The following is a 144,179-nucleotide window of genomic DNA, read 5'->3' as shown; positions in this document are numbered from 1 at the left end:
GCTATTTTCCTAATGAAATCGAAACCAATTTTATTGTTCCATCATATTTTTCAATGAAGTATTATCATCTCTGTTAAAGTAATAATTTTTAAAAAATTGCCTTTTTGAATATTAACTTCAAAGCAGAATTTTCACCTTTGATTTTATTATAGCAATAATACATTTATGCTGTCATTATATCTTTGTATAATATAAAAATCGCTACGCATGGAATATAACAACTGATGAAATGAAGTCAACGCAGACAAGAAAAACAAATCAAATTTAAAGCCCTTTCAAGCTGCGATATTTCGAATTATATGTTTTAGTTTTCTGCTTATTTGTTTGTTTCTGATTTTTATTCTTTCTTATCAAGAGTAAATCATTCTCTGTATCTTTTGTGACATTCTTTTGATAAATAAAGCTATTTACTTTAAAATTCGACGATACTCTTCATACATCTGATTCCTAAGACAGAATTCTGAAACATCACTTAAAATTCGAATTTCATAATCATCACATTTAAATTGAATAAAGTATTGGATTTTTCTACTCAACTTTTTAGTTTTAAAATAATTCCATTAACTTTTTACTTTCTATTATACGAAATATAAATATATAATCGATATATAATATATAATCATATTATAATCGATAAAAAAATTCGAACTCTAGATTTTGACGAATCTCCACGTTTTCGATCTCCATAAATCCAAAAAAACAGAAGGAAAATGTCTATTTTCGCTGTAACAGGTTACCTAGATTAAAAAACGATTGGAGCTAGATAGATGAAGTTTGTACATGGTCATTACACCATATTTATATATTTCTATTGAGTTTTGAGCAAAATCTATTCAAAAAAGTCTGTCTGTCTGACTTTTCGAATATAAGTTAACATGATAACTACAGAACGAAGAGAGTTTGGTGGATAATATTCAGTAAACAGATTTGACATCCATATTGTGGGCATCTATCTAATTTTGAGCTAAATCCAACAAAAGATAAATATCTGTCGATCGGTATTTTCAGAAGCATGTAAATGCGATGACTCGGAAACTTAATGACTTAACTTTATCAAACTTGGCATGGGATTTGGAGACTACAATTATAATTCTGTGCCAAATTTTGAATTTCAGTCGTTTGAGAAGAAAAGAGTCAAAAATGCAAATTCACCTTTATTACAGAGGTATGTAAAAAATTTTGGAGTGCCCACTCCCTAATCAATATTAACACAATTTAAAGCAATCTTTATAATAAAATCAAAGAAATTCAATGTTTAAAAATTGTTTTTTACTTTTAGAAATAAAATTCCAAAATTAATCTTAAAAAGGGAAAAAGAACAGCATCAGCTTTACTAGACAATTTAAAATCATTTCACCAGTAAGAGAAACCCCTCTCGATTATGTATCAAACTACGAGGGATATTACTACTCTCCCCTCCCTCCCATTTCAACCTCACTTCGGCTTTTCCCGCTGGAAGACTCTGCACTGTCTTAGATATCAGGCTAAAATCTAAAACAAACCTGTCATCTAGCGAATAAAGTTCTGAAACCAATCTCTGAAATGTTTTTACAGTATATTTATTTACACTTCTTTCCTCCCCCCCCCCTACACCACTTATTTCTTTTTTGATAAATTACCAAACGATTCCCGAAGGCTGAGCGCTGACATTTCATCCATTGTTTTCGGCGTTTAAAGAATCCCGCCGCTAGAGGCCGCTCCACAATCCATCAACGTCAGAGAGAGGAATATGGCTTTCGGTTTGCGAAATTATATTTGAAAGTTAAGGCCTTCTTTTATCTAAGTAGAGCAAATGTGGAAGGAAGAAATGGAATTCTGCGCAGGCGTGAAGATTAAACGATAACTTCCGCATTTCATTGTTAAAAAAATACATAAGTGTTTTCTTTTTTGCTTTCTCATGTTTTCTGTCGTAAAGCTATCAGTTAAGTCATGTGTAAAAATGATTGTGCCTGTGTGTTACGTAACTAAATGATTTTGTTTTGTTATTCGGTTGTTTACTCGAAATTATTTGTACTTTTTTTCCCTTATCTCTTTTATTTATCTTTTTTAAATCGTTAAAAATTTGAACCTTCTGAAAAAAAATTTTTATAATCGTCAAGACATTCGATATTTAGATTTTAATGACTCTTATTTATGTTATGACTTCTGACTATTAGAAAAAAAAACCCCACAGAATTAGTGGTCTTAATTTTATTGTAGAAATCATGGTTCAGTTGGTCGCAAACATTAAAAAAGTTAAAGAGATTAATTCACTTGAGTGACGGTTACAAAATGTGCAATATTATTGCAGAATTAATTGTTAGAGTTGAAATCACATGGCATTCTCTTTTCTTCAACAACGAATGCAACTCTATTTCCAACAGCTCTATTTTTTTTAATCATTTCATTTTTAAGATTCTTATGATTTCTCATTTATTAAACTTTATTAAATCTTTTATTTATTTCTCTTGTTTTAAATCAAAGTAGAAATCTTTGTCATCTCATTTGATTAGTAATTTTTTTATTGTTAAACCATTATGCACCTTTTTTTTTAAATTTACCTTGTCGTCTGATAGACAAAAGCATAAATGTAATTGAGTCAACCTATTACACATTGCTAGATGTGAAAATTAAAAAAAAAAAATTGTATATACTACGAAATGAAGATCTTACTTCGGAGTTAATATACAAAATAAGCATTTTTTTAGATTAAAATTTTAACAATGGCAAAAGCTTGGTTAATATTTTGATGAATGAAATTGAATCTCATTACAACATTAAAATACTGTTGACGAATGATTATCAATTTAAATTATTAAAAATAAAGAATGAAAATGTACGGAAATGGAAATGATCCCACCAAAAAGGTAATTTTCTGACTTTTAAGATAATGCAAAAATTATTTTAAATAGTTTTTTTTTTAAATATGAGAAAATAGTTTTTTTAAATATATGAACATCAATTTCCATGAGCAAATAATAGAGCTTACACATTTGGTGACAATAAAGCTCATTTTCGCTTTTGATTAAACTTATTACTATCATTTTGATTTCTTCTACATCTTCTTTTCTCTGACTGAATGGAGTTTTGGTTACAAGACGACCCCTTTCCTGAGCATTTCTAATGACATCGTGTTACTCTAAGTGAAGCGTTGAATTCAATGCAGCTGTTAAAACATTCAGTGAATTAGTTGGTTTTCAAGTGTGTTTAGTTGCTCTGGAGAAAATAATTTAAAGGTTGAAATAAATCTGTTAAAGATTAAATATTAATGTAAATATTATCTGTATACGATCATTAAATTTTTTTTAAGCTGTTGAATGCATATGTATGCGAAAGTATAGAAGTAGACAGACTTTTTTCGGTAGATTTCGTCTATAATTTGTCAGGAATCTACAGTTTTGCTGAAAAAATTATAAGCCAAATTAGATTATTTGCCAAGCTATTTGAATTATGTATTTATTTTAAATTAACTTGTGCACAAAAATAATTCCAAAAATAATTTATCACACAGAAGAGGGTTTGAAATGCAGAGATTCAGCAAAATCTCAAGATCAATTTTTTTTTTTGACATTTACAGTAAGTTTATATTTATACACTGTTTATCCGATCAGGTAAAAAAGAATTTATTATTTTCTAGTTTTTAATTTTCAATTTATAATTTATTATTATAAAAATCATAAAATCTCATTATCAATTTTTATAAACAATACTTTTATAAATATCATCAAATACCGCTAACTGTATACAATTAAAATGAGATGATTAATTAATAATAAGGTTCTGAAAGTATTAAAATAATGCATCTACATCAAATATACACAGCTACCCAAATTTCAAATCTCTAACACATCAGTATGTGGAATTTTTCCCACATTGAATTCCATTCTTACAAGCGTTAAGCAATTAAATTCAATAATAGCTTTGCTAAAATAAATAAGAAATCATCCGTTCGACTGTTTTTAATAGCAAAAAAGCTACTCAAGTATCATAGAAAAATCTGTAACAGTTTTACAACAGTACGTTTACAATCTGTACCATTCAGTGCTCGAGATTTTGTTTGAGAACCTGCGTAGAAGTCCATTTTTTCCTGCGCTGTTTCATTTCTATTAAAACATCTGCTCTTATTTCTTTTGGTTTTATTTGTTCCTTTTATGTTCTGGTTATTTTTATTTCATTTTTCTCACTTCACTTCGAAGTTATTATCATCTCTTCGGTTCCATTTATGATTGGCATAAGGCGCGCGACGGGTGAAGGCAAAGAAAAAAGAACTGAAGAAAACTGTTATAAAACAGCAGTTGCATTTTCCAGATTGCACGAATGATAGAGAAATAAATACTACTGGAAAGTAGAGAAATTTTGTTCGTAAAATGCTACCACGGATCAGAAGTTTGAGAGTGCAAAAATAAATGAAAAAATAAATAAATAAATAAAGGCAATGAAACTGCCATTTGGTGTTGGAAATTGTTCACTAAACTTGGTTCTGTTCGGAATGCTCGAATTTCGATTTGATTACCCTAATCATTTGTTCAAGAGCATAAGAACACTGGTAAGATATCTGATTTATCATCGAAATATTTTTTTCCTCGCACATTGATGCTAGATTACTCGTTTGATGCAATCAATATCTATAAAGCGCTTGAAAGATTTGGTATCTAAATTTCTTGACGATACATTTACTTCTTTCGTTCAACTTCATTTGCCATATTTGCTTTTTCTTTTAAAAGAAAAAAGGAAATTAAAAAATTTTAAAAAACTCTTTTAAGCAAAATAAGGATTTGTATTTAAAAAAATTTGTAAAATGAATAATTAAAATATAATAGACGTATTACTAATATAAATATGAATTCTTCCTATATGAGTAGGCAATTACTACTTTATTTAATTAGTTAATATTATGCACGTGTTACAATACCCAAATCTAAAAATGCAAATTAAGACAACATATTCGATTATGTTTTCTTGGTTCTCGAACAAATATGTTTTTAAATACAAAAATTTATATAATATTAGTTTTCTTTTGAACTATTTAATAAAGCTTTTTTTTTATCTTACCTACCATATTTGGTAGGTACAAAGAAAATTTTTGGGCATAATCATTCTTATTTACTTCACTAGAGAGAAAAAAATCGACTTCCTAATCTAAAGTTTAGTGTTTTGAAATATAAAATACCATAATATATTTAATTACTAGTTATATTTAATTATTATAACCATCATCAAACCAATGAATTTCATTATATATTTTTTATATCTTTCTAAAGAAATAAATCATTAATTTCTTGATCTTTCGAAAATCAATTTCTAATTTTTTTGTCAGAAACTAACAAAGGGCATAATTTAAATTGAATGGAAGTTATACCAATGTAAACGAAAATGAAAACTCCTAAATAGATCGTACGTTTTAGATATCTAAATTATTAAATCAATTTTCTTCAAATTCTTCTTATACATAATATGAACTATGAAAGGTGTTTATTGAATATTTCATTACAATCACCTAAATATTTTTATTGATTAAAAATTATATTTTCATTATATTAAAAACATAATTTTATATTTAGTGTTACCTTTCCTATAGACTAATTATATTTTAAATTTCTCTATCCCCCCCATCGAATTGCTGCTCATAGTGTTGACTTAATTTTTGTAGCATACTTTAAAAATTATTGACAATTTGCTGAAAAAATTAGCTGTCGGCAGTTTTTAAAAATAATTTGACCCAGTCTGTAATTTTTCGAGAAGCTAGAGATTCAAAAGTTGCTTGGTGTATTTATATTTTAATTTTTCTTAATATTCAGATTCCAGACATCAGAGAATTTTTCTATTTTTTAATATTTTATGTAAAAATATTTGAGCAAATTGAAAAAAAAAATCTCATATCATAACATGAGAATACTTAAAATTGCACAAAAACCAATGTGCGTAGGATTTAGCAGTGAATTCAAAGTCTATAAAATTCAACAATAAAATATGATATGAAACAAATCTCAGGTATATACGTTTAAAGGAATGGTCAAGTACCTGTCTATACTCCTGTTAGTTCTATTTCAATAAAATCATTCGTTGATTAATGATTAAATCTAAGTTAATGACTTTTTTGCTTGTTTTTATTTCGATTACTATGTTCATAAATTTTACGTTTGTACAGATGGAATTTTGTAATAAATTTTTTTTATCACTACCTGAAATGCTAGAATTCTGCAGTTTTTTTACGTTTCTGTATTACCATGATAATGCCTTTTTATTAATAACGTCAGAATCGTCAATTAATCCATTAATTTTAATTTTACATATTAAGGGTCATCTTAAGAAGAAATTCAGAAAAAAAAATTACTTACAAGATTCTATAATAATTAAAATAGCATATTAAGATATATAATATTTAAAAATAGAAAATAATTATTTTTCAAAATTCAAAAATGCACCCAAAAATTGGGAAAGCATGAATTGAGGAATTATTGAGAACAAAATTCTTTTAAAAAAATCATTAAAAATTAAAATTTATTATAAATAAGACTAAAATAATTTTAGCATTTTTATCAAAAGATCACTTTTTAAAAATGTTTCGGTTTCAAAAGTTTATTACATTTTTTTCTACTTTTTAGCACATTATTAAAAAAGTATTTCTTTAATTTAACTTATTAATAACTAGCCGCCTTTGACGACCAATTTGTTCATCAATAATAGTAATTAGAAACAGTGATTGAGTTATATTCAGATTGAATTCCTTATGCTAATTTAATTTTCACGGCTCTCTTAATAATTTTATTCTTCAAATTGTCACAGGATTTGTATTAATCTGGTAGCATTTATTTTATTTAGTAAGTGCATGAGCTTTCCTGATGATATATAAGTACTACTGCAAACTGTGCATAAAAATATTTTTAAAAATTTGTTAAAATAAGGTGGAAATTACACAAGAAGTAAATCGGTATAACTGAGAAGAAGATAATTTTTTGCATTTTAAGATGGCAAAACATTTATCTTATTTTCAAAAGTTAATCGTCAAATAACAGCAAATTTTTAAAAACTTGTCATGGCTGGTGACATAATTATTGACTTTTTTGGCTGTTGATATTGTCACGGAACTTTCACCTGTAAGCCCGTAAAGTTAAAGGGTTCATGTTGTGGTTGTATAGAGACGCACAGTCAGCAGGCCTCTGTGGCAAACGACGACTTTATTTAACACGAAGTCACTAAGAAGCAGACAAATTCACAGCAAGAGACGCACACAAGCAACACACAGCAGTACGCAATAGCACAACTCAGCACAGCGACGATAAGCCGGTCGAAGCACTCGGGGACAGAGCTCGTTCAGTTATTAACCAGAGTTGAACTCAAAACACACTGTCTTTAGCTTGAGACTGCCAGCCTTTTATAGTTCCCGGAAGGCGGGTCGAGAACCTTCTGGGCCAATCAGGCGTAATTCAGTTGATAATGGATAGATTGTTAAAATTCTCGAAATTTCCAGCAATATCTATTTTTTCGCCGAAGTCTCCAAATGGTCGCCAAGCTCTGGGATTACTGGCTCGGCACCCTAGCAGCGTCCAATATAGATGATTGTAAATCGGTCTTTCCGGTGATAGAACTAATCGTTCTGGGAAGCAGCATTACAGGTTTGTAACAATATTAAGGTGGGAGTAACCAATCTAAAGTAAGAAAAAGTTTGAAAACGAAACTAAAATGAAAACGAAACAAAACAGTTTCGAAATCGCAACTAAAATTTATTACCTATTTAAACTAAAACCAAAAAGGAACTTCATAGTATTTAGAGAGCGCAATTGCAGCTGCTTCTAAAACACAGATGAATTGATACAAAAGTATTAGAATCAAGTTAATAGGAAAAACAAAAACCAAATAAAAATTAAACCAAAAAAATTATTAAAAAATATTAAAAAAGAATCCGGCCTGAAGACTTTTTCAAGGGTCACCCTCAGGCAGGGATTCAAATAAAGGGATTTTTTCTGTGAGGACATACAGACATTAAGTCTAATAATGATTCCTCGTGACCCGAAAATCCCCCGAAATTATGCTCAAGAGATATACCATTTTAACAGAAAGGAAATACAAAATAAGAAATTAGAAAAAAACCACAAAGTAAAAATACAATAAAAACAATAACAATAAAAACAAAAACAGCATTAAAATTAAAATTAAAATTAAAAACGAAAAGGCCAAGACATACCATCCAACAGTGAACGAAACTTTAAACAATCGATTGTGATTTCCTGTTTTTGAAAGTTAACGGTAAATTATGTAAACAGAGGTAGGCACCCAGCGCCATCTATTGAGTGATCCAATATGCAAGTAAATTTCTATTTTTATTTAAGCCAAAAGATTAATCCCAAACCATACCTTGTTTAATTAAAAAATTGACATTACAGTAATTTCTAGGAAAATCATTTTTAATTAAATTTTTAAGGAGGATATTTGATGCTTCAATATAAGAATTTTTATTATTGCAAACCCTTTTAATCCTGTTAACTTGTGAGAAAATAAGATTTTTGAAAATTTTAGAGTTTAGATTGGAATGGTAGTTACATAGTTTTGTTATTTTAAAGTTGAAATCATCCCTTTTATCGTATATACCAACTATTGTTTTATCATTAGCAATTTCGATTTTTAAATCTAGAAAGGTAGCCTCAAGTTGATTTTTATTTGTATCTTTTAGAATTAAATCTTTTGGATAGCAATTAGTAATAATATTAGTATTGTCGAAGTTAATCAAAAGTAGGTCATCAATATATCTCCACCCGTTTATTAAATTATATTTAATTATTTTTTTCTCATAGTAATGCAGGAAAATATTAGCTAAAGCACTTGAGAAAGCTGTCCCCATTGGAATGCCCTTGACTTGTTTATAAAAATTAATACCATTAAACACGTAATTTTCAGTAATATTAAAATTACATAACTCAAGCCAGTTATTTTTAGGAATGATATTTTCATTTAAATATTCGTCATAAATAAAAGTGCAGACCTTTATTAATTTTTCATGAGGTAGATTAGTGTATAAATTTTCGAAATCAAAAGTATTAAGTTTATTAATGTTGTTATCTTTAAGAAAATCCAATACTTCTTTGTTACTAGAAATAATAAAGTTGTCTTCATTTTTTATTTTGTCCAGGATAATTTTTAAGTATTTAAAGAAATGTTTACCCGTATAGTAATTATAACTACCAGTGCTACAGGTTACGAATCTGAATTTTAATGGATTTTTATGAAATTTAACTGTTGGGAATAAATAAGGATAGTTAAGAGAGCAAGTCTTAGTTTTGGTTTTTTTTGCGAAAGCTAGCATTCTTTTATCTAATTCCTTTTTCCCGGTGTTCTTTAACATATAAGTTGCATTAGAGTTATATTCATTAATTAAAAGTTCTTTATAATAATATTTACAAATTAAACAGAAATTATTTGCTGATTTATCTATTACTGTAATAACAAATTTTTCTTTTAAATTTTTTATTTCATTTTTTAATGTTTTACTAAAATAAATCCCACGTTCTTTAGATCTGTCAAAATCAGTATTCAATTTTATTTTAATTTCCTTTAAAATTCTCACTTTCCATTCCCCGAAACCTTCCGCAGGCCAGTGGTATTTTCTAGATAATTTGGCAATAAAAACATCCAAATCATTACCAATAGAAATCAAAATTTTGTTATGGTTTATTTTTTCTCTTAATCTAAATTTTGAGAGAATCTTTAAGAGAATTGATGGGAAGAGGAACAAAATTTAGATTAAGAGAAAAAATAAACCATAACAAAATTTTGATTTCTATTGGTAATGATTTGGATGTTTTTATTGCCAAATTATCTAGAAAATACCACTGGCCTGCGGAAGGTTTCGGGGAATGGAAAGTGAGAATTTTAAAGGAAATTAAAATAAAATTGAATACTGATTTTGACAGATCTAAAGAACGTGGGATTTATTTTAGTAAAACATTAAAAAATGAAATAAAAAATTTAAAAGAAAAATTTGTTATTACAGTAATAGATAAATCAGCAAATAATTTCTGTTTAATTTGTAAATATTATTATAAAGAACTTTTAATTAATGAATATAACTCTAATGCAACTTGTATGTTAAAGAACACCGGGAAAAAGGAATTAGATAAAAGAATGCTAGCTTTCGCAAAAAAACCAAAACTAAGACTTGCTCTCTTAACTATCCTTATTTATTCCCAACAGTTAAATTTCATAAAAATCCATTAAAATTCAGATTCGTAACCTGTAGCACTGGTAGTTATAATTACTATACGGGTAAACATTTCTTTAAATACTTAAAAATTATCCTGGACAAAATAAAAAATGAAGACAACTTTATTATTTCTAGTAACAAAGAAGTATTGGATTTTCTTAAAGATAACAACATTAATAAACTTAATACTTTTGATTTCGAAAATTTATACACTAATCTACCTCATGAAAAATTAATAAAGGTCTGCACTTTTATTTATGACGAATATTTAAATGAAAATATCATTCCTAAAAATAACTGGCTTGAGTTATGTAATTTTAATATTACTGAAAATTACGTGTTTAATGGTATTAATTTTTATAAACAAGTCAAGGGCATTCCAATGGGGACAGCTTTCTCAAGTGCTTTAGCTAATATTTTCCTGCATTACTATGAGAAAAAAATAATTAAATATAATTTAATAAACGGGTGGAGATATATTGATGACCTACTTTTGATTAACTTCGACAATACTAATATTATTACTAATTGCTATCCAAAAGATTTAATTCTAAAAGATACAAATAAAAATCAACTTGAGGCTACCTTTCTAGATTTAAAAATCGAAATTGCTAATGATAAAACAATAGTTGGTATATACGATAAAAGGGATGATTTCAACTTTAAAATAACAAAACTATGTAACTACCATTCCTATCTAAACTCTAAAATTTTCAAAAATCTTATTTTCTCACAAGTTAACAGGATCAAAAGGGTTTGCAATAATAAAAATTCTTATATTGAAGCATCAAATATCCTCCTTAAAAATTTAATTAAAAATGATTTTCCTAGAAATTACTGTAATGTCAATTTTTTAATTAAACAAGGTATGGTTTGGGATTAATCTTTTGGCTTAAATAAAAATAGAAATTTACTTGCATATTGGATCACTCAATAGATGGCGCTGGGTGCCTACCTCTGTTTACATAATTTACCGTTAACTTTCAAAAACAGGAAATCACAATCGATTGTTTAAAGTTTCGTTCACTGTTGGATGGTATGTCTTGGCCTTTTCGTTTTTAATTTTAATTTTAATTTTAATGCTGTTTTTGTTTTTATTGTTATTGTTTTTATTGTATTTTTACTTTGTGGTTTTTTTCTAATTTCTTATTTTGTATTTCCTTTCTGTTAAAATGGTATATCTCTTGAGCATAATTTCGGGGGATTTTCGGGTCACGAGGAATCATTATTAGACTTAATGTCTGTATGTCCTCACAGAAAAAATCCCTTTATTTGAATCCCTGCCTGAGGGTGACCCTTGAAAAAGTCTTCAGGCCGGATTCTTTTTTAATATTTTTTAATAATTTTTTTGGTTTAATTTTTATTTGGTTTTTGTTTTTCCTATTAACTTGATTCTAATACTTTTGTAATATTAAGGTGGTATGCATATTTTTTCTTTAATTTCATCTCGGTATTTCGTAAGACGGAAAAGATGAATTTAACTGAATAAATTACAACTATAACGCGCGCAAATCAAAAAGTCATATACTACGAAATAAAAGTGGAAGTGAAAACTCTATTTTGTAATTTATGTTGGAAAAAAAGCATTTTTTTAAAAAATCTTAATTTTAATATTGGCAAAAGCATCTGTTGAATATTTTGTTGAACGAGTTCATTATTACATTACAAATTGTGTATCACACTAAAAAAAATTTTGAAAATAAAGGAAACAGTGTACAGAACAGAAACTGATAACATTAAAACTTTTTTTTAAGATAATTCAAAAACTATTTTTTGTGAGAAAATAGTTTTGGAAGATATGGCCACCAATCTTCATAGGTAAGTCAAAGGAATTACCCATCTGGCAATGGTTAAGCTTATTTTCGCACTCGATTAAACTTTGTTTGATGGATGTTTTTAAATTTTTATTATATTTGTTTTCTCTAATGGAATAGTTTTTGGTAAGTCCTATAAAGAGCATTTCTAACGATATTTTGCAGCTCCATTAATTGGCGGAGCGTTAAATTAATACAGCTGTAAAAACGTTCAATGAAGCAATCTAACGTTGATATAGTGATTTATTTACATTTGACTGCTGCCATTCGACGATTTGTAATAACAGCGATTTCTGTATTATGTGTTACTTTGTATATATAAACAGATGCGTTTGCAATCTCAATTCTTGAATGTTTATTTACAAATATTTTTCGCTTTTCATATGAGGATTCATTGTGCAACTATTTTTGACTTCTCAAACGAGTTCGTTAGAACTGCAATAATCATCATTCATCTTGGGTATTTAATTGAAACGGGCCACTTATAAGCAAACTGAATGAATATATATATAAACATGCATTCGGTCCATATCATTGCTTCATTCCGTACAAGCGAAAATAGATTAATAGCTGATGTTGTCATAAAACACCCGAGTCTCGCTATCGGGTTGTACTTAAGTGATAACTCCACACCGATAAAACGATATATCAGAATGTTTTCAATCGGTTTTCATTAATAAAAAAGAAGCAGCAGACGGTAATTGTGGGGAAAAAATTAGAAATAAAAAATATCCGAGTTGGGTGGCAGCAGTTGGCAAAGCAAAAGAAAAGACGCTGAATCGTGATAAAGTTAGGAAATTGTAATTAGACAAACTCTTCTTGGCTGGAGGGAATAAAAAAAAACTACCCTCCCTCTCCCACTGAACTCATCTTTGCTCTTTTCGCAATTTCGATTTTAATGAGATAATGCATCATAGAAATGGGGGTGGGACGGTTCGTTTAAAGAATAACGTTCTCTGAAAAAAATAAATAAAAATTCATGAAGTTGTCTAATGTGAAAATCGTGAGCTACAAAATTATGGATCAGCTAGCATTGGAAGTCATTTTAAATTGCATTTCTAACGACTTAGATATGTTTAAGTGAAGAAAATTGTTTTGAGCCGTGTCTAGCTGCACATTTTGAGAATCATGCTGCTTTTTTTATTTTATTTTTTCTGTCATTAATACTTTTTATTTTTTATGTCATTTCGCCTCCCTCTCCCTTTAAAACGTTTTTCCCTAACTATGTGGTTTACAGTTACCCTGAAATTGAGATCTTTTTAAATTAATAATTTAATATAACATATTACTTCAAAAAATTATATTTAATTATTTCTTTTTACTAACGTGAGTTAAGTATGTGTTTGCTAATACAAAAGAAGTTACTGTGTTTTTAATAAATCTTTTCATAAACTTCCATTTAATTAGCTTTTCCCCCATTAAATATAGAGAAAACATTCAAACAAGAAAGGGGGGGGAGGAACTGGAAACATTTACCCCTTAACATTTTTATGTACTTACATTATGCGGCACATTTTGCATTTAGCTTTTAATATAGCAAAGAAAGCCAAAGCATATTATTACAAAAATAGTCCGGAGGGTGTATGAAATCTGACACACTGGATAGTGGAAAAATGATGTTTTATTCCACGGAAAACGCAAAGCAAAAATGGAAATTTTTTTTAGCTGTATCGTACTTATAGAACAGTACTTGTAGAAACTCATTACACAAGGAGACAGCAAATCGTTAATTCGAAAACAGTAATACTACTCAAGAGTGTGCAGTTAGAGTTTGTTTCGTAAGCACAGATCTAGAGAGAGAATCCACCATTGAATTTACGCAGTTTTTGCCATAAGTCGCTGAATTTTCCAAAAGAATCTCCGCTCTTAATAGAGATAGAATCAAAATTCTTGCATTTTCCAGATCCTTCAGCCAAATTTATTGCTATGGCTCCAACTGTCGCCAAGGTCGAGATCATTGACTTAGCATCTATTCAGTATCTGTGAAAAATATCTGTAAATCCTTCTTCCTTACTATGAAATTAACTGCGTCGGGAAACACTATTTCAAGCCCCCAAGTAAAATAATTGCAGAATACCTTTAAATATTAATAGTATAATTGTAAAATAATGAATCTCGGCTCACATTAAATTATGGAAAATCTTAGAAATGCAACCTTAGTTTCATTTTTCACATTAATATTAAAGAATTTTTAAATTATAATTTTTAGTCGTTATTAAGATTCATAACACATCTTCTCTTCCTCTTGTGTCAGACTATTCTTTTCTTTCCCCCCCCCCCTCTCTAATCATTTTTTTTTCATACTTGATCTAGATCGCTGAGGGCATAAATTGTGTTTATAGACAAAATAATAATAATAATAATAATTCCAAAAATGCATATTCCAGCTTAATGGAGGTCTAAGAAGAGCAGACTCATAATATATAGAATAGGTTAGACTGCATTCATTATAAAAAGCAAATCCTAAATAAATTACATTCTCCTCCTTATACACATCTGGTACTCCTTACTAAGCAGATTTTTTTTAACCGTTGATATGATCATAAGCCTCATATAGAATAATTTGAAAGGTACATCTCGGAACCCACTTTTGGAATTAATTTTAGTTTTAGTTGATTAAAAATACTCAAAATTTTGGCTTCTTCTTCTATACCTTCTGAAAATATATTAGCACAATAATAATTTTTATACTACTAAAAATTAAAAGAAAATTTTTCTTAACAATATTCACTTAGATATCATCCAAATTTTCCCATAATTTTTATACTTCCATATGTTTTAATGCATAAGGAAATTGAAATTATAATGTTGTTTATGTAGCATTTTAATTTGTATGCAATGAACGATTCGGATTTTTTTCATTCTCACTCTGATGATAGTTTTTTTTTTTTTTTTTTTTGCATTAGAGCATTTTATTACATTCTGTGCCTCACGTTTTTATAGCGTTTGCTTTGACCTTCGAATTTTTCATTTTAAAAAATATTTTCCCTTTTTAATACATTTATAAAAAAAAAAGGTTTTTATATCTATTATTTTCTAGTTTTAAACTTAAATTACATAACTTAATGTACATAAAACAGTATGTTAAATCAACCAGATTGCTCTAAGTCTGCATCCATATTCTCCAACGGTCTTTTAAAATTTCATAACGAGGAAAATTTCCTTTTATTAATGTCTCATATCTCTAAGAATAAATGTTCTAATTTGTACATAACCCATATATTTAATATTCTAATAGATAATAAATAATATAGTTCATATGCGCAAGATTTCTGTTCTAAGAATAAATTTTCATTTTGTATCTTTTTATAATCTTAATTCCTTATCTTATTTTTTTTTAATTCAAAACATGGATGTCGAAGTGGAACCATAAAATCTGAAAATTCTGATAGAAGTATTCGAAGTGAATTAGCATTTATGTCGTATTGTATAATTATAAACTGTATTATATTTTAATTATATTTATAATATAATCATATTAAAATGCATTTTAACTTTTGATAAATATACAATTATTTATGAATACATTGTTTCTCAATTTTCTTATAATATTGCGTGATTTTAGGAGAAATAATATTTTCTGCATATTATTTCGCTATAAAAATGGCTTAAAGCTTTCCCATATTTATTATTTTCTACTTTCTGATATAAGTTAAATCGATTTCATTGTCTTTATCAAATATTTATATGGAATGATTTTTTTAGAATTATTTAATTATCCTCAGTTTTTTCATACCGAATTTTAAGAAAATGGTTATTATTTTACTACTGTCAGTTTTTATTATTGTGATACTTTATTTCTAATATTTACAAATTTTTATAAATTATTTGTTAAATATTTTTGAGGCATTTTTTTTTGTCGTAATATTATAAATTCACATTTTTAGTGCTCTGTCAGTTTTTTTTTTATCCAGTGATGTTTATTCCTATAACCTAAAATTAAAATTAAATTTTGGTTGTTTTCTTTTTTGCTGGCACACAAAAACAACTTTTGAAATCTCTTTTTGCATTTGTTTCGATAAATTCATTTTTTTCACTACGATCTGAAATCTATTCTTTCATTCCTTCCTTACATTACAGATTATGCTGTTCATTTATATAGTAATGGAAAATCCGTCCAGCGTGTGTGCAAGTATACAGTAATAAATTCAAGAAACTCAATAATGGATGATGAGACAAAAACACATGTACGCAAGAAAGCATGTAAACACATGTAACAAAACACAACCGAAGCGTACACAAAAACCTCTTTTAGAAGTCAACAACACAGAACCGGCAGCATAATTATTTAACAGAGACACATAGAGTTCCCAGGGAGAACTCGCTGAAGATTAATACTAAAGGTGATATCTCCAAGATTCCCGCTTATTCGAGAATCTTCATTTTTCTCAACAAATTAATAGCTAAGTTTGTTGCCAAAATTGAGCATCATTAGTTCGGCATCTCTTCAATGTTCATCAAAGTTTCCTGTAAAGATCTCTTCGTTACTATGAAATTAACTACACAGGGAAGCAATATTGCAAATTCATAGCAATGTGTTTTAGTTATATAGTTAAGATCCTTTTGTTAAGTAAAGTAGACGTCGCTAAGGCTGCCTTACATTTATATAATTTGAAGTTAACTCTCTACGTTATTATTGTCTTTTTTAAAATGTAATTCATCCTTATAAATTCCTTTTTTGGCAACGTTATTTCTCTTCTGACGTCATTATGTTTGTGACATCATTATGCTTACTTTCAGATGTATTACTTCAGATTACTTACTTCAGACATCGTATCTGCGGTTTAGAGAAGAAATCCATGGTATTATCATAGGTTTCACATTGTACAATTTATTTTCTATGCTTTCCATTGACTTTGCCGATTTCGAAAAACCCATTTTCGAATATGTTGCTCGCACATCAGCATAAAGAAGAGAAGAGGCTGCATATGAAATTCATTTGCAGATTTTGCAGCTGCATTGGCTTTCTCATTTCCTTGGATACCAACATGGGCAGGAATCCAAGCAAATAAAGTATCAGAATCGTTCTGAAATAGAGTATGGTGTAGATACTGAATTTTAAGGATGAATGGTTATCTGAATTTGAAACAGCTTGCAGAGAACTCCAAGAATCAGAGTGAATGGTGATCTTTCTGAAATCCTTATATCTCTTATATTGAAGAGCAAGATAAATGGCAGCTACTTCGGAAATGAATACAGAAGAAAATGTATGAAATCTTAATTTTTAGAGAGTCATTTGCCGAATATTTTTAATAATATAATATAAGCATCTAAGCTTTCAACTTCATCAGTTCTAATGCCTTTTGTACATTTTTAATGCTCTAAATTGTGATTAATGTTTAAAAATATAGTTCAAAATTTCTGCGCATTTTTTAAATAATTGTAGGATTTTTATCTGTTTCAATAGTTCTCAAGACACGATTTCATCTACATATTATAGTAATAATAATAAATTAAAATTTTACTAACAATAATTCATAATATTATTTTTAAAAATTCAATAATACTGAAGTAATTATTAAAATAACAAGAAGCAAGAATCAGCAGTGACCTTGTTCTTTCTGAATTAGTTCAAAGTAAAACTGAACTTTCATTTCCATTTAGTTTAACGGCAATAGATTTTTTCTCTTTTCCCAATAATTGTGTAACTATTATCTCTACCAATAATAAAGATTGCTTATGTGATACTTTGGAATTTAGAAATATGTATCTCAAAACATTTTTGTGAGACTTTAATTAATTAAAAATCAAACAAAATTTTGGCATTTTTCCATCATATCTTTCAAAAATATTACAGCACAAAAATGATTTTTTCATCATCACAAAGTTATATATAAATATATATTCAATCTTAATTAACTCTACATCATCTTAAAGTTATATGTATAAATATATAATTAATGATGACAATTTTTTTTGCCGTAAAATGTTTTATTTTATTGTAAACAATCTTTTAAGCATAATGTTATGGATTTTCCTCACCGCTAGGTTCTTTTGATAGTGGGTGTATGGTGTGAGAACACAATCAGCAAGCCTCAGTAGAACAAAGCGACGTGTATTTACACGAAGAGACGATCACAAAGAAGACGAATGTACAGACGACAAATATTTACAGCCGAGACGAACCCAGGACAGCACACAGCAGACATTAGCCCACAAGTAGTAATCGATCACAGCATATAAAGCGGCCAGACAGAATTCAGCAGGAAAGGGGATCCTCGGAACTTCACTCTACGGTCTCTGCAAACGGCTGAAATTCTCCACTGTCTCTTCTCGCTTTAGCTGCCACTCACTGCTTCTCACACCTGGATACCACACAAAAAATACGACGCTGCTTCCACAGTAAACAACAGAATTCGGCACACAGCAGTTCAGCACTCGCTCCACAGAACGCTGGCACTCCGCTGTTTCTTCGCTATCCTCTCGAAGACTCGTTACTTGTCGGCGACTCCGGCGACACCTGCAGCTTGAGAGTGCCGGCCTTTTATAGTTCCCGGGAGGCGGGGCTAGAAGCTTCTAGACCAATCAGGCGTATCTCTGTTCCTAATGGACGGATCGACGAAATTCTCGAAGCTTCGAGCATTATCCATTTTGTCGCCAAGTTGCCAAATTGTCACCAAGGTTTTGGATCACTGGCTCGGCCTCCGGCAGCATCCGATACAGAGGACTGTAAATCAATCTTTCTTACGATGACACTATTCGTGACGGGAAGCAAAATTACAGGTTTGTAACAATAATTTACAATAGTGAATATTTCATTTTTGAAGTGAAATATAGATAATTTTTATTGCGCGTCTGTGTTGGCACTCTATAAGCCAGACCATTTCATTTAAGGCTATCAAACTTGGCACATATACACCGAGTGGGCAAATTATTATGATTACTTGTCACTTATACGCATATGTTCTATAACTTCGAGTTTTGATAATCAGCAAAGATCATATCTTTCATAGCATGTAAGAATATGCGTTACGGAAAAAAAATTTAAGGACAATAGTTTTTTTAAAGAATTTTTTTATTTTTACTGAAATTATTTTTACGAGCAACATTTTACAGATCCTTTAACAAGAAAATATTGGTATCATTATCATATATTTAAAAATAAAATATTAATGATTACAGAAGTACTTTCTACGATTTGAAACTCTGCAAAAAATAGAAGAGAATTAGTGGAATAAATACTTGAATAAGACGACAGAAAACATCCCTGTCTTTTTCAGCTCTTAGATATATACAAGCAGTTTATACTGTTTGAGAAGCATCATAAAAAAGTAAAATGGCACCTTTGTATCAATACAAGGGCCAAATGCAATTCTTCTAGGTATCGAGATATCTTTTAAAGCCTTTAATTCAGACATGATTTTTTTTTGAATTAATTTATTGCTTTGAAGGAAGTATTTCTCTCGTATTCAAAATAAAGAATTTTATATCTCTCATGAGAATTGCTAATTACATAAATAAAAAGGTGTCCTTTTCTTTCTTCTTCTTCTTCTAATTCAATTTCCTTTTACTTTTTTAATGTATCAATGTTGCCAGAATAATCTTGTAAATCATTTAATTTTCTTTCGGCATAGAGTTAGAAAAACACAAATGATAATTAACGTTTTCTCTCTTTCTTTTTTTTTATTTATTTATTTTTAAGACATGTTTTCAATTAGTATTCATCAGATTGAGTTTCATTTGCTACAACTTGTTAACAACAAAATATTTCTAGTAAATAGTAGATCAATTATATCTGTTCCTATGAGTTTATGTACGAAGGTTAATCAATAAAAACGATCATAAATTAATAAAAAATAATTAATTGTACTTAGCCTCGAAATTTTGATGGTTTTTCTCAAAATACTCTTCATTACTTGCAATGCGTTTATCCAATTTTTTTTCGGGTCTTCGTGCCAATGTTGAAAGCCATCTTTTAATAGGCGTTTCAAAATCGTTCTTGAAACTTTTAATATTGCTATGGATGAGAAAAAACACTTTCCTATAAAATATTTCTTCAAATTAGTGAAATAAATAAAAAATCGCATAGTGCTAAACCAGTATTATTAGGAGGATGAGGAACACGTGAGAAATTAAATATTTCGAGATTTCGAGGTATCGAGACCTACAGCATGCAAATTCGTGTCATCTGCAGTTGAGAGTGACAACCAGTAAAATGTCCAGTCTTTAAAACGGGTCTTTTGATGTGATTTGACTGTCTTTCTTTGCTATCATAAGAGCAAGTAAATGTTTATGTCACTTTGAGCAGTCACTGGAGCATTGCGTCTGCCTTTCAATGAAATCAATTATCTTATCTCTTTAAATGTTTTTAAAATCTTTAATTATTGCTATAAAGATGGACAAACTCTCCATAAGCTTCCTGTAGTATCACCTAGATTTCATTTGACGATTTTTTTAAGGCAAAAACAAAATTTAAATATGTTTGTGGGTTATCACATCCATTTTCGGAGAGAAACAAAGCGTACTTGGCGATTGCCAAAGTCAGCAGAGTTCAGTCTTATGACGCATATTACATGCATCATCTATTCTTCACTTATCCTGCTGCATATATAATATTAATTTAATTTTCTTTTATTTTTAGTTACTTTAAAAAAAATATGATCATTCCTTAATGTACAATTCTTCTATAGAATTTATTTTCTTTTGCGCTTCCAAACCAATCTTATTTAACTAAAGATGTTTTTTCCTTCTCCTTCGGTTTCACTGATTGCATCAGCAATTCTAATTTAGGAATATTGTCTTTATTTCCGGACATCAAGAAATTGGAATTTTTTCCCAAGTTTTTATTATATCATTATGTCTGCAGGCTTGTACTAAGGAATATAGAATCTTTGCATATGTCTCTGGTATCTTTAACGAATGCCGCTAGAGCTCTACGTTGCTTATCAATTTTGCCATAGAATTTGAAAACATTCGTTTCCTTTCCTTTTTTTTTTTTTTTTTTTCTTCTTTTTTTTTCTCTGCATTAATCACATTTGACAAAATTATGACTGATAGTAATCATCCATAAATATGATTATTATAATATATGATTATTCCTATAATGCGATTTCCATTTTCAGCTTGTTTATGATTTTCAATCAGTTATAGATTGGAAACTTAAAATTACGTCGTAAATTTTTAATGTTTTATTCGTATTATATCAAATATTAAAATGTGTTTTCTGTATCTAAATTACAGATGTAATCTATTCTGTTAAATATTTCCCAAATTCCAGCATTTTTATAATTTTGTCAGTAAATTAATTCGATTTTAGGAAGTTATGTTTTTCATAACTTCCTAAAATCATAACAGTATCGTTTTGTTCCCAACTCATATTTTTGGTGACATCTCTATATTTTTGTTTTTAAATTTGTAATGTTCTTATTAGAATAATAGAGAACACTCGGAACATTCCAAACCAATCAATTCAAATATTTCTCCAGTACATTTTACTTCATTTTTCATTACTTAATTTAAATCTTTCTCATAAGCATCTGGCTAAGGCCTTTTATTAATAAATTACAACAGTAGAATAGAAAGCTCTTCATCTATAATCCTTGTTCCAGGACCAAAAAAGCCTCAAGTTGTTTTATTGTACCCAACAAATATATCATGTTGATTTTTTTTTTTATTGTGTTAAGATGAAAGTGTGAAAGTTCGACTTGTTTTCCCATGTCGAATATTTTCCGGGTAAATTAAGCTTAGATTTTTTTTTTTTTAAATTTTGTTCCCTATAAAATTAAGATTTCACTTCAACAGTTAGAAATGATAAAAAAATACTCAGGTCTATCCATTTTTAATCCTTGCTAATCTTTCCTGTAATATAATGGGATATATAAAAACACACTGTCGCTTTCATAACTTCAAAATCCTTTTTTATTGTAGATTAAATTTTTTGTTGAATCGAAGAAATTTGTATCGAATAATACTCTGAAATATGACGTAAATTTTGAAACATATTTAGTAATACAGACACATTTTCAATACTCAAGATTTACTCTGCATTCTTTTGTTTTTATTGAACATGTTTATTTTTAGCAAGATAGATATTGTAGCACGTTTATTTGTTGAAGTAAGAAAAAAAAATAGCAATGAGCAAGTTACATAAAAAAAATGATCAAAGTATTTATCAGCCATTAATTCTATCAAACATGTAGCTGTCCAACAAGGTGGTGAGTAATAATTAGAGGGAATATGTATGCTACTTCTCTTAAAACCAGTCTGTTTGACATAAAGCTGCCAAGTTTGATACAAATATACTTCTGAGGGTTCAAATATACACAAAAGCTTTTGACATTTTATTTTATTAAAAATTAAAAGAGAATTTGGAGTTTTAATCTCAATATCTTCCAAAAATATTGTTCTTAAAAATAATCTTTGTCCCGTTTTGAAATTTAAGAAATTATCCTTTTAATGATCTAATTTATTCAACAGATTTTTTTTCATTTTGTCAATTTTTAATTAATATACATGCATATTATAACAAAAGTTGTTCTTTAAGTGTATGAACATCGTTGGTAGAACACTCGTAAAGTTCAAACCGTCAGTTCGAATCCGACTGCAGGGTAATAGCTTCAAAATATGTTTTATCATAATTTCCTTTGCGCTGTCTCTCATTTCATCTAGAATATTCTAATTATTCGTATTAACTGCAACTGTATAATTAATTGTATTATTAAGAATATCTTTCCAATCTGGAAAACTCTAGACGCATTGTAAGCAAGCAGATGCACTAAAGATATTCTCTATATAAAGTTTTGATTTAATATTAATGATTTTATCTTCATACGATTTTAGAGAACACTCACAATCGATTACCTAATAATTTCAACAATCAGATAATATTTTACATAATTTTTTACAATACGTTTAATTACTGCAGTGAAATTCAAACCATTTTTATTGTTTCATCAAACATATAATCGCGTATTTTATTTTATTGTTAAAAGAAATATTCTGTTTTTTCGGCGAAATCTTAATATATATAAATTACGTGTCACGTTGTTTGTCCGCGATGGACTCCTAAACTACTTAACCGATTTTAATCAAATTTGCACACCGTGTGCAGTTTGATCTAACTTAAAAGATAGGATAGCCCTTTTTTTGAATTTTTAATTAGAATTTTAATTATTAATTAAAAACTAACTTTCCCGCCAAAAAAATCTTGAAATCGCCAAATGAGTACGACTTCAATTTTTTTCCCCAACAGTCATGAGGCTAGGCTTAAGATTTTTCGGCTGATTATTTGAAACGATTCTATTTATTTTCTTAATGTTTGATGCATTTAAAATGAAACATTGTTAATGAATCGATCTTTCAGATTCATTCTGAAGTACTTTTGAATTAAAATAAAACAGAATAAAGGAAATTAAAAATTTCTAATCTGCATAGCGTTACCCCAACTGGCGTAGAAAAAATCACGCATTTGCGTTCCGTAACTGGCGTTGAAAATTCACGCATGCGCATTGTATTATCATTGTTTACATTTCAACGGAAGCGGACTCGATTTAAATTATTTTTAGGTTCGTTGCATGTTTTTGTAATTAAATTGTATTTAAGTTAGTTATATATTTTTTGTATACGCTTATAGTTTTAAGTACATCATTTTTTAAGTAGTTTTTTTTAACCTGTTTTCAACCGATTATTTTAAACGATTCGTTTTATTTTCTTAATGTTTGATGCATTTAAAATTAAACATTGTTAATGAATCGTTCTGGTCATGATGAATCTGAGAATATTTTGTTGACAAATTCTTGAAATATTACATAAATTAGGAAAGATATTCTTTAGTGCCCATAAAGTTTAAACGCTCAGTGACTCTTTTCAGTAATCATATTACAAAAAAATACTTTGTTTCAGTAAAAAATATTATTATATTAATTACAGATTAATCCTTTCCACTTTAATTTATAGTATAAATTCTACGGGAACTAACAGAAAATTAGAGAGATACATATTACGTTGTGACTGAAGGCGTTTATAATATTATGAGTGAATTATATATCAAAATTTGAAGTTTTAAAATATTTTGATGAAGAAGTTATTAAAGTAGGAATTGCATAAAATATTTAATTATTAAAATTTTAACGAACATTAAGATTGGCGAACCGGCTGGTCGCCAAAGGCGGCTAGTTTATATATAAAAAAGGAACATGAAATACAATCCTACGAAAGGCAATATGTAGTTAGAAGACGGATTATGCAGACAAATAAATTTTTAAATGAACTATATTGTCATGAGATTTGAGTTCATTAGGCAGGTACATTTACAGATTAAATAAAAAAGTGTAAGGTTATTAAAATAAACGACTCTAATCTATCAAAATCTGATGCTTAAAAATATAATTTTGTGGAAATCTTGAATATCAAATTATGCATAAAAAATGTAATGGAAATTAAACTACCTAGTATTCCCGGCAAACTAACTGATCGCCCCAGATGGCTAGTTTAATATAGGGAGGAAATGATGAAAGTGATAAAATACAGCATTAAATCGATTATACTATTTTCCGAGTGCAAGTTATTCCTATCTTTTAAAAAAAGGCTCAGTTACGCATGCGTTCTCCTCCTTTCAGTGCGTTGGCGTTGCGGCACTACATACTCTTGATGGTTGCCAGATCTTGATAGACTATTCAAAGTGCCACTAATTGCCCTTGTATGGGCTTAAATAAATTAAGTGTGCTTTAGATTTACGATATTTACACATTAAAAATAAATAAATTTAATATAGACAGTGAATGATCGGAGTTATCCACCGATCAAAACGACTGAGTTCCTCATCTGTAAGAAGAGAAACTGAACTGAAGCAAGGATAGTGTCGTCGTAATGAATTGAATCACAAGATTTGTTTTTATTTTGATTCTACATTTCATCTGTTACAGTTGCAAGTGATTATATCTTTACTAAACTGTCATTCTTTATATGACTCGACATCTCTTGGTAGTCGATAATTTTCTAGTACAACAGGTGGCTGTGATGCACCGCATATCTTATCTTATGCAATTCAGAAACTAGCTTTTGAAAGTGAAACTACGGATGTGAATCATTTTTAATAAGCTAGTGATCATACCCTTGTATTTAATATTTTATCATATATTTTTTCGTTTAATTTGCTAGATTAATTTTTCAGAAAAATAGCATTTTCTTCATTTTTGATCCCGTCTAACTATTAAAATCACAATGGAGCTTCAATATGTGAAATTACTCTCAGCTTTGGGATTATTGGTGATCACATTCTTTTCTGCTATGCTACCTCTTTTCTGGTTTAAAAAGTATCGGTTTGTGGCGGAAGAAATAAGGCGGGATAATCTTCGGTTAATAAGTTTTTTCAGTTGCTTTGGCGGTGGGGTCTTTCTTGGAACCTGTCTTCTGCATTTGTTTCCAGATGTTCAAGAACAAATGGATCTGATATTTAAAGATGTGAATATTGTACCAAATTATCCAGTGGCTGAGTTCCTCTTTGGATTTGGATTTCTCATGATTTTGATTGTGGAGCAAGTATGTAAATATTTAAGCATAAAATTTTTTATTTAAGATAATATTTGTTTTTAAAAATATTTCTTTTAGTAAAATAATATGACCTGTATTAACTGGAGCTGGCTTAATTTTTCACTCTTTATCTGGATTTTAAAGAATTCTTTTTTTTTCCCCTTCCTTTTAAGTAAACATTATTTTAAAAAAGAAAAAAAAAGTTAACTAAATTTTAATTAATTAACTACAGGTGTATTTCCTTTTTTTAATTGTTTACTGAACATGAACATTTAATTGTTTACCTTATGTTAGGGAATAGTGATCTTTTAGTCAATAGTAGTGGTAATAATGCATTTGAAAATTAACATTAACTGTAAACTTTTGCTATCATTAATGCCAATATTAAAATTGTCAGACATCCCAGATTACATAGAATGGAAATGGAGGCCCAGGAGAATGAAGATTTTTTTATTTGTCTTGGTTTGATCCATTCCCCAATGTGTAATGCCTTTCTTGATTTCTTATTGCATATAGCTTTTAATGAATATAATTGTGAGAATGGAAAACTTGATTGTCTATTTAAATTTGGGAAGTGGCTTAAGCTGTAAATAAATGAGAGTTAGGTTTCCATATTTAATATAGAATTTCACAATAGTTGAAATGCAAATCGGTTCCGCTGTCTGAAATTTATTCTTCTTCTAGAAATATATTTAAATGGTTTATTTTACTTTAAATCATTTGAATATATTTCTAGAAAAAATAAATAGAGAAAATTTCCTGCATTAATTTTGCTCAGTAAAAACAAATTAGCTTTTTATTCAAAAAGTTATGAAATTTTTGTTAAATTCATGTTTTACCTTTGCTGAATAATATTTCTTTCGTCTCTTTAAATAATAATTTCTATACAGTCTGCTGCATTTTAATATTATTTGAGTAGGATTTTTAATATTATTGACATGGTGTTAATGCATTTGAAGAAATGCTTGAGCTTAATTTTATAATAATATTTTTTTTATAAAATATTATTATAATATTATTAATTATAGAATGAGTATTGAATTTTAATGATTATAAAGCCATATATGACTAAACTGTGGAAAACAAACAAACTGAAAAAAACAACAACATGTAATTATAATTATTGCCAAATAAATAATTTGATTTTGATTCAAAAAATTTTTTGTAGTGTATTAAAGTTTTATATTACTCTTTGGTAATATAAAAATTTATAAGTACTTTAGTAATAATGAAATATCATTTTAAATTTACTGTTTTTTTTTTTATTAAAGTAGGAGTTTTTACATTTTAATAATCTTGAAATATGATAATTATAATAAATTCCTCTTTTCTATGTAACAAAAGAAGATAAAACATCTTATTTGGTTTATGAGATTACCAATAATACTTAAATTTTATTATGCTGTTTAAAATTGTTTTAATTACTTTTTTATTTAAAAATTTCATTTGTTTCAAATGGTCAACAATTTTTATTTATGTCATTAACAAGGGTTGACTAGCTGAATATTAGTTTAAATTTGAGACAAAATTCATATATACATTTATTTGAATAAATAAGAAAAGAATAGAAGTAAAGAAAATAAAAAAAAATTAATTTCTTTTGTTTAAAACCTGTTGGAATGTTGTTGGACTGATTAAGAATTATTTTGAATTTAATGCAAAATTAAAATGTGCACATAAGAAATTAATAGGATCAAATAAAATTTTTAAAAATTAATTTTGGTGAAAAGATATGGAACACTGTTTTATAATTTTAAATTTCATTTATCACCTTGGAACTCAATATATCAGCATCATGGTTTTGCTTTAACATAAGTGAAAAGAAAATTTCTATACAACTCATTATCCTAGAATAATTTCAATCTGATATGGCTAAAAAATAAAGCAAACCTTAACCAATTCAGAATAAAGTGAGAGCTTTTAGAAGGAAAAAAAAATCTCATTTAAATTTAAGGAATTATCTAAATAAAAATGACAGTAAAAGCAATGATACATACCTTATTTATAACTATGCAAATTCTCAAACTGTATAGAAAATAATAAGTTGTAAAAGCGAAAATACTAATGTGATCAAAAAATTTTGTTAGTGTTTCATTTATATTACATGCATACACATATATACAAACAAAACAGAAAATCCAAGTAAATGATGTAATCTACAATGCACATTTTTTAAAATTATTTATTTTGTATCTCAGTTTTTCCATTGTTTTTTTCGTCTTTCCATATTATTTTCTTATAACATTTGGGATGAAGTCAATATTTTTTCTCTTAATTGTTCGATATCGTTTGTAGAAAATCTGCATTTCACATAGATTTTTATCCTCTAGTGAGTAATTAATATATTGATCATCTTGTTTTACAATTTATATCCATTAGTATTATTGATTTATGATATATATATATATATATATACATTCTGTAAATCATTTGCAAATTTTTATAAAATAATTTTTGCCTTATGCAAACATCTGGCACTATTATATTTCATACAATCATTTGAAATATACATATATCAGAAGAATTCATAAAAATATATAAAAATTGCCAAGAGAATATTTCATACCTAACATACATGCAATCAACAATTTCATGCTACTATTTCTCTACATCCGAAGTGTAATGTCGCAAAAAATTATCATAGCAACATCAACCTGGGGACAGTTTTCTTTAAAGAATATGGTGATATTTGGAATTTCATTATGATAAGAAGAGCGAAAAGCTGATGATGAGACTAACATCGACCTTAAGAAAACTTTTGGAAAGATTGGTTTTTATCTAATGAACTGAGAAAGTTTATAATTTTAGTTCATCTTGCCCTTGCAATCTTACTATATCATTGTTAAAAATGATATTGATACTTTCCCTTGGCAATAGTAATATTGTCAGAGAATTTTCAATTAATAAAGGTTGGAAGAATATGAAAAGTATCAAAGTGGTTAATTTTAAGTATGAGGAATTCCCAAGCCAAATATGAAAAATGTAAAGGGAAGGAATTAAGCAAAAACTAGAAGAAAAAAAAAAGAGAGAGAGAGAAGCAGAATATCAGTTTAAAGAATTAAATGAAAAAAGGCAGCCCCCCCCCCCCCAAAAAAAAACACTTGAGAGTTGAGAAACAAAATTGCAGGGCTCAAAATCTTGCAAAAGAAACTTTTAAAACTCTTAAGGCAAGATTAATTGCTTTAAATCAAGTGTTTTTTATTATTATTTGCCTTTTAATTGTAATAGTTGGTATTTGGTACTGGAGTTATTATCTGTAAAATAGTATCTTTTGTCTAGCATTATTTGTAAGAAAAAATAGTATTTAAAAAACTTATATTCATTTATAAAAAACTGAGTTTTTGAGTAGAACAATTAATTTTTTAAGATTTGATAAAGAAAAAATATTTTAAATAATATTTGGCAGTTTCTCTTGTTTAAATACTTACTAAAAATATATATTATAAGGTACATATAATAATTCGATTTTTATATTTATTGTGCATCATGTTATTCTGATACTTATGCAGAAAGCACTGATTAGTATTGATTTTTTTTTTAATTTTAAGCAAAAATCATAATAATCTTTATTGTTAACATAATGTAACTTGCAATGTAAAGAGCAGTTTCAATTTTTGTGAGAATTCTTTTGCATAAATGTATACTTTATATTTTATATATGTATTCTTTACTTCTAAAGAAACAAAGTATACATCTAAAAAATTTAAAATACTGTTCTAATAAAGTTTTTTAGAATGCTCATTCCATTTTTTAAAAATTGTTAAAAAATATTATTTTTTTATATAAATAACTTTTTTTTAATAATGGATACTGACAAATACAGTAATTCTGAATAGGAAGAAAGTCAGGATACTAATATAATTTGTAGCTATTAGTCAAGGGAAAGTCACAGAAATTTTTTTCTCCGTTTTTATAGCCACATGGACTTGATGTTTTGTCATTATCTTTTGTTATTAAATGAGTTCCTATATCATCCCTATTCCTATGAAACAGTTTTGAGAGATCATTTAGATTTGTGCTTTGCAACTTCCAGAAGCTTTTAATTTTGTACAAAAGTAACAATTTAAAATTTCCCTCAAAATTATTTCTTAAGTCATTTCCTTTAAAAATATATTGTACCTTTGGATGAAACTTCGGTTTATATTTCTTTTATATAAACAATCAACTGTCAAGTGAATGGTATTTGAAAGATTAAACATAAGATTAACTATGTTAAAGTTGCTTATAAATTAAGAAGATGTTGACTGTTTCCTTTGATTGCTTTGTTGTTAATTTTTACTGACTGATCAGACTATTGGTGAAGGATATTATTAGAGCATTTGCTTGAGAAAATTTTTCAAAAATTGTCCTGCAATCTGACAAAATAATTTATGATTTAACACTACAATTAGTCATTTTCTGACATTGCCTATTCATGATTTTTCTGACAAAATTCCACAAGTATAGTTCCACAAGATTTACATTTACAATGTATAGCACTATGCAAGCTTTTTTTAAAAAAATTTTTTGCTTTATTTTCACTGTTAAAGTTATCTCTTTGTGGTTACTATTAAAAGTCTGTTAATGCAATGAAGGAAAATTTTATAATGTGCCCTGAAGGAGTTCAGTAAAACAACTTAAAGGCAAATTTTGAAGATGGAGGAAAATGTTGGTAAAAGTGCATTGATGTCAGAAGTGATTACTTTGAAGGAGATGTGATAAATATTGGCCAGTAAATTAGTATATATCATTTTGTGAGAAAATGTTTGATACTTTTAGTCACAATAGTATTATCATTTGATCCAGGCTTTTTTCTTGACAACTTTTCATAAAGTGGGGCTTTCTAAATTTTCTCATATTTTTCGTAATAAAGATGTCATTACTGAGTATTTATTATCCTTTGAATCAGAGACTACAGTAAAGTCGAAGGATGACATCTTTTTGCATGAAAATTGCAGATCTTGATGTTTGTTTAAAAGACTGATATCAATAAAAGCAGATATTTCCAAATAACACAAATGACATGCAATGCCTTTCAAGAATAATGAAGAAAACTGAGTATGCATTTTGGATGCCATTTTGTTTTTCCTGATTAAGCCTGATATTTGATGCAGATATACTATTTTGATCATAAGACCAAATAACTCCCTATATGTGGTACATGTATCTCCATAGATATGCAATGCTTCAGTTAAGGATGCATGAAAGCAATGATGAGAATAGTAAAAAGTAATATAAGATTAAAATGCAAAGAAAGAAAAAAAAAAAAGAAGAGGAGTAGAATTTTGTTTCTTTTAATTTCTTAGTTCTAAAGTAATAAAATATTGAAGTGATAGACCATTTATATCTTAAATGATGAAAAATCACCATATGCTTCAAGTTGTTCCATACATTTGATATCTGTCTTTAATTGAATCTAATTTTGCAAAAATTTTAAAGTTAGTTTGAAATGTTTGATTTAAAATTTAATTAAATCCATGGCAGTATTCTTAAAAACCTTTTTCCTAGGACTGATGCCACATTTAGTGTACTAAAAAAAAAAGATTAATTAAGTTTACATGGCAAATGCAAGTACATGATACAAAATTAGCTCAGTTGCATTTTCGAGTTATTGCATTCGCAGACATATACATATACTTTTTTTTCCCCAGACTTTGGGTGAATGAAGAAAAAAAGTTAGTATTTACTGATCTAGTTTTTAATATTTTAGAGTTACCACATATACATATATAGTTCACATGTATAGAATAAATAAGTGACCAATGTATCAAAGGATTTTGTCCAAAATTAAAAATGTGTCCATAATTTTAATGATCAAACTATGAAGTTTTATCCATTAAACTATTGCAATTTTTTAATTGTATAATCAAATGCACTGAGGGAGAGGAACCTAAAAGAGATTTTATTCGAAATGGAAAAAACAATAAAAACCTTGCTCAGTTGCATTTCTGAGCTATTGCATTCATAGATACATACACATATATATATATTATATTTTCTTCAGACTTTTGGAGGTTTAAGATGTAAAAATTCTTCAAAATCTTGAAAAAAAATCCTCTTTTTTTTATATATATAATTACAATATTTTCTCTTTGCATGATTTAGTGCAATACAGTAAAACGTACAAAATTTAAGAAAAAAATTTACAAGTATCGATTCTTATTTACTGAAAGTTATGAAAATTTCTTCATTGAAAGCAAATATTCAAGAATTTCTGTTGCTTTATTAACTGTACAGAATAGAAGCCAAATTAATGCTGAAAGAAGAGTAAAGAAAGAAGATATATTAAAATGTCAATGTAGGGCATTTAAAATAATGGTATATTAATTGGTTTGATGATATATTGTGGCATATATTACCGTTATCTATTTTGCCCTATTCCATTCATCTCTTAAGGTAAAAGTAACATTATATTTTATGGTCACCATTCAAAATCTTCTGCCAATTAAAAACATTAAATGGATTCTGGAAAAATTATAATCAAGAAATATTTTGAACAGGCTTGATTGAATAAAGTTTTGTAACATGTGCTCCAAAAAAATATAAGGAAGACTTTAGCTTTTATGGAATTGTGTCTAATGCAATAGACTAATATTTTTGCAAGTACATCAAGGAGTGGTGACATTTTTATTTGCCATTTCCACTTAAAGATTTCTTCCTCATGAAGGTGGGAAAAAAATGTCTAATTTCTATTTTGATGAAAAAGATACTGTACTCATCAACTGACTGAACAGGATGAAACATTTAATACTTTGAAATATATATTTCAACACTTTGCTGGAATCTGAACAAGTGGTTCGAAAAAAATATTGGGGTCAGCTCTTAAAATGGGTATTGTTGCTCTAGAGTAGTGTTTCTTCAATATAGCTAAAAAAAAAAAAAAAAAAAAACCTGTTAGATAAATTGTAATGGAAGTTTATCCTCTATGCAGTCTCAGTCTTTTCATATGTGATTGCCTTACTTTCAGCCCCTTAAAAAAATAATTGAAAAGTCTAAGGATAAGTAAAATACTATAGAAAATTAACTGCAAGCATTTCAGAATTTTCTGTACCTGCATCATCCACTCTCTTCCACTGTGTGGGAAATGGATGTCTTAGTCAATAGCAATTAAGTGTAAATGTTCACATTATATATGTATTGTAATTTAAATATTCTTTAGATTCAACTACAGTCTTCTTTTCATTTAGACATACATTGTATATGAAAATTTGTTTGTTCTTTTTAATTAATAAAAATTGTTATGTATGCTCAAAAGAATTCTTTTTCCAGATAGCTCATAACTGTGAAGAGCATGGCCATGATGTACCAACTGACACATCACCAGTACCAATCTTGAACCAAGATCTTTCCATCAATGATGTGAATCGTCCTCTCGTTGAGAATTTGGGCACGCAGTATGGATCAATAGGAATGAACTCGGATTCCTACAGTCATGAAGCTTTCAGTCAAGGTCATTCTAGCAATGATGTGAGCTGCCCTCTCCTTCAGGATACAAGCACCCAATATGGATCTGTTGGAGCAAACCTCGATTCCCATAGTCATGAAATAGTTTTTGCCCGTCGTCGTGTTTCCAATTCCATTCTTCGGTCCTTATTTTTGGCCTTTGCCCTGTCCCTTCACTCCATTTTTGAAGGCCTTGCCATTGGTCTTCAGACCACTGTCCAAAGTGATTTTCGAATTTTGATCGCAGTCCTCATCCATAAGTGCATCATTGCATTCACCTTGGGAATTAGTCTCATCAACAGCAGGTTGAGGAAATCTAACATGATCACGATTAACTTCTGTTTCTCATTAGCTTCTCCCTTTGGCATCATCTTGGGTATCCTTGTCATTGACTTTGTCCAAGGTCTGGCAATGGTCATTACCAGTGGTATTTTGCAGGGTATTGCAGCTGGTACTTTTCTGTATATCACAGTCTTTGAAGTTTTGCAAAAAGAGCTGAAATCAAGCACAGATAGCATGGTCAAGGTGGCATGCATTGTACTTGGATATTCTATTGTTTCTCTTTTGTTGACATTCTTGCCCGAGTAAATATGTCGATAATCCAGTGGATTCCAATTATTTCTTTGTGTTAATTTATTATTGCAGTTAAACTGCTGTTCCTTTTTAAACCATCTCTAGTCCCAAGAAAATTTCCTCATCCCTGTTTAGGAATTTTGTCATTTTTAATTTTTAACCTTTTATAAAATGAAGGCTTAACTTGTTAAAGCCATTGATATGTTGTCCTGCACATATTGAACATCTCATTTTTATTTTATAAATTAAGATAATTTAAGTTCTAATATATGTATATAAGGCCGATTTTTTGAAGTATATAAGTGTAAATATCTAACATTTTAAACATTTACATATAATTTAAATTGATTTACTTTATTTCATAAGTTTCTTCATATTGAATTTTTTTCCATTTCGAATTATTTTTATCTTAAGAGGGAAATAAATACTATCTTAAGATACTTAAATATTTTATACCGATTAATGTCCAGAAATCAAATAAGAAGCAGGTCTTTTATTCATGCCTAAATGTACATGAATAGGAAGTACTATTACAGAATTATGGGAATTGTGCCATTCCCTTTACTCTTTAAGAAGAAATGCAATGCCAATGGAGATTTTTTTTTTTCTTCTTTTGCAATCAGGTGCTATCTGCAAATAATAATAATTTTTATTATTGCTTGTCATAAATTAATATTTTTTTTATTTTTAAGGCAATAACTATGATTGAAGTACTATTATTGAAACTTTACTTCTCTATAGTTTTTCTTATAAATAACTAAAACTTAATGCCGTCCTAACTACCAGAATAATAAAGTAATTCAATAATTGCTTAAACTGTTCCTTTCAGTAACTAGTTTTCATTTCATGTTTCAACAGTGAAAGCATGCTTTTTTAAAATTATTATTTTATTTTTCTGTCCCTTTTTAGCAGCAAAATAAAAAGCTTTTTTTTTCTTCTTTTTTTTAGCTGCCATATAAATGCTGATTTGAATTTCTTCAGTTGGATATTAAAATAAATTCTTGAAAAGAAATAATTCATATTTGCTCCCACTCTTAAAAAAAAGCAGGAGCATATATTTATCTCCCAAATATGGATATTGTATTGAAACAAGTTTCATTTTTTTATATTATTTCAACCAAGAATTCATTTGATTGTTGGTAAAAAATATTAAATATTCTTCTTACCTAAATGAATATATTTCCATATAATTCAAAATTTCAGACATGAAATCAAAAATAGAAATAGATTACAAACTTTTTTGTGTTGCTTAAGTTAATACTTAAAAAAATTATAGCTCATGGGAAGATTTCAGCATTGTTCAAATTATTTTTCATAGTTTTATGTGTAACCTTTCCCTTATGAACATAACAGTAAGCACTATATAAGTAAAAAATTTTTTCCATACTTATGGATGGTTATTCTTGCAATATTTATTACTAATAAGGATTCCACCCCACCCCCCATTGAATCTATCCATTTCTTTTCTAATAACTTAGTTAATACTCTATTCCTGTTCTATTCAATCTCTACATGCTTAATATATACATTGATTGCTAATGCTACTCGTGATCAAAGGAAATCACTACCCAGAACTACAAATTAATTCAAAAGAAAGGTATGAGTGTGCATGCATGTACAGTGTGCAGTAAAAAAAAATCTGTAATCTTGGAATAGTACATTTAGTCCCATTTTAGCTGAAGATCACTATTCATTTTCAACCAATAATAAAACTTTCTGATTTAAAAGTATAATTATAATTTTGAAACTTGAATATGATTTTATTTTATGATTGTTACTGATATAAAATTTTATAAGAAATAAGTCATGCAAGTTACTTAATTCACAGATAAGTATATTAGTTTTCCTAATTATTTGAATTATTAAAAATTATTATTCATAAAAGAAGTAGAATTGGATCATTTTTATTTTTTTGCTATTAGCTCATATTGCTAGGGATGAAAATATTTTTTAGTCTTTTAATAATACAAAAAATAACTGTTTAATTAATTGCTACAAATCCTTTATTAAAATCTTCTTTGTACTGCAAAATTTGTGAATAAAATTTAAAGCATTGAAAAAATAATAAAAATTACAAATATCATGTATCAAATCAGTTGTTGGTGGCTCTGCTACATGAATGAAACCGAAAAAAAATATATACTATCAGAATTCAATAAAATGTAAACCTGTACATAAATAAATGCATTTAAAAATATAATTATATTTAAAATCCTTTTATTATTGGCAAATTTTTGCATCATCATGTCTGACTGTCATCTTTCCTAAGAGAGAAGGTAGAAGATCTGGTGGCACTTTAGACAATTATGTTCGTTCAGATTTTAATTAATGAAGAATAAATTGAAACTCTTTATGCTTCATAGTAATTTTGAGTAAAATTTAAAGATTTCCTATTTGAAAATTTTCATATTTTGCAATTTTAATTTCTGTTGCATACAAATTATATATGCATTTCATTTTTCTTTATATAAATTATTATATATATATTTCATATAGCATTTGATTGTACAGGTTCCGAAATTCTGTGCTTTTCAAAATTTAAGGGAATGATGTCTAAAATGTGTTATCTTTCTATTTCCTATAGATGTACGTTTGAGCATGATCTGTTTTTGGGATTAACGAAACAAAGTTGTTTCTCCTGATTTTATTCATTCCATTTTTTAATGCCAGTCTTCTTTGGTTTATTGTTCTAGCATAATAATCAGACAACGAAATGATGAAAGAGGATTTTCTTATGTATTATAGGATAAATTATTCATACTGATGTTATTTTTTTATGTAATCCAAGACTTATGTTATTACATAATTATTATTTATTGTACTTATAATACAACAAATATTTTATAATGACTTTATATACTTATTTATATTTTATATTGAAACAAAAAGTTAAAAAATCATTCATTAATAAACAAAAATTTAATAATTAATTTTTTTTATTATTTTGAGAAATGCACTTGTTGTACTTCACTTGCATTATATCCTCTATATTGAGTATCTTAGAATTATTTATATTTGTATTAAATTTTTAAGCATTCTTAATCTGATTTGATATAATAAGTGTTAATAGATATTTTGGAAAACATTTTTAGACCATCAACAAAATTTAATTATAACAGATATTTTTAGAAAAAAAATTTTAATGTTGATGCAAGATATCTGAAATTTCAATAAAGGAAAATGTAATAAAAAAATTTAAAGCTAATGAAAAATAATTTTTTTATTGTCATTATTTCTATTTATATAGTGTATTGTTTCTTATTTCCCTCTTAAAGCATTTTGATATATCATTTTATGTTTGTATCTTATAAAATGATTTTCACGGTCATAGTTAATGCACCAAGTCTATTCATGACATTTTTTTTTAATGCTGTGTACTTCATGTGTTGTAGACTATAGAAGATGTGACATTTAAAATAAACATTTTTACTGTTGGATTTTGAATGCTGTTTTCAGCAAAGTGTGTTTATAAATGTTTTAATGTGTTTATACATGTAATTTTACATCTTTGCATGACTTAACCATTTTAAATAACTGATTCTGGTCAAATAACCAAAATAAATTAATTGTGATTAATTGTTGTAACCAAGAAAATCCTTGTTCCTTACACATTATTTTCAGTGATTTTTTTGCCATTTTTATATCATTATTGTACAAATTATCATTAAATTAATTTTGTTATATCATTATTTAATATTTAAAATATCATTGTTATAAACTCGTTAACATGTAATTGCATAATTATTTGCATTTTTGTTGTCAGTTTATTAATTTAATCATGAATACTGCAATGCACTCTTTTTATTTATAAGAGTGCACATACCTATATATGTATTGAAGTTTTTCTGTTGAAATTTCATGTGGCAAATTATCATGGAAAAATATCCGAGCTTTATTGTGAAGTATTCTGATTACCTTGAATGGAATGTGATGTTCTTGTAGTATGTAGTATATTTGCATGCAGTTATCATGTAACTATAACCAGCTAATCATCTCATTGTTAGGTTGCATTTTTATTTATTTAAAAAACAAATACTTCTTGAATGAAATAAATAATTATGCACACTGATATTTGTAAAAGATAAATATATTCATATAAAACTTTGATTTCTTTTTTACAGTATCACCACAGATTCATTGGACTTAGTTGCTGCATACTACTCACGTAGAATCCTAATTGCTGAAGAAAATGTACTAAGTCCTGTGTGTATTGAATTTTTAATCAATACAAGGCTGCCAGCTTCAAAACTATAACCAGCCTCATATAGTTCTTTAATTACAGTGTCCATTGTCTTGTAGTCTTCTTGTATGCTGTCATCTTGGCAGTGCAACAAGAATTCAATAACTGGTTTATAAAGATCAGTAGATATTATTTGAGCTGTTAAGCTGCGTTTTAGTATCAAATCCAATAGTTCGCTATCATAATCATCAGTGGTAATCTAGAAATGGGAGGAAAACAAATTTTAATACACATACAAATGTTTTTTTCCACAGTTTATCACATAAATTAAGAATCTTTATTCTTTTTGCATTTATATTTTTATTTATTTTTGCATGAACATTTTTTAGTATAAAATTTTGGTTTTACAAAGTAATTATATTTTTACTTATTTAGCATTATTTTATGTTAATATTAGACTTAAGTTGGTTAAATATATTTTTATTTTACACCTTTGGGCATGTAAAATGATATTCAATAATTTGATATATTTTTTTAGTTTGAAAACTGAAAATTAAATATTAAGATATGATGGGCTATAATTTCTGTTATTCAATGATAGCAAACTTTATTAAATCACTTTTATGCTCAAAGGATTACCTTCTGTGAATGAGTGTAAGCAACAACAACAACAACAAAAAATAATAATAATAATAATGCTTATTTGCTTAAACTCATCTGCAAAGGGCTAAAAAGTTGATTGCAGTTATTTTTATAATTTATTTCATAGATATTAGTTTTATGCTTTACTTTTATTCATTATCGATTCAATTAGATGTGTGAGATATTTCAAATCCTTGTTAAACTGTGTCAATCTTTAAAGCTTACTCAGCTCCAAATTTAACCCCAATAGGTTCAGAAAATGAGGCAGCATTCCAAGCACTTATGGGTTTGCATGTTCCTGTTCGCAGCACAAGGCGGAGGTGCACGCTTTGCAGTCGAAATCATGTTCAAAAACGGACTACCATACAATGTCAAGAATGTCGAGTAGCTCTTTGCTCTGAAAAACAAAATAACTGTTTCAAACTCTACCACCAGATTATGTCAACTTTCCCTTGGGCAATGAAATAGTCAAATGTATGTATTCATCCCCCTTTTTCTTTCAGTCACACTGCAATAATTAGACTTACTTTAATCTTTAGAATCAAATATTTTATTTCATAGGTCAGAAGGAGAAAAAATTACTGAAATCACACACTAAGGATTCATCCAATTTTACAGGTCATGAATGTAATGTAATTTGTTTAAATCTTAAAAGGATTTACAAAACATGGATTATCAATGATCTACATGAGATTCTAGCATTTACAGTTTGCTTTTTAAACTGAATTGTAAATTCGCAAGTTTCTATGTTAAAACAAAAATTATGACTATTTTATTTTACAGTTTCTAATCATCATAAAGATAAAAGAGAATTTCTCTAATGAATCAGATACTATTGATTCAGATAAGAAAGGGAGGGGAAAATATCAACAAAGAATTATTTATATATATAATAAAATTTAAACTACATGTTCCCTGATTGATATTCAAAATGCTTTGCAGCTTGTCATAAATAATGATTTTTCATCTGTTGCAATGAATTAATCATTTAAAAAATACAAGAGATGGAAATGATATATATCATTCCATTCAAAAATTATTCCTGTCGATAAATGGTTTTGTTTTCAGAGCAATGAGCTGATTTTCTATTTAATGTATATGTTACTGCTTTCAAACAAGATTTTATTAAGCAGTTAACTAATATTTCAAATCAAATTGTGAGTGATATTTCTGTTTTTCATTGTGTGTATCTTATAAAAATTGTGTTTAAACATATTTAACCTTAGAGATTGTTTATGTATTAAGAAAAATACATGTATTGCAATAAAATTGTTAAATGCATATTAGAGTATGTTCTTAATATATTGCTTATTAAAAATTCAAACTAACCATTAAAGAGAATACTTACGCAGAACTTCCCACTTGTATACAGTAGCAATGATCAATACAATGTGAATTTTCCCTTTTTTCTTGGGGGGGGGGATGAGCTGTTTATTCATCGATTAAAAAGGGTTACATTTTTAAATGTTTTAACTCTTGTTGCAATTTGAAATATATATGCACATTACCATATATCCACTAATAATAGAACAGAATATTTATGTGTTCATGTTACCATTCTACACAGCAAATCATTAGATTTAGAACCACCAAATTTAGCATCTATATTTTGGAACATGCAGCGCGTATTCATTTTCATAAAATTTTAATTAATTAAAAATAATTGAAATCTAGGCATTGATACACTGTAACTGTCTAAAATATTACAGCTCAAAAATGCAAAAAAAAAAAAAAAAAAAAAAAAAAAAAAAGCCTATTAAATTGATATTATTAAAAGTATATATATATATATTTTTAAATTTTGGCTATTTAATAATTGTACAATTTGCATGATAAATAAGAAAGTGAAAATGCAGTATTGCAGAGGTTTGAAAATAGATGAACCAGATAATTACATTTTTAAATTCTATAATGGCATCGAACTTGATACTGTTGGGATAGTTCATATGCACAATGGATAGAACAAGTTTCATCCATTAAATTAATATGGCTTTAATCTCTATCACAATTTTATGCTTATTTTGTTTAGAGAATGCCGATATTTAATTATAAGTAAGCACAACTCAAATTCCCATTGAATCAACTGGTATTGAAAGGGGTTAGTTATTAATAAAATCCATTAAAACATTAAGAAGCCAAAAATTTTTCCATATATTGCAATTTGTCTTTTTCAGTATATATTAAAGTTATATGTGAAAATATCTCAAAGTATTGCAGAAATTATTTTTGTCTTTCCTCTTTCACATTAAATCAATCAACACTTGGATGTTCAAACAAAAATGTAAATCATATTTCATTAAGATTTTTTTATTATTTGGTTTTGTGTTCGACTCAAAAGCAAAAAAAAAAAAAAAAAAAAAATCAGAAATAAGGTGGAAAACGATGTTGCTTATAATCATTTGTTGGTCTCTTAAGGTTAAATGAATTTGCTTATATATAAACTATTGTAATCAGAAAAATTATAGGCTTTGAGATTTTGTTACATCTTGTCATTTCAAATCTCCCTGAATCTTAAAAATGCATTTATAGAATTATATCTGTCTGTGAACATGATAACTGAAAACCCCAAAGACATACATCAATGAAATTTAATAAGTAGTTTCAGCATCTCAAGTCCAATTTAAAAAAAAATCAAACTATATCTATGAACAGAGCGATTGTCTGGTGGTCTGTACTTTTGCATGCATGCAAATAAGATAACTCAAAATTGAACAGCAGAGGTAACATTAATTCGGAATGTGATCGTTTCACTAAAATATAAACCTGTGACAAATTTTGGTTACAGTTTGTCAAAAGAAAGGGGGGAGGGGGTTCTAAAATGTATATTCAGTTGTTTCATTATCAAGTGCAAGTGGAGAAGTTTCGATCTGACCACTACTACTGGGTTTTTTAATGGTAACAAAAAATAAAAAAACATTCTCCTATCCGATACTTTTCTTAAAAATATTTCATTCACTGAAAACAAACAAACCATTACCTTGGTACCATTTTCCAAGAGTTCTATTGCTTTGGAATGTAAAAAATCATGATTTGTTATTAGAGCACATTTCATTGTGTGAAGTATACTATTCTGTTCCTTGACTTTTTGGAATACTTCCTGACAGTTCTGAAAAAAAAAATAATTAATTTAATTTGTATTGAAACAAATTATTTTTCCAAATTTTAGCCAATTACTTTTGAATAAAAATACATAATGTAAAAAAAAAAAAAAAAAAAGCCCTTTGATACAAACAGAATATGCTGTATTCATGAAAATATATCCTATTATTTTTTTAAAATCATTACTTCTTTACTATTAATTTTATTATAAAATAATTTTTAAATAAAAATTTGCAACAAAGTACAATATTTTATTCTTATACCTTCGGTTTTATTTCCCTAAACATCCAAGATTATTTCCCTTGAACAAAAACTTTAAATGATACCAAACAAAGATTCCTCATATACAATATACTCTATTTATTAAAAACGTTCAATAACACTGAATAATCTTGTAAACTGAGAAAATATAATAAATGCATTTTAATGATTATTTGGTACAATGTTAAATCATAATTTTTTTTATCAAAATTATAATGACTAAAAATCTTACAAAAAATTCATATTTTATTCTAAAACATCAATGAAGTAAGGTTCATATAAATTTTAGATTGATTAATCCTTTTACAGTATACTATAGAAAAATCCAAGTTATTATTTTTAAGGTAGTAATATTAGTAGAGGAAAAGAAAAATTGTCCTGTTTCTTCCTTTTTCCATGCCAATGAAAGATATGTATACCATTTATATTGTTAGCATAGTTTTCTTAGTTATTACCATATCATGAAGCCATATTAAAAAGTAATACCACACGTAAAATTATTAGAGAACCAATAGATTAGCTCTATCAGAAGAATGCAACCCTAACGGATAATACAATCTATGTACTCCACTCATAAACAAAAGTGCAATATCTGTACAGTTCACAAAGGAAAAGTTAAAGACCAAAGTATTTTCTAATTTTTAGTTCGATTGGGCATCAACAATAATTTATAATAAACATTTTCCCTGTTTTTAATCAGACAAAATTACAGATGCTTCAACAGAATTAAAATATCCTTACTAGCAAATCTTCAGAATCAACTTATCTGTTTTAGAAAATTCTGTTATCTAACTACCTTCAGATTATATTTCCAAAAGTTGTTAGATATTTATGTTACAATTAATAAAACAAAAGAAATTTTAAGTTTCATCACAAAAAAAAAAAAGATTTATTTCCAAGTTGTGACAGTTAGCTGATTTAAAGCTATACACAAAAATTTAAAATATAATGAACAAATATTATCCTAATTTTCAAAAATGTTTGTTTTTCATTCAAGCGATTATGTTCAGAAGAAGAAAAGAAAAAAATATTACCTCAAAACCGAATTTTGGATAAGAAAGAGCTTTTTCCAATATAATCATTGCAGTTGAAAGAGCTTCTTTGGTTGATAAAGAGACTAATCCACATAGAAGTTTGGTCCATGGCTCATCACAGCAGCTCCTAAAGAAAAAAACAAATCACTTTTTCCTCATAACTAAATGTTTTGAGCTAAACATGACACAGTAAAATATTTCTAGCTGTAAGTCATAATTACCTATTAAAAAATTTTCTTCAAATGAATAATTTTTCCCAAAAAGTTTTCTCAAAATCCTCATCATAGATTTAACACAGTGTTCAAAGACAAGGTTTATAAATAACTTTAAAAATTCACAATTATCTGTCACAAATCTTTAGAAACAAACAAACAAAAAAAAAACATAGTTCCTGATAACTACTTTATTATATATTTCTATCAATAGCAGAATGCAAATTAAGCAATCAAAATCTCTTGCTAGATCTGTCATTTTTTCATATATATTTTTATATTTCTGAAGAATATTCTTTTATTTCCATAAAATAAAAAAAAGTTTGTTCAAAATTATATTTTTAAAAAATTCTTTAAATGGATTCTTTTAAGAATCATAAATATTTTTAAGAATATATGATAAATATCCTGTATTAATTGTATAGATTTTCAGAAATAACTAAAAGCATAAAAAAAATCATACATATTCATCAATATAAGAAGGAATTGTTATTATATATATATATATAGTTCACATTTATTAAGATTTCAGAACACTTTCTAAGTAGCAATATTGAATAGCAATTGCAATTTTTTCTTCTTCAAATTAAATGCGAAAACAAATGGCAAATATGAATATATTTTGTAAATTTGTGTCTTTTTGAAAACAAAAACAATACATGAGGCAATTATTAATTCCCTTCTTAATTATACTAAAACAACATTAAAAAAAATATTTTGAATGTTCTACATAGAAAAAAAAATCATTTTAAATATTAATAAATTTCAAAAATATTGTCAAATATTACTTGAAGGATAACAAGTGACAACAAATAGAGTGTGGGAACAAATTTAATACAGTCTCTGGCCAAATTATTTCATGCATCATGTATTTTTAATATGCATGAATTAAATGAAGCATTTTTTAAAGTATTATTATTATTATTCCTATTTGTGAAAGAAACGCAAGTGTACTGATATGAAGTCATTGTAAATAATAAAAAAAAGTTTGAAATTAAAGCAATGTTTACAATTAATTTTGCAAATAATACAAATGAAGTAATAATAATTTTCTTTTTTCAAGTATTTAGTTGGAGTTCTCTTGGATTAAAACCTTGATTCTTTTTGGCACTTGGAACACATGATTATGAGATTCTCTTCTATCATCCTATATTACAAAATCAATTGCTAAATATCTTTGATTTTTTTTCAGGCTTTCATAAATGTTTAAGGTCATGTCACAAATGCAACATGCCCAAATATCTTATTAAATGCATAACAATTTTCATAATCCAAGTAAAAATATTGCTATGAATTTGTAATGTTACCTCCCAGTGTAGTTAGTTCCATCCAAAAAAAGACAGTTTTATAGATAGATTTGATAAATGCTTAGTGGAATCTATTCAATGTCTTGTGACATTGGCAACAAATTAAAAGATTCCAATATCTTCAGGAATTTTGTTGATAGGTATAGTAGGATGCAAGCTATGGTGACCTTTCTAGAACCGTCTTTGCTCTATCATAGAAATTATAAAAAGTCAGAAGACAGAGCTGGAATCAATTCATTTAAGCTCAAATGATTAGTTGAATCAAGTATTGAGGCAGCATTGAGTCATGCGCTTAATAGTCAGTCAGTGTTGAGTCGAGCATTGCGTTAGTAGTGAGGTGGCTATCTACATCAGCTTAAGTGAACAGACAATGGAGTACAGCAGACATTTGAGGGGCGTGAATAGTTGTGTAAAGTCTCTCTTCTTGCGGAACATTCTGTAATGTTGCGGTTGTTTATTACCAAATTGCTACTTGTATGCTTCTGTTTATTTAAGTGCTATTCTTGTGTATGTTATGGCTTTCTTTTGTTACCTGTGTGTTCGAGTTGAATAAATGTTGTTATTTTTACCGAAGCAGTTTAACTGTTTCACTGGACACTTACTACACCTAACATGTTGATCTTTTGGATTTTTGGAAAATTTCCGTAATAATATTTATTTTATATTATGTAGCCTGCTTTTAAATTTAAAATAAAACTGAGTGCATTTAATAATTTGGCCAAGGTATGTAGTTTGACATTATGTTCATATGTGAACAAAGCTTATCCAATGTATTGAAGAATAATGATGTACAATCAACACATCAATTTTCTATGAATATTTATTTATTTATTTTCATTTTGCTGCATACAAATTAAACATACTGAAAATCTCAGTCATTCATGTCTAATGCAATCCTAGTACTAGACCAATGGCTTATTATTAGATTTATTTTGTATTTTGAAATTTAGTTAATTATTTTGAAAATTCACATTATGGATGGAGGAAAGAAAAACTACCAATGTTTTAAATTTGCTTTAACTGCTTTAAATTTCTTATATAAATAATATTTGTGAACTGGTTACTTTATCAATTTTAATTAGCTTAATTTTGTAAGATAATCTAATGTAGCATTTAGACAATTTGCATACTGTGTCAAGTGCTTTGCATTTCAACTTAAAATAAAAATTATGGGCACCGCCTTATATGACACATAAGAGAAAGTAATGAATACAACATTTCACTGCTATATTATTATCATGCATTTCACTCACCAATCAAAGAATGTTGTAAAATTAATAATATATTAAAAATAAATATTTCTTGATTTGAATCCAAACACCACCACATTTCTTGTAAAAAGATATACAAAACTAAATTTAATGCTGAAGTTTTAAATAAGTGATTTTCAACAAACCTATTTATTTTATGTTAAAAATGTTTATAATTCAAATATTATCAGAACAAAAAGTCTCAAAACTAACTTACCATGATTCTGAAGGAGTAAAGGGCGGCCAATGACTCAAAAGCTTTGCAAGAGAATTGAAATGTTCTACAGCATGACATTGACACAAAAGGCTATCAAATAAAATTTTCCGCTGAAATTCATCTTTCACTTCATCTTCTGATACCTATGTGAAAGAAAATACTTAACTATGCCTTTTAAATGTCGTAGCAAATTTAAATTTTTAATTAAAAAAAAAAATCTGTAAAAGTATTATCTATTAACTCCTTGTAACTAAGTGTCTTGAAAATAATATGCTTGATTAATATGGATCAGATTTTAATTTTAAACTTATATAAGTGAATTGTAAAGAATTTAAAAATTTACAACAACCTACCTGAAGGTCAGGCCATGTGGCTGAAACGACTGCTTGGGTTCGATACAAAAGAAGCAGATCACAATATTCTGGAGAAATGAAATTTGTCTAGGGAGAAATTCAAAATGTATAAACAGAACAAAAGCAGCAAACTCAACACCAAATACAAATTAATGAGGGCACCATGAAACCAGAAATATGATATTTTCTAGAAAAATAACTGCAAGATAAAGATTTTTGCTAACATTTAAAATATCAAAATTATTAATTCAATAATTTTGTATGCAAGCAAGATTATATATGTGCCTGATGTCCACTTTAAATGAGTTGCAAAACATAATTTTTAAACATGAGTATTAGATATATACATCTAATAGAAAAAATGGACTAAATGAAGTAAAGAATTCTATTTTATAAAGTCAATAAATATTCTAATAATATTCTGAATAAATATTTTGATGATGACGAATTGTATATTTTTATACAGACCCTCGGTCCTATGTGTCATATTCAATAAAATATTTTTCAGACACTAGCATTTTTTTTATAAAGAAAGATCCTTTCTATTGCGTCTAAAACAGTGAGTTATGAAAATTTGAATATTAATATTTTAGAAAAATGTGCAATTTTAGAACACTCCATTGACAATCTCACTCTTAACAATGCCCAGTTTCTTCAATGCTGGTTAGCCTAAAATTATAAAATTGTTTTAAAATAGTGATATTCAAAAATTCATAACTTGGTCACTTTTGGTTGCAGAAGATATAAATATGTTTATTTTTTGCTTTGTTTTTTAAGTTGGAATATGATGAATATTTCATTAAATATGATTCCCTACAACCAATGGGCTGTATAAAATTAAGACTTCATAATTTTTTCGGAAGTACATTTATTGACTGAAACAATGTGAAATATTATTATTTACTGATTTAAATCCTTTTGAAAGTAAAACCAAACCTTTTGATGAATAAGAGTAATTCTTATTGAATTATTCTTTGAGAATTTACACTATTACAAAAAAATATTCTGCAGTACACATGAAATTACAATGCTGAAAGATTCTGTTTTCTGTAATTATATTTTTAAAAAGTCTGCTTGATTTTAGCAAAAAATTTTTGTTTTAATTGAAATGAGTTTAAACACTTCCACTACAATTTAAAATTCAAATTTTATGGGAGCTGACAAAAATTCATGGTGATACATTTTACAATAAAAAGAATGGCTTAAGGATTCATAACCATTATAAGTTATATGACTACCAAAATTTGAAGATTAAAAATATTCTGCTGAAAAAAGCTATTGAGAGACCAAATTGCATAAAATATTGAAATTAAAATTTCAGCAAGCATATTTCTTGGGAATCAGCTGGTTGTCAAAGTTTGCTAGTTATCAATAAATTATTGATAAATGTGTTTACTTGTGCTCTATGGGCTGGACCACTTAACCTACAGCTAATAAATTTGGTACATATATATACCTGGAAAGTAAGAATGTGCACCTCAGAGCAATTTCTTTCTATGAAATTTTACTAATTAAAACTCACTGAAATCTTAATTTTAGGAATTTTCTTATTGTTACTCTTGAAAATATTACTGCTCAAAAATTAATTTTATAATGTTTCAGAATTTAAAAATAATCTTTTTTAATTATACTAATTTAACAAATATTCAAAGGTTTCTGAATTACAATTTATTTATTTTAATAATAGATTATATTGATGCTCTGTATTCAAAATGTTTTCATTGTTTCACTCAGTATTTAATCTCATACTTTTCTACTTTTCTTTAAAGCTAAGGAAAAAGCAATCTGTGCATTTTGTATGATAAATAAAAGTTACAGTATTCTGAAAGTAACTGAACCCAGATAATTAAATTTTTAAGTGCAATGATATCAATGGATTGGTATCCATCAGAAAGGTCCATTTACACAAAAAACAGGACTTAAGTAAGACAATTACAATAACATGACTTTAATTTTTGTCAGTTTGAAGGAATCATGGACATAAAACTATATCTAATTATCTGAAATAAAATATAATCAATATTCCTGTTGATCCACTCTGACCTATATTACAAAAACATTATTATAAAGCAAAGCCCAACCTTTACCGGACCATTGTTGATTATATATTTAAAAAAATTCAATGTACCCTCTTCCATAATAAATAATCCACTGTTGGGAATTCATATTGTAAACAAATATTATTATATGTATTTATAAAAATTGAGAGTTCATTGTAAAAGATTTAATAGAAGTTTTTGAGATTTACCTTTTCCAGTAACTGAAGAATACTCAACCTAGTTGCCACTGGAACTTCTGAATCTTGACAAAATTCATTAAGCATCTCTGTAGCCATACCTTCTATCATCATTAATTCTTCTCTGTTTAAAATAAAACAAATGTTGAAATGAATCTAAAATAAAACAAATGAATCTAAAATTGTTGAATTAGAGAAGGGTGCTCAAACAAATACAAATATATTGCAAGGAAAAAAATCAAATAAAAATTAACTATTTTTAAGATATTAAAGCAATACATAATCCAATACAATTTCTAAAAAATGGTATAATGTTTTATAAAAAAACAGTAGAACATGAAGTGTGTGGCATATCGAGTACTTAAATGAAATTTTTAAACTTTTAACTTTAAAAAAATATAATTATTTGTGATGTCAAGATATTATAGCAAATTATACAAGAGCCTAAAATGGAAATTCCTATGTAAAATTACTATTTAAGTTTTTAGTTTCAGATAATTTAATTTTTCTGAGAATTTACAATTTTGTCAAAAATATTTTTAATTTATACAAAACAGTTATAATAATGGTTATTTTTCTTAATTGCAATTACAAAAGTTGCAATTACAAAATTTTCAAATGAATTTTAAAAAGTTTTCAATTTATATTATGGTATATAATAAATGTAAAGTAATTTAGTAATATAAACCATTCAACACTTCCCCTCTTGCATACATTGGACAAGCATTTTGATATGCCTTAGCTTAATTGTTGCTATAGATTTTTACCTTTGGCACCATATTATGTACATGACATCTCATCCCCCCTTTCTCCCCCTAAAACAACAATATATTTGAACATGGTAACACTAAAAAAAATTAAACCATTTTTTATGAAATATTTTTATAGAATCTGTTTCAAGTTTGTAAAGATAGTATTTTATAATCACTTTTTCATTCACTTCTTGATGTTCTAGAGGATTAAGATTTTCTACAATTGTATATTCTTCATGATAATTAAATATTTATTTATATCAGTGATACCACCTGCAGTTAATTTATGGAAAAAAATTGATTCACAAATTCCATAATATTTATGAGTATTAAATATACATTAAAAACTAAACACTAGAAAATTATTAAAATAAAAAAAATGACTTCTCCAACCATATTTAAAAAATGTTTTTTTTTAATATATTTTTACTTTAATTTTTTTTTAAATGAAACAAAAAACAAATTGCATGATTTTTAAATAAAACATTCTTTATGAAGCTAATATAATAAATTACATTCCCCTCCCCTAAACTCATACATGCACCACAAATTATTTTTTAAAAATATGAAAGCTGATTATGACATTTAGAAATAAATTAATCATGAAAATTTTAAACCATTATTAATAACCACACACACACACGCACGCACACATATTTGCAACAGAGCATTTGGTTAAAATTGGGAAATGATACATTTTAACATTCTTATATATTGAACAATTAATTCTGTGCATGCAATTCAATACATTTGAAATATAATTAAAAGTTTTGACTAATATTTAAATCTAGATTCTTAATATAAGCATAAAATGGAATTAAAATAACATGTTTTAATATCAAAAATATAAATATTTATATATATAATATAAATGTCTTTAAAATTCGATTTAGATGTTTCATTTAGAAATGCAGAAATTTGTCAGAATTCTTTTTCACTTCTTCTAAGATAAAATTTAAAATGCCTGAATAGAATCTATGAATCTCTTTCTTAAACATTTCTTTCCTAAAATGGCAGAAAGTACATGAATTAACTAAAATCTTTATTATGAATGATGGAAAAAAAAAAAAACATACTGTTGTTTGGTCATGTCATGCAAAATAGCTTCTAAAGCTTGAATAGGAGGAACTTCTTTGAAGCAAGTAAAAGAAGAATTTTGTGGATGCCTGGAAAATAATAATAAATAAATAAATACTTTAAAATCATCTTTTTAAATAAACTCTAACATTTTCATTGATTTCAATTTTCATTTCCACAGTAATTATACATTTATATTAAATAGAAATAAATTCGTACTTGATTTGTTCACAAATAACATTAATCGCTTTCATATATGCATCAGATGGTTCCCAACCAATTTCAGATGGGCAGCAAGAAATGAAAGTCTTTAATAGGTCCAGATCTGGTCCTTCCAAAACTATCCTTGCTAATAAGCATTTCAGCTAACAAAATTAAAGGAAACAATCTCAAGTAAATAAAAATAAATCACCAGGGTATATAACAAGTAAATCATGTTTGGAATTTATGCATGTTAATATGCATTATATATGCCAATAATTAACATAATTTTTTCACTTCTTTTTGCATTTCCATTTTAAAAGTGTGAAAAAATAAATATAAAAAAATGAGCCACTGATATTCAGAAACAAAGTCACAGTTCCTGTAAATTTAAAATAAAAAAAGAAAATTATTCAAGTTGAAATAATTTTATCACTTCATTTGGTATTTGTTTCCTGCAGGAAGAACAGCCATTTACAAAATAAATTTTTTAAAAAATGTCTTTGCCAGACTCTATAAAGTGATTATTTTTCTCTTAGTTTCTCCACAGATAAACTAAAATAGTTTTAAATAATTAGTAGCAATGACAAAAAAAAAAATGTCGAATGCAGTATCACAGAGATCTTTTCTACTGAGAAATTCTTGTAAATGTGCATAGGCAAGATGATTCAAAAGTCTGTAGGCAAATAAAAAGGCAGGTCAAACAAACAGATTAAATCATTTTTACAATAGAACATGGGGTTCCAAATGTAATGAGTGAATGGTATATGGATAGTTTTGTTTAGTTGATTAAGTGCAAGAAATGAAGGCACCAGATAAATAATGCAACAAAGGCTTACCATGTTCACAGCAACAGGAACCACTGCTGACTTACATTTAGACAATCCATCTAGTGATGTGAACCACTAGTGGCTCATATTTGAATGATTTTTACTACAATAAAATGTAATGTTATAACATTCATAGGTAGTTCACACTTAGAAGTCCCATCAGGTGGCATGCATGACTAATGGCACGTATTAAAATAGTTATTATCATAGCAGAAAAAGAAAAATTATTAATTTTAGTTTTCATTTCAGTTCACTGATAGAGCAAAATTCTCTAAGAGTAATTGTCTATGGGAGAGAAAAATGAACTGCAGTGCTACCATGAATATATTAACAAAATGCAAATTAACAAACAGGACAACAATGCAATTGTATGAATAGCAATACACAGAGTGTACCTAGTTTTGGACGGCAAGTCTTTTACACACTACTTAGGTTTTTTTCCAGAGATTTCAGTTAATATTACATCTAACTTGTCACTGTATCTGTTATTCTCTATATGGCGTTATGAAATCCATACAATCGTTTCATTCTGCTCCTGTGTATTCAAATTCTATTTAAATTTATGATGTACACTTTATCTGGCACACCCTTTAATTTTATTTAAATCAATAGGAAACAACTGCTTATAATGGTTTAGTTTCCTTTTGCATTTCTAGCTTATATTTGATAAAAAAAATATTTGTTTATGTAAGCTTAATTTATCCTCACAGTCTGCCTAAGGATTTTTGAATCACCCTGTATATTATATTATATAGGAATATATATATATTCTTACATAAAACAAAATTTTTGTTATTAAAAGCATTCTTTACCTTCTCAAGGTCACATTTGGAAAGATCAAATTCCTTACAGTAAATTTTCACTTTTGGATCAAAAGACTCTCTTAATTGAACCAAGGTCTCATCTTCTAGTCTTTGTAAATGTAAGTGAAGGCTATTGAGAGCCGAAGCAGCTTCACTCCATTCAGTACTAGAAATGAGTTAAAAATCAATAAAAAGAAAATCGATCAAGCAAATAAAAATGTTGGTATGATTGTAATACATTGTTCATCTATTTCTCAACATTAAAAATTTACCCCAAACATTGAGTGGATTAAGAAATTTCAAATTCTCAGTAAACTACATGGGCAATATATTATATGTTTCTTTAAGTCAAATAATCTGAAAACACAATAAAATTGTGACTGTTACTTTTTAAGTTTTTATTTAACCATAAATACTAGACAAAGACTAAATAAAAAATACAATTCTTAAAAAAATTATCATTCACAACACATAATCAAAAATAATAATAGCAATACTTTAAATAAAGGAATTTAGGGAGAAAAGCCTTATTTAATGAGATTCAAATGATATAGAATTGCTTATACTTTAAAACTTACCTATGCTAAACTTTTAGAATAAATTACTAATACTCACCTTAATAGAATGTTGCTTTTCTGAATTGAAGATTTTCCTCGACAAAATTTAATAATTCTTTTTACAATATCTGATCGGCAATCAATACTCATCTAAATAAAAACATATTTTCCTTTAAATTTAAGAATTGCAGAATTTTCCAAAATAAAAGAACACAATTAACAGACAAAGCAAAGATTTCAGATAGTAATATATTATAAATGCTTCACAAAATATTATGAGAATACAGAATTGATTTTGAAAATATCAAACTTAATACCATTTAAGTATTAATCTATGCATGCAAATCAAAACCTTTAGTAATCTGAGTTAAACTAAATGAAAATAAAAGGAAACGTTTGTTATAAACAAATTTAATGAATATATATACTAAACTTTCCAAATAGTAGTGAAATTAACATAATTTATTACACTATATATTTAATAATCTATTTTCATCTCTGACTATATAAAAGCTTCTGACTTAATTGTTAGTATTTTTAATAATAAGCCATTACTTAAATTCAATTCATTCTTAATAACATCCTATTTGAATTAACACAATAGATATTTAAAAATTTCAGGTACTTGCATACATATTTAGTTCTATTATAAATTCACCTTCTTTATTCTCATATTTCTATTCATTAGACTCTCTTTTACATTTTATAAGCAATTAATTAAGTAAATTACTCCAAAACAAATAATGATCAGAATTTTTCAGAATTGCTTCAATATTGGATTTCAATATTTTAATTTGATTATTCCCTCTGTGGCAAAATAAGTTTTCCTCAACACCTTCTCTTTATATCTTGCGATTAGTAATTTTTTAAAAAAATTACTAAATACTAAGTATTAAAAAAATACTACACTTACTTTTTCAAAAGCTTTTTCTGAAAAAACAATACAGTCAACCAATTCTAAAACATCAGCAGGATCAAGTCTTTGAAGCAAATTAGAACAAGATTCATATCTATGAAGCCATTCAGACTGCAAATCAAAATTTGAAATCAGAAATTATTTAGTATAACAGAAACATTTTTTTAGAGCAAATATCAGCTAAAGCACTATAAAAACTTTTATTTAAGTTTGTATTTTTGAAATATTTTATTTATAAAATTCAATGTCAATAAAATTAATAATATATTTCAATCTTCTAAAAATACAACTACATAAATTATCAAAAAAAAAAAAAAAATATGGAAAAATAGATTTTGAAATCAAATCTTTAAAAAAATGATATTTTAATTTTAATGTATTTACAAATGGTGGCAATTTATGTTTTGTAATTATAACTTTACAATTTACATTTTTATTCTTTAATCAACATTTAATAGTCACCACAAAGGTCTCAATATAAGCCAAGCCATACATTAACCAAGAATACAGATTTTTTTTTTGTTCAAAACTGTAGTCAAAATTCAAAACCAGTATAAAGTGGAAATATTCTTTTAAACTGCGATTTTCAGATTTGTCACAATCAGGGTAAAGTATAGATACTTATTGATAATTATGGTCTATTATGGCCATATTTATTTGTCAATTTTCAGATTATGTCAAACTCCACATAATATAAAATGTTAAAATTTCACTAAAATGATTGCACCATGTTTTTATTTGTTGGCAATTTACCGTGAGGACTTCGTTGCAGATGTTTTTAATTTTTTTCGGAGATTTATCACTAATGCTGTAAATATCAACTTACCGGAAAATATTGCTAAATACGTAAAACGGGTGGAATATTTTCCAATTAAGTTGTTATACAATAAAATGGCAGACGCCAACGATGATAATTTCATCTCAGATAACTTATCTGTAGCTAGCACATTTCTCCTCCCACATTCATTTGCTAGCTTTTATATGAACTGCTGTATTATAAGCTTCAATCTTATTTTTAAAAATCATTTTATGTTTTGTTTAAAAGATGAGCAAGAAAAGAAATTCCCGTGGAAAACATTTCAAATTACAAATGATGCATTTGCGGAAAATTCTAACTAGCTATTTGGTATGGCTTTGGAAACCTCCGAATTGTGAAACAAACCAGCAATAAACAATTTCGAAAATGAAACAATTTTTCTTAAATTTTAGAAAGATTAAATGTAGAAATAATAAAAATGCTGAATTTGATGAAATTTAGCGATTTATCGCTTTCGCCCGGCAAACAAAATATACCTATATATTTTGTGAGATTAGCGAAGCGTATATAAGTTAACCTCATAAATTAGTTTTAAAAAGTTCCAAACATTCTCAAGTTATACACATAATATATGAAAATAATATATGAAATATTGTATTTCTATTGTATCTACTCTATTGTATTTCATATATATAAATAATATATCAAAATACAAAAAAAAATGAATATTAAAATGAATACAATACTTCTTATTGCATTTTTTATACTTGAAACTGACAAGTGTTCTAACTGAATTTTTAAAAATTACTTTTCATTTATTCTTTATCACATCATGAATCTTTACAAAACTGAATAATAAAATCATAAAATGTACGATTGAAATATACTTGGAGAATAAATTTATTTATCAATAATAAATATTTTATAGTGTAGTTGAAAAAAATAAGTATAACTGAATGCTATTTATAAATTTTTTTACATATTATTTAAGCCAGAGCTAGCATTTTTCAAAAGTGCGCTAGCGATTCTTCCACATCAAAGTTATTTTCCTTATTACGATATTTCACTCTCTTTGGCTTTGGATAAGAGAAATAGCCATAAAAAATTAGTAAGAAATGTTTCTAAAAAAGTATTAGTAATATATATATATATATATATATATATATATATATATATATATATATATATATATATATATATATACACAGAGAGAGAGAGAGAGAGAGAGAATACATTTAAAAATAGCTTTAGCTGAATTTTAACGATTTGAAATTTAGTAAATACTTTTTAGTATTTTTTCTTCTATGCAATATTTAGCAATTTTCTTTTGCTTGTTGATATTAAAAGCTAACTAATACCATATTAATGTCGAAAAAAGAAACAGAATACAAATCTAAACTTACCTTAGTTGCTGGAATTTTAGTAGTTGGTGCATTGCCTTCAAAAAAATATTTTTGAGCCCAAAGACAATAAATATTTGATGATTCATAAAATGTTCCATTCTATAAAAATAATTTTATTTTAAATTAATAAAACCATAAAAAGCCTAAAAACAACGTAAATTTCTTTAAATTTGTGAAAATTCCACTAGTATCTTGTGTATTAAGACATTTAATTTTTGTAAAAACATCGATTCAATTTATTTATTCATAAAGCAATAATAAAAAAAAGATTCAATTACAAATTACAGGATCTCTTTGAATTTTATTGTGAAGAATACTTATTACTAAACTCAGTGGCACGACAGCTTATGTGGGCCAAGGCCTACAATGCCCATATCTGCTTTCTTGACAAAGGGCCTTCGGTGCAAGGTATATGTCCAGGTTAAGTAGTCCGCCTAACGAGGAGCCCCCAATGTTTAGTTCCCAAGTATGCTTGCTCCTGTTTATCGACTCACTGAAAGAATGAAAGGCTGAGTCGAGCTTGCTCAGACAGAGGATAGCGAACCTCGGACCTGTCGGTTGGGAGCGCAAAGCGCTATCTACCACTGCGCCACCGGTAGGGATCGCAATACCGGGATACCGAATACCGGTATTTTGAGCCATTTGTACAATTTTGTAATACCGGTATTCACAAGTTTAAATACCGGTTTTTCGGTATTTATTAAAAATTTTTTAAATTGTCTCCACTATATGTTCAGATATCGCAAACATAGCAAAATAGTATACGTTTTTGTTTTTATGTCTCGCTAAGGGCGAAATTAATTAGCTAATTAATGGCTTAATTAATTGCTTCAATCTAAATTAGCGAAACATGGATTATCCCTGAAAGAAAATATTGAATCCATAACGATTGATGGAGCAACAATTATGAAAAAAGTTGAAAAGTTGATTGGTGCAAATCAGCAGTTGTGATATGCACATGGAATTCAATTAGGAGTAATAGATGTATTATACCAAAAAAATAAAGAACAGAAGAATCCAAGTACTGTGGATATAGAAACTTCGGATTCCAACTTTGAAAAGAGTAAGAGTGAGAGTGATATTGACAATGAAGATAATGACAATGTAATTGTTGAAGATATTGCTAATGAGGATGAAATATTAACCTATCAATTGCTTCCTATAATTTATAAAGTTCGAAAAATTGTTAAGATATTTAAACGTTCCCCTATAAAAAGGATATATTACTAAAATATATATTAACTGAAAATAAAACAAAATATATGTTAATATTAGATTCTAAAACATGTTGGAACAGTTTACTCCTAAGGATGGAACGATTTTTGAAACTGAGAAATCCAATTCAAAAAGCAATAATCGACTTAAACCTGCAAATTAATTTTTCAGATAGTGAATTCGACTTAATATTCAGAACTATATCAGCTCTACTTCCAATAAAACTGACTATTGAGGCATTGTGTCAGAGAGATTCTAATTTATTAACAGCTAATGCAACAATAAATTTCATGTTGCAGTCACTGAAAGAACAGCACACATCACTATCTGAAGAATTATATATTACATTGAAAAATCGCACAGAAGAAAGGCATACCGAAATAAAAAATGTCTCATGGTATTTACATAATTATAATGATTTTAAAAATGAAAATGAAAAAGAAGAAAAGAAAATAACCCATTCAAATCTGATTAAGTTTAGAGTAAATTTTCTTAAAATTTTTTACCCACAAACCTATCCACATTCAGAAGAATTCGGTTGAGTTATCGAAGATTATGATGTCAGTACTGTCGATAGTGAAAAGGAATTGTCTCTTGAACAAAAATTAGAATTAGCGATAAATAAAAAAAAAAAATTCAACGAACCAAAATACAATACAGAAATTAGCTATATCCAAAACCATCCGACGAGAAATCGATTTATTTGAAGATGAGGGATTTAGAGGTTTAGAATAAATATATCGCGCATTGCTAACAGTTCTACCAACTAGCGTAGATGCCGAAACAGCGTTTTCGACAGCTGGTCATTTTTACACCAAATTACTTTTCAGGCTTAATGACAGTACCATTGATGCATTATGCTTTTTAAGATCACATTTCAAAAATTTGTAATAGTATCACAGACTGAATAGTGATATTTACATTTTTTTTTTTTTTTTTTTTTTGTAATTTAAAATAATAAGATGTTTCTTTAATTTTTTGTGATTATATACTGTTATAATTTATAAATTACAAATTATTTTTTGTGATATTTACACTCTCTAACAAAACTGGCAAATAAAACAAAGAAACACCTGTGTTTTCTTTCTTTTTCTAAAATTTCTAATACCGGTATTAAAACCGGTATCCCGGTATTAAGATTTAAAAAATACCGAATACCGGTATTGGAATTTTGGTCCGGTATTGCAGTCCCTAGCCACCGGCCTTCTAGAATACTTACTAGCTTCATAAAATTTCAATAATAAGAACATATAGCAATTCCTAAATTTAATGCCAGTTCCTTCAATAAATAAAAGAATATTTATAGAATGGAAATTTAAACTTTAATTCACCACTAAGAAAAGTGAAATAATTATAATAAATACAAATCAACTGCAGCAGTTTTATACAAAAAAATATATAAATAGTAATGCTCCACACAAAATAATGTTGTAATTACAACTATAATAAAAAGAACAATTAAGGTCGAATAAATAGTAATGATAATGAAGGAACACATATTACATAATTCTTTTCATTATAAGTTAATAAGAAATATTATTTAATTACAAAAGTTGTTTACAATTTAGTAAAAAAGCAATATAATTTTTTTAACGATTCATATATAACCACATGCATATGAACTTTAAGCAATCAACATTTGATTAAGATAAAAAATAAAATTTCTCAGAAAAAAATTTAAAAACATACTTTTTTAGGAATGTCAGAAGCAACTTTAGCAAATATATGAACATTTGATTCATTTAAAATATCTGTTAAATAACTAGCAGATAAACCAGGAGACATAACTTTCTTGTAGTCAATACCTAAAAATAAATAAGGAATTTGCACTTACCAAAAAGAATAAAATTATCCTCTAGATTACATTAAATATACAATAGTTATTAAAAAACAATTTCTAAAAAAGCAATGTTAGGTTATATACCTATATAAAATTTTTTTTTTAAATAATATTATCAACAATAGCATTTATTTTATGTCTCTCATAAGTACTATGATGTAGAATTAATCACTCAATAGTGTAATAGTCATATTAGTATCATATTTCTTCACATCTTATGTTATATTAAAGTATTAGTCACATATTTTTATGATATTACATTATATAAGTTGTAAGCGATAACTATAGAAATAAATTTAAAAATTAAAGAAAAAAAGTTATTTTTAGTAATTTACAGCAATTATGAAGCCTCAAATAAAAAAATTAGTCTTGATCAGTTACATATATTCAATAGATATGGTAATAAAATTTTTTATGAAGTTAAACACCATATACATGAAAAAATTGTAAAAGAAATTCAAAAAAAATATTATCAACAATAACAATAAATTTATCTCTCACAGAGATACAGAATTTTCAACATTTATCACTTTTATAGTCATATTAATAAAATATTTCCTCACATTTTATATTATACAAAATTTTTATTATATATTTATTATAAATTAAAAATATTTATATTATACAAAAATATTAGTAACAGAGTTTTATGATATATATATATATATATATATATATATATATATATATATATATATATAACATTATTTTAGTTGAAGCAGAATGCATGTTCGAAGACAGACGAAACGTTGAAGAGACATGTTATATTTTTAAATTAATTTTAATATCCATTCTGTGAAAGCCTAATTATTTACAAGCAGAGATGCGGACAAGGCACTTGCGCCAAAAAAGCAGAAGTAAAGAAGAGCGCAAAACAAAATGATCACTAGTCTTATATAACATAGGATTTCCGGCTACGCACCAATTCGATACACGTTTTGACCTTTGACACCTTGGTAAAGGCACCGGAGGGATCACTTTCATTTGATATGTAGATTGATTGTGCGGTAATTTTTACACAGCTTCATCCATGGAATAAGATCAAGAAATAAGAGAATATTTTACTATGGGCTAAAGTAAGACAAAGCTTCGGAAATTAATTTGGTTAAATTAAGAGATTAAAATATCATTACATATATAAATATATAATCAGTAGATATGGTAATAAGAATTTTTATAAACACCACATATATGAAAAAAGTGCTAAAGAAATTTTAAACAACAGAAAAAATTTCATTTCTTACAAATAATGGAGAAATATTTACTTTTCATAGTTGCCCTAAATTTATTGAGCAATTTCTTGTGAATACTTGGTTTTAATTTTAAAGAATCTTCATTATCTCCACAATCCTCTAACAAACAAAAGCACATAAGAAGTTTTTCATGATCTTTGCCACTAATGCCAGGGTAAATGTAGTCTTTTAGTCTTGTTTCAAATGCCTTTTTATGCTGCAGAAGCTTTTCACTTATCTTAAATTTTTCAATTCTTTCTTTAATTACTACTGCTGATATACTGAAAAAAAAAAAAGAAAAGATATTCCTTTTTAGATTAAGAAATAAAAAGTTCCTAAATCAAAATATGTTTTAATAATATGGAAATCTCCCCTTCTGATTATTCACCTAAACTCATATAAGAGAGATTAAATTCTTAAATATCAATCTAGCAATTATTCAACTGTCAATTTTCAGATATATTTCAGGTTATAAATACTTTTATATCTTAATATTAATATTTTTCGGATTAAATACACATTGCTTAATTACTGAAGGAGTAAAATACAGTGAAGACCAAAATTAACAATTCCTTAGCAGAAAATAATTTTAAAATGAAAAAGACATTTAATAATCATAAAAAGTCTATAATCAATCATGTAAGTTATCTATTTATCATATAATCGGATTAGAACTGGATTGGAATATGAGTTTTTATGATGTAAGAGATAAAATTGCTGCGTCAAATTATGAAGTTCAATTCTTCATTTGTTTTGTGATTGTTATCACAGCATCAAGAATAATTTAGCATCAAGAATAAGTTATTACTTAATATTAAAAATTAAAATTCATACTGAGTTTGTTGTTGTTGGATGTTTTCTTTTATGCTTAAAATGAAGCAACTACATAATCTATAATATAAAGCTCAATGTGTGTGTGTGTGTGTGTGTTGGCGCTCTACAGGCCAGACCGTTTGACCTACAGCTACCAAATTTGGTACATGTATACCTTAGAGGTCGGGAATGTGCACCTGGGGTCCCTTTTTTTTTGAATTTTTAATTAGAATTTTAATTATTAATTAAAAACTAACTTTCCCGCCAAAAAAATCTTCCATTTTCTCCACCGCCAAATGAGTAAGGCTTCAGTTTTTTTCCCCCCAACAGTAATGAGGCTAGAGTTAACATTTTTCGGCCAATTATTTCAAACGATTCTGTTTATTTCCTTAATGTTTTATGCATTTAAAATTCAACATTGTTAATTAATCGATCTTTCAGATTCATTCTGAAGTACTTTTGAATTAAAATAAAACAGAATAAAGGAAATTAAAAATTTCTAATTTGCATAGCGTTACCCTAACTGGAGTAGAAAAATTCGTCCATTTGCGTTACCGTAACTGGCGTTGAAAATTCACGCATGCGCATTGTGTTCTGATTGTTGACAACAATTATCAACGGATGCGGATTAGATTTAAATTACTTTTAGGTTAGTTGTATATTTTTTGCATATGCTTATAGTTTTAAGTACGTCGTTTTTTAAGTGGTTTTTTTCAAAACCTGTTTTCAACCGATTATTTTAAACGATTCGTTTTATTTTCTTAGTGTTTGATGCATTTAAAATTATACATTGTTTATTAATCGATCTGCTCATGATGAATCTGAGAAAATTTTGTTGCCAAATTCTTGAGATATTACATAAATTAAGAAAGATATTCTTTAGTGCCCATATATTCCTTATAGATATTATTTAGTTTAGTTTAAACGCCCAGTGACTCTGTTTTCAGGAATCATATTATAAAAAAATGCTTTATTTCAGTAAAAAATATTATTATATTAATTGCACATTAATCCTTCCCACTTTAATTTAAAGCATAAATTCTACGGGAGCTAACAGAAAATTAGAAAGATACATATTACGTTATGACTGAAGGCCTTTATAATATGAGTGAATTATATGACAATCAAAATTTGAAGTTTTTAAATATTTTAATGAAGAAGCTATTAAAGTAGAAATTGCATAAAATATTTAATTATTAAAATTTTAACGAACATAAAGATTGGCGAACTGGCTGGTCACCAAAGGTGGCTAGTAAACTATAATTCTACACTATGCATGTTTTTTTAAAAATTTCAATGATATATATACTTTATGCCCCAGTTAAAATTCTTCTATAAAATCAGAAGGTATTATGTGCTGCTAGTTTTTTAAACCAATAGAATCTTATATGGAAAACATCATTGTAACAATATTACTTTGCTGAGTGAAACTTTTATTTATTATTAAAATTCCCTCATAATAATTAAATAGCAGCAAATTCTATTTTTCTTGCACTGGCTCAGTCTTCAAGTACAGAGATTTGATTTTGAAAACTTTTCCATTGTTCATGCTATAATGTTCTTAGATATCATCACACAGTTTATTCATCTATATAATGGAGCTGAACATGCAATATCAATGCAATAATGTAAGCTTTAATGTGCAAGTTTAATAAGCTTACTTTTGTAGAATGGTATATTATTTGTAAATCATGGCAAGCAGTACGTAAGAAGCAAAAAACTGTTCAAATTCCTCTGTAGGTAGATTGTTAGATTTAAAATTACCTAATGTTGCAGCATAGTTCTAGGGGGACAGACGCTTACTAGAAATTTTTTTTAAAACTTCAGTCAAATTTTTAATTAAAAACTAATTAAACAGAATTTTGAATTATTTTTTCAATAACTTTGGAGTATATTAATATACAATAATCCTTTTTTCTATTCTTTCAAAATTACAAAAATAAGCATTTTGATTATACCAATTTTATTTCTCTTCAATTCTTTTCTCTAATTTTAAAAAAATATTTAAAACATTTAACAAAAATACTTTTTGTTGCATTAGTTACTGGTTTTATATTCACAGACATTATGACAATATTAAATAAATATTATTAATAAATTGCATTAAACATAATATCATAATTAATATAATTATATAAATAAGAGCATATTTTTTAAAACATTATCATAGTACAACACTTTAGAGTCCTTTATTTATTTAATTATTACTCATGTTCAATAGCTGGAATTCATATCAATAACAAATTGTTATTTTTGTTTATAGTTAAGTATTTCAAATGGTGCAGGCTTAAAATGGAGTAAATAAAAAAGTTTTTGGTGTAACATAGCAAGGATTCATCATTCAGATATTAAATTCTTCTATAAACTACTGAGAATGGAACAAAATAGCCTATAACAAAGTGATGCCCTTAAATTAAATAAATTAGATTGTCAAATCTAATATAAGTTTCTCTCATCTTTTTTATAAAATAGAATAAGATGAAATAGACTTACCTAGATTCTGAGAAAAGATATTCCAAATGTGACATATACACATCCCATTGAGGTATAGAATAATGAACAGCTAAAGATAGAGCAGTCTGGAATATGCCATCATCCAAAGTCCTAAAAGAACAAATAAATTAATGCTTCCACAGTCATAAAACAAATAAATGCATCCTTAACATCCAGAACTTTTTTTTTTCATAGAACACTTTATCACAAATCTACTTCTCATCCCCCTTCTTTATTATATATAAAAAAAAAATTCAAAAAGATTACAGATTATTTTTAACGAATTTTATGTTAAATATGAATGTAAATTTTAATCTCCAGAAATCTTTTGAATATCTCCACTAAATTACAACTGCATATTACTTTATATTCAAAAATATATGGCATTGCTCTTTTTTCTTTAATTACCTATAATTCTAACACCACTTTCTTCTAGAAGTAGCAATAATTGGAAATTAGGAAACATGGTGCTCCAGAGTTTCAGCCATCAAGCATTAATCAGTGCTTGATGGGTGATCATAGTTAAACTTATGAATTTAAAACAGTACAAAAAGAAAAAAAAAAGACAGAAAGAAAATTGATCTGAATGATCTGCGTTTGATTTTAATGCATTTGTAGAAATGACATTTTGAACATTTTTTTTTTCTTTACAAAATCTATAGGTGCTTCATTTTGAACACTGAATAATGAAACAACATTATTATACAGTCATTACTTAAAACAAAATAGTCATTTTCTTCAAACAAAAAATATTTTTTAAAATAATTTTAAAATTTATAAATAAAAATTAGAATTATTCAAAGAAAAATTGGTATAGTAAACTTACATGGAAATGCCAAGAATTGTATCTCTCTTATAAACATCATCATTTGCAAATCGAGTAGCATCTACACCACCTCCAATGCTATGCAAGATTTCAGCTTGAACAAAATCATATAACATTTTATCATATTTTTGAAGCATTTCAAAATATTTTTCGCAATTATTTCCAACTGATGAACATGAAGAAGCATCTACAGTATTTTTCATTTCTAAAGTCTGCAAATAATACAAGAATTAATAGATTAATAAGAAGTAAATTACAAAATTTTTAATTTCCTTTCAAAAAATTTGTTTAAGAGAGCTTAAATTTGGTAAACATTTTTCAATTGTTGATTCTTTTCAAGTGCTTATATAACGAACAAGATAAAAATCTTTTCCTGATTGAAATATCTGTTAAAATGTTTAATAACATCCTTGTATTTTTTTACCACTACTGAATAGATAGTACATAAAAAAAAATTGTATTATGAATTAATTTTTTTAATGAATTGGTATGAATGAAGGTAAGAGAGTGATGCCTTATATAGTTGTATGAAACTCAAACAGTCATTTCTCTTCCATGGGTGTTTAACAGAGTTATAAATACATTTTACTGGATATCAATAAAGTAAAGTAATAATATAAAAACTTTAAAGAAACTGCTTTTAAATTTTTGATAATAAGTCATCATAAATTTGAATATGGAACAATTTATTAAAAAAAACATACATCTAAGTATAATAATTTTTATGTGATAAAAAAAATGAGAAAAGACTTTGTACTCAATTCTGTATTTTAGGGTCAGAATTAACAAATTATAACTGCATGCTTTTACAGCAGATAGAATTAAGTATCACAAGGGTTCTCAATCTAAATTAAATGTATTACCAGCAAAACATAATCTCCCTTTTAATGCAACAATTTTTACACAAAAATTTTAAACATATGTTCAAAATGAATTTGAACTTTTGGAATTTTTGCTTAATATTTATAATTCAAATATGTATCATTTATAATTTTCCATTTTTGGAATGCACACATCTTTAAGCTGACCACACTGGTTGAATATGCAAGGTGATAGATAAGGCTTCAGTTCAGAATAAAAAATTATTGTTGTTGAGATATTTCCAGTGGGAAAAACCTTCCAGATGTATTTAAAGAAAAAAAAAAAAACTAATGTATGCTGTTTTGGTTGTACAGAAGACCTGAATGTAGATATATTTCCAAGAAAGATATAAAATTTCCATGCCTCTCAATACATCATATCCTTGGTAAAATTGAATTATTAGTCATCCTGTTAGTTAAAAATAATGTCTGAATTATGTCTGATTTATATTTGAAATTAATGAATACACTTTCAACATATTCAAAGTGGTCACAAAGAAACAAGTTTAAGTTATCACATAGCTCTTCATTAATAATTAATTTTGATGACTGCCATTTGATATTATTACTCATTACTCAGTATAATATATAGTACATTCGTATTTCATTTTGAAATAAAGGCTTTATTTAAAAATATTTTTGAATTAATACATTTTGTACTCTGATAAAATTTAATTTCTTTAAGATACACTGATTCTTCACAGGAAAATGCTTTTTCATACATTTTTATCATGTAGTGAAGAATTTAAAAAGGTTGAAAATGCCTGAAATATCACACATATATTAATGACATTAATCTATAAATTTACACAAAAGATAAAAGAACTCGTTGTCATTAAATTTCAAAACAATTTTCAATAAGTACAACTTTGCATGTGAGCTGCGAAATTGTATGACAAGTGTACCAAGCATAGCCATCATAAGTTTATTTTCTCAATGAGAGGCACTTTAAATGGGGAGTTGAAAAGATTCCAGTTTGATAGTTAATTCTTGCTATCCTGATGATATAGCAATGGTGTAAAGTGAAGGCTTTTATGGCATAAGTATAATTCTCCTCAATGTTGTTGCAGCATCCAAATTCTCCATAAGCCTTTGGGTGGGATAGGCTCTATTTTGATTATGTCAGAAAGTTATTTCACTAAAGACACCTCAGATATGGGAATGCCAGTACAATGGTGGGATTACGCTTATCTGGTGGGGATAATACTAGTAATGTCACTTTTTTATGAAGAAACGTGAAGAAACTATGAAGAAACGTACTTTTGTGTAAAGGCAGATACATCAGCTCCTCATAATGGCAGCTATTTTGCATCGCCCACAGGATGCCAAAATTATTTATCATAGCAATTTGGTTATTTAGTCAACCCAGAATGTTATGGTTGAGTGCTTTATGTTACACCAAAAAGTACTTGTATTTGGCATATTTTAAGCACTCTTAATCTCCTATTTGAAAATGATTAATATACAAATGTATAAACTCCTATAAAAAATAAAATAAAACAAAAAAATAAAAACTATTACAAATATAAAAAAAATAAAAGTTACTTTTTTGCAAAATGTGATAGGATCTGGTCCTGCATCAATCTCATCTGCTAAAGGCAAGCTCAAACCAACATGAATTTTTATAGCATAATATAAAGTAGCTAATTGCAGGACAATCGGTGAGCTGGGTAATGTTTTGAAAAGATCTTCAGCTTTCTCGGCCTGTAGAAATTAAAAAATATGTTAATAAATTTTCAAGGTTGCACAAGCTAACTTTATTCATTAGATTCTACATAAATTTTACAATTATGCTCAAAATTAATTTTTAAAATTCATATCTTTTATTACAATGATAATATTTAAAAAATATATTGTTCAAAACTGAACAATATATGAGAAAAGTGAACTATTTAATTTTGTAAAACATACTAGCTTTACTTTTGTACAATATCAACTTTTTTTTTTTTTTTTTTAAACATACTAGTATTACTTTTAATAAAAATATTTTTATCTTTTCAAATAAAAACTTCAGAAATAATAATTATATATTTTTGATCATGAATTATGAAAATAAAATTTTAAACAAATCTCAATGTTAAGCTACTAATATTTTGGGAAAATCAAATAAGCTGTGATTTATGCAAACAAATAAGCTGTGATATACAAGGATTCCTTCTTCTATTCTTTTCAGAATTCTAATTCACCTTGGTCTAATTTGGATCTTAATAAAGATTATTATTTTATTAAAGATTAGAGATCTTATTAAAGTCCATAAGTCAAAATATCATTACCAAAAAAAAAAAAAAAAAAATTTTTTTTTTTTAATGGTCAAAACAATTCTTAGCAGAAAAACTAACCCACATTAGTGTTTCAGTTGGATGAAAAATCTAGATTATTCTTACTATAATCTGAGGATTAAAAGCTATACTACTTACATCTTTTAAGGTAAGAAGAAGGCAAAGGCTGTACAGAAAATCTTCAGGCAAATAGGCCTTAGACACATCTAATATAACTAAAAGAAAAACGGGGAAAATATATATGACAGTTATTTACAAATGAATGTTTTATTTAAAATATCTAGATATCAATCACATTCAGTGAAATTTTCCATAAAATATACTACACAAAATTTTTATATCAAAAAATTTGAGTTATATATATAAAATCTAGTTTGTTTCTAATCTGTTTATGATTAAAAGAATAAATGGATTGACTTACTAGAATTTTCTAAAGAAGAAGCTTCTGATTCATATTTCAAGCTATCTTGAATCAGTGATGCTCTTAAAATAGAAGTAGAAATTTCTAATGATTGAGGTAGATCAGGTCTAGCATAACGCTGATAGTTAGTCTCAAACTGAAATTTTTAAAGAAACATACTTTATACAAAACTTAGTAAAAGTTAGAATGTACAATTAAATTATTTCATAAAATATTTAACTATTTAAAGGTATAGTGGATGAATTTAGTTAAGATGGATAGTAAATTAACAGGTATAATGCATGTATTTAAATTAACAAACAATAAACAGATTGTAAAAATACAAGATCATTCTTTTCCTCAAACTGTCTGTCACACAGAACTGTCTTCTTTCAAATTGTAGCTGACTTAGTGTTCCATTTTATATATTCTACTTAATTTCATCTATTCCTTCAGGTAATACTTAGATATTTGATAAAATAAAGCATTTTATTAATGCACATAAAAATATTTTTTGTCATAGCATGTTAGCAATTTTTTTTAAAATTAGCATTACATCTAGCATAATTCACAATCCAGGATAAAGGAGCAACAAATTATTAATTTTCTTCTGATAGACTTTTTTTATAATATCCAATAAAGGAGAATTTAAAGACTGAAAAAAGAATTTTTTTTTTAATAATTCAAACTGAATTAATTATTTTGAAAGAAAAAAAAATCTATATATGTCATAAAATAAGTACTTGTGACAATTAATTGGGTCATTCTGAATAAGGCTTTTATCAATCTTCATAAAATTTTCAAAGGAAGAGTTCAAGAACAAAATTTTAAAACAAAAGTATGTCGAATGCAAATGTTGTGAAAGCTATCCTCCCCAATGACCAATGAAACATTCAATACTCAATGAGTGAGTGATCTCTGTGTATCACTAAATTGATAATTGCCTTGGATGAGGATATGCCTTGATATTTTAGGATAAAATTTTTCTTTTCAATAAAATTATGCCTCTATTTGTGTAAACAGAAGGTATTGTGTTTATGCTTCTGAATAATATTATTCCATTTTTCAAAATAAAAAATAATTCTAAAACAGAACATCCATATGAATTTTCAGGATTTATTACTATTATTATTACAGGTGCTATTTTGAGAGAGTTCAAAAATTTATTAAACCAGCTTTTTGCAAGATATTTTAGTGTTTTCTTTCCCATAAAAATACTGCATTGCTAGCGATGAAAGTCTTACTGATTACCAAACCAACAAACAAAAAAATGTTTTTATAGTTTAAACATATTATGATTATTTCTATATGAATTTAATTAATGATTCAGCATTTCTTCTAAGTATACTTTTTAGAAAACAGAATTTACATCACAGGGGTGGAAAAAAATTGTAAAAATTTGAGGTAAATTATTTTTTTATCCTAAAATAATTTCAAATCCTTTTTCTTTTCAGAATAAATGTAAAAAATAAGAACAGAATAGAAATTCAGAGCAATAGTTCAATAAGGCATAATTTCAGATTTTAAAGTAATAAATATTCATTATGAAAAACTTCATACAGTTGTAGGAAACATATAATACAGATTATTTCAAAGAGTAAATTAAGGTGAGGATTACCACCTTACCTTACTAATATGTGCATTTTCTACAAGTCCTTCATAAAAAGTACACACTCCTTGTTTGTTAAGATTCACATTGGAATCTTCTTCCACATCGAGAGCTCTTCCATTCCAACCAAGGGCCAGAGGTTGAACCCAACTATTAATTTAAAAAAATATTTAAATTATAAAAAATATTTAAATTAATAAAATAATTTCAATTTCTGCCATTAAAATGAAGTTTATGTCAAAAATATTAATTTTACCTTCATTCTCTATCAAAAATAAGCAATTTTAACTCTCATGCATGAAAGCTTTATAAAAAAATGCATGTTTATTATCATTTGGAGATAATTATTGAAGCATAATTTGGTACTACAATCAGAATATGAAATTCTTTTGAGAATAGCAAATAATTATCACCTTAAAAACAACATCAAAACACAAATGCTTCAACAGAGTTATAGTGTTTTTCACTTCACTTCAGTACATGGTAATATAATATTATAATCGAAGAGTTCCAAACTTTTAATTAATTGAAGCAAATTAAAATTATATTGTTTTCAAGTACTTTTGTTTCAGACATACAAACTTGTCTCAATATTTATTAATAAAAGCATTTTAATAATAGAACTCAAAGTTTAGTATTTGATTGCAACATTAACTTGGTCAGTATTTCAAAATCTGACAATGGGTACAAATAAAAAAAGTAGCAGTAATACCTGTACACAAAAGCAATTGAGAAGTTCTCACATTCTCAATCCACCATTCTTTAAAAGAACATTGAGGTATTTTCACCTGTACCATTCTTGATAGATTATGTACATCAACTGAAATTTTCTCTCAAGTGAATAAATGGCGAAAATACAAAGATGTTGTTGATCTAATTTCAGTATGATGATTTAAAAAAAAATATTTCTACAAAGTTATTATTGCACGATCCATCTTGCAGATGGATATTTCATCTTATAAAGGAAATGGAACTTTCAGGAATGTTACATCCATCGATGTTTCCATCTAACTCTATTTGCAGATAGTTATGGCTCACTTATAGAGTTATGTAAAAACATATCTTTTTCAATACATGTAAAAAATTTTGAAAGCAAAATAATTTATAATAATACTCCAAATAAAAATATAACATATCTTAAAATTTCTTGTCATGCTCAAATTAAAAAGTCATGCATGAGAGTGTTAATTCATATAAAAGTATATGAGCACCAATGTAAATTATTTAAACATAAGAAAAGTGTATAAGAACTTTGTGATAAAAATATTTTGCTTTTCTTTTAAAAGAGATGGCCCCTTTATTAAATGCAACTAATAATAAGCAGCACACATACAGATTCTTTTAAAAAAATGTTTTTTCAAAGCCAAAACAATGAAATCAAATAAAATTAAAACGTTACATGCACAAAATGAAATGTAAAAACTAATAATATATAAATGTATTCAAGTTCATTTCTTTCAAATGATAAATTAAATTTGATAAGGCAAATTAAATTAAGAAAAGAATTTGTTCCTAACAGCAAAATAATTTTCAAAATGCAAAGTTTTCTTTTTTACTATGGATGAAAAAAGCATTCTTAAAATGCTTTAAAACTATGTAGATAAGATATATACAATTACTTAAAATTTCTATAATAACTTTGAAAAGCAAGAAAGGGATAGCAAAATAGAAAACACAAGTTTCTTTCCTTACAAACTGGAAATTAAAACTAAAAAAGGAAGGGGAAAAAAATCTTAAGAAAAAAAAAAAAGAAATTGCAATGTTTTGAGCAAAACTTACTAACAAATAACAAACAGCCAGCAATAATAAAAATGTTAAATATAAATGGAAAAATGTAAATGCTATTAATTGGAACAAAAATTTAAGTTCAATGCAACTTGTTTCACAATAAAAAGCAGCTTACAATAATACTAAGAAATTAAAAAAAATAACATCCTACTGTCAAAATAAAAACTCCACCATTTTCATTTAAATCTATTATTATATTAAATGTTGTATTTAAAAATTCAACGGTTACAATTTCGAATAAAAAAAAAAAAGAGTTTGGGAAGCAAGATTACATTCTTACACAGAAGACTTACCCAAGTTGATTTGCATTTAATATATTCTCCACAGAGCAAAAAAGCAGCGAAAAGAGTAAAGATGGTTGCGATAAATATCTTAAGAAGGAAATATTAAAAGCAAACATGAGATAAAAGTTCCCTAACAGTTATACAAGTATAAAAACCACATTCAATGTTAATTTAATTTTTAAACTTAATCATTTAATAAAAAAATGAATACATTTGAAATATAATTAAGGAAGGATGGATTCAAAATGGCTATATTATAAGAAAAGAAAGATAAAAAATTATTCATTTTCAATTTCCTTTATTTTGACAAAGAAATAAATTACAAAGAAAAGGAAGAAAGAATCTGTACACCAAAACTGCTGTTTCTCCTTCTCATATTCATCTGAATGTGTAAAACATTTGCACACACACACACATATATATATATTAAGAAAATTTTTAAGTGATTTTTTATGTCAATTGAAATTAATACTTTTCTTCCCTTTTAAATATTTAAAAGTATGTCATATATTTTATATAATTCTATTTATATATTCCTGAAATTATATTATTATATAGTCTTGGAATTGCCTATTATATAAAATACTGAAAACGGAAAAGTAGTTTAGAACCCATATTTGCAAAAATATTAAAACTTGAAGAAAAATAAAAGCCTGAAAATATTAATGCGAAGGAATTTTATATTTTATAATTTGATATAACAGTGTAGCGTGAAAACTGGGGAGTTGTAAAGATATTCAAGAAAAACTAAAATGGAAACCAGAAAACATCGCTCAATATCAGTACCGATGTTCTCAGAGAGCGGAAGATAAATTCAGAGCAAGGAAAATAGGCATTAAGTAGATGAAAAATTACTAGAAAACATAGGGTCGCAGGTAATGTTTATTGAGTGAAAATCGCAAAAACAGGCGTCTTTTCTGAATGTTTAGATAACATGAAGGTTTTTTTTTTAATCTTAAGTTTTTAAAATATTAAGAAGAAATGTGTTTATATACATTTTGCTTAGCTATAAGAGCAGAAATTTAAAATTACACTTGTAATCAATCCTCTTCAATATCTCTAAACTGGCCATTATTATTAACAGAAACACGCCATGATTTTATGATATTGTTTAAAAAAAAAAACATATTTGTATATTTATTTTCTGTGTACATAACTAGAAATTTATATTATGTCAATAATAATTCTCACAAATTGGAAATATTTAGATGACAGAATAGAAAATACATTTTGTTAGTTTGAAAAGTGAATATTATTATTATTAAGGGATGATTAAAGATAGGATAATATTATTTTTTCTTCTTAAATTGAAAATAGAGGAAAATAGATATTTGTTTGAAAAATGTGAGATATCAAATGATATTCTAACAAATATAAAAAAAATTAATATTTAGTAATTTTAATTAATTATTATGATTACAAACAATGTAAATGGTATTTGTATAAAACTAACCTAAAATGACCTCTTTATAATAAATCATTACAAATTGTATGCGGAGGCAATATTTATTAATAACTTTCAAATATTGTTATACATTAAAAGGGTTTCATCATCTTTTGTTTAAAAATAAAGTTTAGAAAATTGCTTAATAATTTGCAAACGATAAAGGATTTCTTAAATAAATGCATTTAATAAAATATTTATTAAGTATAAAATTATGAAATTAAAGAAAATAATTTAAAATGTAAATAAAATAAACATTAACTAAAATATAAACATTTTATAACCTTACATGTTTTAGTTCCGAATTCACTTATACTTAATTTTTAATATTTAAATATAAATTCCAGTTTTAAAATACTATTTAGGTGAAATTTTTATAAATTCATATAATATTTTTTTCACACTTTTACTGCAATCATCATCATCCTAATTTTCTTTCATGAGCTCATTTAAATAACAAAACATCTGGCACTGGTGGTATATTTTCTCTTGAGATGTTGTTAGCAAATAGGTTTAAGAACTATATAATTACAAATTAAAATAAATAAACAATAAGTCTTTCCAAAATATCAATAATATTATTCCCTCTTCAAAAAAAACAAAAACATCAAAGAAACTCAACATTGTTCAATTATAAAACAATAACAGGGGCCATCTCAACTAAAAGAAAATAAAACATGAAAAAATTTGGAAAATATCATTCATTAAAAATAGTAAAATAACAATATAAGCATTCCCTGCAAAAATATAGAAATTTCAATTCATGTAAACCAATATGTTACAGTAATTTTTGTGGAAAACTTAATCAAAAATGAAATGACTTGATTTACAAATACTTTAAATGCAATTCTTTTATGACATCATTAGAATGTACAGTTTAAATATTTCAAAACACTGGCTAATAAAAGAACTCTAACAAAATTTAAACAATAGCATTTTAAATTTTGTACATAAATGTAAAGAATTATTAAAATTTTTACTCTCCATTTTTACAATAAAAAAAAAGTTTAAAAGAAATAAGAATTTTAGAAAAAATTTTGAGTCTAAAATGTCAACTATAAAATTTTCTTTAAATCTTCACATTAATTTCAGAGTAGGAATTGATCAATGTTATTAATTGATTCAATTACATATTAATCTCAAATCAATGTCATCAATGCCATTATTTTAACAGAGAAAAAAATGATAAAATACCAAAATTTCTACTTATTGTATTAGAACATTTTAACAAATAATTCAATTCAAAATTTTCAAAAGTTGCTAAAATAGCTTTTAGTTATTAATTTATTTTTAACTATTAATTTCTTTTAATTAAAATATTTTAATTCTTGCTAAGCTCTGCATTGTAAAAATTGCAATTATAGTAAAAAAAAAAAAAAAAAAAATTCATGCGAAATTTTGAAAAAGGATATTTAAAGTTTTCAGAGAAAAAAAGGCTCAAATTCTTTCTCTACTTCATATACTTTCGCTACACAAATACTAATAAATAATGCAATTTTATACATTTTTATAACTATAACTATAAAAATGAATTTAGCTACAATATAAAAGTAAAATCAACACAACAGATATAAAAGAATCTAAGATATCATAACAATATCAACAAATAATTTTATGGAAAATAATTTTTAAAAATTTTTCTCTTATATAACATACCTTTAATATTAGTTTGCGTTGCTGCTAAAGTTCAATAAACAATAAATACTAAAAGCAACAGATTAAATATAAAAATCCTTCATTTATCTTATTTATAAATTTTTTCTAAATATGTTTTTACTCCTACTCACTTAATAGCATCTTTCCAAAACTGCACACTTTTCACAGATGTTAGAACTACTTTAGCCGTTTGTGTAGTTGACTGTAAGGCCTGTAATGTTTTTTCACTTGTTTGCCAAAGAGTATTAATGCCATTGATATCACCTTCGGCTATATCACACATCTAAGAATAACAAGAAAGAAACAACTATTTCATCTAAAAATACATTAAAATGCAACAATATACCTAAAATCGATTTTTTTTTTCAAATTCAAATGCTAAAGAAATTTTTTACATATGAAGCACTATGTAGATATGAAAAGTAAGAAAGAAATTATTGCCTTGTTTTCTGAGTCAATAGCAGTAAAATTCATTGGAATATCCCCAACAAGGAATTTGACTCTATCTTGAAGAACCTAATAAAAGAAAAACATGTATTTTATTTTATAATATATACAAATTAAGAATGTTCAAGCGTGAAAAATAAAAACTTGCAAATACCACAGCATCAAGTTATAACACATTTTTATAAATTACAGCCACTTCTGGTGATCAGCTAGTTTGCCAGAATGATAGATTCAAAATTTCAAATGAATCTTTTGTGCAAATTTTAGTCTAAAAGGTTTTCTTGCCAAAGTAATTTTAAACTTCAAATTTTGATAATGATATAACTTATACTATTTTAGAAGAGTTGCAGATTCATATTCAATATGCTTTGTCCTTCTAATTTTTCCATCATGTCACTTTAAATTGAAACTTAATAGGGACAGAGCTGACCATCTGGGGGGGGGGGATGCTATGTACTGGGGCCCCACGATTATAGGAGATCCAACATGATCAAGAACTAAAATAATGTTCTGAATAGTAATAGCAGGATAAAAAGAAGAGAGGGAGAAATTAAACTGGAACAATAATTGATGAGTTTTGAAATATACGTTTACAGATATATTACAGTTTAGTGCAAGTGTGCAACATATTATAAACATAAAATACAGTCATTTACCACACCTACTAGGTTAAATTGCGCATATTACTTTGATAATTCATGCTACAAAATTTTTATATTGTTAGATCTAATCATGTGCTTGCCAAAGAAGTATCCTTTTGGGTGTCAAGACTCAGTTTCAAAAAAGAAAATTAGCAAAAAAGAAAAGAAGCTAAATTTTAAAAAGTCATGCATACATTTTTTTTTTTTTTTTTTTTTTTTTTTTTGTCTATGAAGTAATTCTGACAATGAAATCGCTTCGATTTCAGAAGTTATTACAATTCAAGCTTCAACTGGCGAAGAAAGTTCTGCACAAACTACAAGATCTTGCAATAAAAGTGTAAAAACTGTGAAAACCTTTGAAGAATCATATGTTTAAACAAATATGATTGAATCAGAAAATAGCCATGAGAATTACAATAACAAATGTGATCAAATACATATAAGTGATTCAGATTTATGACCAAGCATTATAACTGAAAAGTTTAAAATGTTTTGTGTTAAAAACAGACTTATACAACACAAAGAAGTTTTTGCTACGAATGCTGGAGGTAGATCATATTCTACAACCCTTTTGATACTTTTCGCATTTTCTCCTATTCAAGAAGTTCTTACAAAATATCGAAAAACCCAAATCTTTTCAATTCTATTTTTTTTTTTCCCCTCTTGTGGGCCTTGCCACATTATATTCGTTAAAATTATAATTGTATCTTGCTGCATTTTCAATGCAATTACTTTAAGTGCGTAGTCAGAAAGCTCGGAGGTTACATCAAATTAAATATTACGGTTATAAAACAGCAAATTAGATAGCGTTTTTATTACTCATATAAAAATCATTTTATACTAAATCTGGTACTTTTGGAAAAGGAAATTGAAATCCGTTCTATTTATTAAATTGAATATATTTCATTTCGCGTTCCGCCGATTTTATTAAAGGATTTATATTCGTTTCTTTAAAAAAATTAGAAGACTCGCATGAATTTCAGAAGCATGTGAATTAAAATATAGGCTTTCCAATATAGCATCTGATAGTCTTCTGGAACTGTATATTTATCAAGAAAAAATATACAACAAATGTTTTTTTCTCTTATTAATCGCCTTTGGAGACCAGCTGGGCCGCGGTAGCCTGGTGGTAAGATCGCGGCTTCGGAACCTGCGGATTTCAGGCTCGAAATCCAATTTCAAGAAAGAACTGCATTTAAGAGGGTCTGGTGCACGTTAAATTCGTCAGTGCCAAACGTCCCACCGTCGGTATGGTGTGAAATTTTGGAGAGGGTCAAGCTTAGGTTTTGTCCTCGTCATCTGACCGCAGTTCAAAATTACACTTTGCATCCTAAAATAGCTTTAATGTTGCTTTAAAAGGGGACGTTAATGCAACTAAACTAAACTAAACATACAGACCAGCTGATTCGTTGGGGACACTCGGTGTAGATAGTTTCATTTAAGTCAGATAGTTTTAGCACCATATCCATAATTTTGCTATATTTTAAAATATTAAAACAATTTTATTTTACTTGTCTTACATCAGGGGTGTTTGTGGGACCCCAAAAAATCCCCTGAAACTTTTACGGACTTATTACCGGCATTTTGGAGTTTCGAGAAGGGGGGGGGAGAAATGAAAAATTACAATTATGAAGTATTGAATGACCTAATTATAAAAGTTCAATGAATTACTTTTTTTGCAAAATTAATAACCATAAATTTTCAAACATATAAACTACTACATTTTATGCAAATATTTTAAATTACCTGAATTAATTCTTTTAAAAAAAATTATCTAATTTCTGCTGCTTTTTTTTATTTTCTGATGTTTGTGGGCTTGTCTTTCTTTTGTGGTGAACTTCATAATTGCAGGAAGGTTGACTTTTATTTTCCTCATTTACAGTTGAAGAAATTTCCCCGAGAACTGACATGCAGAGGTAGAAGCAGTTTGCTTTTCTGCTAATGTAGAAGGTTTTTCAGAGACTTTTATAGGTGACTCATCTGAAATACATGTTTTTAAGTCCTCTTGATATGTTTTCCAACTTCTGTTCATATTCAGTAAGAGATCTTTGTGAATTGGATCAGTCATTGGATTTTTTGAGCCATATTTTTCACATGAGGTTTCTTTAGAAGCCATTAAATCATATTTAATAGTCTACACTGCATCTAGGGAATCAATCTTAAGAGAGGTTCTATAGTCAGTGACAAGTGTATCCATTAAGTTGAATGCACTTTCCACTAATGGGCCATGGAAGCAGCTAAGGCAGGCTTTGACCAATTTAGCCAATGTAGGATACTTATAATCATTTGTGAAATCATCTTTTAAATTAAAAACTTTAGACCAATATTTATCAATTGTACACTTGACTTGATTTCCACTTTCATCAGATGTGTAGAGCATTTCTTTGGTGATATCAATATCACTCTGGTATAACCTTATTTCAGCTTCTACTTTTGACTTTTCATTATCACTAAAAATATGGGACATAAAAGATGATAATTTTTTAAAAGCTAATATTGTACTGGTTTTACCTCTTAGCTCTGGATCTAATGCTGTAAAACTAATTAGATATGAATTTTTAAGGGGTAATTTCTGTTTCATATGCTGAAATTTCTAAATGAAATTCTCTTGCGTACATAAATAAAAAAATATTTCAATAAGCGAAACGAAAAATTTACACGTGCATCAATAAATGAAACTAAAATTTTACACAGCGGAGAAAAAAAAGTTGCGAAGTGATCAATGACAAATAGCTAATACGGCGAAAAATCCCCCTTCTCTACTTATTGGCGCCACGCCAGGAGAGATAAGACCTTTGAACCCAGAGTCACGTTATCGCACATCTGGTCGAACGAAGTCTCCCCCTTTTTTTTCTGCCGCGCCTACTTGCCGAAAAGAATCCAGAAGAGAATGTCCGAGAACCGGGGGAATGAGTCATAACTCGCAATAAGGAAAGAACAAAACAGAAGTTTTTTCCCCCTTTTCACGCATTATCACTGCCTTTGGAGAAAGAAAGGAAAAGTTTTCACCGCACACACTGACCTTGCGTTTTCTGCTTTCAAAGCAAACAAAATTACCTAGATCAAAATAAATAATTCATTATTATTCCTACTTCCTTTTGAACGACGATCCCCGGAAATTCCGGGGATCGAAGTTCAAAATCCCCGGAATTCCGGGGTTTCCCCGGAGCACAAACACCCCTGATTACATATGCTCTATTTATTATATATATGTACGTTCCAAATGGAAATCAATCGTATAAAATAATATAAATATTAAGAAACATAAATACGCTACTCATATGTCTTCTGAATATCGCTATATTGTAAATTTAATTCTTTGTCCAATTAATAATAATATATGTTTACCAAATTTGTGAATAAAATTAGGGAACTGCAAAAATTGCACACAAGCATATTCTTTTTTAAAGCAATTACAAAACCAAATTTTGTATGATGCGGCTTTTTTTTTTGTTGCTATTTGCAGAAATTATGAAACTGCAAAAATTGCATATGAGCACAATCCTTTCTAACGCAATCACAAAACTAAACTTCGTATGACACCGCTTTTTTTAAAGTTACTTGCAGGCGTAAATTATAAAGCAAATTATTATCTCATTTTTTTAATCTAAAACTACGTAAAATGTATTTCAGTTAAAATTAAAGGGCATTGCAGCTAGTTAATTACTGTTTTAAACAATATAAATCTGCATTATTGTTCAACATTAAAAAACAAAACAATGCTGAAAACAGAATAATTTGAATTGTTTTCTAAGACGTTTTAACAATGAAAGCACCAACACATTGTGTACATTAATTCACAGAAATAATGAATTTTCAAACAGTAAACTCAATATAATAACATCACTGTTAACTTGGTCATTTCTACGCTTGAACTTGAAGTGTTGTGTGTTATTTTGAGCGATACTAAAACCAGTTTTATATAGGAAAAAAAGTTCGAAATGGGTGTATTGGAATTTGCCACAATATGCACACTCCTTTGGTGCTATTACAGAGTCTTTTAGTTGTATGATTGGTTTGCATGTATATATTTTTTCCCATTTATTATGATTTTAAAAAACTTTCTGATGAAAGAACTAAATAAAATTCATAGTGGATGTCAAATAGCAACAAGTTACGAAATCGATGCATCTACTTCGATGGATGAGGCTATGCAACAATATAATGTGAAAGATATTGATTCGGATTCAACCATAGATGAAGAGGCAAATATGAAAAAACCGGGTGTCACTGCATTCACCCTGAATCCCTTCATAAACCCGTTTTATGAATATCTAACATATGAAGATTCTCTGGCTGATATTGAAGTCGTTGATCCAGATTAGAATTTTGCTTGTGCAGAGTGGATTCTCAAACACCAGGCATTTTTAAACTGAAACTAATTACAGCCATGAAAATGCCAGTGACATCTCTACAATAGCGACGTACAAAAGGAATCCTAGAATAATTTCAAATCTCAAGTTTATTCTGGTTTAAAGCCAAAAGACATTTTTCAACATTTACTAATGCTAGCTATAAGAAGATCATCAAACTTTCTAAAAAAACTGCCTAATGAAAATGATCATCATTTGAAATTCTCTTCAGAAACAATCACCAATATTTCCTGAAGCTATAAAAGCTGTAGCAGCTATAAAACAACTACGAATTTATCTGCAATACCAACATGTCTATCTTATCATCATTAGAAATTCTCAGCTTGTTCAAGCCAACAATTTTGCTGTCCAAACCAATCCACCAAATACTGAGCAGAGGTAAGAATTTCTCAAAAGCCAAAAGAAATGAAGTTGTATAGGCAAAACACGTATATAGTGTATATAGATTTTTGTATATATTTCGTGTTCTTTTTATTTATATATATTCACACTGCGGAACTTTTTTTTTGCTTTGTATATACTTGTGCTTATCTTCCTGATGATGGATTTTTTTGTACCGAATTTGACTTTTTGACCGCATGCGGTTACCCCGATTTGTGACTCTATAATATTCCTTTAAGGAATTACCTTCATGGACTTAAGAAGAGACGTTGTTTGAAGATCTAGACAGCGGAAATGCGACAACTGCATCCAACATCTTGATCAGAACATTTTTACTGCATTGCATCAGAACAGTTTGCTGTATTTCTGTGAAGAATGAATTTCATCGAACTCTGCTGAATACTGAAATGTTTCAATTGTATCCATCATCTTAATCCTGATTTCGTTGCTTCATAACATCTGACTTTGAAAACTTTCAATAGGCGCGTTCAATAGTATTTAATTAATTTTAATCTCGTTTTAAATCCATCAACCCTCAAAATAAAATAGGCTCAATGCAAATATGTGTCTCATTTTGTGTTTATTTTCTTATTTTATTTTATATTAAGCAAATCAATTACTATTTCACTGTAGGATTAGTGCCATTCTTAAAATTTTATAGAATATGTAGCACCAGAACTGTAATGCATCACCGGATGGGATGACAGATCTCTGTCTTAAGCGAACATTCTGGCAACCCCTGACACCGGGAACAGAATATTTCCGGAATTTTTCTTCAGTCTGTGTGCGGTTCACTTGCTTGCATGTGAAGAATCCATGTTTATTTGATTGTAATTTTATAGAATTGGTTAATTAAAATTTCTTTTAAATTATTACTTGACTAATACCTATAAATTGGTGCCCTGTACGCGGGACCATGCAGCTTGTGAATTGCACACATGGCTCAGTTTTGTTTTAGGTAAAAAGACGGTTGTTTGTATCTTTACGAAAAGGGTTCAACCTGAATCTTGATCAACCTGATCACTTTGAAAATATACTGCCTCGCATGGAATGAACAATACCATATACATCCCGTATCTCTCAGATAAGTCTATTAGTATTTTCGATAAGTTCAATAGTTTGCTTTCTATATGATCATGTATTCTCTTAGCGGGAAAGGAATCGATAGAATTGTGAATGAATCAAGTGTTTCAAAAATTTTGTACTTCTTAGTCACACAGTGAGTAATTTAAGCTTACGCATTCAGTTTCTTATTTAAGATTAGTTATCTGGGTTTAAACCATGTTATCAATGAAACCTTGCACTTATTCTGTTTCTGCATGAACATGTTCCCATGGAATCAAATTTAAATATTTTATTGTCCATAACATCGCATTATAGTTTTCTATTAGAGCTGATTCAATTACCTAATGTTCATACAGTATATGACGTTAATTCCATGATTAAAATATATCACATTTTATATTGAATAACCTATTGTTTTGATTAGAATATCTCAATAAAAAATTAGGAATTGCTACTATAATTATTCAGCATACTAATTTCCTAATATTTTAAGAGGATATTATTTCAAAAAATTTGATAAAATGAGAAATTGATCTAAAATTTATAAATAATTTTACCAAAGAATGTAAAAAGTATGAGCAGAATCTTTATTTTCTAACTTTCAACAATAAATGGAATGCAATATCTTTATCTACAATGAAAACTATTCCAGTTTCTTTGCAACAAAATTCATTGCACGAATCATGCTTAAAAATATTTTTAAATTAGGTTTTATGAGGAAATTAAGTTAGATGTCAATTCAGTTAATTTTATTGAATAAATGTTTGAATTTAAAGTGAAATTCAAAAATTACTTTCTAGTTGTTATTGCCTAGAAAATGCCCAAACTTGACGTAATTTTAAATAATTTCCAGAAATTCAGATCCTTCAAAGTATATATGTGCAATCGATAATTCTAAGTTAAATGTAAATGCCTCAATGTCCTGTTGAACTAAAATAGACATTCATATTAACGTTTATTATGAGCAGAGATAACCAAAATGTAAAAAATGTGATTTATTATCTTCAAATAATTTATCCAAGTTGTTTTTTTTGGCTCATTTACAGCAAATTGGGTGCCTAGCATCATGAAAAATACATGCATTTAAGAATCATTTTTTAGCAACTTAAAAGTGTTTAATTTAAAAAAAAGATACTTGGAAAAATGCTCAATTTTCTAACCTTTGCAAAGATGACCTTTGTTTTGTTCTATTCTCCCACACACTGAATACATAATTTGAAAGCATAGTTGTGAAGATTTCTTTTTAGATATGTCAAGACAGAGAAAAAAAAGAATTTGGTACGATTTTCTTCAACAATATGCATTACCCTTCATTAAAATTCTGGAACAGTTATCGAGAAGGGGTAGTATGAAATACTGTGCCCTACTTGTTGCGATTTTAAAACATTTGAACTTTGATTTTTAGTGTTTTAGATGTCGAAGAATTTAAGTTATGTTGTAAGTGTATGTTTAACCTTTTATGCATTTTTAAAAAAATACACTGATTGCTCTGATCGACAACGAAAAAAAAAAAAAAAAAAGAATCAGCAGGATGTATTTGATGCATCAGAGATATATTGAACGTTTGAGAAGCTGCTCTAAAAATTCTTAAAGTGAAACCTCTTTAGCACATTACACATTCAATCATTGTTCTCCATTTTCATTAATACATTGTTTCGAAGCAATTCCTTGAATGACCAATTAAAGGGCTTTTTTTTACTGCACTGAATGGTAATTAATTGCAGTGTGTAAATACATCAATTGATCATGTAAAATTTAGTATGATGAGATTTTAACTTGAAGTCAAAATTTTCAATAATTGCGATTTCTTTTTCTGTTTTTTATGTCCTCATACATTAAAAAAAATGCTTGTTGGACCAATTGGACTCGCCAATTTTTAATTTTTACTGGTGGGGGGGGTAAAACAATTGTTAGATCTGATTCTTAAAATTAAAAAAAAAAAAAAGGTTTTCTTTGTCTTTTTTTTTCAGAGTTTAGATACTATCATTTTATAATGATCTTTTCTTCCTTTTTTTATAACTCTTATAGGAATTTTTCCCTATACAGAAATTTGTTTTTATATATAAAGGTTTGTCCTGATTGCAGCATAATTCATTTTGATATACACCATCCAACTCGCAGTCTAAACCATTGTAATTAGGAATATGAAATTTGGGAAATTAATTCTTGGCTATTAGGAGCCCACTAAGAACGAATTTTTCAAGATTTTAAGTAAAAGTGCAATTTAAGAAATTTAACGTTTTCATCATATCAACATAAAAGCATATTATTGTGCAAAAATTATTTTTACATAGTTTTAAAGATTTTTTTTTAAAAATGGCTTTTTAATGATAATAGTTTTTGTTTGAATGAATACATTTTTTTTTTCTTTAGTTTGTATTTTCGTAAGAATTTTTATTATGAAATCCAAAACAATAATCAAATAATAATCTTCGAATTGTTGAATCACCTTATTTTTCCGTTAACATCGTAATAAAAGGGTGGGGATGGGAGGGAAGATGGTTTCTTTCCTTTGAGAAAAAATTAAGTTACAAATTTTAAAGCAGTTCATTGAATAAAAAGATTCTTCATTGGATGAGTTTTGATAAATTTTGAAACAATGTAATATATTGTCTCACGCTGACTTCAAAAATTATTTTTTTTTAAAAATGCTTCAACTGGCATTTTTTCAATTTTCATTTTGTTTATAACTGCAGAGCTGGCTTTAAAAAAAAATGTCTTAATAAGAAGTATAAATGAATGTTAATATGAGTATAAATGAATTAGAATGTTTTGGGTTAAAATCGCACCTGTACAACACAAGAGTTTTTGCTAGAAATGCTGAAGGTAGATAATTTTACACTACGTACTAATTAAGAAAGAAAAAAAATGCAGAATGTTGAAACCCAACTTCGGAGCTATTTTAGAGAAAGAAGAAAAACCTTTTTTAAATCTTAATTCTAACTCGGGTGAAAGCATACAATTGAGTGTTTTGATGGGTGCTCTTGAATTTTATCATAGCATTACAAATATTGCTACAATTTGTTCATCAAATTAAATTTTGAAAAAATTGTTAAAAAATAAAGAAAATAATGCACAGAAATGACACTGACATGATTTTTTTTCAGATATAAGAAACTGAAATATGAAGCCATTCTTACTTGTAACTGTAGTTCTGATTTACTTTTCAATATAGTTTCAATCAAATCTTCAGAGCAATAGGCAAGCGAAAAGGCCATCAATGTATATCTGATCGATGAAAAAAAGTAGTTTACAAATGAAATAAATGTAAAATTGAGAACTGCTTTAAAAATAAATGAAAAACATTTAAAAATTACATATAGCAGGTGAAATACTTATTACAATAATTTTGTAATAGGATAAAAATAATAAAAATGCTCAATAATTATTATTTATCATACATTTAAAAATACCAAAATGAAGACAATCAGACTAAAAACATAGGCTATGCCATAAAACAATATGAGGTGTTTAGAGCTTGATTGTAAAAATCTTTTAAGCCAAATAAAAACAAAATTTAGCTTCGTTCTGAACCTTGAATCTTAATTCATTCAAAAATTAAACTAACAACTTGTTATCATTTGAATCTCAATTCATTCATTTTTTCCACTAGCAACAATATTGTACTGTACATGCAGTTGATCTTATCAGAATTGCAGGCAATGCAATTTCTATGATAAATTCTATTCTAGCTTAATTGATATATTGGTTTAATGAATTTGCCTCTCAAGTGTTCCAAAAAAAAAAAAAAAAATGTATTCATTGGTTCTATTGCAGAACACTGCAGTTCACCACTGATTTGTCAGATTACAATCTTCTAATATGGCTAAATTATCATGATTTTCTTTATAAGCCATACTCTTAGAATCACAAGGAATGGGATCTGGAGAATGTGGAGGGTATTTTTACTGAATTCCATGGCTAATAATCAGTTCATCCATAAAAGTTAACAGAGAATTTAATAAATACATAACCCGATATAAGAAGATACTTCATCTAGTAAGAAAACAGCAGAATTGACAACCTTACAGAAATTTTAGAGTAACAATATTTAAAACCATTATTCAACATTTCTATGCAATGATGGAACAATTAATAGAATCACACTGTCATCAAATTGTGCATTTTACATTTTTACAGCTCCATCTGCAATTGATCATGCAAACTTCACTATTCTGAATATAAACAACTTATCTTAACATATGCATCAATAAAATTAGCAATGAAAATTGTGATTGTAGTAATTTTTCATCAATGTGGCTTGTACAACTGCATATGCAGCATCATATTGCAGGTGTTCAGAAAGACAATTCTTTTTCTTTTGTACAAATTAAAATTCAATTTTGAAGATAATGGAATTTTTAAGTGTATTTAGACCAAATTTATTTACTTTCATAATAAATCCATGATACATCATTCATATAAATAAAATTTTGATAATCAAGCTCCAAATATTTTACATTAATTTAGGGGCATTCTGTACTTTCTCACATCAATAAAATTCTTTAAAAGAAAATTATTCAAAGTAATTTTTTCTTACCTTATGATTTAGAGAAAACACTTACCTAGCTGGAATGTTTTCAAATTCATTACATCCACCCAAAGTATAGCAAATTAGCCACCCTTCCTCATGTCCTTTGTCCATCAACGTTTGACAAGCAGCAAGACATTCATTATAATCTTTGGCCTGAACATATAATATTTCAATCTTTATTTTGACACCAGCATAGAATATTTTCTTTAATTTGAAATCGTTATACAGGTAAGTTATACTTTTCACTTTTTATTTTTAAAGTTTTGAATTCAGATAAAAACATTTTTTTTCTCTACTATACATAAAAAAGATATCAGCATTATATAATCTTTCTATTGGTTCTTAAACTTCTGCTAGGCAATTTAATAATATTATTCAAATCTAAATCAAAGCTTTATCTTATACAGTAATCAATAAATAAAAATTTTTGGAATAAAAATTATAATTACTGATATACAAATGGAAAAAAAAAAAAAAAAAAAAGGAAGCTGTATAAAATGAATACTAAAAATGACATTTAAAAAAAAAAATAAGGAACATTTCTTTGTTTAAAAATTTTAAGGTAACCAATCAACACATATTTTGCATAATAAAGTCCCAAACTCAATTTTATTTTCTTCAATCTATATATAAATATAACTACTATATATGTATATTTAATTACTTTTTAAGCTAATATGTGTTAAAGAATTAAGATATAATATAAATTTTAATATAAGTAATTATAAAGCCTAATAACACAGATGCAGAATCCTATTCTTAATCTAACCATAAATTTATATTTTAATCTTTTTTTGTCTCCATAAATTCATCTAGTTCATTTAAATAGAAATTAAAATAATACATTATCATTTTTTGGAAAGTCATTCCATTATCTGTCATATCCACTCTCGACAAATATTGCACCCACTTTTTGTCTCATTTGTCAACACAGAATGATCCAGAAGATGGCAAATAACACAGTTTTTCAGAGATGAAATCCAAGATTCCATTTCATTATTTGATATTAATATACATATCTACTAAATTAGGAGATAAATTTATGATTTTAAAATCTGGGTGACTTCACTCTTTGTAATCCATTTAGATACAAAATGAAAAAAATAAAATAAACAAATAAATAAAATGCATTTAAAATAAAAATATTATTTTGCCCAACAAAGAACCATAATTAAACAAAGAATTATTATTATTATTATTGGTATAATTTCAAAATATTAACCCAAACCAACCTCAAATGCATACTCTCCTATTAAAGTCAAAACCTTTCCTTCACGCTCATGAGTGCTGATATTTCCTGCTCTCAGAAGATTTGCCAATTTCATAATCTATTTTAAAAACAATTCACAAAATTATAAAAAATAAAATGCAGAAAAACATATCTGAACATGAAAAACTGACAACTGCTTATAGCAATTCAAATATTTGATTAGCATAATTTTTGCATACATAAAGGATAATATTTTAATGAATCCCTTTTATGATGTAATGAAATAACTTTTTTTTATGAATTTCATTAATGAACATACTTTTAAATCAAAAGGATTAAAGGAAATAACATCCAATTTTGAAAAAAAAAATTGGTAGTTTGCACAGATTTACAAAGTCAGAAATAATTGTAATCAATACATTTAACTTTGATATAAATTTTTTTAAAAAATTAATATTACATAGGTAAAAACGATTCATATAATAATCACAACTTATCTAAATGAATTTTTAAATTCACTTTTAAAAGTTCAGAATGGAATTTTTTATATTTTCTTTCATAAGCTGTATTGAAGTAATTATCACATATATCAATTTATAAAAGTCCTTTGAACGTCTATTATTAATAAAGAGGCTAATATAAAATAAACTATTTACAAATATACATATACCATCAGGGAAATACAAAGTGAAATTTATTATATATAAAAATAAGTTTGAAAGCAATTTTAAGTATTATTTACTAATAAATTTTTTATTCATTCAGACATAATTCACAATATTTTTATTAATTTAACAATAAATAAGACAAAATGCAATACAATTAATGTACTTTTCATGACATGTGTTGCATTTTATTATTAAATGCATTAAAATTTACTAAAATATATTTACAGGGATTTTTTCCCCCTTCTTTCTCAAAACAAGAATTAAAAAGAAAACAATTACAAAATATATATAAGTATAATAATATGAATTAATCCAAAATGATTTTGAATGAAATATTTGAATATTTGAAGTTTTATTTTTTATAGATATTGCTAAGAACAAACCTTGTGAGACTTCTTGTAATTTCTTTCTTTTTTCTGTAAAGCTTCTTTAACAATACTCATTCTATTCTCACATAATCTTACTGGAAAAATTCAAATAATATGTTAAAACAAAAGATTTTATAAATAGTCCAATTAGTGATAAAATATGTTACAGGAAATTTCATTTATAGTAAGACAAAAATTTATTTCAATTACACATCAAGCAATTTTGAAATATTTTCAATGAAGTTATTTCATTGATAGATATTTATAACATAGAAAAAACAAACTTTTATACCTTGTAAAGGTAAAATCGTGACACCAAATTCTTTTAGTAATGATATTGAAGATATTAAATCAAACTCATCTTCTATACTAGCTGGTACATCTTCTATTAATTTCAGGCAACTCCTTTAAAAGAAAAAAAATATTTTTTTAATAAAAAAATTTCTTTCATCATTTATAAACAAATATAAACATATTACATATAAAAACAATAATTAATATAGTGTAAACAAAAATATTCCTTCAAATGCAATCAAAAATTTAGGCAATTGCTTGATATAAAAGTATAAAGTGTTTATGAAATACCAATTACTGGGTTTTCAGTTTTTCATGTTTTATTCAAATTAAAAATTATTATATGCAAATTAAAAACTGTATGAATGATAATACTAGCTAAGATATTTGGCTAAAAAATTGTCATACATCTTGTATCATTGCAAAATTTATTACATCAGAAATACTTAACATGGAATCAATAACTTCAAAATTACAAATCCTAATAAAATATCTATGAATTTTAGGAAATGTTCACTTCAAACACAGAATTCTTCAAAACTATATACTTCAACATGTGATCAGGCTTTGATGGGCACCAGCTTATTTCAACCAACATTATATTATGAATGGAATGAATCATTATTTTGTGACCATGATAAAAACCATCTAGTTTTCAATTTTGAGAAATTTAATATTAAATATTGAAATATTGTTATCTCATTAATCAGACATGTACTACGAAAACTAACACTCATCAACAGACAGATAAAGTTAATTAATCATATAAAAATCATGTTCACATTTTTTTTTTCTTTTGCTTTAGAGTTATGAACATGAAAATAAAATTCTTCATAATTGTAATTTTAAAAATATGATTTTTAACACCAGCACTATTGAAATAAAATGTGGATAATAAAATCACTTATTAGTCACTCGCATATTTAGAGATCAAATAAATGGAAAAGATATATCATGTAAAAAATACTCACATGAAAGGTGATTTTATAACTGCTACTCTCCCACTTAACAAAACATAAATTTACTTCAAGAAAGTTTACTATCAGTTTAAGAAAAATTAAAGATTATTAATAGTGTCCTTATAAATCATACTGGAAAAGTCAAAAATACTTTTTAATACTATTTCAATGATGCTTTTTAATCATTACTCTCATTAGTTTTTGATTTAAATGGAGATAATAAAATCACTTATTAGTCACTTTCATATTTAGAGGTAAAATAAAAAGGAAAGACACATCAGGTAAGAAAACAAAAATATTTTATAGCTGCTTACCTTCTCACATGGGCAGGGTAGTAGCAAAATTATATACATTAGCACAACATAAATTTACTTCAAGAAAGCTTACTATTAGTACTGGGAGATGACATTAGTAAAATATATATTTATTTATTCACAATAAGTAGACGTACAAACATAGAAGTAGTTTTAGAATAACAACAAAACAAGGTTATGCCACTCAAGCTAAAAGTAATTATACAGAATTGTTTGCTTGCTTGCTTGCCGTAACAATCATTTAAGAAAAATTGAAAACTATTAATAGTGTCCTTATAAATCATACCAGAAAAGTCAAAAATTCTTTTTAATACTATTTCAATAATGCTTTTTTATCATTACTTGTGTTAGCTTTTGATTTAAATGATATTTCATAATACAAAATTCTGAAAAGACTGTAGAATTTCTTTGATATCACAACAAAATTATAAATATTTAGTGAAAATTAAAATTTCACCTTTTATAATTTTGAAATAATAATACAAGAAAAAATAAATAGGCATACTTTGCAAGGGACATACAAGGATCAGATGCATCAGAAGATGAATTAAAGTATTCTTGAGATGCAGCCAGAACCAAAGCCACAGACTTTGTGTAAGGTAACTTGAAAGACTGAGGGCCAATATCATGTTTCCTTTGTTTATTATTGCACTCCATCATGGTACCAGCAAATGTGATGTTTTCTGATTTACCAGAACACAGCAATGATTGCAGTACTATCTGAAATTAATCAAAATATTTTCATCGATGTCCCTATAAAACTTTCAGAACACAGACAAGAATAATTTCTAGAAGAAAATTCAATAAATTAATAATTAAACTACAACTTTCTATACTGATTCAAACAGAGAAATAAAAGAATTTATAAATGTTTGAGCTTACTTCATAACAGTCTTCATATGTCACACATTGAAACAGAGTTTTATGCATCTCTAATATATCAGTTAACAGAGTTTTCCATTCCTCTTCATCTAAAACTGGAACCCTATTAAGATTGGACAAACACCATAAATACATAAAAATACCTTTTGTTATATAATATTCAATATGATTAAAATCAGCAATATATATTCAGTACTGTATTTTATGGTAAATGTTTTTGTGAATTAGAACAGAGAAGTAACAAAAGTAAACATAATCAATTTAGTTATTGAAAAAAATATGAACAATGTTTTTAACCAAAAAATAAATAGATGAAAATCCTCTCTTTAAATTTATATTCTATAAGGATTTGCAATAACAGTAAATTTGCAATCAATTTCATAAAATCTTCTTGCAAATTTCCCTTCATAATCTAAATCCATTACCATTAAGACTGCAATATTATTACAAATTAATTATGCACACTATTTATTTGTCTATATGGTCCTTATATGCCCATTTAATAAAATATCTTTTCCTAATGTTAGCTTAAATAAACCCAAACCATAAAATACAACTTCTTCATGCATAATGCTGAATAGTGATAACATCACACACTGAGCAATCTTCCCAATGCTGAATTTTATCTGAAATTTCATGCAGATATAAATTTATTTCAAACTAATTTGTTCTACTTGAATTATCATATTCAGACATGTAGAGAGATATACATGAATCCAAAAATATTCTTTTTAAACACAAGAATTAGCAAAAATTGAATTATCAAATTATTTTGTAAAACATAATACATTCTACAAATATGCTTCATACATGAGGAAATAAAAGAAATAGCAGTATTCTGTACTTTCATGTGTAATTCTTATTCCCAGCAATTACAAAAAAAAAAAAAAAAAAAAAAAGGAAGAAAGAAAAAGAAGAGGAAATTGAAATTAGTAATAAAACCAAGAATTGGAGGATGATAAATTTTATTTAAGTTTAATACTAAAAAAAATGTGTAAATTTATAAAGGCTGATATATATCAATAGAAAGCTACAAATGAATCACAAAAATCTTAATGGCATAATTACATCCAGAAAAAAATCACATTCCCCTTTGTCTAAAAAGAATTATAGAAATCATAGACAAATTGGACCCCCACCATTTTTGCAAAAGATATTTGTATTTTTATAGCAAACATAATATTTGAATATCAAATACAAGCTGTAAGCTATGTAAAACTGCATTCCACTTTATTTGATTGACTATGTGACTGGTTTTAGGAATAAGGATCTAACAATGCATATATAACTTTTTTTTTTATTATTATTATTCTTTGAATTTTTATAGTATGTTGTCAAAACTTTTAATTTAAAAAATATAATAAGATCTAAAAGAATTAAAATGTCAGAAATTATGTTATTATAAAAATACAAGCAAGAGAAAAATATTATTTCCATAACATATAAAATAAATGTAATAAGAAATTTATAACTATTCCCTCTTCAGTAACAATTAATCAAATTCACAACAATTCTCTGCAAAATCAATTATCAATTAACAAAAAATTTACAAAGTAAGCATTATATATAAATGGACTACATTTATAATCTAATTACCAACTATATTTTGAATCATAATTACGCAAAATATTTAAAACAAATGCAAGAGTAGAATAGTAAAACACAATCTTCACTAGAGAATCTCAAAATTTGTTTTCAAAAAAATGTACCTATGACTCGCCATTCTAGCTAACTTAATTAATATTTTTCTAACTTCTTCTGTACTATTGGAAATGCTCTTCACCATGGCTAATAGAATAGCTAAACCATTTTTTTCCAAAAGCTCAGCAACACTAGAAAAAAGTAAAATTAAGAGAATAAATCATACAGTTAATTTCAATATTTGATATCTACAATATTTTAAAATATAATTGCTTCTACATATATTCAAATGAAAAATTGGTAAAATATTTTAGAAAATTATTTTTATTAAAAGAAACAGCTTTTATAATTAATGACACAAAACAAATAAATCATCACGAATAAATGTACAATTATAACATTCTATACCCATTTAGTGACTTTAAAAAATAATCCCAAATTTTTCAGATATGTATCAATACTCTTACCTTATATGCTTCTTTAGATCAGCCACAGAATTTGGCAAGCTAAATAATTTCTTGGTAATTCTATGGTAAAAAAATATTTTTAACTTATTGAATTCACCAATGCATTATAAATCAAATCAATATGAAATTTTTGCAACAAAACATAACTGATAAATTTCAGAATTTTTATATTAGGAAATAATTAATAATTTATCAATAAAAATTAAAGTCCTTGTAGAAATTATTTTAAACAATTAATTGCTCTTTTTTTTTAATATATTATCTGCAACATTATTTTACAGCAGTTTTTGCAACAAAATAATTTTATAAAAATAATAAATTCTAATGCGTATAAAATAAATTCAATGATTTCTCTCTATTTTTCTATTAAAAATATTGCATGCATTTGATATGCAAATCTCTATTATTGTATTATAAATTATGCATGCATTTGATATGCAAATACACATGGACAATAACAAATATATCGGCAAATAATCAGGAAGCGGCAAATAATCAGGAAGCATGCGATCTTTTTAAGAAATAAAATTAAATAGCATTAGTAAAACTCTTCCAGTCAGATTGGAAGATTTTGACAAAGTATTAATTTTATCTTAATCATGGCTAATAAAGAGAAATAATGTTTTGAAATTTTGAAATGTGATTAAGTAATTATGATGATAACAGAATAGAAATCCTATATTAGCAAGTGAATATTTTATTATGCATACATATCAACAACAGCAATAATATAATAAAAAAATACCTCATAAATGTGTCTGGTAAAGATAATAACAATTCATAAATTGCCCAAGCCTTTTTTAATTCACCAATTCTGAAATTAAAATAAGAATCTTATTAATAATACTAAGTAAAACATTGTTAGCTAAAAAAATATAGGATGAAATCTTGTACTTAAATTAATAAAAAAAACTGAAAATTACAATACGGAATTCAAATGTAAAAATGGGTACTTTGGGTTTATTCCGTCCAACTGTCAACACTAGCGAAAATGCGCCAATCCTTTCACCACCTTTGGGCAATAAAAGTGGGTTTGGCAAAAATGGTCGACGGAATAATGCCAAAGTACAGTAAAAATGTATTTTTTAAAATTAAAAGTGAGGAATTAAAACTAATATGAAGTTGACCAATAACAAACAAACAAAATAATAATAAAAATAAAAACAATAAATACACACCTTTCACAATTGTAGATACAGTCAAGCATCAGATTTACAATTTCATAGAAATCTGATATTATGAATGATGGCTATGGAAAAGGAAAAAAGAAAGAATATATAAAATAAAATTTTCATATTATAGAGCAATGGCTCCAAAACTTTTATTATTATTATTATTGCTAATCTTACTGAATTTAGATTTTTTTCCTATAAATATTGTAACAAGTACTTTTTGTAGATAATAATAAATAAAATACATTTTTGATTATACCAAAATATATTGAAATTTTTTTAATTTATATATTAAACAGTTGGGCGGATGAAGCAATTGATCCTACACATTTTCTCATACCATTAGATTAATCTACCTTCTTTTCCTCTTTACACTGATTTTTATACAATGATATTGAATAGAAACTACTAAAATCCCAGTTTTTCACCAATAAGCAGTAGTTAATGAATTTAAATTTCTATAAGCTTTATTTTTACATAACATCTAGTTGCAGATATTCCCAAATTGTAGGTCATGATATGCTGGTGCGTTGAAGTTCATTTTTGAAAGGTCATGACAAAATTTAGAACTTACATATATTTTTCCATATATTGGAGGGGGAAAAAAGGCTTGATATCTTAATCAAGTTACATGGTAGAGACACAGCAACTAAAAAAAGTTTGCAATATGCAAACAAGCAACATGAATTGAATGACCAGAAATGAAGAAACAAAACAAGAGTTTTTTTATAGTAGGGATGATGTTCAAAAAGCCACTTATATGAAGTGTATAACTGACTTTTTGTACGTATATGTTACATATTACTTCACTTAAAATTACATTTTCATGCAATACCTAAAATCCAATCCACCTAATCAGAGACTCTTTTTTTCTATGAATATTAAATTTAGATTGCTTACGGACTAATTTTAAAATGATTCATTATTATTGGTGTAAACATTTATCACATTCAATAAAAGTATTTTGTTCATAAAAGTTTCCTTTTGACCAATAAGACGTCTTTTGAAAAGAACATGTACAGTTAATCTCAGGAAAAAGCCCATTCCAAAAGAATTGAAATGGACTCCTTCAGGATCAGTTTCTAAAAACTACATTGCTATGTTTAAAAGTCTGGGGTGACCAGTTCTAGTGGCATCTCTGTCAAGAAATTAAAGCTCCTCTAAGTGCAAAAATTTACAATTTAAAAACCACCAATGTACAGTAAAAAAAGAAGAAGAAGAAGTATATTGTATTCTGTATCATCATTACGAAATCTCAATTCACCAGTATAAGTAGAAGAAATGAAACATAAATAATAATAAAAAAATTAATACTCACATCAGACTTTATGTTTTCTAAAATCTTCTGACTATAAATTAAGTCATTCTTTGAGACTGACAAGAGGTAGCTTTTAAAGAGAGAACGTCCAGAACCAGGATCATATTTAGAACAACGATTGAGAAAAGGTACTAACCACTGATGCACATTCTTCAAAAAATTCTCTTGTGTTGTCTAAAATTTTAAAAATAATAATACAGTAAAATTTTAAATATTTATTCAATCAAGAGATATCAATAAAAATCTATTCACTCAATGAATAATAATTAAAAGTACATCAACAAAATAATAGGTAGGGATATTAAGTTCTATGAGCAAAAATGAATAATTTTATCGTTATTTTACAAATCTATCATAACTTTTCAATTATTAACTAAAATATAAAGCAATACTTTAAAGCAAAGCATAACTAAAATGAATACAAGTAAAATAAAGCTATCTTACTGTTGACATCATCAGCTTTATTCTGTCAAAACCATTCATTTCTTCATATTCCTTCAAACTCAGATCCACTTTAACATGGCATTCATGCACTAATATTTCGATAGTAATCATGTCATCATATAATTTTTCTAAACCCTGAAACATTTGCTAGGTTTAAAAGTCAAGGAAAAAATAAAATTATTTGAAATGAGTCATTTTGCCTTTCATGCAGTAAAATAAGTGACTATAGCAAATATAAAGTATGAGGCGCAAAATGACGAAAATATATATCTGTTATATCAACAATAATTATTGAAGGAAAATAGAATATTATTCAAACTGCAATACATACTGCCCATCCATACTCCAAGAAACATTACTTTTATAAAAATAATTTTAAAACTAAAAATGGGTTTTTATGTATTACAGATGAGAAAAAATGATTTTGAGACAAATAAACTAAGTCCTTTCATATTTGGATAAATACATCGAATGAAATAACCTTATGCACAAATCCAAACTGAAAATATACAATTTGCAACTTGAAAATATGTCAGTTTGAACTAATTTTAACTACTTTCAGGACAAAAGGATGACATCAAAACAGGCATTCTGCTCTACAAATTATTTATTTCCAAGAGCTAATAATCTAGTATATAAGTACCACATTTACCACATTATATTACCATCAATTTTTTTTACCTCATTAAATAAATTTTAATGCAGAAGAAATCAAGAAGAGATGAAAAACTTCTTTATTAATTAAAATAACAATTAAAGATTTTTAATTTCTTCCTCCAACTGATATTTGCTCTTTAATGTCAGAGTGTGTATTTGAATTGCCAAGTACTTTAATGCACACAGAAAAATTAAAGCATTTTTAAAGCAGTAAAACTGGTTTAACAGTTAAACCACCATTCCTATAAAACAGAAATGTTGGACTATAATTCTGTGTTATAGGAATTCTGTTATTAAAAAAATATATATACATGACTTTGGAGATAAATAAAACTGCATAATCAAGATAAGCACATAAAATACATAAAACTCTTAATTCCTCACAAATCTAATAAATAAATGAGAATAAACAACAACAACAAAAGAGAATGGATTTTAGGTAATATTAATCTAATGTTTTTTTAAGGCATCAGATTTATTTTTTTTAATTCCATAATTTTTAAAGAAAAAGTTAGAATACTGGTATGAAATCTCAAAAATTTAAGTAAACAAACAAATTGATAAATAGCTTGGAACAAGCTTTATATTTCAAAATCTATTCAAATACTAAAATTAAATGTGGTTAAAAGAAAACTGATATTTTGAAACCTCTATGTTTCTCTGCATTCCCAGTTTCAGCAACTGTATGGCATTATCCACCAATCCAGATAGCATCTCTATTTCTTTAGCTCTTTCAATAAACCAGTCAGTCACAAGGGGGAAACTTAATTGAGTCTGTCTAAAAGAAAACTTAAAATTAATTAACAATTTTTAGCACCCGTTGATGAAAAAATTATTTAAATTCAACAATTCTAATGTAAAAAAAAAAAAAATGAACAAACTACAATATTATGATTCTTAAAAATTTCCTACTAGGAAATTCCTTATTACTTTTTCTTCTTTTAAAGATAATTAACATACCTATATTTCACAAGTTCTTTATATTTTTCATAAAATTCTTGAACAAATTCTTCAGATGGAGGTGGCCTATGAATAATAAAACATCTATACTGAAAATATGCAATTAATTAAAATATGACAGTGGTTTTGAACATCATAAAGACATTTAAGCATATTATCATTTGGTTCAAAGTATTAGTTTGATTCAAGCACTTTCTAAAAGGTAAGTTATGATGAATATTCAGTTTTTAGAATATCTTACTTCGGGTATTTTATTTCACACCAATCAGGTTCTCTAAGCTGATGTTCATCCCAGGGATAAAATACTAATTCCCGTTCACTATAATACAAAAAGAAATCTATTAAGTCAAATTTTTTAAAATAGCAATTAATTGTTTTTAAAACACCATAAATAACCAATAATTTTCAAAAACTTTTAGAAATTTAATCATGTGATTGTAAATCAGGCAGTTATTTTCAGATAGGCAATCAATACAATTCAAAGAATCAATTTAAGCACACCACATTTATATAAATGATTTTGAGAATAATATAAATGAGAATGCTTTAAGTACTTAAATTTCATCATAAATACTACATCAGGTTCATTGAAAATGTCTATGTATGTATTTTTAAACAGATATTTTAATGCATTCATCCCCCTTTTTTGTAAATGGGGAAGAAAAAATAATTTTGATAATCATTAAATAGATGAAAGTATGTGTGTGTGTGTGCACACATGTGATATGTTGACACACTGCAAGCCAGACCATTTGACCAACAGCTATCAAATTTGCCAATTTCCAAACATATTACTATACAAAAATAAATTTTATATTGTTTCAAAATTACAAAAATAATTCTGTGAATTTTTGTTAAATTTTGGCTTTTTTTTTTTTTTTTTTTTGTCAAATTTCTAACAAAAATAACATTGTTGCCTTGAAGCTCAGACTATTTTCACTATTTCATCAACTATGTGAATGCATGATTTTGTTCATGTTTAAAGTTAAAGAAGAAGGATTTTGTTTAGCATCTGTGTAGTTTACGGGATGGATAAAAAAAGTGAAGTTATACAATATCGCAAAATTTATAAGACAGATGACCATGTATTTACATTCTAAGTGGTACTGTGATATCTTGGGACTAGTCTTTATTAGAAAATTTCAATGAGTGGAGTATATGTAAGGCAATTAAAGTAATACATCTTGAATGTCTGACAATTTCACATTATCATGGATTTGAAGTTATATCTACCCTTTATGATTTAACCCTTCTTAGCAAGATGATGGAAATTTCCATCATAACATTTAGTGAACAAAAAACTGTACTCAAAACAGGTGTACTGTAAATTGGTTGTTGCAAGCAACTTTTTTTCACAACTATTGTGTAATAAGAATGTAGCTGTCAAAAAAAAATCAAATGTCGCAGTCATTATAGAGGGTTTGAATTTGTTATTCCACTATTTGTTGTGGTAGGAAGAAACATGCGATTTCTTCAATATTTTTTATATAAGTAATCTGGGGGGGGGGGTTGCTAATTAAAGCAATAATGAATGATGAAATTTAGAAGATGAAATAGAGCTTACCATATAAATTTGTATGATGATGGATATTTTCACAACACTGTTTTTTAATTATTTTATATTATATATTTATACTAAGATTTTTTAAACATTTTTCCTTTAATCTAGAGCATGAATTATACCACCCTGATTTATTTCATGAAAAAAGAAAAAAATCATGCAAATAAGGGTAAATTGAAATCAAAGATGGTCAATATCACTGGCAAATCAGCTGGTTGCAAGGACACATGAGCACCATTAAATTGCACATTTATGCTTGCAATAATACTAACATGTCATGGGATTGATCTTCATAGGAAAGATCTATGTATAGAATGAACAGAACATATGAAAATCACCATGGCTATAATATATGACAATTTGTGGGAATCACAGGAGTTATATCTATATAATTTATAAGGGATTAAATACCCTGATTATTAACCATTAACCCTGATGAACTTTTTATATGCTGGTTGCCAAAGGTGACTAGTTTATAAAAACTTTAACAAAAAGAATTTAAATCCCAATTTGTTAAGAAAATTTATGTAACATTTATATTTAAAAGTAAAAACTAATTTCTAAAAAGAAATATATCACTGCTTTTGCTTTTTTATTTCATTTTTATTTTACATCAAGAATGTAAAATAAAAATTTAGAAGTTATAAAAATATTATTGATCACATAATTAATTAAAGCTCCAAACATTTTACATATAATGCATTAAATTTAAGAAATTTACCAATTAATTTGCAGGCAATATTAAAATTCATATACTCACTTAAAAAGAGGTAGCAGAGATTGGTACTCAATGGGTGAAGTAGTTTCTGGAAAATTATTCAGTATTGCCAATCTATGTGGTAAAGTTTCTGATCCGTGGTAAGTAAAAAGAGTTGCAACAGCCTCCCAGTTGGAGTTACAGGCAAAATGCAAGGCAGCTTCTAGGCCAGACTGAGAACGAAACTGCCTGAAGAAATTGTGGTCATAGTTCTGATCTGCTAAAATAGGGCCACCTAATATAATCTAAAATATTAAAAAAAGAAAATAATAAATGATTTAATTTCTTTTCTTTTTTTCTTTTACATTAAGAGCATAATAATTTTGAAATGCTCAGTATAGAAAGAAATACAAACTATTCTATGCACCTACTTGCAAATGCAAAGTATTTTTTAACTGTTGACAAAAGTTTTAGTCATTGTAATTATAGTTATTTAATTATAATAATTATTATTATTATTACAATTAATAAGATTATTATAAGGTAATTAGCAAGAATTTTTAACAAATACTTCATTAACCGGCATTACGAAAAGAAAAAGCGAATTTCAAAATATCACTAAAGGTAAAATATTATTCACAGTATTCATACATGAATGAACAAACATGAAATAAAAGGCATAATATTTTTAATTAGTAATGAATGATTGAAAACAGATACACATACATATAACACATGTAATGACTTGAAAAAAATGTTATATTTTCTATGTTTCATTTTTTTTTATCTCCATCTTCTTATCATCAGTATTACTTATTTTGTTAAAACTATTTATAAAAATTGAAAAATGTATTCTCCAGTACTATACACTTTTACCAAGTAACCACTAAGTGAAATTTAAAAAATGAAGAAAGTAAACTTTTTTTTTTTTTTTTTAAATCTGGAAAACACACTCACTTGGGTGGAGAGAAATCTTAGGACAAATTTCTCAATACAAACAAACCTTTTTTCAAGTCAAGAAAATTCATAATTTCAGTCGCAAATATTTCCATCAATTTTACAGATAACTTCATAAAACTTTTTCCTTTATGGTTTTTACTATGGTATAGCGTAAATTTTTCAACTGGATTTTTTTTCACCTATCTTTTTTTAGAACATTATTTTTTATAACTCACTAATTTCACTACTAAAGGAGCTGTAACATGTCAAATTCAGCATAATCACTTTATTACTGGTACATGTTACTTCCCTTATCTGTAAGCTGCTGTTTTGAATGTCAAGGGCTTAAATGGATTCTATCGATGACTTTGTGCATAACTAATATATTGAACAAAAAGTTTCAGGAAAATTATAAATTTGTTTCTTTTAATAAATTTGCAGCTGAAAAAGTTAAAAATTTATTTTTTAAAAGCTTTAAAATTTTATTTAAAAAAAAATCTTCTTTAAAATTATTTATATTTTGTTAAATTGAAAATTAAAAAAAGATTATCTTTCCCCCAAAACCCCCATTTGATCAAATAAACTATGACTTGACAGGCTTCATGACAAATGCAAACTGAAATTGCATGAGTTAACTCATAGCTAAGAAATTTAAGACTATGGCAATAATTTTGATTTTTTCAATTCTTTTTAAATAATGACATAAATAAGTTAATTATTATACTAATTTACTTAATAGTTAGAAGCACACAACTATTAATTATGATAAGAAGCCCATAATGTATAGTTAGTTTCTGTCTAAGCTAAGTTATAGAAATGGAGGAATCTTCACAACTTTTAAAATTGCTTATTGTATCAGATACTGAAAAGCAATAGAAAAATATGCCATAAAAGTCAGGACTTACTTCATAAGTTGTTAGTCTGTCTAAATAGTGCAGGAGTTTTAAACGGCATTGACAAAGCTGCTTCTGCTCTAAATTTAACCTAGAATATAGCATATTAATTACTGTTATCAATTTCAAAATAAAGAAATAAAATTAAAATAAAAAAAAGCAATTAAAAACATTTTTTGCTCTGTTGGAGCATATGCAATTGTATGATAAACGAAAGAAAAAAAATTTCTTAAAGGAAAAAAGATTGAATATTACTTGTACAAGTTTCCAAAATACATCTGAAATCCAAACATGTATATATACATTAAATAAATATTAGATAAACAATAAATAATAAAAATCAATGATTCGTAAAGCAAATGAATGTATAGTAATTCTAATTTAATAATCATGCAAAATCTTCCTGAATTTAGGTAAACTTTTGAAAAACATTTTCTACTTAATTTTCAACAACTGATTACATTAGTGGAGCATTAAATGTGTTTATATCCCAACACATATTATAAAATGTGCAGAAGAGAAAACAGAAGCTTATTTACAATATAAATTTACAAGAAGAATTAACATAAGAAGAATAATAAAGAATTCTGTCCATCAGAATTTTTTCTGTGCAGGAAATAGATTACATAGTAGTTTCTCAAATCAGGTAGATATTCTTTTATCGTTTGGTGCATTTCTTAATAAACACTACTGCCTTGAAATTCAAACCATTTTGATTGTTTCATCAAATATTTAATGCATATTATTCTTTTATTATTAAAAGCTAAAACGAAAAAGGTGCGCAGTATAACAGATGAATAAAAAAGTGAATACTGCAAAAGTTAGAAAATGGCCAGAACTGGACAATTATGTTTTTAAGAAAATTATGATGTCACAGGATTAGGTGTCAGTTAGAGAAGTTTATGTCCCCAATAAATAGATCATACATAGGGCAATTAATATAATGCGGCTTTAATATTTGACAGTTTGGTGAAATCATGGATATTTTATATCTGAACTATTTAAATGAAATTAAATAATTTACAACTGGTTATCAATGGTGACAATCCTACATCAAAGTGAAATGTCACACAAATAACTTTGAAAATGTTCAACAAAAATATTCTGAAAATATAAAAATAAAAGGGAAATAGTAAATCACTACATTTTTAGGTTTATTAAATAATGATGAACAATAGATAATTTAATAATAATAAAAAATCTGCAAATATAAACAAAATTACTCATTGTCTGATGAAATGCCTTTAATAATTTCATAAGCAACTCCACTTACTTTTTAAAATTGACCTGTTTCAGCATTGCTGTTCTCTTCTTTTGTTGGTGTCTTTTTTTAGCGTCATAAAGATCATCTGCATCAGAACTGGAATTGAATGACTGTGAGGTATCAGGATCCTCATCAACGCTATCATAAGGACTGGATAATATGAATCTACACAAATATTAGAAAGTAAATAAACAGAAACTACTTTCATGACAAAAAAAAGTTTCTTAAACCTTAGTAATTGAAGATAATAAGTAATTTACAAATTAAAATTTTATGCTAAAGAAAAAGAAATTTGAGCAGGCCTCAATAAAAAAAAAGCTAATACAATATATATAATTTATAATTATTAAATAAATAATTCATCATTTAGAAAATGAGCTTAAATATATCTTTTAAAAGTATTGAAACATATATAAAATAATAAAACACGGATAATCTTTAGAATTCAAATTTATGTCAACATTAGTATTGTTAAAACACAAATTATATAACAAAATGGTCCTCACATTTTTTTCCATGTTGAGTAAATAATAATAATAATAAATCAGTATTCAATAAAAATATACTTTGTTGAAACGTTTTATTTCTTTCTTTGTAAAAATTAAATAACAATAAAATCTAAATACAGCATGAATTTTAAAGAAAGAGGATTATTTTTTTTTTTAATTTTTAAATAAACATTCAAAATCTTTTTTAAAACTTCTACTATCAGAAAAACTGCTCCTAAATAAATAAAAAAAAAAAGGTGTTCTTTTAAACAAACATTTTTTAAAAAAAAATTACAATTATGATATTTAGTAAAATTATATTATAACTGATGGTGATCAGACAATGCATAAAATAATTATGTAATCACTAACCAAATGTCAATAATCAAATAACACGCCATTTCCTCCACACCAGTTTGCATGGCATCATTTAAATATCTTAAATCTGCATCTGCTTATGCTACAAGTTTTCAATATGCTTTAATTTCACTCATTAGGATTATCCCTATTTATATAAAATTTCTATTACATTCCTGTTGAAAAAGTATTTTTCCTTCTATGTCTTTTTTACATTTGTGACAAAGCAAGACGATAATTCAAGATTACTGTATCAGTTAAATATAAAATATGCAGAAAAGTAGAAAATTACATGAATGAATTTTGAGTTTTTACCTTCCCTGATCTTCCCCTTTGCCAATAGCAATCAATGCTTTCAGATCTGTACCTTGTAATCCATAATGCAACAGTTCCTTTGCAGCTTCAAAGCTTTCTGGAACACGCTCCAAACATTCATGTAGAACCCAAGAACGCTTTTTGATCTTGCTCTGAATATAAAAAAATTCTATACTCAATATACAATATCAGAGTGAAGATGTAAATTATAACAGAAAGTCACAAAATTTTCTTTCATAATTATCCATAATGATAAAATATTTAAATGCATTTCAAACACACAAAAATTTTTTTTAGCAAATTCACACTGCAATATTATATACTTGAAAATATATAACATAAAGGTATTGTTTGTAATAATTCAAGCTTTTTTTAATCAATTTTCCTAAAAACTGCAAGCAAAATTTTAAATATTTCTAAAATAAAGAAATTGCACAGATATAAAATTTATTTTCAGTCTGTAAATTTTTAATGTAAATATTTATATTCACAGATATAAAATTAATTTTATTGTAATATTTAAAAATATCCCATCAACAAGTTACACAGATTAGTAAAAGAATCTTCACTTTTATGGACAATTAATTTTAAATAAATAGCTGCTACAGATTTAAAAATGAAATAAAGCATTCAACATTCTAAAACTTAGCAAATTAGTATTATTATTACTAAAACCAAAATACCCTACATATAAAATAGGAAAAGAAATACAACAAAAATAAACACAAAAGGACCATTAACTACAAAAAAATAAAATGACATTTTAATATTAAATGTATTGAATTAAGATAATCCTCAGATATCAATTAAAATCTCCATTTCTTATGACAAGAAAAATAAGATAAAAATGCTTTATCCCTTTCAAGTTTATATATCATTTACTTAATAAAAACAAATTAAGAATTATTGTACATTAAATTCCCATTTAGTAAAATTCTACAGATCCTTTTAAAAATAATCAAATAAAATATCCAATCAATATTATTATATTAACAAATAATTTAATAATATTTACCAAAATTATTATCAAATAATATTTAATAAATTATCAAATATTAATTTAAAATGATTATCAAATAAAAAATATAAATTAATTATAAAATAATTACCAAATAAATTAATAATAATTTGATTGTCAAAAACTAAATTATTTTGGAAATTACCAAATAGTCATGTATAGATTCCACTGTAGCTGGCATTTTTCTCCACTGTCTCTGGTACACAAGATCAGAATCCAAATTATAAGTGTTTGCAAGAGCTAATGCTTCACCATACTCTTCATTTGAAATCTGAATTGGCATAAATATGAAAATAATTAAATTAACAAGATTTAACATATGTCTAACCAAATTTCACCAATAAGAAGGGAGAAATGTAAAGAAAATGTAAACTGACTTTCAAAAGAGTAAATTTATAGCAGGTGTAGTATATAATTTTGAAGATAAAATTTATTAGTAAATATTCTTGAAGATAAAATATATACTATCTAAGGACTGATTTTTTAAAACTCATTTAGAGTTCCAAACATTTCAATTTCAATCAGTTTTATATTCTAATTATTATTAATTCTAAATTATCTAATCTTATAAATTATCATTTTTGAATAAATTAATCAATAATTTAAAATATTTTTATTTTAAATCATTTTTGTGTTTTGCGGCCTTCTCATATATTCTTTTTTTTTTTATCAAACTATTCCATTTTTAAAAAAACATTACAAATACACAATAACTAACCTAGGCAATAAGTGCACTACTCAAAAAAATAAAAATTTACAAAATAAATAAATAAATTTAAATGTACATACTTTCCTGGTAAACAATTCTTCAGGTGTGGTTGATTTAAGGCACAAGAGGCGATAAGTTTTTGTTATCATCCTATAAAAAAAATCAAAAATATATTATAAAGCAAAAATAATCGTGTAAATAACAATGGAACTGTGTGTGGTAGCAGTCCACAAAGTATACTGCTTAACTTTAAGGTATACAATTTGCAATAGATATATTTTGGATGATGGAACTAAACATCTTGCAAAAAGAGCTTTTCTTTCTTTCTTTGTACCCTTTTTTTAAAAAAAAATTTATTAAAATATTGATTAATTAAAAATTAATCAAAATTTATTCATTTTTAAATGATAACTTTGGAAAATAATGCCACTGAAAATTTTAAAAATGATTTTTGAAAGACCAATTTTTTTTCTATACATAAGTCATCTTCACTAATTTTAATATTTTTTAAAATATCCTTAGCCATAATTTCCAATACATTTCATTGTTGTAGTGAAATTCAGATTATTTTCATTATTACTGCAAACAATTCATTCTGAGGGAGTCTCCCTCTCACAAATAGTAATAACCAAAATGCAAAACTTTATCTTTTTTCCCCCCCCCCCCATATTTTCAGCAAGTTTTGATTTGAAGCATGATTCCAATAAAATGATTTATTATAATTATTCTTTTTTCAGTTTTGTAATATTTACGAATAAGATTAACCTTAAAAAATAAGCAATGATGAAATTCTTTATAGTTTGTATATATCAAAACACTACTACCCTTTTTTGAAAAAAAAAATTACAATATAAAAAATATATTAGTGCCCTATAAAATGAAAGCTTTGTTCTCTTATTGTAGGCACTAATTTTTTTACTCAATTCTTAAAAATTTTCCCTAAGTAATTGAAAAAATTACAAAATACATTCTGCATTACACAAAAAATTCTGATTCTGAGTAATTTTTCTTTTGTATTTTACAAGCATGTCTCAGCAAGTAAGATATTAGATTACTTCAAGTTTAATTAATTTATTATTTCAGAAAATTCAAAATTCAAGTAAAATGACAATAAAAATAGCATAGACAGATATATAGTGTAAAGAACAAAACAAATGCAAGACTTCTAAAATAGTACAAATTGCATATCTATCAAAATTTTAAATTCAAAGATATCTTTCTGAGTGAACCATTATAAAAAAAATTAAAATATTCTATAAAATTTTTGCATTCAACAATATTTGCAAAAGAGCTGGTTTCCAAACATAACCAGTAATAATAATATTTATAATGAATCTTTATCTCCAATTTCCACAGTAACTTTATTTTTAAATAAATAACCAATTCAATGATCAGCAACCGCTTAAACTGAACTTTTTAAAAAGTGATACAGTTAACAGTGGCTATTTCAACGGCGTTTAAAAAATCCAGTAAATCACAGTATGAAATAAAAATCCTAAGATAATTTAATATAATTTAGAATATGGATGTAAATGCATGCATAAACATCTATTTTAAATTTCATTAGAAAATCAGAAAATGCATTTCTTCTAAAAATTTATCATAATTTAATAAATGTATTTCTTCTATATTATTTTATAAGATAAGCTACTATTACAGTGGCAGAGCATTTATTTAAAAAAAAAAAAAACCACAAATGGTAGCATTATTTCTAGGAAGAGAAAGAAAATTATAAGTTCTGAGAATAAATATGTATATCTTTTTCTTTGATAACAATTAATAGTAAAACAAAATCTTAGAAAGATTTTATATTTAACAAATCCGGATATTTGTTAATATCTTCCTTTTCTTTATGGTTTTATTAGTTTTTGCTTTTCTATGATTTTTGGTCTAAAAGCAATTAAAAACTGATTTATTTTCCTATATGCTGCGGCACCACTTTTTCATCGTGAATCACCTTTGAATACAGAGTGCCACAGTAACATGTCATGTCTTTTAATTAACATCTTATGAAAGAGTGTAGCGCCATCTAACTTTTCAACTTTTTTTATTTCACAAAACAAATTTCCACTGCTTTATGTATACTCAGACTGAAATATCAGATCATTCTGAATGGTTATTCTTTTTTTTACACCCTTCTGAAAGTGTAACTTTAATTAAATCACCTTGTAAGTGCAACGTGCATTTCAGAGATTAAAATGAGATTTTTAAAAAATATGCCTACTTCATTTTCTTTCGGGGAGGCTGAAATCTGTCATTGTCAGTAACAAAATATAAGGCCCTCTGAGCTAACTCATAAGAATAAGCAAATATAGATGGATCTTCATCATCACTACTATCTTCATCCTCATCTATCTCATCCACACTTCTTCTTTTTCCTTTTATCCGTACCTCACTCTAAAAGAATTACAAAGAAAAGCTATTTAATTTGTAGTTATTCATACAGAAGCAAACAATATCTTTGTTAACATTTGTAAAATGTTAACAATTGATTTTTGTTTTGATAACAATTAACAGTTGATTGATTGTTTAATTTATAAAATGTTTTATAAATTTATCTACATAAAACAAAACAAAAAATCCACTAAAAAGAAATATAGCTAATTATAAGAAAATTTTATCTTCCAACACAATTCATATTAGCAAGTAAAACAAAAAAGCCATTCAAATTTCCACATCATGCAAAATATGATAATATTTTATGAATGGTTAAAAATAAAATATAAATATTTTTTCAGTTTAACAAAATATAATAACAAAAAAAATGGAAATACTAAATTTTAAAAAATTATAAAATAATACCATCATAATTTGTTTGAGTAAATTAAAAACAACACTTAACAGTGAAATTGACAAAGAAACTTATATCAATATAATTAATAACTTCATACTACAAATCTGGGAGGATGCATATAAATGTTCAAATAGCTAAATTCAATTTTTTCATTTAATAACTATTATTACTAAATTAAAAAAAGATTAAAACTTCTGACTTTTTTTAAATTCCAAAATTTTTTTGTGGTTATTGTTGTTCATGGTCATTAAGAGGAAGTCATATATTTTTCATAACTTTCAAATGAGTAAATTAGTATAAAAATGAAAGGAGATGAAATCAGATAGACTCGAGTTGATGCAATGATAAAAGAATTTTGTTGTGTTGCCTAAATCTGGATTTAAGAATAAAACTCAGTAACTTTTAAATACTGCATGAAAGAAATATCAAATATCATAAGGTCTCTTTAAAAGAAGGCATGAAACAAATAGGCATGCTAATAGCTTGCTCAGAATATTCAGTTACCTTTAAAGCATATATTTGATATCCTTACATTGGAGTTTAATGACAAAGTAATCAATTATGTTAGCCCTTTCTAAACATAACATTTAAGTTAAAATGACAAAGTAATCAATTATGTGATAATACCTCAAGAGCTAAAAATCCTCGATCACAGAATGATGTGACAGAAGGGGAAGGTTCAAACCATTCTGGAGAAGCTCCCAACAAATTCTGGAGTGTCTTTGTTGAAGATACTGTTACAGCTCCACACTGTCTCACTAATATGATAGCCTACATAAAAAATATTTTATTAGAATTTCAGATGTTAGTTAAGAGAAAACATACATGATAAAACTAATAAAACATCTTAAAAGTATCTAATAATATATTTGAAATACAAATTTTTAAAGTAAGCAATTAAGAAGCTGAAAGTCCTTTCATAAAAAAAGTAAAGTTGGAAAATTTCATGAAAAAATTATTAACATGATAAATTTAACTATACAAGTTGAACGTTATACTTTATATTATTTATCTATAAATGAATAGTATATACATATATATAAAGCACTATCTTTACATTTTTCATTTATACTTAATCAACATTTATGTGTCATTTCAACACAATTTCAATTTAATTAAAGATAAAACACTCTCTTTATATAACACAATGAATGCAAACTTTCCAATATATAATATGTTAGCCCTTTCTAAAACTAACACATTTTTTGCTTCCATCATTATTGCTATATTCCTATTAAAGAAGGGTGGGAAGATTTCTTAGAAAGTAGAGAGGATGGATATTATTTTTTCCTTTTCTAAAAAATCTAATTTAAAAATTATGGCTGGAATTATAAAGAAGTTATTCTACCTTCCTTTAAAAATAAAACAGACTCTATAGAAAATTTTGTGAATGTATTTTATTTAACACTAACAAAAAACTATTCATTGAACTCAAATCAATTCATAATGCTGTGCTTAATATCCACATATAATCAGCATATCAGATGACAAATTATTTTGGAATGAAAAAAAATGCGTATTAATCATGCATAAATCATTAAAAAAAAGTATGATTAGTATTCAAGCTATGCAATTAAAGTGTGGTTTTTGTTGTTGTTGTTTCACTTTCATGCAATTTTTTAATTTAAAAATTTAACTATTGTTCTCAAAACTATGTAGTAACTCACTAATATTATATTCAGAAAAATTTAAATTATTACTTTAAATGAATTTGCATTCATAGTATTAAATTTGTAATAACCAAAGTTGTTGATTAAAATTTGGTTATACATCTTTTTAATTACATGTCATAATATGTTGATCCCTTAATATAAATGAATTAAAGGGATAATTATAGAGTTCATTGACGGTTTTCAGTCCTTATACTTTTAAGCAAATGGCTAAATTTTATATATCATTAAGACTTTTTGTCCAAGTCAAGGAGTGAACATAGTACAGAGAATGAAACAGAAAGGCAGAAAATAGGAGAGACTATGAAAAATTATTTGGAGCTTATATAGTTTAAGAAAAGAGTTCCCAATTCAGCATTTTGATTCCATGAAAATAAAAATTACACTCTTCACAGTTTAGAAGTTAATATTAAAGTGAAGATGAAATTTGGGTGATTAATAAATTATTTTTAGAATATAAGTTAAGAAAAAATATCTTTAAAAAAAAAAGAATTAATAAAAAGTTATGATATTTATTAGCAAAATATAGATGCATTATTTAGTAAATTTTGTACTTCAAAAATGATAAACAAAAAAAAAATGAAAGCAAGAAAGAAAGAACAAATATATTTATTAAAACAAAAACAATATATATATAAAAAAATTTTTGTCAATTCCTACTTAGGTCAACAAAAAAAATTATTTAAGTTACTTTTTATAAAATAATTACAATTAATATAAATATGTATATACATATGACAGAATTACAATATTAAGTGGCAAAATAGAGCTTCAACAAACTTGGCGACCATTTGGCTACTTTGGCGACCAAATAGAAATTACTGGACAAATTTAAACAATTAATTAATATTTGGGGAAAAAACTGTATTAACATCAAGTGTCATCCACTACAAGTTTTAAAAAATGTATTTGAACATGAGTGGATGAATAAAAAGAATTTTATTAATGATTGAAAATTTGAACAGGATATATATAGAGAGAGTGAGCTAGCTAATAGTAGAAATTGAAAAATAGTTTATAGTAGTAAATAAAATGGAAAATGTGGCAGAATGTATAATGCTAGCATTTGATATATTTATTAAACATTATATACAACTTCCTTCCTACAGTCAAAAACCAACATTTTTTTTTTTTTTTTTTTTTTTTTTTTTTTTTTTTAACATTTCAATGTGGATGCATATTTTTAAATCATTAAAATGTGATAAAATCAATATTCAGAAGAAAAATAAGAACATTACTCACATACTACAAAATTAATTAAATTTCTTTATTTTAAACTATTATGTAAAAAAATGTATATACAAGTGTCTTAAATTAATAAATTACACAAGTTATAACCATTCAAAATCTAATTTCAAAAGACTTAAAAAAATATGATTCTCAACAATATGATCATTGTTCTCCAGTTACATCCAGTGCCATCCAAATAAAGATTTTTGAAGATTTAAAAATAAAAATAAAAATCAGCTCCAATTACTAGATTTCATTTGTCATAACTAATAGTTATTAAACAGAGATATTAACTAAAAATTTATCCATTTCTTGCCCTTCATACACACATACACACCCTTCAAACAAACAGCATAACATTAAAAAAAAATCATCTTACTTCATCAGACCACCAATTAATATCGATTATATGCGAGTGAAAGGTTTCAGATGTAAAGTCACCTTTCTTTTTCATTCCAGGTTCACAAAGTTGAGGATTTACATCAGAAAAATTGGGCTGATCCAGAAAAAAAAATTATTAAATATACAATTTTATTCAAAAAAAAATAACTATACTTAAATCAATTTACTCTCAGTTTAATTTTAATTTTGATGTCAATAGACAGGGTATCTATTTAATAACTAATTTCTTAAACAATAAATACAGACATATAGTATCACTATGAAATTTTTTTTTAATGAAATAAAGAATTATGTTTTGTGCTGCTTCAGTCAATAAATAAACTCTGAAAAAAATTATAAAATCTAGATAATTTATACAATCTTCTAATTCTATTAGTCATATTTAATATAATATTCTCTCTGCACTAACATTTTAAACATATGTTTGTAAAAATCTCTACTTTCGGGCAATCAAAACTGACCATATTTTGTAGTTCTGAATTTCTTTATTTCAGACTAATCAATTATTGCTTCATGAAAATAGAGTTCATTGCTTGGAAGTTCTTCATTGAAGTTGTCACTGAACTGGTGTAAACAGTGAAATTCAAATCTTCATAACTCAATCTGTTTTGGCTGCAAAAGGCTAATTCTTTTTTGTTTGTTAAAAAAGTTAATGCATCAAAAATATTTCATTAAATATGACTAGCAAAATTTAAAAAATAAAAAAATTAGATTTCACGATTTTTTTAATGGGAGATTTATAGGGTGAGATAATATAATTTTTCATATCATTTCAAGTATTGGTTCAAATTGGAATTGTAGTCTATATCTAATAGTTGAGAAATCAGCTGTTGGGCCAAAATTAGAGGGCATATCTAGAATAATAAAATTTTCTAGAAAACAATAGATTGATTTTAACTCATTATCCTATTTACAATTACATTTACACTACCATAGTTACACTAATTATATTGTACTGTTTGTTTTCCTCTTTGTGCAATAAGTCAATATGTATTTCTAAACTTCTAAAGTGGTTTCAAATGAAATATCATCATTAGCCAGATTTTCAAATGAAAGTGCAATCATTTTGAAGCTATCATTATCTAAAGAAGAAAAAATTCTATAAAAAAGATTTTTTTTAAAAATTATTTTTCTACCAAAAAATTAAAAAAAAAGAATGGAATTTTGTTTCATAGTTATTTTAATCTTGATTTTTTTAACATAATTTAAAAGAATTTTATGGAAATATATGCTTTATTTTAAATGGGACATTATTTGGTTAGGAATATCATCACTTTCATTAACAATTTTTATATTACATTTATCAAATACACGTCAATAAATAAAGCTTACCTGCAGCTGTAACTGCCAGTACTTTTTCAATCTTAAAGAGGGTAAATCCCAAAGAGAAAGAGAACCAGAAATATGAACTGAAGCCAGTATTTTACCATTGGGAGAAATACTCATTTTAAAAACAAGATCCTATTGTAAAATGAAAAGTGCATTAGATTAAAAACTAATCAGAAAAGTAATTATAATATTTATCAAAAGTTCAAAAATTATATTGAAATAAATGTAAAGATAATAAAATACTCACCTCTTGTGATTGCTGATAGAAATAATACTGTGAAATTATAGTTTTCCAATTAACTCTTGAATATGCCTGAAATATCAGAGAGAATATAAAATCATTTGAAAGGACTATAATAATCTAATTGCTAGACACCAAAGGTTCTCTAAATTTATTTAAGCAGCTGGAACTATCACATTAAAAATCTTGTATAAATTTATTATCAGAGCTTTCTATTTTTCAATTTGTATTTACTTTGGATAGCTTAGAATCTGAGATATTTAAACCTTCAAAGTGATGAATAGCATGCATTTAAAATTTGATATTGATTAAATATGATTTACCAATACTAAAAGAAAATAAAAAAAAAGAAAGCATGTATACAAAATTCCAAAAATATAAGCAATTCTTCAATGTTTTTCTCTTACATTCTCTTAACAATCCAAATAGTAGAACCAGTCTTTTTCATTCGATTTAAGAAAGTAGAAAAATGGCCATCTTTCACTTACAGGAATGGTAATAATCAAATCAGGGAAAAGGAGATTTTTTATTTAGATCAATAACAAAAAAATACATTTTTAATTATTTATTCTATTTACTTTTTCCCCCAATAATCTGCAGATAATAGTCATGCTATGATTATTCAAACAAAACAATATATCTCATTAATTAGTTAATTTTAATTCATGCTATGCTAAAATAATTTATTTTCTGTCAGGTTTGATAGTTACAAGTCATATTATCTACATATTACAAATAGTGCCTTTTTTTTTTTTTTTTTTTTTTTTTTTTTTTTTTGTATTCTGAATGCATTTAATCTAGTAAATAGTTAAACAAAAGATTGTTTTTTAACCTTGTTTATAAAAAGCCTTATAAATTTTAATCTTACAATTCTAGGATATTGTAATTTTAAAGGAACTTTATAGTCGAAGTCATTTGAATTTATATCTATGCTGTTTATATAATAAGAATATGAAGAAAAAAAAAATTTAGAAAATATAATAAAGCAATGGTAATTTAATACTGTAACTATTCAAATTTCTCTTTTACAAAAAATAAATTATGTTTCAATCAATGATGACATGGTACATTTTATTCCACAACTGACACCCAGTTTGCAATCATTTATAAACTGGAATAAAAAAACTTTGCTGGTTAAATAGAGATGAATTAATTACATGATGAGAATGCAACAATTCAATAAGCAGCCCGCAACTGTCAATATTCTTCAAATAAAATACATAAAATGTGGCCTCACATAAAATGATTTATTAGCTCTCATTACATTAAGAATTTACAGCACACTATAAAGCCTGAAAACGTTTTCAAGAAAAATATAAAAATAAAGAAAGATGCATGTTTACTCCAAATATAATTTGTTTTAGAAAGTTGATAATGCAAAAAATGGTACTCACCATTTGCTCATCTACAGATAAAGCTAGTTTATAATAGGGTGAGTCTGATAACATCCTCCACACAGACATTCCCATCTGTGCTGCAGGACTAGTGCCTGATGTTAAGGACAATTTGTGAGACTTTCCACAGAAGACCAGAACATTATCCACAGGATGATAAACAAAGCATGTTATTCCAGTGGGATAGCAGGATGAAAGGGAAAATGTGTGGCTTGGGTTGAAACCGTCAGATGGACTGTATGGATGCAAAATAGACTTTAGTTTAAAGAGTAACTAGATCTTCAAAAGTGCAATATTTTCACAGAAATATTTTAAACATAAAATAAAAAAGAACATTAAGATAGCCATTTTTCAATCTAGTTTCAAATTTAATTAGTTACAAGTTTTAACGTACATTAAAAAAACAGCTGAAGTTAAATTCAAGAATAAGACAGGATTAGAAAAATGAAATCAAAGCAATATACACAGGGGCGACAAAAGTCATGGAATACCTCCTAATAATGTGTTGGACTTTCTTCTGCCCTGCAAAGTTCAGCAATTTAATGTGGCATGGGCTCAACAAGTCATTAGGAGTCCCCTACTGAAATATTGTGCCATGTTGTCTTGATAGATGTCCATAATTGCAAAAATGTTGCAGGAACAGAATTTTGTGCTAAAACTGATTTCGTAATTATGTCCCATACATGTTCAATGAGATTCATGTCGAGTGATGTAGGTGGTCAAAATATTCCCGGAAATTTCCGGAATGTTCTTCAAACTGATTCATGTCAAGTGATCTAGGTGGTCAAAATATTCGCAGAAATTTCCAGAATGTTCTTCAAACTGATTGCAAACAATTATGGCACTATGACACAGTGTATTGTTATCCATAAAAATTCTATTGTTGCTTGGGTTCATGAAGTAATCTTCAAATAGCTGAAAATAACTATTTTCAGTCAACGATAGGTTCAATTGGACCAGAGGACCCATAAAAATAGCCCAAACCATTATGAAGCCACTACCAGCTCGCACACTTGACAATTTGGGTCTGTGCCCCTTCCTTCAGCTCTTATTAACTCTCCTTATTACCCTCAGCTCTTACCAACTGAAATTGTGACTCATCTGACCAAATCACAATTTTAAAATCATATAAGGTTCAACTGATATGGGCACAGCCCAGGAGAGACGCTGCAGGCAATTGGTGCTGTTAGTAAAGGCACTCGAATCGATTTTCTACAGCTATAGACTATTAAAGATAAATTTCGCCACACTGCCCCTACCAGGCACATCGATCATACGTCCCATATCAATTCCTACAGTTATTTTACGCAATGTTGCTTGTCCGTTAACACGGACAATGCTACGCACACATTGCTAGTCTTGAACATTAAATACAGACAGTTGGCCACTTTCCATGGTGAGAGATTACGCTTGAAATTAGGTATTTTTGACAAGCCTTGACTCTGTGGATCATAGAATATTGAATCTCCTACAATTTCTTCAATGGAATGCCCAATGTGTCTAGCTTTATTTTCCATTCCATTCATCTTCCACTTCATCTTCCATTTTACATTCAAAGTCTGTTAATTCCCGTCGTGTGGCTATCATCACATCAGAAATCTTCTCACTTGAATACAAATGAAAGCCCTGCCATGGCACTTCCCTTATATAGATTTTGTGTGCAATACTACTGCTATCTTTAAAACTGCATATTGCCATTCCATGACTTTTGTCACCTCAGCATATTAAATATAGAAGTAAAACATTAATATAAATTATTTAACTTTAATAAACAAAAAAATATTATTTTTAAAAAATTTAGACAACTACTGAAAGCATACTGGAAAATCAATATATTATTATTTTTAAAAAAAGATTTAAAAGATTATTCCTTGTCAAAAAAATTATTTCATTGACAAGAATTTTTACATTAAAATGTTAGTCTATAAAAAATTGTACATACAATTTCAAGAATATCTTTACATACTTTATAAACACAGTATAAATTTGAAAAAATTCACATAAACCTCATTTTTAAGAATTCAGAATAAAAACCTTATTATTATAAACAATACAGGAAATTCATTATAAGTATTTTTGTATTACAAAATTTACATTCAGATAAACTTTGTTATTTTTCTCTATTTAAAAAATATATATATATATAGTTAAAAATTAATAATTTCAAAATTTTACTGAATCATTTATATAAAAACTGAAAATACATTGAAATAATAATTTGTTTATCTGATCATTTATTAATCTTTTTGAAATAATTTTACTTTAAATATTAGCATCACAGTTAGTGATCAATAATTCAGATAAAGAAATACTAGAAAATAATAATTGTTAAACATGAAAATCAAATTTATATTGTTCTGGGAAAATTCCAAGAAAAATATTTACAGAACAGAAACAAAATAAACAAACAAAAAGATAAAAGGCTTTATCTTATTTTACTGATTGACATACATAAAGGTAAGCCTTAACTTATGTTTGTTTCTTTTAAATCATGTGAAATTTCAACTTACCTAATAAAGTAGCCATGAACCTCGCCTAGATAATTTGCCACAAGGAATTCATATGACCTTTAACAAAATAATAAAGAAAAGTTTTTTTTAATGTCAACAAATACTGTTTAATTAGAAAATTTTTATGGAAAATCAGTTCTTTTGCAAAAATTCTTTAAAATGAACATATTTTTTTTAAATAACTATTATATAATTCATAAGCATACATGTATTTGTATATGTTATTCACAAATTCAAAAACAATTTTTCTCTGACATGAATTTCCTGGATTTCATATTATATAGCCATAATTATTAATATTAGCTTAGATATCACATTAAAAAACGATAAACCGTAACTATATAACATTTTTTACCTACCTAATGATTTTATACCTACCTAATTTTTTTTTTTTAAACTATGATTTGATTTTGAGGTAATGTTTTAATTTGAAAAGTATTAGTAACATGATGAGATCAAATACAGAAATTACCAAACATGCCAATTACTCACAATCTAAAATAATACTAAAACTGATTATACATATTTAAATTTTTGCATTTAACTAATAGATATAGAAGTAATTATTATTTATCTTCCTCTCATTAAACTGAATAATTCAAATTATGTTCAATTTCGACTTTTGTTATGTAAAAGGCTTGAATATTTTTCAAATTTTCAAGAACATTTACATTCACAATGCATATATATAAACATTCACAGCCATTGGTCTATTTTATAAATCGAGAATATTTCCACTGCTATAAATATATGCTACTCCTCACTTTTAATTTTATTCAATGTATAGAGATGTCAGAGTTATTAAAGAAGACAAAATTACAAACATGATATAGTAAAGTCATTAGAAAAATGGATTATTTGTAGGGACCTACTATTTCTATGATTAAAAAAAGAAAAAAAAATATTACCATTGAGTATTTTTTACACGAACATCTGAAAATGCCATTCCCGCAATAGCATTACCAAAATCTTGCTTCCCATTCTGAACAGAAGGGGACATCATCTGAAAAACAAAGAGAAAATTCAAAAAATGAAAAATATTATAAACATGTAAAATAAACATTTTGAAATAAAAATTACCTAGAAATAAATATTAAAATAAGATTTTGCAATGAAGAGACATATATTTCTTTTTTAACTCAGTTATTTACTACTATGCCACCAACCCATTTAAATATTATTAATGCTTTGACATAAAACTTTTTACTAGCCTTCAACTTGCCAACAATCTTTGAGGAATTTGTGTAATGACGAAATAAAATATAACATTATTAAGAAAATGAGAAAGGTATCAATTAATTTCAACAAAACAGCATTTATTTCCAATTCCAGGGGAAATATGATAATTTCTCCATATATATCAAACAAAAATCATATTACTAAATAAATTTAATAAAAAAGTTTCTAAGTTTTTTTGTTTTTTTTTTACACTTCCATTAATAAAAAGTAGACTAATTATTTTTTACTTTTTAATATTAAATTTATTATGTTACATATTATGGTAATATGAATTAATTTTTTTGCTCAAATACACTACAGATTTCCGCATTTATATGGAATTAAAGTTTACATAATCAATTGATAATTACACTCTGAAAATACAAAAAGAGTCTATTATCAATGATAATAGAAAAGTGTGCTAAAACTTATCAAGAGAGTAAAAAGTTACTCATAAAATTCCGTCTTTAAACATACAAAACAAGTTTTAAAAAAGATATTTAGAAATCATTTTCTCTCAAACTTTAGAAAAAGAAAATAAAACTTCATTTTAACAAAACTATTACACAACACATCAATTCTAATAAATAAAATAGCCGATATATTTTTAACTCTTTTACGCATAAACATACAATGTTTATTCACCTTCACATAGCTGGAAAGCAAACATGATGAATAAATGGTGTCTCAGTCTGTTCACCATATTCTATCAAAATGCTGAACCATCGAAATCCAATTCGCGATAGTAAATTTGACCCAAAGAAATCACTAATTTAATAAAATAATAGTGGAGAAACTACATGTATAAGTTACAGCTTACTATTGGTTTACAGTTTTGAAAATTGGCTCTTTTCAAAATAATACTTTGCAAGGCTAGTTTTCTTAATGCAATAACATTTATTCAATGCATGCGTAATTTAGAATTTTGCACTAATTGTCTGTACATGAAATTTTTTAACTTTTGTAAATGTTTATATAACATCAGATAATTAGTGATTTAGTTCAATCAAGCTCTGATAACTCTAATCATAGAAAAAATTATAATTGGCTATTTTTTATTTAAAATTAAAACCAGTATAATAAATTTTGAGGAGTCACATCAACGACATCCTTGAACTACCACATAATAAGAATATTGGATGATACCCTGTGCTCAGTATTTGCTACATTTCAAATTACTTCAGTTGTCTTATCTGTATAGTAAAAACTCTCATGTTCATCCTTTTGCACTTTTATACTTCATACAATTTCCTTCCTTTATTTTAACCATGCTATGGTCTTAGTGATTATCCTTTATATCTATCATTTTTACAACTATTAATCTCATTTTTAATCATACTTTTAACTAGATTATCAAAAACCTTTTAACCTAACGTAGTTAACGTTGTGCCTTTTGCCCCATAAAAGTTAAAGTCAAACTTTTCTCTCTCAAACTGAGTTCTAAGAAACAATTTTAGATATGGAGTGTAAAGTATCCATTAAGGTCAAATATAAACAGGTATTCTAGTCATTGCAATGTTATGTAATTTCTCACAGAAAATAACAAATTTGAAAAATGATCAAAAACATTTTTATAAATTTTGTTTTAAAAAATTGAAAACTATATAAACACTAACAACAGTCAAAACAGAGACAGAATCTTGATAGCTAATAGTAAATGTCGAATGCCATCAATTTCTTTCTATTTTGCTCAGTTGCAAATAAAACACCATTGAATGACTAAAAAAATAATACATTCAAACACAAAAATTCTAACAAAAAAGATTATTTATCATTTTAAGGAGGTTTCTACTAAAGCTATTAAATTTTTTTAAAAACAAATCAAACAGATTTTTTTCCCTTTAAAGAATTCCATTTGTAACAAAAATTTTAAATAAAATAGTGATGCTATTTTAAATAACAAATAAGCAACATTCAAATATTTATTACAAGAATAATGAAAATTTTAGTTACTGGGGGAAGGTAAAATTTGCTCATTTAACAAAAAAAAAAAAAAAAAAAAAAAAAAATTAAAAAATCTCAAGATTAAAAAAAAATTATTAATAATCAGAAAAGATATTTTAAATGGGTGCATCTAGACAATAGAGAACCAACTGAAAATAAAAATTTTAAAAACAACTGCTTTCCCAAAAGATTACAGAAAAAATTCTAATGTTGCAATTATCCAAAATTAATTATTGTATTTTGAGCAACCTGCCATGCAATAAATTGCAGTTAACTCAGATTTCATAATAATTTAGTAATAAAATTGTTCAGCCTTGAAGCAGCATGAGAGATATATTGAGGTGAATTTCTTGAATTTCTGTTAACTATGATCAGATGATAAGCAAATTACCTATGTTTCAGAGCAATTGTCCAAATATCAGAACTACCCAAGTATTCTATATATCCGAACATATATCCCACCTTCATACAATGGTTTTGATTTCCAATGAAATAAACCAATTTTAATAAATGAAAATACATTGAAACTCCAAAAATGATTTTGGTTTCCAATGAAATAAGCCAATTTGATAAATTAAAATGCATCCAAACTAAAAAAATGGTTTTGGTTTCTAATGAAATAAACCAATCTGAATTTAATATAAAATATTATAAAGTGGATATTAACTAAGATGGTAAAGACTATTTTTTATATAAAATTTTATTACAGAAATGTCAGAAATACAACAGCATCTTACCGATGTATAAAAAGCCAATAAAAAAATGATAGAGATCACGGATGAGTGTTTAACAAAGTTGAAACTTCATATTAACTGGCGAATAATTTTTAAAATTCACATCCCTAATTCAAAGATTCTTAAAAGTGTGATAGGATGCTTTACATTCACACGATCCATACATATATATAAATATTATCATCTAAATAATAAAAATAAATATCTTAATTATGATATATGCTTATTCTATAAAGTCTTAGGTACAATTAAATTGCAGCTTAATAAATTGAAACTTTCTAATCTCAAGTGATATTAAATAACAATAAACTAGCTCAAATGATATTAAATAACAATAAACAAAAGGAAAATATTAATAAGGCACAGCTTACGTTATTAATGGTGAACATGTGAGCTCCAATAAGATCATAAAAGTCTAACTTTCCATTACTTTGGGCACAAGCCAGCATTGTGCAGTCAGGGGACCAAAGAATCCGTCTCCACTGAGGATATGGATCTTTAGCAACTGCAAGTATTTTTAAAGTGTGTTTAAAACATCAGGAAATTTGCAAACTTTTAGATGCTAATACAAAACAAAACAAAAAAGAGAGAGAGACAATGATTTTTCAATTGTGCATTTTATGATTTGCATTAACATTACATATCACCTAACTGGTCATAATTAATTATAACTAAAAAAAACAAAACGTAAAAGATAAAGTAATAATGCAGTAACAAAATTTAATGATACTGAATATAAATTTTTTTTAGAAATCAGTTTGTAAAATAAATACATAAAATTGCTTATTTCAGTAATTTTTATCATCTAATCACAGATGCTTATTCTTTTCTTACATTTTTATATATAAAATTATGTTTTAAAATTATTAAGTTGAATGAATAGATTTTTTTTGTATAAAATGATATTGTGAGACTCAATTTCTATGTTAACTGCATCAGAAGGATAAATATATTTAAACCTCTTGTATTCCACCTTATTCTACCCCATTATAAGTTATTCTTCTCTCTTTTTTGGTATCGAATAGCTGTTACATTTAAATATTATTTATATGCCAAATTTGAAAGTTAAGTTAGAAAGTTTTCATTGAAGCAAATTGCTATTTATCAACGTAACAATATTGTAGTTCCAAAAGTATATGGAATAATCATGTTAAAATTTCTATATTTCTCAACATAAGAAGGTTAAAAGATAAAAACTAATATTATACCTTGTGTTCTACCAATGATTGCCCCATATTCATCCCGAGAAGTCCTGAAAGTTAATTAAAAATTGGATTAATTTTTTCAAAACATGCATTTTTATATAAAACAGCATTGTCCTATGCTCATGTAACAGAAAGATAATTTTAAAAATCAGACAAATAGTAATAACACAAAAATTGTGAAAACATGTAACTTCAAAATATATATAAAATGAATTATTACGACATAGAACAAATCTCTTATGAATATTTTCTTAACAAAATATTTCTATAATTAAATTTTCAATCAAGATAATGGAAAAAGTTAGCAGGAAATCACCTGATAAAATTTTTACTTACACTTATTTAATGGTTACAAACATAGATTTACATTCTACTCTGATAATCTTAACCAAGCAAAAACAACTATTGTGATGATTACTTAGAGTGAATTTTGTTAATAATAATTTTCAAAACAGTTAAATTTTTGTAGGCAATTGATGTTTAAATATCAAATTTTATGCTAAAAAATGTATTGATTTGAGAAATATTGTAAATACTTTTGAGTACTTTATTCAAAGTACTTTGAAAAAAGTACTCAAAACCATTTAAAAAAGAGTTTTAATTTCCTAATGGTTAATGTCATACTCACCTAATTTCTAGTGAAGAATCTTGTAAAATTGCAATAACTGCTCCATTTCTATAAAGAAAAATAACCACAGTTTTTAAATCCACAAAAATTTCTAAAAAAATCAGCAAATGATCAGACAAAACAATTTTATCACAGTATTCAATATATATATAATTTTTTGAAATTTTACAGTCAGTTTTTGATACCAAAAAAAAAATGTGCTACAATGAAAGCTAACAATAATTTACTTCTTTACAGAAAATCATAACATTCCTATATATATAAACTTAAAGACTTTTTATTTTACAAATACAAAAGAAAACAAATGTAATAGAAATGGTAAGAGAAAGTTTCTAGATTTCAAAATTCTTATTTTGGACAATATTAATTGATTAAAATTGCAGAAACTCTTATTGATTAAAATTGTAGTTAAATAGAAAAATAAGCCTTTACAATCATATTGTAGAAATAAATATTTATTTTCACATAATTAGTTCGTTGTACAAAAAATGGCATTAATTTACTCTACTTTAATGAGTGCATAACTCATATTCACTTCATTTGCCTATTAATTAATACATACAACATTTTTTAAAGAATGCAATGTATGCTGCAACAGAACTAACATCTAATCTATATCTACTCTATTTTCTAAATCCCTTGGGAACATTTAAGGGCTTTAGAACACACCTATCTAAACTCGCATAATTTTAACATTGATAGAGATAACTAATGCAGTGAAATCCTAAAAATTATTTCTTAATTGTAGTTGGGTGTTTGTGCCAAGTATTTGGCACAAACACCCAATTTCCCATACTTGGACTTTTTCTACCAGGACCAGAGGAAAAGTCTCTTCTGTAGGGACAGTCATATACATTTTTATGAGGATTTAGAAAGCTTAGAATTCTTATTCCAAGAAAGCCTAGAATTCTTATTCCAAGAAAGCTTAGAATTCTTATCAATGTAAATTAAATCTCATCAACAGAGAAAAGAGGACGTTACATTAATGAACAGTTGCTGGGAATTGTATGATAACTTTACTTAAGAATTATCCATAAATTCATTAGTTTTCCACCGCTTTTTTAAAAAAATTTCATCATTTTATGATATAGCTACTGCAAGTGTTTCTCTGTTGAATTATAAACATGCATTGAATAATAATGTGTGTATGTTTAGACATTCTCCCAATGCCTTTTAAAGTTTTTATCAAAAATTTTGAAATGCTTGGGTAATATAAAATTCAATGTATATTTCTCATAAATATATTTATATTTATATTAACATACCCTCCAATAGCAAAGGCCCATGGCATCTGTAAATTAATCAGCTGGCGGACTGTAGAAGGAGGGCAGGAAGAATGAGTAAATGGTGCCAGTAACTTGGCAATATACCCTGTAATACAAAAATATTCTTTTTTTTAAAAGTAGAATTAAAAGTACTATCAAAATTTAATACATTTTCTAAAAGAAAGGACAAAAATTTGATGAACAATATTAAATATCATCAAAAAATTTACAGCAAAAATGATATTGAGCGAATTCAGCTGCTGGATTAATACACTAATTCAGATACAATTTCTTTCACTTTTACATTTATTTGACACAAATATCAAGTAATCTGTCTTTTGATCTGTAGATATCTGCTATTTATATTTATTAATAGGTGAATCATTGTTTTCACTTCTTTATGTTTTATTTGTTTTGGATTTTCTTCCATCATATTTTAGCATCTTATTTAATATTTTATAGGTCCATATATATATAAATATATATATATATGTAACATATTATTGGATTAAGTAGAATGCAGGTTCGAAGGAGTAAAGAGGCTTTGTATTTTTAATTTCGTTTTATTCATTCTTCTCTCCCGGGAGACAAACATGATTATTTTACAAGACGCAGCTTGGCGCAAAATCAGAAGTACAAAAAAAGTAAAAGGGATGAACAAATGATCACTAGTCTTATATAACATAGGATTTCACCACAGGTATTGAATTGGCCAAGTGCCAATTCAATACCTGTGGTGACTTTTGACACCTTTTCAAGGGCAACCGAAGATATCACTTTCTCTTGATACATAGTACTGATGGTGCATTATTTTTACAGAGGAATTAATTAAACCGAAAGTGGAATTGGATCACGATATAAAAGAATATTTTTAGAATGAAGTTACAATGGGCTAAATTAAGATAATGTTTTGGAAATTAATTTGGTTTAAATTAAGAGTTTAAAATATCATTACATATATATATATATATATATATATGGTGAAGAAAAATCATGAGAATTTAATCATGTAATATTTATTTCATTAAGTAGCTTAATGATTTCAATATCTATTTTCAGAACAACGAATCATTCAAAAAGGCAAAACTTTGATTGAAATTAATATTGAATGGAAATAGAAAATCCCAACTTAAATGAAATATAAAGAAATTTGCATATTTAGAGCTTAGTGTGACAAAGTTTAATCTACTGGAGTACTCCCAGTCAAAGCAATTTTTAAAAAAACAAAGCCAACATTATTACAATCCAAAACAGTTTAACTGAAAAATAATTCCTCACATCTATACATCATTATATTACTATTTATGAAAATCTGCTTTTCTGTATTTGGTTTCTGCTTAGCATTTCCTATCTTGTAAAAGATTACCCCACAAAGTTGATGAAATAGATTATACAGCTATTCTAGAAAGAGAAACAGCACTATTGGAAAAAGTTACTTACAAACATTGCCACTTCTTTAAAAATCTATTCAAAAGCTCAACTTCATGCTAACAAAAACAAAAATCTCAACAACTGGAAATGGGTTTTGAAACAGAAATCAGTTAAAAGAAGCCTGATGCAGAAAATGTACAAAATAATCCTAGATAAATGAAGTATTGTTCCTACAAGTGTGTTTTTAATTAACTGTTCTGCTAAATTCAAGAAAGATATCTTTAAAAAATGCATCTTTATATTTGAATTTCTTATAAATTGTTTTATTTTATTGTGCTAAAAAATATATTTACTATTTTCATTATGTGTATATTCATTTTTAAATAACATTTAATGGAAATTTATATAACTTACTATAAAATTTACTTATATAAATATATTAAAATTAATAATAACATCTCAACAAAAATGGCCCATATATTTTCCTGCTGCCACCAACTGGTTGATAAAGCCTAGATATATGGTGGGATATTTTTATCACATCTTCTTCAATAATTAATAAAGTAATTGCATTTTGGAAAACTGAAATTATTTTGAATAAATCACTGGATCATAACAATTTCTTTTGCAGAAAAATTTTACTCTGAAAACTATCTTATTGCAATACCAATTAAAAAAGCAAGAAAAAGTATTCCATCGCTATAAAAGATGTGAAATTAAAATTATTTTTAAGATATTCTAATTCATTTTCAATGATTCTGCACTTTTTTTAATTCAAGAAATATTTAAATATCCATTAAAATAATTTTTGTGGTAAAATGACATTAATAACATTATAAAAAACTATTAAAAAAGGGACCCATTTTCCAAGAAAAACCTCCCCATTAATAGGAACAGAAGAAATAAAGACAGAGGCAGAATTTTTTGAAATTTAGAACTGCATTGTTACAATGGTAATAAATGAAGAATGATTGTAAAACATGGAAAAAATAAATGTATGAATGATACTTTAATGTATTTTTCATTTAAAATGCTGATTTTTACTGAAATTCAAATAATAGTTTAAGTTCAACAACATGATAGACAGTGCTTTTCTCTTTGTGTAATAAGAGCTTTTGCAAACAAATACTGATGCAAAATGAAGCATGAGTGAATGTGGCAGATTTGGAATGTATTTTGGCTACTATAATGCTAATATTGTTTGACAATGGATTTTAAATAAATGCTAAGAAAATTTGTATTTGGAGTAATTTCTTATCTATATCCTGGCATTAACATAATTGAGCATTTATAAAATAAACTCCATTGTTTATTAAATTTTAATTTTCAAATAAAATATACCTTCAGTTCCATCTGCTCGATCCAAAGAAACCTTACCCTGAAAAAAAGGAATAAATATTTCAGCACAAAAGCTCCATTTACAGTATTAAATAATTTGATAATTATAATAAAAGTATTTTAACATTTTATGGTATATTTAATTAAGTAGGTCATACAGAAACAATTATATTTAATAATAAAAGAATTTATTGTACTCCAGAATATTTCCAATATAGCAACAAATGATGCTTAAACAATTGTTCTTATGTTGAAACATAAAGATTTTACTCTTTACTAGCATATACCCAAGTCTTAAAAGATTAGTAATTCTTGTTAATTTAGTAGATACTATGAGTAATCATAACATAAAAGTTCAATAAAACATATAAATCAATATGCAATAATAACTTTCTATATATTGCTATATAAAAATTATTCATATTATATTTGGTTTTTGATTTAGATCTAAATATTTTCTAAGCACTATTTTTTACATTAGTCAAACATTTCAACAATTGTCAAGAAGACATCAAACTTGAAAGTGGCAACCAATGCCATAAACATTTCTTTTCTAATGGAATCATTTATCATTCTACATGGGTCGGGATAGCCTGGTTGGTAGGGCGTTGGATTCGCATATCTTGGGTTGCAAGTTCGAACCCCGCCAGCCGAAGACTCTCCGTGTATGTGTAGTGGCTGGTGCATGTATAAATCTGTCATGGTCACAAATTCCTCCATGTTGACAGTAATACCACTGGGGATTCTGGATCAGGGGTGATCGTTGTCTGATTCAGGTCTAAATTACAATCTGTGGATGAGTGAAATGCATGAATGATGTCCACCCCGTAAAAAAGGTTGTGACGTGTGTGTAACTAAGTCATACTTTTGGCCCTAGATGGCAATACTGTAAAAACAAGAGACGCACCCTTGGCTTAAAATCACTTGTTAGTGGGCTTGTCTATGACAAGTGCCATTAGAAACGATAACAACAACAACATTTTACATCAGGTTATAAATTTTTTTTAATATCTATGTTTAATAACACTTACTGATCACAAACTAAAACTTTTGATAATGTTGCAATGTTTAATTTTATAATCTCATTAATAACAAAAACACTACTCAGAAATCTTTTTTCATTTAGAAATTAAGAGAAAAAACTTAATTTAATATTTTCCATTTAACTTCGTTTAAAAGATATAAGTATAATACATATTACCATATATATTTTGAAGTTTGCTCCAAAATACTTCACAAGAAAATTTATGAGTTAATATATACAAGGATGTTTTAAAAGAATAAATATAAAATAAATATTTGCTACTTATTAAAGCTGCAATTTTGTATCTTAATTATGACAGATTAAACTAAATTAAATATGCTCATCATACAATTTCAAAAATAGGAAATTATTACTGCTCAATTACGTCTAATATTCATTTGCTATCACATTCTTACAATAAAATATAGATATTAAAGTTTAATTTATGTTTAAAAATAATCCCTCATCCAGTTTCAATCAACAGTTTTTAAAAAATTTAGAGTATATTTTATTAACATTCCATGAAAATGATTTTATCTATAAAAGTATCATTCATTGAATAAATTATCACATGCCTTTTACAATAAAAATTAAAAAGGTAAATAAAACACTTTGAAAAAATTGTGAGAAACAATAATAAGGAAAGAGGGTAATTTTTCAAGTTACTTTATTACAGAAATGAGTATAAAATTTGAAGATAATATTAAATTATATCCATGACATAAAATATCTTCCTCTTGAAAAATAAGAAAAGCAAATATGTAAGCAGTTTCAAATATACAGTGAAACCTCTTTGAACATCCACTCCCATATAGCGGTCACCAATCTTAAGGCCAATTTTTCGTGGCACGGATTTTTTTGGCCCATAGACCTAATGTTAAAATAATCTCTATCAACGACCACCCAAATCCTCTGAGTGGCTGCTGTGCCCAGTCCATTTTTTCAGGAAATTGTAATTACTTCACATTTCTAACTATGAGCCAAAAGGTTCTAGGTAAGGTTAAGAAAAGTAATTTTTATTTCTTGATTCCTCTTCACTATTAGTGGATACTGATAATCTTGAACAAAAAAGTTATTCACGCTTCTTTTATGAGTTAGTCATTGATCTGAAGTGCAATGATGTTGAAGTATGTTTTTCTAAATCTCGAGCATCGCATTACAGTTCAGCATCCATATGAGAATGGCAAATCGGTAAAAAAAGTCAGTTGAATTATTTAACTGTAAAAGAACACAAATCAACAAAATCATTACAGAAAAGAATTTGAATTCTAAAGAATACAGACATCAAATTTCATGGTTTCAAACAAATGAAATGCAAAAAATATATCAACATAAATGAGGCTGTTTTGGAGTGGTTTGAAACTGTTTGTGACTTGGAAATTCTTTTGGTTTGTGAGAAGAAATTTAACATAAGGAAAAAGAACTTGCAAATACTCTGGGAATTGAAAATTCCGAACAATGAGTGGTGGACAGACTTCGTACGTGAACAAACATCACTTTTCAATCACTGTATGACAAAGTGCATGATGTCAACATGAGTTCATACGAAGATTGTCCAAAGTGTTTTCCACTGCTTGTGACTGAATAGGATAACAATTACGTATTAAACATGGATAAAATGACACTCTTTTTTCATGTTTTGCTCAATAAAAATATGATTAAAAAATCTGAAGATGGCAGAGGTGGAAAATTTCAGAAGGAGCCACTTACCATTAGTTTTTATGTGAGTAGAGTTGGAGAGAAAGAGAACCCCTGTTCATTTGGAAATGCCAAAGACCCAAATGTTTTAAAGAACAAGATTTAAATCATCTTGGTATGTAGTAGTATGTAAACAAAAAAATATATGGATGATATCATTTATTTTTGAAGAATGGCTGCTAAACTTCAACAGAAAAAAACAAACATGGAATTAAGCCAGGAAAGTTCTCTTTGTATAGGACAATGCAGCATGTCCTGAACACGGAGCTCAACTCACATATGTTAAATTGTTATTTTTACCGTCAAATGCAACATCAAATTTCAGCTATTGGATCATGGTGTTATAAAATGTTTCAAGATGGAATACAGACAATGCATTCTGCAATATGTCATTGTACATATGGATGGATGCGAAAATTCTAATGAACTTTAAAAGCAAATTTCTATTGGAGTTGCTCTTGTCTAGATTAAGGTATCCTGGGAAAAAATGTCAAGAAGTGACCACAAAATGTCTTGTTAGCTATGGAATTGGTAGTAGAGAAATCGAGAGACAATCAGATTTATTTAACAAATTCACTGCAGATCTATTAGTGGAACTCTGGAAGCTTGCACAAATAGAGTACAATCCTGAATCCTTTCAGTACAAAGCAGCAGCAGAATGCTTTAATGCAAGTTCCAATTGGGAGAAAAGCCTTTTGACTGGCAAGTTTTTAAATGGTAAACATTTTTTTACAAACCTTTAATCAAATCTCAAATAAATTTAAGATTGATTTAAACTAACAGAACAGTATTTTGTGTGTTTAAACATTTGTACAAATGAATTTTTGTGACATTCAGGAACTGGATCTATCTTTGGCAAGGAATTTTCTGATACGGTTTGTAAATGAAAGCCAGCTAAATTTTCAACTCAAGCGACTTTGAGGAAGATAGATGAAGTTTCGACGAAATAACAACGAAATCGGTTAGGGATTTACTTTCTAAATTGAAAGACAAATTTGAAAAAATGGTTATTTCTGAGCAGCATAGAAACTTAAAACAAAATATAATGGTATCGGTTTTTTTCCTCCTCAATAAAATGTAAAAAAACATTGAATAAAGAGCTATTTTCTATTTAGATAAATCAAATTTTATTTTAAATGTATCAGATATGTTTATATTACGTATTATAGCAATTATCTTGCAATTGTAATGAAAACCCTTTAAAGAGGCTAAATTTTTGAGAAATGGAGGAGTGGGCCACTCTGAGAGGTTTCACTGTATAATATTTGTAAGGATTTTAAAATATGACAGTAGGATAAAATTTAAATATATTTTGTGCAACTATATTTTACCTGAACTTCAGGTTCTTGCTGCCATTCAGCGTAAATTAACAATTCGTATAGAATATTATTTTCTACATCCTGAATTTCCTGCAACATTGTCACTCTATACAATAATTCTAACGTTTAATGTTATATATTTTTCAAAAAATTTCAAATGTTATTTGACGAGATCCACAATACCATCTTTCTCTTCTTACAACAGACAGCTTTAAAAAAATCGGAAAACAAACACAACACGTCTCGCAGGAAAACGTAAATAAATAGTTTAAGTGATAGTACTTTTTCCTTAAAGTAATTTTTACTGTGACGGGGCATTTATGTTTTGTGATATCTTGAAAATATTAATTATCAACTACAGAAATCTTTATACACTTTATGAAATGTATTTTCCTTTTGTTGATTCTACCTATATATAAATAATAGTACCATAATTTTTTTTTTTTATTCTAAACAACTTCTACTTCTACTGATTCGTTCTATAGCTTTTCCATATTCACTTAACTGCGAACCGTAACACAATTTTTTTACCAATTTTCATAAATTTTTCTGGATATCAGGATTCGTTTTTCGTGGTGTTCAGTATTCACGAAAGTGAAATAGTTGGTCCTCCGCTTGCATAGGTTCTCTTGGACTTTGTGAAATCTGTTTAAGAGTTCCAGCATGACGCGTAAGTGTTTGAAATCATTATTTCAAAATGCATTTTGTGTTATTTATAAGCTTTTAATCCTTGACTGATGGGACCTACTTAAGTAGAACGCTGCGCATATCATTGGTATTTTTGCTTTTCTATACTGATTTTTACCCATTGCAAATTTCATTGTTCCAGCCACGCATTGTGAACGTTGTTTATGTGATGTTTCGAAAGTGTTTGATTTCATTTATTGTTATGTCCTGGATTGATTCTTTTTGAATGTCTGACTGGGGATACACTGGAATGCTATTCTGTAATTTTCTTGCTGAGAATTTAATTTTGCTATCAACTGTCAAATATTAAAAAAGACGAATAAAGTTTAATTTCAAATTTAGTATTAAAATATAATAATTATAAGTTATATAGTGAATAGATTTTATATATATTATGTGATTAAATAAACTTTTTGTAGATTATTTGATTCAAGATCTTTAATCTTTGAAATATCGGTGTAAAATAGGTAGAAATCTGCCCGTTTTTTTTTTAAAGTAATTTCTCTCATACGATTAATTAAACTCATTTTTTAAAATTTACTCCTTTTATGGATTTAAATGTTATTGTTATATGCATGTCAAAATGCTTAGCATATTGTGAAAATAATAAATTGTCTTTAAAAGGTAACTGTAAGTAGTAAAAGTTTTATTTAATTGTGAAATCATCTACAATGGGGTTTTAATTTTTAAAAATAAATTATGCACAGTTCAAGCATTTTTTTCAACAAAGATAAACTGTATATAGGTAATATTATTGTAATTATATTCAATGACATTTTATTTCGTGTTATACTATGATGATTATTTTCCTTTTAAATTTTTAGTGTTATTATATGAGAAATTCAAATTAATTTCAACAAAGAATACATATTAAATATATGGAGTTTATTATGAGTGGAAAAGATTTTAAAGAACATCTAAAAGATAGGAAGTATTTTTTATGGACTTCATCTTTAATTCTTAATATATTCTATATCTGTAATGCTATATAAATTATAAATATATTCTTTATCTGTATGCTGTGAAAAGGAAAGAGAAAATGCATTTACAATGTGAAAGATAAATGGAGGCTCAGATTATGCTTCTTTTAAGAAATAAGTAAAATTTTTGAATTTCTTTTAAATTACTGTTCATATAAATTGAGAGATATATTAGAAGGTAAAAAAAGACCAGTTATAAAAAGAATATTGTATTTTATTTTTATTAGTTTTTATTTTTTTAAGGAAGTTTTTAATTTATTCAGGTGGAAACCAGCGAGAACTTGCCAGACAAAAAAATATCAAAAAACAACAAGAAATGAAGAAAGGAAAAGCTGCAAATGACAAAGATGGCAACAAAGGACTTAGCTTGGAAGAACGGCGACGAAGGTATAATCGGAATTTGATGATTTATACATCAATTTTGTTACATTGCTGGCAATCACAATTACCCAGCTTTGTCTTAACAATAACATCTTCCAACTTTGGTTGAGTGAGAAAAGTATTCAGTCATTTGTGCAACATTGTCAGAATACAATTTAAAACTGATTTGGTTTTAAAAATTTTTTCAGATTGATTTTCTGTGGTATAAAATATTATATATTTTAAAATATGTCTGAAGTATTTAATTATAATCTAGAAGGAAAAATAAGAACTGATAAAAATTAATGTTAAAAAATGGGTGTGAGACATGTAAACCAGTTATTTTTTAATTTTCTTATGTTTTTAAAATACAGTTTTAATCCATCTCTTCTTTATTCATATTTAACTAGTTATTAAAAATATATGGGAATTAATGGCTTCATATTGGTATATAGTTCATGAATAAAAAAGAAATATATATTATTTCATGCATATTTTTCATTTCTTAGACTAGCGAATTAGTTTCTAAATTTTAAGGATGTATGTTTTATAATAAATGAAACTTGTGTTATGAATCGTATCTCGTGGAAAAAGTTCAAATCTTCAACATTTTTACTATTATAAATGTTTTATTTTTCTTGTAAAAATGTTTTTTTAAGTTATGAATTTTAATTAATTGGGCTAGTATTTCCACCTTGGCTCTGAAAAATATTTTGAGCAAAGTAGTTTGAGAGAAAATTATTAGCTTCTTTATTCATAAAAATTTCTTGTAAAAGAATAAGTTTTTTTCTTAGCATAACAATATTATGCTTTAAATTAAAATAAAATCTATAAAAAGGGAATTTAAAGGATAATTTTATAGACTCAGTTTGAATGCAAAATAACATTAGTGAATGGAAATTGTTTACATTTTCTTATAATTAAAATATAAGATGTGCATTCTAGATGTGGCACTGTAAATGATGTTGCTTAATTTCTAGACACTAATTGCAATTTTTTTTCGTGCATATTTCAATAAAAAAAATTGTAAAAACAGTGATATTTGATACCGTAATTTTTAGCTCTAAGCAATATTCGAAAATTAAGTACTGTTTTTTAATTGAATTTTTGGGGTTTGAAATAGTTTACTTTAAGAAAATGAATTCCTCCGTGTTTTAATTGTTTTAGGATTCATTATGAAGGATCCCAAAAAAGCTGATAAAACAATTAATGCAATTATTTTTCATATTTAAAACTTGCTCATTTCACTTTCATATAGTGGTGAATAACCCATTTTATTTTATTAATTTGTATTCATTTGATGAATATTGTGATGTAATCTGGATAAAAAGCATATAGTATATTAAATATATAAAAAGTAAAATTGTTCTGAATCTTTTTCTGACTTTTCTAAAGGAATCCTTCTTATTGTCTATATGTAAAATAAATTATTTTATTCTTGAATAAAGTATTGATTACTTTATTCTTTTAAAACAGATTGTGATTATTTTATATTAAATTTTTTTTATAGGGATGCTGAAATATTGCGATTGAAACAGCAGAAAGCTTTAGAAAAGAAACAGCAAGAGCAAGGAAAAGCATCAGCCTGAAGCATTCAGCAAATCTTATTTAGGACTGATTGCATTTTATGAATGAATTTGTTTTCCAAATGCATCTGTGAAATGTGATTTTTCTGTATTTGCGTTCTCAGTAAATTTTTCTACCTGATCATGCACTTTGACTTACTACACATACAGTGCATTTTTTTATATTAAAACTTCTATCTGTCTTGATTAGTTAAAATTTATTTTCATTTGGAATTTCAGTTACATGTAGCAAAATGTTTTTAACCCTTTCATCAATGGTCGACTTAGATAGAAATCGATCATCTGAATGTTGTGGCTACCATAAGCAATGAAAATGTAACAAAAAATTGTATATTTCTTTCTGTTTATGTATAATAAACCATGCGACCTATTTTAAATCTCTAGATTAGTGCTTTACTGTAGTTCCAAACATTAATCGCTATTAATGATTTCAAAATTTTACAATGAAACAACCATATTAGAATTGATATAAACAAAATTAAAATTTTAAATACTTTGTCCCCTATTGATAACCAACCTACTGAGCATATTCCTGTCAATAATGTGAACAATAAGGTTGGCTTAATCATAATGAATTTTTTTATTAAGTAAAAACTTTATTTCCATATTTAAAAAAAAACTTTATATAACAATTAGTTTTACTATTCTTATTGATTGGAAATATTTTAATTTTTTTTCCTCCCAATTACCATTAACATCATAAATTTTTTAGCAGTCAGTAAGAATTGCTTATGGAAATAATTACCTTTATGCAGTTTTGTAAATTTTCAAGAAACTACAAGTTTTGAAATTGTTTGATGCAATAAATGGTTGAGTTCTAATTTTAATTGAAAGTAAAGTTCCAGAAAGATAGAAAAATCCATGTGCTGTAATATTTTATATTAATGTAATCATTAAATCTTAATGAAGTGTTAAAATTTTATATACTTTTAAAAAATGAATTTTTGCACATGTGCATTGACATATTGTCAAATCACTCTAGACATGGTCACCAAGTAGCTGTCAAAAGTTAATTTTCTTTGTGAAATTTACATTTTTGTTATATATTATAAAAACATTTACCACAAATGAGGGAATAGTTAATTTTTTTCTTAGTAAAATACATGGAAATATTTTCATCCTGATCAATACTGGGTATCTAAGTAAGTGAACAGTTACTATTTCAAAATTCATTTTGAAAATTTTACAAATGAAAACTTGAATATAGGCCACAACATGGCAATTTTATTCTTATTATGTGCTATGAAAAAAAAATCTTATTAACTTCTTAAAAAATTAGAATTTATTAATTATATTATAATTAATAATTATTATTTAATTTAGAATTATTTAATAATTAGTAGAATAGAAATTAGAATTAGTAATATATTTTACTTAATTATTAGTTTTATGAATAAATTGTCAAAATCAGGAATAAAATATTTTGAAAAGCAAACCTAGCTAAATTGTATTGATTTAAACAGGTTTTCAAGATGATCGTTAACAAAACTTATTCACGTAACTGTTTTGAAATATAAGAATCTTTTGTTTGTGTATCCTACCTTCTTTGATTGGATAAACACCTGTTTAATCACAAATATCTATCTGGTTCCAACTGTTTCAATAGAACTAGTGTTTTGATTTCTTTGAGATCATGCTGACTGAAAATTGCATGCACAATAATCAAATCTAGAACCAAATAATGTGTACATTTTGGCATGTGTGCTTGGCATGCATTGGAGAAAATCACATTCCAGTTGTGTAAACATGGACATACCTATACTAAATCCAATTATGAAATTCATATTTTATTTATTTTAATGGGGAGCAATATAAAACAAGCACAAAATGTGGGTTTTTTTTTTTTTTTTGTTTTTTTTTTTCCCCATAACACGATACCTGAAGACTTCATTAGAAAAGTATTGAAATATCTTATTCCATATATTATTTCTTTGCCTTTAATAAGAATTATATTTCAATTTTTAAGATAGATATATATAGCAGTGATTTCTTTTATCAGTGGGTTTTTCTCCTACTTATTTTAATACATTTTTATTAACTAAATACATTAGTTGTTTCATAAGTATCAACTATTTTTAATGTATTTTTTTACAATTACCTCCCAGTATATATTCTTAATAATGGCAATAGTTTGAAAAAGGCTATCTCCTTAAATTGACATTTTATAAACTTTTTTCCAACGGAATGGTTATTAAAAGGTTTTTGTTCAATAAATTTTCAGTATAAGATGACTTAGTATGAAAGGAATTGCCAATCAAAATTTTTGTATATGCCCTAGTTGTTTCATATATCTCACTCATTTAAGAAATATTTGTTAGACTTCTTTGAATCTGCTACATAAGACATTAAATTTTCAAATTACTGTCATAGAATAAAAGCAAATATAAATGATTTCTAATCAGCTTTTGTGACCAGTTTATCAAAAGTTAATTTTTCACTATAGCAGTTTTCACATTAAATACTAAACTCGTTCTAATTAAGGCTTAATTACTCGTTCTTATAATACTTACTCGTTCTAATTAAGGTTCTAAATTAACTTATTCAAGAATTTTTATTAAGTTTAATGTCCGAATTTTTGTATAAAATATACTGAGTCATAACATCTTTATTAAATAATTGAAGGAATAAATAAAATCTCTGCATCAAAACATCTCAGGTCACTTTGAATTGCTAATGAAAACCAACAGGAGTAACCTCTTCGAAACTTTGAGTACCTCGCAAATAAAGATGCTATAAAAATTGCAGAAATATATATAATAAAGGCGTATGAAAATGGTGAATTTTTGAAAGGGCCACTAAACACAAGCATGCACATATGCTTATTTTCGCGCATGAGCGTTTTGTGCTCGTAGTATAATAGAGGCCGCTGTGGCCTGGTGTTAAGGTGTCGGCTTCGGAACCGGAGGGTTTCCGGTAGGAGACCCGATTCCATTGAAGAACCGTCGTGTAAGTGGGTCTCGTGCACGTTAAATTCGTCGGTGCCAAATGTCCCAACGCTGTAATGTGGAAATATGGCGAGGGTTTGCCAACTCAGATGTCGTCATCTGACCGCGGTTCGTCCCAAAATAGCCCTAGTGTTGCTTTAAAACGGAACGTTGATATAATAAACTAAGCTATAATGAAGAAAACAAAGTATGCATTTTACGCACCTTTTTGGTAATTGATTAGCACCAAAATTTGTAGCAGAACTATAATTTCAATTACAAGATCATATACTGATTTTCGTTTTTCTAAATCATTGCGTTTTTGAACTATCGCGTTTAAATGTATGTGATGAACAGGGTGACAGATAATCAATCCCTTGTCGAATAAGAATCAAAATTTTATACGTATCAGTTTTTGGTATGTGAAAACTGTATACAAAATTTCATTTATCTTATTCTTTTAGTTTTATGAATATCTTGTTTACTTCGACAGGCAGACAAATGAACTTCTCGCTAATGGATTTCGGTAAAAGTTTCATAGACATCTATAAATTTGGTGTAAAGATTACATTTCAAATTTCATCCGTCTGCTCAAGGCATTTTTGAGTTATCTTGTTCGCAGAGAGGCTTAATTCCAAGAATGCGGCTGCAAAGAAATATAAATCACCAAAATCTTCAAATAGAATTTTTTTTATGATGATGATGATTACAATACTTTGAATCCGAGAAAGTAAACACTTCAACTCTCAGATTCCAATCCATTAAATATACTTTTTTAAATACTTTTTTTTAAATGTTGCAACTACAAAGGTATGTTATTTTAGGAAATGAACAGTTTTTATTATCTATTTGTTTCGATAATGAAATTGCTGCACTTATTCAGAAATGTTTATCCCTTGCTTTAGCTTAAACTATTTCGTGTATTTGTTTTTCGAATTTCTGAAATGGAATAGCAATCATACCTGGAGGATACTAGCGTTAGTGGCGGCTTATCAGCAGAAATTATTTATCAAAAAAATTATGTATCAGCCACGCATGAAATTTATTGCTTTTCAGGCATAATGATTTAAATTCCTTGTAGTTTTGTCAAAAGAAACCTGTGTGAATGTTGAAAAGCAAATTCAATGAAAAAATTATCACTCACACACACTTCCATTTTACCCAGTTACTCGATACTGCTCGTCTAAAATCAAATAAAATGCAATCTGCGACGTTCATTTTTTCTTTTTCTCTCACGTATATAAAGTGAAAAAGTATTGTAATCGTCAAAAAATTCGAACTTGGGATTTAGACAAATCTTAGAATTTTGAACCTACTCGAACTCGAAAAATGCCAAAACCGCCTGTCACTGCATTCACCCTGTAACGGCAAATAATAATTATTAATTTTTACAGCATATATTATAAGTTTTAAAGCATTGTTATAATTTTCAAATATTTTCCGTTAACTCACTGCAATAATATTTTTGGCTGTTAACCGTAAGTCAGCCATCTGACTCTCCGACCCACCACGAAGGCACACGGATTTAAACCATAAAAACTGAATGTCCGGACCGCCGCAACAGCAACATTGACGGGAACTGTGGTTGAGTCCTAAGGTCCATCACCGGCCACGGTACAACCCTCCCCGAAGGAAGTACGTCATCGATGGGAGAAGTCAGATCCCCCACCTATTAGTGTACCCTCCAGGGTGGCGAGATCCAACCACCATGCCGGAAGCATCTCAACTTCATTTCGAGGTGCCCCCCCCCGCCGGGGATTTCTATATTTTCAGAAACGTGAAAACTCTAAACACAATGCATTAAATATATCAAATTTGACATGTAATGACAAGTGTAGTTCTGCCTCAAAATTTTTTGTTTCAATCGGTTTCGAAAAACTTCTAAAATACAAATTGGATTTTCATATACTATTAACCGCATTTCAACAAAATACAGTACATCATTTCAAAATCCAATAGTATTTCACCAAAACTCTTAAGTGTATGAAGATTTTTGGGAGTCACTGTATATGGAAATATGTTTTTTTCTGATTAAAAGAAGAAGACGAGTTTTTTTAAGCGACATCTTTTATTCTTTGAAAATAATTACAGAATAGTTGAATTTTTAATAGTTTTATGAAAATAAAATTTTTCTTCCATGTTTGAATTATGACTTGGTAAAGAAGCAGTTCGAATAGAAAGTAGAAAAAAAGAATGATCTCGAGTTACGCATTCAGAAATCAAAATGTATTCACAAAGGAATTTTCTCGAAATTTTAGCTGACAGGATATATATTTTAGGCACATGTAGACCCTGAAAGCTGGGTTGGGCTTTATGATTTTACTAAGGATTCAAAATTTTTCTTCGCTGTTTGAGTTATGACTTGGTAAAGAAGCAGTTCGAATAGAAAGCAGAAGAAAAAAAAAGGAAAAAAAAATGATTTTCAGTTACACATTCAGAAATCAAAATGTATTCACAAAGGAATTTTCTCGAAATTAGCTGACAGAATATATATTTTAAGCACATGTAGACCCTGAAAGCCCTGGGTTGGCTTTATGATTTTACTAAGGATTCAAAATACGGGCAACTCGGAAATTAATATGGAGTTTGAATTCAAGTGATTAGAAAATAGTAAATTTTAAAGCACATATAAATGGAAATTAAGCACATATCCTCTGTCAATAAACAAAAATGTTCATATTTTTGCGAATATGAACATTCCTCCATAGTTTTGAGGAAAACTTTCGTCTAGCGAAAGACAGTACTGTATCTTTGGCATCAAATAGTGCAAAATGCTATGTAGAAAACACGATACGGCTTATGAGGAGCAGAATCCTGTGTCGCAGTTGAGGCTGAGTAATGGTTTGGAGCTAATGGCATAAGTCGTTTAAATTTTAAAGATTCGACATTGAGTCCTTTTTGGCATATAAATATTTTAAAAGAAAACGTGAAACAGGGCGCACAGCATTTCAGTCTCGGAGACTTTTGATTTACGCAGAACAGAACAATGATCCTAAGCGGACTGCTCACAATGTGAAGCTCTAGCTGCTGTACAATATTGAAAATCAATTGTATTCTCCTCCACAATCGCCGGACTTAAATCCTATCGAACATTTATGGGATTTATTGCAACGCAAGATTCTCCAACTTGACATAACCTCGAAAGATATTGAAAAGTGATTATGACATAACATTTCATTCGAACAAGCATCTAAACTTGTCCAATCTAAATCCAAACGTTTGACAGAAGTCCTTAGATGTCAGCTACTTAGTTTTTAAAGTTCAATTTATATTATCATGTACTAATTACCATGGTAATTAATAAACTCAAAGTTTTTTTCCTGGTCGTCCATTATGTGTTATTACAGTTTAAATAATTTTTTTTAAAAATTATGTGCGTTATATTTCTAAAATTATTATAAAAAAACTAATGAACTGTTTAAAGAATAGAATAAATAAAAATGAAATTAATATCATCATTATAATGTGCTTTCTTTTTTATTCTTGAATATTTACGATTTGTTTTGACGCGAAGTTTTTTTGGCAGGTGTATAGAAAAAGAAATGAGTACAAAAGCTCGTTTACGGATGTCTTCATTACGAAGTTCTATTACGAAAATTATTTTCAATTGTTTTTAAAATAATGATATTGCGAGATTGCAAAAATAGAAAAACCTGACTGCATTTACTTTTAAGAAACTGTTTATAATTAATGGCGCAGTATTTATTTTTATCCGGATGTTTACATGTAACAATCCCACGAAATCTGACTTTCGCTCTCACTATCTAGTACGATTTATATTTCATCATAACTTTTCTAACCTATAAATTAAAAATAAAAACTTTCTTCCCAAAGGTAGTTCCTAAACGAACAAGTTGCCGACAATAATTCTAACAGGAATTTGTTACTCATAAACATAAATCTTTAAATGGAAGGCTAAAATTAATTTATTTAAACGAGCAAGAATTTGCTACAGAATATATTCAAGCAAATTTTTTTAGTCATTTATCTTGTTATACGCATTTTATCACAGAATTTGCATCAAAAGTATTTTAAATTTTTATTATTCTTATTTGATGTTTATTTTATTCTGAGGAGGAAATAATAAAAAAAGTTTATTGATATTAGTATTCTTCAAATGATTATGGAGAATGATTAGCAGAAAAGTAAAAACAGTAGATTTCATACATTCTTTTCAGCATTACTAGTGACCAAAGATGTAATGAGATATACGAGTCATAAGTGACATTATACTATGTGTAAAAAATATAATAAGCTAATACATATATAAATAAAAATTTTCTACTAGAAAAGTATTATTTTGTACAGGTGGAATGGACCGTTTTTTTTTATTGCGTGATGAATTTGCAAGTTACATTTTTTTTTTATCTTGTTTCAATTTTGTATTTTTTCGAAATTAAACCGTTTGAAATAAAAATTATATGAAAACCATCAAATTACACACTTTTTGATTTTAAAATCTGTAATTAAATCAAAGCCACAAATGACGGAAGTGACTTAATGTTCTTAGTGTTCTCATGTAGATTAAAATAAAAATAATAAGTATCCTAAACAGAATATATCATTTAATTCGGAGATTATAGTGAAAGTTTTCAAATGCCATATATAGTCGAATATCTTTAAAGTGTACTTGATTCTCAGAAAAAAATTTCGATATGTAGAAATTTCAATATACAGAATCGCAAAATTTTTTTTATCCTTTTCTAGCTAAAATCAACTAAATTTAATAATAAAGTTTATAGTGAGTGTGTTGCGATTTTCTAATGAACTGCCCGTTTTTAAACATAATATTTTTAATCTACACAAACACAACTACACTACAAAATTTACAAACATACATAGACAATTAGGTTAAAGTAAACAATATGGTGGATGGATTCCACCGTTTCCAACCGAAAGCATTCGGCGTTAGCGCAAGGATTGCGCATGGGAAAAAGTCGATCTCAGGATGCAGGTCTCCCGTTCAACTGCTTGTTTGTAAACGCCACAAGGGGCTTCTATAAAAAGCCAAACGCTCAAGGGGAAAAAGAGATGCTATAATCTCCCTTTCTGGCTCCGACGATGCCCCGGCAAGGAGATAGAATTTGAATTGTCTGGAGGTCTATTGGTTCCCGAGGAAAGGGATTTAAGTTTTGGTGGTCGGCCTCTTTTGCGAATCAGATGCAGTGGTTAGGGATTGCAATACCGGTATACCGAATACCGGTATTTTGAACCATTTATACAATTTTGTAATATCGGTATTCAGAAGTTAAAATACCGGTTTTTTGGTATTTACTAGACATTTTTAAAATTGTCTCCACTATATGTTCAGGGATCGCCAACATAGCAAAATAGTATACGTTTTTGTTTTTATGTCTCCGTAACGGGCGAAATTAATTAGCTAATTAAGGGCTTAATTAATTGCTTAAATCTAAATGAACGAAACATGGATTATCCCTGAAAGAAGATATTATAACCATAATGACTGATGGAGCAACAGTTATGAAAAAAGTTGGAAAGTTGATTGCTGCAAATCAGCAGTTGTGCTATGCACATGGAATTCAATTAGAAGTAATAGATGTATTATACCAAAAATATAAAGAACAGAAGAATCCAAATACTGTGGATATAGAAACTTTGGATTCCAACTTTGAAAAGAGTAAGAGTGAGAGTGATATTGACAATGAAGATAATGACAATGTAATTGTTGAAGAAGATATTGCTAATGAGGATGAAATATTAACCTATTAAGAATTGCTTCCCATAATTTATAAAGTTCGAAAAATTGTTAAAATATTTAAACGTTCCCCTATAAAAAGGATATATTACTAAAATATATACTAACTGAAAATAAAACAGAATATATGTTAATATTAGATTCTAAAACACGTTGGAACAGTTTACTCCTAATGATGGAACGATTTTTGAAACTGAGAAATCCAATCCCAAAAGCAATAATCGACTTAATTCTGTAAATTAATTTTTCAGATAGTGAATTCGACTTAATATCCAGAACTGTATCATCTCTACTTCCAATAAAACTGACTATTGAGGGCATTGTGTCGGTGAGATTCTAATTTATTAACATCTAATACAACAATAAATTTTAGGTTGCAGTCACTGAAAGAACAGCACACATCACTATCTGAAGAATTATTTATTACATTGAAAAATCGCACAGAAGAAAGGTATACCAAAATAGAAAATGTCTTACGGTATTTACATAATTATAATGATTTTAAAAAGGAAAATGAAAAAGAAGAAAACAGACTAACCAATTCAAATCTAATCAAGTTTATAGTACATTTTCTTAAAATTTTTTTACCCACAAACCTATCCATATTCAGAAGAATTCGGTTCAGTTATCGAAGATTATGATGACACTAATGTCGATAGTGTAAAGGAATTGTCCGTTGAACAAAAATTAGAATTATCAATAAATAAATAAAGAAAATCAACGAACCAAAATACAATACAGAAATCAGCTATATCCAAAACTATCCAACGAGAAATCGATTTATTTGAAGATGAGGTATTTAGAGGTAAATGGAAAAAGTATATCGCGCATCGTTAACAGTACCACCAACTAGCGTAGATGCCGAAAGAGCGTTTTCGACAGCTGGTCATTTTTACACCAAATTACTTTTCAGGCTTAATGACAGTATAATTGATGCATTATGGTTTTTAAGATCACATTTCAAAAATTTGTAATAGTACCACAGACTGAATAGTAATATTTACACTTTTTTCGTGTTCTTTATATACTGTTTGTTCCTTTACTTTTTTGCGATTCTTTATATACTGTTATAATTTATAAGTTACAAATTAGTTTTGTGATATTTACACTCTCTAATAAAACTGGCAAATAAAACAAAGAAACACCAGTGTTTTCTTTCTTTTTCTAAAATTTTTAATACCGGTTTTAAAACCGGTATCCCGGTATTAAGATCTAAAAAATACCGAATACCGGTATTGAAATTTTGGTCCGGTATTGCAGTCCCTAGCAGTGGTGTATCCACTTCCATGTTTTG

General features: G+C 26.8%; 3 protein-coding genes across 4 annotated transcripts; 2 read left to right on the top strand and 1 right to left on the bottom strand.

The window, feature by feature from the left end:
• Nucleotides 1-24,762: 24,762 nt before the first annotated feature.
• Nucleotides 24,763-36,891, top strand: LOC129975971 (zinc transporter ZIP1-like). The gene is made up of 2 exons (XM_056089281.1): nucleotides 24,763-25,470; nucleotides 32,710-36,891. The coding sequence occupies exons 1-2, from the start codon at nucleotides 25,153-25,155 to the stop codon at nucleotides 33,469-33,471; spliced, it is 1,080 nt and encodes a 359-aa protein (XP_055945256.1). The 5' UTR covers nucleotides 24,763-25,152; the 3' UTR covers nucleotides 33,472-36,891.
• Nucleotides 36,892-37,450: 559 nt separating this feature from the next.
• Nucleotides 37,451-130,872, bottom strand: LOC129975970 (NBAS subunit of NRZ tethering complex-like). Of its 2 annotated transcripts, XM_056089279.1 has the most exons (58): nucleotides 130,645-130,872; nucleotides 126,595-126,631; nucleotides 123,883-123,988; nucleotides 122,618-122,665; nucleotides 121,993-122,036; nucleotides 121,156-121,289; nucleotides 117,797-117,891; nucleotides 116,889-116,945; nucleotides 114,379-114,613; nucleotides 112,991-113,056; nucleotides 112,747-112,875; nucleotides 111,392-111,508; nucleotides 108,740-108,883; nucleotides 107,543-107,715; nucleotides 105,399-105,468; nucleotides 104,755-104,880; nucleotides 103,592-103,743; nucleotides 102,441-102,596; nucleotides 101,180-101,258; nucleotides 99,399-99,640; nucleotides 97,319-97,396; nucleotides 97,078-97,143; nucleotides 96,766-96,895; nucleotides 95,461-95,595; nucleotides 95,017-95,190; nucleotides 93,705-93,775; nucleotides 93,272-93,340; nucleotides 92,527-92,586; nucleotides 92,128-92,250; nucleotides 90,419-90,521; nucleotides 90,042-90,256; nucleotides 88,262-88,374; nucleotides 87,985-88,064; nucleotides 86,956-87,051; nucleotides 85,755-85,876; nucleotides 84,330-84,417; nucleotides 74,724-74,798; nucleotides 74,414-74,565; nucleotides 69,128-69,260; nucleotides 67,523-67,658; nucleotides 67,240-67,316; nucleotides 66,368-66,526; nucleotides 63,963-64,174; nucleotides 63,137-63,247; nucleotides 59,864-60,111; nucleotides 58,448-58,563; nucleotides 55,544-55,642; nucleotides 53,381-53,494; nucleotides 52,526-52,617; nucleotides 51,920-52,076; nucleotides 50,296-50,441; nucleotides 50,076-50,165; nucleotides 48,260-48,371; nucleotides 46,012-46,098; nucleotides 45,659-45,801; nucleotides 42,673-42,799; nucleotides 41,256-41,384; nucleotides 37,451-37,895 (listed from the first exon to the last, which is right to left on the bottom strand). In XM_056089279.1, exons 1-58 carry the CDS (start codon nucleotides 130,729-130,731, stop codon nucleotides 37,614-37,616), a joined length of 7,017 nt encoding a protein of 2,338 aa, XP_055945254.1. In that variant the 5' UTR covers nucleotides 130,732-130,872; the 3' UTR covers nucleotides 37,451-37,613. The 2 variants fall into 2 exon arrangements, with proteins under 2 accessions (XP_055945254.1, XP_055945255.1); XM_056089280.1 differs by lacking the exons at nucleotides 37,451-37,895; nucleotides 41,256-41,384; nucleotides 42,673-42,799; nucleotides 45,659-45,801; nucleotides 46,012-46,098 and having other exon boundaries at nucleotides 48,270-48,403.
• A 272-nt stretch (nucleotides 130,873-131,144) lies between these two features.
• LOC129975853 (small EDRK-rich factor 2-like) lies at nucleotides 131,145-134,628 on the top strand. Its single transcript, XM_056089101.1, has 3 exons — nucleotides 131,145-131,302; nucleotides 132,563-132,686; nucleotides 134,170-134,628. Exons 1-3 carry the CDS (start codon nucleotides 131,296-131,298, stop codon nucleotides 134,246-134,248), a joined length of 210 nt encoding a protein of 69 aa, XP_055945076.1. The 5' UTR covers nucleotides 131,145-131,295; the 3' UTR covers nucleotides 134,249-134,628.
• Nucleotides 134,629-144,179: the final 9,551 nt, after the last annotated feature.

This window comes from Argiope bruennichi, chromosome 7 (assembly GCF_947563725.1).
Source record: "Argiope bruennichi chromosome 7, qqArgBrue1.1, whole genome shotgun sequence".
NCBI classification, from domain to species: domain Eukaryota; kingdom Metazoa; phylum Arthropoda; class Arachnida; order Araneae; family Araneidae; genus Argiope; species Argiope bruennichi.
Note: the sequence above shows the minus strand (reverse complement) of the source record. Positions and strands in the feature narration are given on the sequence as shown.

Bases quoted from the DNA above. Each gene is read 5' to 3' on its own strand.
- LOC129975971 (XM_056089281.1), top strand. From the start codon at position 25,153: ATGGAGCTTCAATATGTGAAATTACTCTCAGCTTTGGGATTATTGGTG. The intron at 25,471-32,709 runs GTATGTAAATAT...TTCTTTTTCCAG, and splicing joins TGATTTTGATTGTGGAGCAA to ATAGCTCATAACTGTGAAGA.
- LOC129975970 (XM_056089279.1), bottom strand. From the start codon at position 130,731: ATGTTGCAGGAAATTCAGGATGTAGAAAATAATATTCTATACGAATTG. The intron at 122,666-123,882 runs GTATGTTAATAT...TTTTCTTTATAG, and splicing joins TGGGCCTTTGCTATTGGAGG to AAATGGAGCAGTTATTGCAA. The intron at 92,587-93,271 runs GTATTTTTTTAT...TTTTTACCATAG, and splicing joins TTACCAGACACATTTATGAG to AATTACCAAGAAATTATTTA.
- LOC129975853 (XM_056089101.1), top strand. The intron at 132,687-134,169 runs GTATAATCGGAA...TTTTTTTTATAG, and splicing joins TTGGAAGAACGGCGACGAAG to GGATGCTGAAATATTGCGAT.